Source organism: Heloderma suspectum, chromosome 1, assembly GCF_057233095.1.
Source record: "Heloderma suspectum isolate Gila_16-S chromosome 1, 16-S_ref, whole genome shotgun sequence".
NCBI classification, from domain to species: Eukaryota; Metazoa; Chordata; class Lepidosauria; order Squamata; family Helodermatidae; genus Heloderma; species Heloderma suspectum.
This window is the reverse complement of record NC_139458.1, coordinates 394,885,011-395,029,189: the sequence shown is the minus strand read 5'-3', so window position 1 is coordinate 395,029,189 and position 144,179 is coordinate 394,885,011. Positions and strand designations below refer to the sequence as shown.

The 144,179-nt window shown below is 45.4% G+C and overlaps 2 protein-coding genes and 1 non-coding gene across 8 annotated transcripts; 1 reads left to right on the top strand and 2 right to left on the bottom strand.

The window, feature by feature from the left end:
* Positions 1-61,935: 61,935 nt before the first annotated feature.
* Positions 61,936-62,008, top strand: TRNAT-UGU (transfer RNA threonine (anticodon UGU)). Its single transcript has one exon. It is a non-coding gene; the product is annotated as a tRNA-Thr (tRNA).
* Positions 62,009-65,272: 3,264 nt separating this feature from the next.
* On the bottom strand, positions 65,273-103,345 carry HHIPL2 (HHIP like 2). 2 transcript variants are annotated; one of them, XM_084828732.1, is made up of 10 exons: positions 102,810-103,242; positions 91,312-91,964; positions 88,105-88,248; positions 85,298-85,629; positions 83,456-83,582; positions 80,502-80,647; positions 78,355-78,436; positions 68,799-68,881; positions 66,004-66,424; positions 65,280-65,393 (listed from the first exon to the last, which is right to left on the bottom strand). In XM_084828732.1, exons 1-9 carry the CDS (start codon positions 103,188-103,190, stop codon positions 66,033-66,035), a joined length of 2,340 nt encoding a protein of 779 aa, XP_084684858.1. In that variant the 5' UTR covers positions 103,191-103,242; the 3' UTR covers positions 65,280-65,393; positions 66,004-66,032. The 2 variants fall into 2 exon arrangements, with proteins under 2 accessions (XP_084684857.1, XP_084684858.1); XM_084828731.1 differs by having other exon boundaries at positions 65,273-66,424; positions 102,810-103,345.
* Positions 103,346-109,557: 6,212 nt separating this feature from the next.
* Positions 109,558-138,494, bottom strand: TAF1A (TATA-box binding protein associated factor, RNA polymerase I subunit A). 5 transcript variants are annotated; one of them, XM_084828737.1, is made up of 12 exons: positions 138,340-138,494; positions 136,665-136,844; positions 134,613-134,735; positions 129,909-130,078; positions 128,738-128,851; positions 127,549-127,747; positions 124,136-124,266; positions 123,475-123,633; positions 122,677-122,743; positions 112,140-112,263; positions 110,182-110,342; positions 109,558-109,929 (listed from the first exon to the last, which is right to left on the bottom strand). In XM_084828737.1, exons 3-12 carry the CDS (start codon positions 134,731-134,733, stop codon positions 109,811-109,813), a joined length of 1,365 nt encoding a protein of 454 aa, XP_084684863.1. In that variant the 5' UTR covers positions 134,734-134,735; positions 136,665-136,844; positions 138,340-138,494; the 3' UTR covers positions 109,558-109,810. The 5 variants fall into 5 exon arrangements, with proteins under 5 accessions (XP_084684863.1, XP_084684861.1, XP_084684860.1 ...); XM_084828735.1 differs by lacking the exon at positions 136,665-136,844 and having other exon boundaries at positions 137,747-138,494; XM_084828734.1 differs by lacking the exon at positions 136,665-136,844.
* Between the last annotated feature and the right edge of the window lie 5,685 nt (positions 138,495-144,179).

The window sequence follows — 144,179 nt, the reverse complement described above, 5'->3', positions numbered from 1 at the left end:
AAAAAGTCTTACGACTCCCAGCATTCCCCAGCCAATGTGGCTGGCTAGGGAATGCTGGGAGTTGTAGGTCCTTTTTTCTGTCTATACATGCATAAGATCATGCCCTAAATAAATAAAGGAACAGCTTGTCTATGCATAACTATGACTAGATCAAGACTTGTATGTTTAGCTTCTGAACTCCATGAGCTAAAACAACTCAACAACCTCCTCAAGCACTGCACTGCAGCTAAAGATTAATTCATCTTCCAAGAGGATTTAGCTACGGTTCATGAAATGAATAGTGAATTAGATGAGGAAAAAATGTGTTGAACTAACCTTATTTATTATTCCATACATAAGGTCATCTGGGGGGGGGGATTTTTTTTCAGGATGAGAACCATTGGAGTAATTTACAGCAAAGATGGATTTCTCCTTTAATAAAGGAGAAATACTAATGAAATGATTTGTCAAGTGTTACAGATCAATTGTGCCATCTAGCAGCCTTCCCTGTTTAAAACGTGGAGACTCAACACTTCATGGATCTGGAAATTAATATATTGAAAACAGCAAATTCTCTGTAGAGCTCTCAGTGGGATTTTGGACAGATAGGTTAATACAATTTACCAGTCCAGTTTGCATGACCACAGTGGGGGAAATAAACCACAGTGGCTTATTTCCCCTGCCAAGCATTTGAGTCATGTGCTGGGGGGATTTGCACAATTGCCCCCGCCGGCACAGCTTGCCTTGTCATGCAAACCCAGTGAGGGTGGCTTGTTGCCATGGTGGGAAAACATGGGAGAGTTAGGAGTGGATCAATGCCTTGGACCCCACATAAAATTCCATGAACAAGCCAGGGCGGCTGCAAATTAAAAGCCTCGTCTAGAAGCACCCTAGGTATTTTATTTTTGTTTCGTTGCTTTTCATAATATTTTAGGGTATTTGTATTATTGGTGTGAGCGCCATTTGGTGGAAAGGCAGGATACAATTTTAACAAAGAAAGAAAGAAAAAAATCCTGTTTTAAATTGTTTTCATTCTGACCATTAGCTACCCTGAGAACAATTTATAGGGCGGCCATTAAATAGTATAAATCAGGGGTGTTGAAAGGGGGCAGGGCCAAGGGAAGGGGTGGGGCCATCTGGGGAATCCTGCGGGGCCAGACTGGGAGGCCAGGCAGGTCAGATGAGGTTCCACACCCCTGCTGTCAATAATTTTTTTAAAAGTCCATTTTTAAAGCCATTGCTCATCCTCTATACCTTCTGCAAAATACCATGAAAATCCAATGAAAAGCAGCCCCAAGTATGAGTCCAGCATTACACTCTCATATATGTGTGGTGCAGAGCCACTTCAGAGGTCAAGGTTGACATCAGTGCCTGGGATCCATGGGCAGTTGCTGAGGTCACAACACCCTGGCATGGCCTGCCCTGGACTCCCCATTTAGAACCATTTCAAGCCTGGCACTCTGAGCAGCATTAGGCAGCTGTACCTAGTTGGATTTTAATTACCTGCAATGTCCCCAATGTAGCATTGCTCTGCGGCATTGTGGGAAATTTAAATGGCAACCCTCCCCAGCCACCTGACAGTGCTGCTACCTGGTGCTGCCCACCAATGCTGCCAGGCAAGCCCGCAGGGGCCCACAACACTTTGCCCAGGATTCCCTTCAAACCTGGACCAGGGTCTGGCAGTGATGAGGCCGGGAGAGACGTCTGACAACCCACTCTGAGGGGTGGAAGGAATCGGTAGGCAAGGGAACCCCAGGGAGGCCAGAAGAAGACACTGTGGAAACCAGTAGACACACTTAGGGAAAGGAGAGAGAGATTAGGGAGGAACAAATGCTGAAGGCAGGAACAGATATTGCCAAATGACCCTTCACATTCAGCACCTCATTTGCAGGAGGGGGTGGGGGCGGGAGCAATTTTTCAGTGACAGAGAGATTTCATAAGAAGTTCAAGGGGCTGACCAGTGGTGGATGGCAGTGGTCATGTCAGGTATCCTCTCTTTTCTTTTTTTACCACCTTTTGCCACCGCCAGAAGAGTGGCTGAAGCAAAGCTTCCTTTGGCAGCCGACGGTCATCATTTTCTTTTTCCCAGAATGCCCCAGATATAGCAGCTTCCCCTGAAAAGCAAATAGCAGCTCAGTGAGGTGGACAACATCCATTAGGACCACAGCAAGAGGGGGGGTTAAACCCCCATGCCTTGCAGTTCTGACCCTGATAGCGGTGGAGGGGGGGACACAACGACTATACAGCTGCTAGTTTTTGTGTTTTTTAAACTCAGTCACATTCAATATGATCACACATTTAATATGTCATGTAGTTTGGCCCTTATTTTCAATCCCTTTCCTAATAATCCCTAGCATGACCTAACATGTGACAATCTATACACCATTTGTACGTTTATTTCCCCTAGACAGAAATGCTTTCAACATGCAGAAAATTCACATCTGAAGCATCTCTGAGTAGATGCTTTTTACATATCTGTAAAATTAGGGTCAAGCAAATGACTCTGAAGAAACATAAACTTGTCCAGATCATGGAAGAGACCCAGCAATATGATAACTGAGAATTGAGAGCTCTGTTATGGACTGCAAATGTATCAATTTCCACTGATCAGGTACAACAGTAATCCTGCTGGGAGACATTTTCCAGTAAACACTTTTAAACTACAGTTTCTAAATATTTTACTAATGAATGTATTGGGGACAAATCGGCATCAGGCATTGTCAGTATAAACAGCTGGCCTCTTTTTTTCTCATATTGTTATTTGGGGGGTTTGAGTAAAATAATCCAATCAACTGACCAGAATTGGGACTGTATAGTCTTCATGACTGTGTCCTTGCTGACATTTTTATATGTAAGGCAATTTAAAATCTGAATTGATTAGCTTAACCTCTGGCACTAGAGATAAAAATAATTTGCTTTGACTTGTGGCGTGTTGGGCTACATCTGGTGAAACTGATATTGTAATAACCTCGCCACCACACAACACAAAACTGTCATGTCATTTTCAAAGCCCAGTTCCACCCAGCTTAGGGTAAGCAAAGTTAACCTTTAAATAACCTGTAACTATAGAGGCTTTAAATAATCTGTAACTACAGATGCCTCTTCCGATAGAGGAAGAAGGGAAAAGATGGTTCTTTTGAGAAGCATCCTCTGAGACTCACTATAGATCTGATCTGGCAGGAAGATTTTACACATATCTTTTTTAAATGGTTTAAGTTCCAGTAAGTTACCTACTTTATGTTTCCTACCAGATTCATGACAGCCCTTGGAAGGTCTCCTGCAACCCCATATTTCTGGGCATGTCTGCGCCAGCTGTGTTTCATGTGACATTTCCTTGAATGGACAGCAGTTAGCTTATGGAGATTGTACATTTGTCAAAATCATGTCCCAGATTAAGGCTGTACTGGGGCAGATTGGTATGAGGAGTTCCTAGAGGGAGACGGTTCCATTACAGTAACTACTTCAAAGTCAGGGCCAAAATAACATGAATAACATGCTTCAGTACTAGAACATCAAGCACTTCCTCACCCTCTGAGAAGAATCAATGTGCCAAGTATTCAGATTGTTCTATTGTTCTACAGTCTTTGACAGAGATCTTGAAACATTAATTGGAACAATCTTTATGCACCTTTCCATGGGGGAATCATTGTTTGTTGCTAATTCGCAGCTGAATCATGAAGTATTTAGTGCATAGGAAGGGGGAGCAGCACCCATTGATTTCAGGCTTCTATTGTGCTAATACAGAAAGGACAAAAAAAATGTAATCTGCCAATCTGCTCTAGCTACAAGCAAAGAAGGATTGGAGAGTGTGTTGTTTTTTAATTGCACTCAATGATCATAGATTATGGCATCTTCCAAAGCCTGGGACACATTCATAACAGAGCTCATAAAATAAGTGGTGCTGCCTCCTTACCTGTTTACCACACGGAACCAGATTGCCACAACGTACCATTGTCTGCCACAGGATTTTCTGGTTACATAAAGCCAATATTAAAACAGTACTCCGTGGTAACAAACAGCATGACACCCAAGAGCTCATAATGGCTTTCCCAGCAGAAACCGGTGTTCGCTGACTTATGTAGTCCTTTAGTACCTATTTCAGTAGCAGCCTGAACCTTTCATTAAACACACTTAAGGCACAATCCTATGCATGTTTAGACAGAGAAAAGGCCTACAACGCCCAGCATGCCCCAGCCAGGGGGCATCTCCATCCAGGTATGGTTGCAGACTGCAGCTGACATATCAGCTAAAGCTGATAAAAGGCACACTGGGGCTGTTCACACAACATGCTAATCCACATTCAGTGGTTGAGTGTGGGTTGTTGTTGAACTGTGGGTTGTTTGTTGAACCATGGGTTAGTGTGTTGTCTGAACCCAAGGTGGCTTGTTAACCATGCAGTGTGGCTTGTTAACCACCCTGCACAACCCAACAACAAACATGGGTTCTCAAGGTGGCATGTCTGATAAAAAATAAGCCATGCTGCATGGTTGATAAGCCACCCTGCAGAAAATGTCCTGGGCGTGGATTAGCGTGATGTGCAAACCCAGTCTCATAGAGGCCACTTGGGCCTGTAAGGACCATGCTAGGTCTATAAGCACCCCAAATATTGCAAACCTGATCCTTTAGTGGGAGTGCAAGCCCCTCCAGAAGAGGTTGAGCACCATTCACCTACCAAAAGAAGCTCCATCTGACCTGGACAGCATTTCTGGACAGTAATTTGCCTTCATCCAGTCCATTACCAAGCCCAGACACTGATTTAGGACACCCACAACCTCACTTGAATTTGGTTAAAAAATAATTACACACACACACACAGAGAGAGAGAGAGAGAGAGAGTGCACAGACTTCCTGTTTCAGGTAATGACTGTTGCAATGTGTTACCCATGCTCAGGAGTGCACATGCAGTAGCCAAGGACAGGAGAGTGCTTCACTGAGTTGTATACTATTCCTCTCCCCCAATCCCCACCCACACAGCTATGCCTGTAGGGCAGAGGGATGTTGGACCTCTTTTAGCCCAAGGGCTGAATTCCATTTCAGAGAAGCTCTCAGGGTGGGGCAGGGTCGATGGGGGGGGGGGGTATTCCAATGGTGGGCTGAACCAAAAACAAAAGTAGTGAGGGCCAAAAGACCAGCATATCTTAGCTTAAAGCTCCTACTGCCAGTAACTAAACCTTAGGAAAGGCATTTCTGTTGGGAATATTGCAACCTCATCTGCAAGTTACAGGAAGGGGGCAGTGTTGCAGTTCGTTCATGGGAATTTGGGCATGGCTAGCCTTTGGATCTCTATAGACTACAGTGTGGTTTCCTGTGATTTGCTCCTCCCTCCTCCCCTTTCTCCCCCTCCCCCCCCCACTCAATTTCAACCTTTTTAGACTGGAGAAAAAAATTGCAGACAAGCCAGGAAACCACCAAATGACTGATAGTCGGGAAAAGGGGCAGGACCAGGGGAAGGGGTGGAGCCATCTAGCCTGAGTTTCTGCACCCATGCTGTAGATAGTCAATTGTCCTTATTGGTTTACAGCTTTCTCCAAATACAAAAATAAAACAGTAAAACAAACCTAATAAGTACCATATGTATCATACTAATGAAAAAAGGAACCAACTACATCAGTGTGATTCTTGCTCTTTCTTATCGGTTAGGCAGGTAAACATAAGAGGGTCTGTCTTAATCCAGGGCCTTGTGATGTGGATTCTGTATATTATCTGCAGAGCTGAAAAACTCTTTGCAGCAGAACACATGAAAAAAGTAATGTAAAAAAAAGGCAAATAAATTCAAGTCACCTGCAGTTGAAGCAGAATCAGCGAAATGCAATAGAATGATTATTCTAGTAAATAATCCTCACACACCGGAGGCGATACGATCCCTCAGATGTGGAAAAGACATTTCTGTCTTCATCGGCTTTGTGTTCCAGCTCACTGACTCTCAGTTTAGCTTACATTATCCACAAGGAGGTGTAATTGCCTGAGGGGATTTATTATTCCAGCATAGAAAAGCAAAACAACAGGAGGAAGGAGCAGAAAATGGTGCTGTATCCGGATTTTGAGCTAGATCGATGTTATATATTTTTGAGTAGACACTCTTGCTTTGTAAATTCAAAACACATGGGTGGACCAGTGGGATTCTAGTTAAAAAAAAAAATCCATCCCTGTTTTAGATCAGATAGTATGTTGACCTTTCTGGAAATGTGAAACTTAGAGGGAAGATAAACAAATCCAAGGGCTTCTTCACGCGGCACTTTTATCCTGCTATTGAGATTACTCACTCACAGATGTTTGCGGGTCCTTTTCATGACATGGTCAACCTCCAAGGCACATCCAGAGGTATTTCCCGGTTATTCCATGTTAAAAAGATCCGGAGAAAATGAGGTATCAAAATGTATTGTATTGTTGCGCTACTCAAAAGGGCCACTAGATGGCGCTGTCTCATTGAGTTCTATGGAACTTTGAAAGTTAGAAACCTCCCTTCTCAGCAATCATGTGGTCGCCATCTGGGAGCCCACTGTAAATGCGGAAAGGCTCCACAACAGTAGGATTGTGGATTTTTTCTTTAATGCAAAGGCAGCCCAAATATGCACAAGTTCTGTTCAGGAATTTTCTTCCATGCCTAGGGCTAAAGAAGCAGAGAGGAAATGAGACCTTGTCTTCTAGCTCCTTCTCTGAAGTTGCACACCCTGCCCCAACATCCACACATTGGGTGAGGACCTTCGTAAAGGAACACTTACATTCCAGCTTGGAGTGCTATGAATGGGGAAGAATTTCATAATAGGCCTACAGAAATTGTTCATTTTGCAATGCCTCCCTTTCCAGCATTTCACTTGTCCTAACCGTATACCTCAATTCTGCAGGGGCAGTAACTCTGTGGAAGAGCACATCCCAGGTTCAATCCCCAGCATCTCCAGGTAGCAGGACCGGCCCTGACATTAGACAGAGTGAAGTGGCTACCTCAGGTGGCAGACGCTAGGGGGCCAGGATCAGCAGTGAGATTTTGGAAGTTGCTGCCCCGTGTGCCTTGTGGCTTAGCCTGCACCCCCTCAGCTAGCCTGCTTCCCGCAGGTGCAGTAGAAGACACTGGCCCACGGACAGAGTCAAACTCAGATTCAACAGCCGAACTGGTCAGCTTTTGTTCAAGCAATGGGAGGTACCACCTTGTTCTTTGCCCTAGGCAGCCAAAATATTTTGGGGATGGCCCTGCCAGGTAGAGCTGGGGAAAACTATCTGAAATTCTCAAGAACCACTGCCAGTAAGTGTAAACCAGCCTTCCGCAACCCAGCACCTTCCAAATGTGTTGGACTACAACCCCATCAACCCCAGCCATCATGTTGTGGATGATGGGAGTTGTAGCCCAACACATCTGGAGGGGGCTGGGGTGGGGAAGGCTGATGCAGACAATACCGACCGAGACGGACCAGTAATCTGACTCTGCATAAGGCAGCTTCTGGTGTGTTTAATGTAAGGGGACTCCCTTGTATTTCCCCTGCCACTCGTTTGCTCGCAACATCCAGCTCAGCTCTCTCAATTTCTTGCCATTGTTTAGAAGGATGCTTGAAAACGCAGCTGTCATGTTTCAAGCTGGCCGTCATGTATTGTGTAGACTGCAGGCTAGTACAGGAGCCTCACAACAATTGTCAGAATTCAACATGGATGTGCTCTCTGGCCCTGCTGAATAATGTATCGTCTCAAATTGCTTTCCCATGCTGCCTACATATGTGACTGCTGTTAGGAGGATTAACTTTAACAAACCGACGGCTGCCATATCACTTTTTCTGTGCAAACAGGTCAGGAAGCAACTTTGCTGCTTAAGCAAATGTATTATTCATCCTTCTTTTTCTTTTTCTTTCTTCCTTTTTTGGGGGAAAAACAATATTTAATAAGCAACACATTATTGGCATTGAATTATTCATTTTATTGCAAATTCAGCACATCCATTTCTGGCTTGGAATTGATTGCCAGAGCAGAGGTAAGAGCAGTGATGCGAAATTCTTTATCCACATTACTCAGAAATAACAAAGAATTGGGGGGCAGGGGCTGTAAAAGAGAAATGGAAGGATTCCTTAGCTGTAAAACAAAATGGAGGGGAACGGGCTGTTTGAAGTGCTATGGAAAAAAATGGAAGCATTTGTTAGCAACGTATGATGTTATAATGAGCACATGCTCTGATCTGAAAATATTCATGCACAACAACCTGCTCATGGTTTGAAACAAACTTTGCAGATAAAAGCTATGCATGACTAGCCAGGCCTGAGGAAAAAGACAAGATGGCTCCGCCTTCCCTTCCATGTAAAAAAGCCAGCTGGACTGGCAGCTGAATCTTTAATCATTACTGATAATGGGAGAGTGTCCTCCACCACACATGAAGGCAGCAAGCTACTTTAGGGAGCACAGGGCAGTTTGCATGACCCTCAGCTCGCTCCTCCAATAGCTTACTGCCACCCTTCCCAGCAATGCTGCCTAAGGCGACTGTCTCACTCTGCCTAATGGTAGGGCCGACCCTGTGACTATCTGCAGTCCAAGGCATATGGAAATATGCACTCTTCATGCACACTGTGTAGTGTGGGTGGTGGCCACACTACTTGCTTCCTCACACTCAAATGCATATCACAGTCCAGAGGTTCATCTGGCTGGGTATCGTCAGCATGCAATTCCCCCCATCCAGCAAGATAATAGAGCTATGTAAGTTGCTTCCATGGGCATATCTCTCTTGCTGGATCAGGGCAATAAGCTGTAACTAAGCAAGTAAAAATGAATCCACTGTTTGTAAGAAGCTTAGGCAAGGTGGCCCAGCTCAGCAGCAGAACAGATGCTAAGCTTGCATAAGCTCCAGGTTCAGTTCATAGCATCTCGAATTAAAGGAGCTCAAGCGTTGCCTGAAGTCCTGGAGCATCACTGCCAGTTGGAGTAGGCAGTAGTGTAGGGGGAGGCAAACATTTGATCCTGTGGGCACATTTGGAAATTGGAGAAACTGTCCTGGGCACAACCATAAAATGGCTGCCACGGGTGGGTATGGCAAGTATTTATTATTTATTTATTCATTTCATTTCTATCCCACCCAATAGCTGAAGCTCTCTGGGCAGTTCACAAGAATTAAAACCAAAAAACACACAGTAAAACAATATAAAATATAAAAACATTAATACCACAATATAACAATACAACCAGAATAAAACCCAGCAGCAATGCAGAGATTTAAAATACAGATTTAAAACAGCAAAGCTAAAAGTCTAGAAAGCTAAAATGCTAAAATGCCTGGGAAAATAAAAAGGTCTTCACCTGGCGCTGGAAGGAATACAATGTAGGTGCCAGGCGAATCTCACTAGGGAGCTTATTCCACAGCCAGGGTGCCACAGCAGAAAAGGCCCTCCTCCTAGTAGCCACCTGCCTCACTTCCTTTGGCAGGGGGTCACAGAGAACGCCCAGAGGCATTCATGGGAAATTAAGATGGCAGCAGCTAGAAGGTCCCACTTTGTTTTGAAGGAGTCCCAGCTGCTGGTAAGAAAACATAAAAATATTTTTAAATAAAAATTGGGAGTAGGGTGTCTCAGTGGGCACCTAAGAAGGGGTCTGGGGGCACAGTGATTTCCATGAGAACCTCATTCGCTGCCTCTGCAGTACTGGGCTAAATAGTGGAGGCTGGTGGTTCCGATTCTGGTGGCGCTGTGAATCCATTCTGGGTTTTAGTCAGAACCAGCCAGAACTCTAAAGGAGCAATCCAAGGTGCTGAACCTATTTTGGGGATAGGGTTAAGCACCTTCGATGGCTTCTTTAGAATTCTGGCTTGTTCTGACTGAAACCCAGAGTAGATTTATAGCCCCACCAAAATCGGAGCCACCAGCCTCCACTGGGGCTGAACGGTCCAATGACTCTGATAGCTGCATCTATTCATACTGTAATGAAATTGCAGAGGGGGTTGTTCAAGGTGACCTTTCAGGGATCCCTCAAAGCTTTCCCAACCTGGTGCCCTCCAGATGTTTTGGACCACAAAGCCCATCATCCCTGAACATTGGCCATGCTGTCTGGGCCTGATGGAAGTTCTAGTCCCAAATATCTGGAAGGTTCTAGGATGGAGAAGGTAGCCTTAAAGCCTAATGACTTTGCTTGTAAAAGATTCAGGATTAGTGGGAGGCCAGAAGTGGTTGGACAAGTTTAGCCTGGCAGCTCCCCACTGGGTTAGGCCAATGGCTCCTAGGCTGCAATCCTATGTACACTTACCTGGGTACAAGTCCCACTGAAATCAATGGGGCTTATGACTGAGTAGACGTGTGTAGGACTGCACTCTTGATGGCACATATTGGCCAGCAAATATCTGATGGCCTCTTCCCCCATCTTTTCCTCTCCCCCGCCCACCCTCTGCTAAGGAATGTGCTAATTCAGTCCACTCACATGCAGTTGGCTGCAGCTGGATTCAGAGCAGGAGTTGATCTTGGAGACCTGGAAACATCTTTAGGGTGCAAGAAGCATCCTCAAATCTAATGGCGGACCAGGATCTGTTGGACTGTGAAAGCTGTGAATGAATCCCTACTTTACCAGGACCTCTATAGTTGTAAATAATTGGAAATATTACAAAAAGCCCTTAAATTTCCAGTGATCTCATTCAAAGTAAACTTCTTGGGTAAAATCCTTGAGCCCCCAAAGTTCTAGGGGATATGCCTGCCAACATTTGCCAAAGGGTAATGTATATGTTGAGAACAGAAATCAGTTTATAGCAGCCTTCCCCAACCTGGTGCCCTCCAGATGTTTTGGACTTCAGTTCCCATCATTCCCAGCCAGCAGGGCAAGCCACTTTCTTAGGCATGAGGCGGCATGTCTGCCAAATTTATTTGGAAAGAATCATTTCAAAAGTATGTTCCCCTTCAAACCCAGGAAGCATAGTTCCTATTTAGTTATCATAAACTTGCAAGGTTTTACTGTCATGCATCTCATTCCAACCTAAATGTAATGTCTTTTTTTAGAATCCCATGCTCACTAGCAAAGTTGTCAAATGAAGTTCTGATGCAAGGCAGGCAGCTGTTATGCCAGACAAATACATACAGGTATGATCCAGCATTAGCATTAACTATTACTGAGATTACCCAAATCTAAATATGTAGAAGGATGAAGCATTATCCCAGATTATTACTCTCTAGCATGACAACTGGCTAGTTTACAGAGACTTGTGAACATTATGGAAAAGATTGCATAAAGCCTCTTCTTGCACCTCTGCCACAATATCCCAAAACTGCAAAGAGAGAATGTGCAAGCTATTTCCAAATCCAGAGCATGTGCATTCTCTCTGTTCTTTTTGGACACTTCTTTGGACTCCTTTAACACTTAAAGAATATCGAAAGAGAATGAATATTCAGGCATTACCTGCACCATGGAAATGCTACTAAAAGTAGCATCCTTGTGGTGAGTTGTCCCCCTTTCCCCTGTAATATTAAGGTATACTCACCATATGATGCAGTGTCCCTACTAGCAGCAGCCAATGATGAAGAAGGAGGTGAGGAAACTCACACAATACTGCTGCATCATGTGACTTACAGGAGGGAGGGACTTCAGACGTAACTTCTGCTCCCACTTTAATTCTCTCCACAGTGAAGTGTGAAGGCCACATCACACATGCCTTTTTTTTTAGGTGTACACTTAAGATGTTTTGTGTGCAAAACTACATATGTAAATCATGAATGCAATAAACACATATTTGCAAGTACATGTCTCATATAGGTGCCCTTCTCAGAGAGTCAGGATTCATTTCAGCTCCCTGTTGAGTATATACTTGCAGACAAGCCTGTGTTTTATATAATGTGTGAAAAGGCCCTGAAAAGCATGGTTCCTCCATAAGCCCTTGGCTCTGTAGCAGGACATAAAACAGCCTTCCCCAATCTAGTGCCGTCCAGATTGTTTTGTACTACAACACCTAGGATCCCTGACCATTGGCCATGCTGGCTGGGGCTGATGGGAACTGAAGTCCAAAACATCTGGACGGCACCAGGTTGCTGGAGGCTGTCATAGATGTTTTGAGCACAGAACGTCGAAATCCTTTTGCTGCAAAGGCCAGCTGCCTTTTTTGTTTGTCAAAGCTCTTAGAGAAGATAACAGACCTTCTTAAAATGTATGCTAATAACATGGCCTCCTGCCATGAGAATTAACCTGACCGTTTGACGTATTTCCCTCTCCTAATTTAACATAAATTTGGCTAAAGCAGCCATTTTTGCTACATAATTACATTTAGAGCATCTTCCTGATTACCTTCTGAATTCTCAGAGACCTGTCAGCATCTCTTCTGCCTCACGCTTGCCCTTCTGATCTGTTAAAGCCCTCCTCCTGTTGATGATGACTTCCTTTAAGCTTGGCACTGGTAGCCAAAGAAATCTACAGGGAAGCCATTGTGCCTTTTCATTTAATTCCCCCACCCCACTCCACCTTGTAAACGAGCTGAACCTAATCAGGCCTCCCTCGTTCGTGAATCAGTGTACCATCTACCATGTCATTTTGTTGAGTGACTCTCTGAACTCAAAACTGTACTGTTGTTTGGGTGAGCATGGACCCACACAGGAACCAACAACCTATTTCAGTGGCTTGCAGGTGTCCAGTGACCTGGATCAATAACAAATCAGACAACTGGGTCCTATGAAAAAATGTAGCAGGGTAGAGTGCTGCTGTTTAGGAGCTTTGAGCAGCTTCATACTTCGTGTGTCACCTGTGTTTGCTGCTGCTACAGTACAATGACAGCAGTGTTTCCTGCAATAATTCTGCAGATCACCTGCAATGTGTCAAGGCCCGACATGTATGCCTAAACTCTCAAGAATACATGTCATGGAGCCCTGGCTAGCTGAAGTTCCCTAGGATGCATGCTTACCCTTCACATACATGTTTATCAGGGCCGGCCCTGCCATTAGGCAGAGTGAGGTGGCTGCCTCAGGTGGCAGATGCTGAGGTGTGTGGAAAGGATAGATTTGTCTAGGCTGTGTGACCTGCCCTGCACCTCCTAAGCTACCCTGCTGCCCACTGGTGCAATGGAGGACACTGTCCTGTCACCACTGTTGAATTAAGAGTCAACTGCCAGTCAAGTTGGCTTTTGGACAACTAGAATTGGGATACCATCTTGTCCTTTGGCTCAGGCAGCAAAATGTTTGGTACTGGTCCTGATGTTTATGGCAGGAAAAACTGAGACATCTGCAGCAAACCACTTGCCACATCATGTGTGGAGTACGTGTTAACATTCTTTCAAACAAGGGAACAGAGGAACAGAGGAAGCTGCTTCATACTGAGTGAGACCATTGGGTGGTAGGTGCATCCTCCCAACATCACTTTGCAACAGAAAAGATGTGTGGGCAAAGCTCTGTGAGCAAAACTGTCCTGCTTGATACTCTATGTACATACTTGTGAGGGGAACAGGTCCTGCCCTATGAATGCACCGAAATATAAATAATTAACCAACCCATTTGTTCCCCACCCTCCACACTGCAAAGCACCCCCACACTGCCAAGATGCACCTTTTCTTAATGCCTCTTAAAATCTATGAAACAGGAGGATTGTTTTCAAAACTTGCTTTGATGTTTTTCATTACTGGCACTATCAATTGTAGGGCCAGCCTTATCATTAGGCAGAGTGAGGCACCTGATTCAGGCAGCAGATGCTGGGAGATGAGGAGTAGCACGCAGCAAACTGGAGGACAGAAGCTAGCCTGCTGCCCCAGGTGTTCCCAAAGCTAGCCTGCTGCCCCAGGTGATGTAGAGGATGCTGTCCCGTTGCTGGTGTTGAAGAAAAATTCACCTCTCAACCTGGCTGGCGTCTCTGTGTGGAAGAGGGGGGGCATCTTGCCCTTACCTCCGGCAGTAAAATGTCTAGGGCTGGCCCTGATCAACTGCAATGGTGCATCAGAGGAGATACCCATCTCCCACTGTTTAACCCATCCTGCCAGCCACTGATATAAGCAACAAGCAGGCATGGGTAAGCACACAGGAAGATTCCTCAAACAATACAATAAGGCTCAGAGGCTTCATAATACCAGACCAGTGGGACATCTTTGCTGGCCCCAGGCATTCCTAGGGATGCTAGAGAAATTTAAGACAGACTAAAATGAGTTTGGATTTCTAAGAATCCGACCTGCAGAATCCACTGCGGACCAACCTCCTCAGGCCACACAGAGTCCGTGGACTTTCGGACCTTTTTTTAACTTGCCCAAAATTTATGCAAATTTATTCATAGGAAAATATGGTCGTTTCTGCTGAAACTGGTAAATATACATGGGGAAAAGTTGAATGGAATGGGGTCAATACGTTAAATGTTATGTACTAATGTAAAGTATGTAAATTGTTGCGAACTCTCTTACGGAATTATCTGCATATTTTTCCGCATAACAAAAAAGAATTCGAATCCATCTGTGAATGGACGCCGCAATGAATGACACCCCACAATCCACGAAACATATGCAGGACAGATTCCAGAAAATTCAGACATCCCTAGGCTGAGGGATCCTCCCAATCTGGATTTGGGCCTGAAAGACCAAGGAAACACATAGGTGCATGGAAAGTGAGTTGTAAGCTCTGAGAAATTTCAGCTCAACTATTGTTCTAGGTCAAGGGTGGGCAACACACAACACACCAGCCACATGCAGCGGGGCAAGAAAGGACAGGAGTGCGGCCCCCGCTGAGGTCTCTAGAAGTTGCCTACCCCTCCTCTAGGTCAGGTTTAGTGTACTAAGGGTGCAATCCTATGCATGTTTATAAAGAAAAAAACCCTACAACTCCCAGCATTTCCCAGCCAACCATGCTAGCAAGGCAATGCTGGGAGTTGTAGGCTTTTTCTGTCTAAACATGCATAGGATTGAGCTCTAAGTCAGGTTAAAAGCAAGTCAGGTTATTGGGGCAGGCTTAGTGTACTCATGGGAAAGACACTGGTGTGCTGAGACTCTGGAACTGGGATTTACGCAGCATATGAAGCAGCATTTGAACCTTTTAGATGCTGTACATTTTAAGGTTTCTCAGGCCTCTATTTCAAAACTTGCTTGTTTAATCAGTGCTGATTTTCCTCCTGTGTCAAATAGTCTGGTTTAAGAATGATTGCTTCCATCACCAAGGATCAGGGATAATCAGAATGAATTGTGCAGAGAACAGGTTTTTGTTTCCTTTGGCTACAGGGGACAAGGGTTGTTTACCTTCATTTGCCTAACAGCAGCAGCAATTGCAGCTTTTAATGAAATACATGGGAAATCAGAGGCAATGTCATTACAAATCTGATATTAATATAATCACTAATCATATGCCATTAGGAGTTCTCTTAAAAAAAAAATGCCTCTTGAAGAAGGTGGTGTTTACTGAAAATACAGTATGTATTTGGGATTTTTAAGGGGTTTTTTTAGTTCACCAGTAGCTATTCATATGGTTTGTCTAAGAAAATAGTATGACTAAAAAAAAAATCCACACATGGCCTTTTGCTGCGTGAGGAACATGATTATTGGTTTATGTACCAGTAATTAGGTACATTTAAGGCAAAATAGATATTTACTAGAATTAGGGTGCAAACTGGGATGCTTCCAAGATTCCTATGCCCTGCCAGACTAAAGTCGAAGGGGCAGTGGGGGTGATCTTGGTTTCCCCATCCTCTGAACTTTGCTTTATTCACTAGGTGGGCTTTTCTGCAGGCTTTTTCCCCCCATCCAGTGAGGGCACTACAGAGGGGAAGGGAAGGAGGCTGGAGGAGGCTCAGGATAAATTGTTTTTGACCTCAGAGAGAGAGCCAACACAGTTTTCTCTGCACCAGCTGCAAGGTGGGGGGGGGGCAGATCTCCAACTCCCCCTTCTGAGGTCAGGGCACTGTATTCACCCTCAGGGAGGGGAAACCGAGCCATCCTATGGTCCCTGGGACGTTTGCCCAGGGACCATAGGATTGCTTACTTATAGCCTAATAAATATAACCCCTTTTGGTAGGATGGCCAAATGTCCTATTTTACAGAGGACAATCCTGTATTTGAAGGGCTGCCAGAGAATGGTCCTCTGTTTTAAAGACATCTTCTGTTTGAAGGGCTTCAAGCTGGGCCTTGAAGTTTCCCATCAACAGCACCTGGGGCCCATTTCTACAAGTTTCTACAAACCTCTCTTATTGGTTGAGGAGCTCCTGCCAGTCAGATGATGTTCACGCCAACCCCCACTCCCACCAGGAAGTATGTTCTGTGAAGCTATTTTTACTGGTGCAGAGAACCTGCTCATGGAGCCCTGCATGGACTAAAGTGCAGCAAAGCTGATTCCTTTTTTAAAAATCCAGTGCTCCTCCATTAGGTTCTCCTTCCCTTGTTGTGAAAACACAGCCCTGGACAGCAGACTGAGCAAGACACACAGGTCTCCTGGTTAGAGTCTTCCACACTATGGTGAGATGTACTTTATTTCCATTTAAATTATAATAATTATTTCTAAATTTGCATCTATACATACCATTAGCATATGCAGATGTTATGCAAATCAGTGTCATCTTTTTTAGTGATGCACGTCCTTTTTTTGGCAATTCCTAAGTGGCCACCCTACTTTTGGATCAGAATTTTCAACAGATAGAGGTGTATCAGGACTTTTTCGTGCTGGGGCGCAGTCCAATGACATCATCAGTCTGCACTGAGCGCTGGTGGCCATTCTCCAGCCATGGAGCCATTAATCATGCAGCCCTGCTACTTCCAAACAATGCCATTTGGGAAACACAAAGACTCCCCCATGCCTGAGAATGTAGCAAGTACGAAATATGTTAAAGCTATATTTAATGCAGCTGAGGTGATACAGCCCTGTTATGGGACTGGGAAAGGGAATAATTTTCCTCCTAGTGGACCCCTTCTTTACCAGGGCTCCCCAGAAAAATAATTACTGACAGGCTGCCACCAGTCAGGATGAACCTCCTGACAAACCCTAGTCTGTCCATTGCTTGGGGAGTTTCTGAGCCCTATTGCCGAGGACCCCTCCGTTCAGCTCAGCCCTAGGAACAAATAACAAGAAAGGTGCTTTGGATTTTCCTGCCCAAAGCCCAGCAACAAAACCTTGTGAAAATCCTAAAAACAATGCTGCCAGATGTCCAAATATGTTTTTAAAGGAGTTTATTTGAGGAAAAAGAAAAGAAAGGTGAGGAGACAAGTGAAGGCAGTATTCACACACACACACACACACACACACACACGTATGCACACAGAAAGAGAATTCCAAATAAATCAATAATGTCAGTCTACCTACTCTAGTTTACATTTGAACTACTTGAATAGAGTCTTGGGTTCCAAAGCATATGCAGAGTTCATTACAAGGAGGATGTTCTGAGAGAGAGCATTTTAGCCTCCCATTAGATGGTATATGAAAGACTCCAGAAGGCGTAGGTGAACTCTTATAAGAATCTGAGTTCAGGATATGCCAGCCCCTCAGCCGAGACTGATTGTTGTTTTGTTCAATAATGTGATACCTTCCACTTCTGATGCCAGCAAATCAGAAAATTATTTAGGTCCCAACCCTATGCTTGTTTAGATAGAAAAAGTCCTACAACTCCTAGCATTCCCCAGCCAGCCATGCTGGGACTTGTAGGACTTTTTTCTGGCTAAACAGGCATAGGATTGTCCCCTTAGTGGCTAAACCCACCTTCCTAATGACCCTAACTTACCACTCAAAAGGCTCAGCCAGGTTGAACTAGTTAATCTATTCAAAAAAAGAACTTGTGGTTTTGGTTGCATTTTTTAGGACAAAAAGTGAGATAAGCCTATTCAGGTTGCCCAGCAGGTTGCTAACTTACCAGATGCTCTAGGGGGCAATGTTGAGCTATATCTGAAGTCGGGGTTTTGTTTGTCACAGGCCCCAAGGCTATGCCCGCTGTATTTATTATGTGCCACAAACATTCCTTGAAATCCCAAATCTTTTCCTATAAAGAGCCAGGGCAGTGTAGTGTAGTCTAGTGATTAGAGCAGCCTTCCGAACTTGGGTACCCTCCTGATGTTTTTGACTACAACTCCCATCAGCTCCAGCCAGCATGGCCAAGGATCAGGATTAAGGGAGTTCTAGTCCAAAACATCTGGAGGGCAATAGGTTGCCCACCCCTGTGGTAAACACACACACAAGCTTTCTGAACAATAGGAGGCAATGGTTGTCATTCATGATGAAGGAGGAAAGAAATGCTGGAAATCTAGAAAGACAAGTTTTCAAGTGCCACTGAGGAACGTCCCCTGTGGCACCCCGAAAAAGGGAGAATCAGCAAAAATCACCTCCCTGCCCTTCTGTTCCATTGGATCATACAGCTTTCTGACAATGAAAGGACATCATTGGATGCAACCCATATCATTTAAATGTCAACTCCTGGAAGACTATGATTCTGAAAACTAAACCCTTTAAAAACAGGATTGAACATGTTTTGACATGCTGCTAAAGACAGCATCAAGAGCACAGGTGTTGCTTCCTTGGTGATCTGATCCCAGATTCATTATCTTCCTTCAACACCTCCAAGGGCTTTACAGCCTGTTTCACTCACCCAGGAAATAGGTGAAATTAGAGCTAGTTCCTAGCAGTAAATCCATCAGCAGTATTTGGAGATTGTAGGTTAGAAGGTCACCATGAATGAATTAGGGCCCAGGAAATCTGACAGCATTACTCAGCCCCCATTACTGGCCACCTTATGAACCTCCAGCTGTTAGACATTTGGCTTGCAACTTAAGGTGATGTTAACCAGGTTTCTTAAGAGTAATGTTTAACTCCTTAAGAATCTGATGTGTCTATACCATAATTTAATAGTAAGGCTGCAGGCAACACAGTCTCTTATATTTCCACATGCCTTCAATCCAAATAGAATATTACATAGTAAGGTTAGCAGAGCACAGCCCATGGATTGCATTTTTTTCCCCCCTCAGGGAACTCAAGATGGTCCTTTCCATTTTTGTCCTCACAACAACCCTGTGATGTAGGTTAAACTGAGAGGTAATGAATGGGCCAAGGTCACCTGGTGAGTATTATGGCTGAGTTGGGATTTGAACCTGGACTTTCCTAGTCCAAGACACTAACCACTATACCACACTTGCTCATCCTATCGATGTCTCAGTCCAGCACCATCAGTCAGATTGTATTATAAATCGGCCCTCAGATGCATGCATTAGTATAATAGGATTTTCTTTCTTTCTCTCTCTCTGTCTCCCTCTCCCTTTTTGATGAGGCCTAAGATTATATGTAGTGTAACAGCCACCTCTGCAAAAGGAATTATTAATGGACAAACAAGCCATAGAGTTTGTCCTTGTTCTTGTGACCTCAACAAAATGGAGTGTAAAAGTTAGAAAGGAAAAACTCCATGCTCTAATGAAAATCAGGAGATTAAAGTACAAGACTTCATTTAAGTTCTTGATGGATTTCATTTGTCAAGCATATTGGCACACTCCAGAATAATTTTTCATCGTGTTCTGTCAGATTTTCTATACTGGAGAAACAGTATAGGTCTTATCTCAGCCTGTTTAATTGAACAGAATACAACCAGGATAACCCAATACATTTTGTCTATAGTGGCTAACAACAGATGGGAGCAAAGGGGGTTTCATTTGTCTGAATTTGATACAACACCAGTAGCATTATAACTTCAGTAATCTCTCCACTGAGCCAGACATATTGAGGAAAACTCAAGATGCTATCGCTGAAAGTATTATACCAAATTCTGCAGAGTCTGCCCTATTTATACCAAGGACCCTGTTTGATACATTTATTCTTTGACATTCAACCAATAAACACATTCCACGCACTGGATTTCTGAGGGGAAACACAAAACTTTCTGTCTCCCACTTCATTTCAAGCTGCCTCCCCCGCCTGCCCCCCCCCCCGTTCAATTATATTTGAGTAAATTGCTATGGAGCAAAAAATAACAACACTAATCAAATTCTAAAAGCACAATCCTATGTGTGTCTACTCAAAAGTAAGACCTATTGAGTTCAGTGGGGCTTACTCCCAGGGAAGTGGGTATAGGATTGTAGACAGATTGAATTTGGAATGATTCCCAAATTTGCCTGCTTTTGGATTTCGACTGTGGCTACATACAAAAATGGCATCTGACAACTTGACTGTAAGATCAGCTACACTCTGCGCTCATCCCCTTGCGTCAGAGATGGGACAACATGACCCAGCCATGACATTGGCACAATAGCAGCCAGCAGTGCCACTGTGTGAGGCCTTTCCCACCCCTACATATTATAACTTTGCCATTCTGATTTTGAGGCAAGGATGAAGAAGGGACCATGGGAACCCCATTAAGCCACATGCAAATGTCCATTCAAGAAACCCTGTATGCTTTCCAACAGCAAATCCCTGTTCCCCTTGTTCCTCCCAGTGGGTCTGTGTGGGTTTTAATGGTAACTGGAACTAGGGTGTCCAGGTATCCTGCTTTGCTGCAGACAATCCTCTATTTTGGAGAGCTGGCAGAGTACAGTCCTCTATTTGAAGGTGCCTTCTAATTGATGGGCTGCCCAGTCCAAGTCTGATTAAAGCCGTGGACAATGAAACTTCAAGAGAGCAACTAGAGCTCAGGTGGGAAACAACCCAGGGCAACTGCTAGGGAACACAGTCTATAGCCTATGGGTTCCATCAAACGGCATGTGAGTGGATGCCTACTTGTGCAACAAAATTTCCCCTTCCTCTGCTCCAAATCCTCTCACAACAGATTTGGAGGGCAGATGGGGAGCTGCTAGGGTGGCCAAGTGTCCTACTTTACAGAAGACAGTCCTCTATTTTGGAGAGCTGGCAGAGGACAGTCCTTTTTTGAAGGTGTCCTCTATATGATGGGCTGCCCAGTCAAAGCCTGGCTTAAAGTCAAAGAACCTTAAGAAGGGAGAGGAGCAGGGGCCTGGAAGTTGCCCATCAACAGTTAGCGCCTGGAGAGCAGAATGAGCAAGCTCACAGGTGACCTAGTCAGTCTTCTCGACTATGGGGAGATGTATTGTATTTCTAGTTAAGTTATAGTTATTATTTCTAAATTTGCACTGATACATCTACATATGCATATGCACATGTTATGCAAATTGGTACCCTCTTTTGTCCTCTTTTTTGGCAATGTGTAAGTGGCCACCCTAAGTGGAACAGAGCTGTACATTGGCTGTGGAAGGCAGTCTGTCTTATTATGGGAGGGGCCAAGGCTCAGTGGTAGAGCACCTGCTTGGCATACAGAAGGGCCCCGGGTTCGATCCCCGGCATCTCCAGGTAGGGCTGGGAAAATTCCTGCCTGAAATCTTGGAGAGCCATTGCTGCCAGTCAGTGTCAACAGTACTGGGCTAGATGGACCCAGGGTCTGACTCGGTATACGGCAGCTTCTGATGTTCCTAAGTTACTACCATTCCATCCTTCTAGCTATGGCCATAATCTGCAGCAAAAACCAAAGACAACATGAAAACAGAGATGGGAATAATTGAAGAAGCCTAAAGCCCAGTTTTCATGTTGATTAATTGTGGTGAAATCATCATGATGTGATTTTTCTCTATCACTGCTGTGCGGTGAACATTTTATTATGTCTCCTATATGATATTATGTGAGATTTACTCTGTCCTCCTGGAGAGGCACTGAAAGATAAGATTTCCAGGATGTGGAAAACCTGACTTCAAGAGACGACATTCCAAAGAAAAGCTCATCATTGCTTGAGGCTGCAAGGTTTGACCTAGGAACCTCCTGCACTGGGCCTGGAACCTTGCCTGGTAAGTTACTGTACTCCATTTGTGCTTTCTTCTCAAAGCCCTTTTCAGGCACAGAAAGGAAGAGGGGTGTGCAACATCAGTCCCTGCAGCATCCCCTACAGTAGCTCAGTGGCAGAGGCCCTGCTTTGCGTGCAGAAGGTCCCAGGTTCGATCCCCAGCAACTCCAGGTAGGGCTGGAAAAACTCCTGCCTGAAGCCCTGGAGAGCCATGGCTGCCGGTCAGTGTTGACACTAATGGTCTGGATGGACCAAGCGTCTGACTCAGCATAAGGCAGCTTCCTCTGTTCCTAGCAGGCAGGCAATATGAAGCCTCTGGAATGGCCAGGCCTGATATAAATAATAAGAACTGGAGCACTCTGCTTTTGGCACTTCAGGTTCCCAGTTCAGGCCACTGACTTTAGAGGGTCCAGGACTGGATTCTGGTGTGGCTCTGAAAACATGAAAAATGATAGGCTGAATGATCTGTCCCCTTTACTACCTCAGAAATAAGAACATAAGAAGAGCCATTCTGAATCAAGCCAAGGGTTCATCTAGTCCAGCATTCTGTTCACACAGTGGCCAACCAGATGCCTGTGGAAAACCCACAATAGGACATGAATGCAACAGCACCCTCCCAGTCATGTTCCCCAGCAAGTGGTATCCAGAAGCATATTGTCTCTGATACTGGAGGCAATATACAGCCATCATGGCTAGTAGCCTTATCCTCCGTGAATGAAATGAACATGAAAGGGGGCTTCCAGACAAGGCTTTTATCATGCCGCCGTGCCTCATTCACCAAAATTTGAAAATTTACTCTCAGAAAGCTGAGAGTAGCAGGAAGGCAATGGACTGAGTTTGGGGACCTGTGACCTTTCACTGGGGAGAGAGACCCCAAATGCTGTATCCTCTTCGGCACAGCAGCAAGAAAAAGCATTTCTCAATGCACAGTTAAGGGACTTCGTGACATCAGCAGCCAATTAACCAATACTCTCCCCCCCCCCACCCCATCCGCATGTGTCGGCATGTAAATTCCAAGCTTACAATGTCAATTTAAGCCATGACGCAGAATTCGGTTGTCTCCACCATTCGGTAAGCATTTTGGACTAATAGCTATCACTATATTTGCTGTATAGTGTAGTGGTTAGAGTCTTGTACTGGGACTGGGGAGATCTGGGTTCTACTCCCCACTTGGCCAAGAAGCTCACTGGGTGACTTGGAGCCAGCCACAGATTCTCAGCCTAATCTACCTCACAGGGTTGTTATGAGGACAGAAATGGAGTGGAGAATCCTATAAGCCGCCTTGGGTTCTTTGCAAGAGGAAAAAAGGCAGGATATAAATGTATAATAAATTAAATAAATAATTAAATAAATAATATTAGATACTGCACTGTTGTGGTTCATAAAGCCAGATGGAGTAACCGCCTTGGATTTTGTACCATCATGGGATCTGGCCCTCGCCTGCACAGAGACAGTCTTGATTTTCAAATGCGTCATTACTCTGCAGTAGCAATTTTCAAACTATTTGGCTCAATCCTTTTACCATTCTTTAATAACTTTGGTAATAAGTAACAACATAAGGCAAACAGGGACTGACAAGACACCCAAGGTCAGAAGCCCTCAATATATCTGTGGATAATGAATACACAGCAGGGAACATTCACAGGAATTAAGGTCTAAACCACGGGTGCAGAACTTAATCCAGCCCACAGGGCTCCCCAGTCCTGCCCCTTGTAGCCTCCCTGGGTTCCTTCAGAAGGCGGGGCTTGGCCTACAAGCCCTGCCCCCTGTAGGAGTCTCCCTGTTATCTCTGATCCAGTTGGGAGGGGCAAGCAGGATGCAGGGAGTCCTGCTGTTATCTCCAGTCTCAGATTGGAGATAACAGTGGGGATGCAGGTGGCAGAGGGCATGGCAGGCTCTTAGAGGAGCCACTCCTCCCAGCACTGACAGACTCTCTTTCTCCTGAATATGGGCAGGGTCAGGACAATGACATCAGTGGGTATGGCAATATCATAGGCCCTCAGAGGGCATGATGAGAGGTATTTCTGGCCCCCACCTCAGATTAGTTCTGCACCCTTGGTCTAGACTTTATATGAATTGGGAGGGTTTACGTGTATACGCACGCCTAATGCTTGGTATTCTGCAGCTCCAAATACGCTCTGCCAGAATTCTACAAAGCTGTCAGGTAGCTGAATGCCAGACTCTGCAAAATATAATAATATCTAGGTTCTTATTGTTGTTCATACTCTTGATGACCAGAAAGGTACCCACCCAGAGCTACCCACTGACAATATTCTTGTGTGGGTGGGACAACTGTGAAAACCGTCAGGATCAGTAAAATTAATACTAAACAGATGATGAAATTTCATACGCTAAAAAGAGCTCTTAGCAAAGCAGCTTTTGTAGTCAGCTGCTTTTTATCTGTGTGCGCAAGATATGCACGGCATGGTTCAGAAGTGTACTAATATGCCTTCTAGCTTTCCAGATGACACTGAGAAAAGGTGCCAGGACCAGTGGTATAATAGTCAATGTTTTTGATCTGGACCCTTAATACAATTGGCTCTGCCTTTAAGCGCCCTGATGGAGTAAGAAAAAAATTGGCCTTTGCCTTTATTAATAGTTCTTGCTGACCTTTTTTATGGTTATCCATCAGAATAAGATGTGTCCTTCAGCTTCTTCCAAGGCCCCAGAATGATAAAATGTTTTATTATCCTGAGAGTTTAAAAAACAGTATAAAGCAGCAGCAGCCATAATATTCAGATAACTCACTCCAGGAAAGGAGGAAATTATGTTCAACATGATCCTCCCGTTTACGGTTTGTTTTTCATTTTCTCTCCTCTGAGAACGAGCTTGTCTCACAACCAGGATAAGAAAACTCTCTCTCTCTCTCGCACGCACACACACACACACACACACATCTTCCATATAGGAGTGATTCAACGAAATATGTCCTTTCCCACACAACTGAACAAATTGTCGATGGGAAATGAATTAAAATGTAACAAGTTTTACCACCCTGCTTTGTGGGAAAGGTTTTCACACTCTTGCGCTGAGTGTCAAAGATTCTGACACCTTTTCTCTGGTTCTAGGGAACCAGATGATATCTGGAGTCTCACCACCACTGATGACATCAGCACAAGATATTTTGGTTAGCTTAACTGAGTGGTTTTTATTTTGTCTTCTTCCTTTCTTCCTTCCTTCCTTCCTTCCTTTCTTTCTTTCAACATTTAGTTGTATTTATGAGGAGGGAAGGGCTGCCAGGGAGCTGTTATACAACACTTGTCAAGATTTTTAGGACCACGGCCTTTGCCAACATATTCTTCATAAGAAGAGCAGAGGATTCCAAAACAACCCTAGCCTTCCCCAACCTCCTTCCATATGTGTTGGACTACACCTCCCATCATCCCCAGCCAGCATGGCCATTGGCACCAGGTTGGGGAAGGCTGACCTATACCCTGTAAAATCTCCCCAGCTGCAGGTAAACATGGTATTTCAATATGAACCAGTATCCTAGAAATATGACTAGGAGGTAAGATTAAGACAGGACACACATAACCAGACTACAGCTTGAAAGGATATGACATCATCCTTGTACCAATGCATCTCTGATAGGTGATTTGCAAACAGCTAGTATAAAACTGTTTAGGCAATCAGAACAGCTAAATCCAAATTTTGATATCAAGTTTCAATACCAAAATCAAATATCTTTGGGGTTGGATTTGATGGTCTTGTAGGCCCCTTCCAACCCTACTATTCTATGATTCTATGATCTCATGTTGAAGTCAATTTTTTGCCATCAAAATCCAAATTGTGCAATTCCGATCATTTAAAAAATGTTTCAGCTCTTGTTTAAATCATGGAACTTCTTACATACAGTTACATAGTAGTTCTTATAATGAGCAGCTGGAATGGAAACAGTTCAGTGAGAGAAGGAGCCCAATAGCCTTCCAGCAGAACTCAGGGTTCAGTTTCCTTAGAAGGAGTCACTGTAGACTTTTGACATTTCTGTGATACAAGGTTTATTTACATGTAAGGCTTCACAGCATCAGATTTCTAGGGGAACCCATTATGCCATAGGTGTCCTGCAGAGAGCAAAATTGGCTCTCTGCCTTCTTTTCAGTCCCAGTTCCAGCACAGAGTAACTTCCTGCTACACACACAGACTTCTCTCACCCCATCCTTTTATCAAGTGGTGGGTGGGGAGATGAATCATCTCCACCCACCAGCGATGCTTTCTTGGGCCACCCTAGGTCCCATTCAGACACATCTCCAATATGTTACCAGCTATCAATTGTCTTTTATTTAGTTTAGTTTTATTTTATTTATTTGGTTATTTATAAAGATTTATTTGGATATCAAAAGATTTGTTATATTTATCTGGGTATCAAAAGATTTTATGAACAAATAAATATAACAAACAACATCCACAGAGCCACAAAGTGCAATAAATTGTTTAAAATTGTTTAAAAACAATTAGGTATCAAGAGAAATTGCCTCAGGGCACCCACAATGAAAGCTCTACTTACAGAAACTTTAATAGTCAAGACTTAACAGAGTTGGAAGCGATCACTTGGGGCTTTCTTGACCACCCCCTATCCCATAGCAACTGTGCCAGGTCTCTGAGTTTCATCTTGCTCTTCCCATTCTCCCCTTTCTCAGGTCCTGGAATGGACTCCAAGTGAATATGCTGCATGTTGCTATTATAGCAACATTAATCATCTACTGCACCAGCTCATTTGATTGTGACCTTCAACAAAGTCCAGAACATCAAAGATGCTCATTTTGTTAGATTAGCAACATTATATTTAGTACAAGCACCTAATAGGGATTATGTTTTCCCCTGCATGTAGATTTGAATGAGCAGCATTAATAAAATTCAATTAAATAAACATATTTTCACATCAAATATCAGTCCATGCTTTTTTCCTTACACTATTTCTGTCCAAAATATGTATAAAACAGGTATTTTATATTAGAAAAAGGTATGGCCAACGAAAATGGGCCCAGGCTCCCATGGAAAGGAGTTCTCTGTAATGCAGAATTAAGTCAAAGAAATAATTGAAAGTCAAGGAACTATTGAAAATATTCTGGAATTGCTCTTTGACAGTGGTCCCTGTGGCATTATTTATTTATTTTATTTATTGAAGTGTTTTAAATAATATATCATGTCATCGTAATTATGGTTGTGGTGTTCCATTTGGTTCAAGCCCCCTCCCCTGCCCTTCCGCTCTTTCCTCTTAACTTTATAGTCACATTTTCAAGCTTCCATACAGAGCAATCCTAATTTCTCCAGAAGGGGTATTAGGGCATCTCTACACCAGCGTAAAATCCTGCATTTGAAACAGGGCTTTCTGCTTTTTTCTACTCTTTTCACAGAGAAAACTGAAGCGGAATACAACAGGGTAATTTGATGGCTCATTATCTGCGATCTATTTAAAAACAGAACAAAGGGCATTTAGTGCAGGAGACGCCTTGAACGAATAATCACAGCATCATGTAAAGAGCCCGCAAACTTTCGTGAAGGAGCCATCTCAATCGCAGGATAAAAGCCCCGTGTGAAGGCGCCCTTAGGCTGGGGCAGCAGTGCCTCTCCACTGATGGAGAGGATCTTCAGCAGGCAATGGGGGTGCACCTGCCCAGGCAGGCCCTGGTACGCCTGCGGAAATCTCCACAGGCATAAATCAACTGCCAGCAGTTTTAATCCCAGTGGTAGGCCCTTAAATGGGGCATTCAGGGGTGGGGGTGGGATGGAAGTGGCCCCACCCCTGGAATGCCGCATTTGCCAGGGAGGCCCCAGGGTTGACCCTTTACTCCAGCCAGGGGTTGGCATAAATACTGTTTCCCCATTGGAACCAGTGGAGGCGGGATTGAAAAACAAAGAGTCGCACACAGGGTGGATCCCCACCACCACACACAGATCAGATCTCTCCTGGCACTGACTATCACCCTTTTTTTAACTATTTAATGTGATAGAATCCTACTTTTATTTTGTGTTACAATGCTTAATATTAAGGGGCTACATTGTGTGATTCTGATTGTCACCTGCAGCTACATATAATCTATTATCCAATTCCCTTGAATCTGTAATTAAAATAGAATATAATATTGTTACCTCTTTGTTTTAAAATTTTGGAAATAAAAAGGGAATAATAATAATAACAATAATATCAGGAAACCTCAAGATTCTACAGACACAATAAGTAGATACAATAAGATATACAATATGCTCCATTTCCCCCCCAATATCAGCAAAGGCGTGCAACAGTTTGGTGCTCGATCTGAGATCTCTCTCTCTGTTGGTGAGCAGTGGGAATCAATGGCATTGTCTTCCATTCAGTGCCAGCAATTCAAATCCAACAGCATAATTTGTGGACAACAAGACCAAGGTAGTTACATCAATCTTTCTCTGCATTTCCTACCTATAAATTAGGAATAATATAACCCTGAGATACCTCTCTTACAATGGGCATCAGAATGATGAATGAGATAATGTCAGGAGAAGTGCTCAGACAGTGGTACTGGTATCAATAAAATGACAGGAAAGAACACGTGCCCCCCCTTCTGGACATCCACAGTCTGTAGAATATACTAAAACAACAGCAATTTATTGTCTTTTCTCTTTCAGGCATCTTTCATTGTTACAAAAATCTTAACTCGGACTTCAAGGTCTTCTTATCTGTTCACCTGATAACTTGCTCTTCCTTTCATCCATCCAGGCAGAGGGCTTTGAATCTGTAGTACTTAAAATGCTTGGTTTGAATCCCTGTGGATTCAACCACGTTTGCAGTGTTAAATTATGGTTGCCACCTCTTTTTTTCTGACAGGCTCCTCATCTTTAACAGCTACATGGCAAGCACGTACAACATGGTCTGTTCTGTGATGGGAATAGATGTATCTGTTCCATTTGGCTGATGCAGATGGGTGAGCATTTCATTCAGTTCATTTTTTGATAAGAACTTTTTGAAGAACGTTTTCTTCATATGGGATGGAAAGAACTAGATTTTTTTTTAAAAAAAATTGAGTGTGGAAGAAAGCAAAACTCACAGATGTGTCTATCCCTAATTCAGACAACGCTCAGGTCACTACCACCCTCTTGTAGTGGCACACGTTTGATTGGATCCAGCCTTAGGGCGCAATACTGTCGATTGTGCCCTCAGTGATTGTAAGCCCCTGATCTTGGAGGTTTCTGATCATCCAAAGCAGGGTGGGAGGAGTGGCAGAGGTGATCTTCGCCTCCGCATCCTCCTACCCTGCATTTTTCATTAGAAAACAGGCTGGAGGTAGAATTTCGCTTTTGGACCCTTGGCCAATGTAACCTGGGAGCAGGGTTGAAGTTGCCCTTCATGATGTGTTGTTAATTGGTAAAGGCAAATGGAGCACAAAATGATTTTCTGTCAAAATGGGGACATTCCTTCCCAACGGCCACATAACTCAACCAGTTTGGTGCCTAATCCAGCTCTCTGGAAATGTCTTATGTTTGAAGGGATCCTGACGGGGTTATAACAATTCTGACTACTCTTCTAATAGGGTTACAGATTGACTCAGCCCTGGCAACACAATAGAGTGCAGATAGTACCAATCTGGGGTCTAAATAAATGGGGATTATTCTGTCTGTTGCTGACGATTGGCTCCATATTGCCAGTAGCTTGAGCTACTGCTGTTGGAGGCAATCCTCTCCTTGTTCAGGCACTAAAACAATTTTGCTGCCTACTACGGACATCTGTTGCTTGGAAATCCAACCCTTTTGGGGCTCGATGGACTTCTGCTACCCGCCCAACTTGGCTTGCATTTGCAAGCAGCTGAGCTGTAGGTTTTCCCCGAACTCCAGGGACTTTTTCCGGGGGGCGGGGGTTGGGGGGGATTGGCCACAATTTGTGCAAATAGAGATTTACCCAAATTGGGACTGAAACTTGTGTAAATTTGCATAATTTGTGCAAATTGTGGCTGTACTTTGTGCAAATTTGTGCAGATCACAGCTGTAATTTGCGCAAATAAAAAACACAGAGAATCTGCTAGCTGGCCTGACTGAAGTCTGGTGGGCTGAGCTGATGAAAACGTGTTGAGCTCCGCCCACCAGAGGGATTCCGCCAACATCCTACTGACTACTTGGCCCACCTTTGCAACATCACACATCGGTGCGTGGCACTTGATCATGTTATAAACACAGCAGATGCTGCATTGTGTTCGTCAACATATGCCCACAGAGCAGCTATTGCTTAAAAAAAAAAATAGCGGCACAGCAGTGGCTCACAAACTAAAGGAACTCCAATGTGGATTTCAGTGCGTCTACTCTAAGCATGATTAAGTCTAGATCCAACCTACTCTGTTTCCAAAGCCAAGCCAATATTGTCAGCTGTTCATATAACAACTACCTCAATGTGCAGCTCAACTATCTGATTAGGAAAGAACATCGCACTTGACAAATCTTACAGAATCATGAATCTGTTTGATTTATGGCACCAAGTGGTGGCTGGCTGTAATTTTCACACACTTTCCTATTCTGGCCGACCTTTCATAGGCATATTTCCTCCACACCAACAGATTTTGTATGTTTCCAGATACGGCACTTGGGAATCCACATGCAATCCATCTGCAAATATAACTGTCATGAAATACTGTCTGCTTATGCACATTTTTGGCTTCAGGGGTGATCTGCGGGTAAAGAATTGAGTCTACAAATTATAACTATTTCTTGTGCTTTTCTCTCTGCTTGTCAGCTGAACCAGCCATGCAACTTTTATTTGTATGTATTATTTGTATTTATGAGATATCTATCAAATAAATTCCATGGGTGTCATATAATCATTTGTTTTAAAACAGACAATAATACAATAAAATCTAGCAAAAAGAAGCCAGCAAACGTCAATATAACACCGGTAGAAACAATGCAAAGCTAGCACAATAAAAAGCAGTACAAAAGCCAACATGGTAAAAAAAAATACAATACAAATGAAGAGCTAAAATCACTTAATACATACAGAAGCTAAAATTACCAAAATGACATAGGCATTGAAATGACAGCAGTTTAAAAAAAAACCCCTGGAAGAATTAAACGTCTTAACCTGGTGCCCAAGGAATGCAGAAATACCTGGGGAGAACATTCCATAATTGCAGGCACTCCACCAAGAAGGCCGTCTTTGTAGTGGCCACCCTCTGAGCTTCAGAAAGAGGGGGAACACAGAGGAGAGCCTCTGCAGATGTTGTCAGAGCATGGACAGGCCCATACACATAAGGGTGAAGGCACTCCATCAAGGTACAGAGATCCCAAGCTGTGAGGAACCTCTTTGGAAGCATCTGATCACAGTGGGAATTTATACATTTATACTAGTTGACCAGGAAAGGTACAATTATGGCCTTGAAAACCCATCATAGTTTCTAGTCCTCATGAATGCTGAAAAAGCATTGTGTATGTCTCTTAGGGCGCAATCCTACTGAGCTAGTTAGCCGCCTCCAAAGTTGCAGGATGCCGAGTATCCAATGCAGGGTGGCTGTAGCACAGAGGTTGATCCTCATGTCCGTGCTCTGGCTGCCTGCATTTTTGGCCGATTTTGGCTGTCTAGCCGCAGCTTTAGGGAGTGGAAGGAGGCCACGCAACGCATAGGAAGCTGCATAAAGTGGCTTCCACTGTCTCCTCCCCGCCCTGAAGGCCACCCTCTTTTCTCCGTCTCCGTGCTCCATTTCACAGCACGGAGAAGTAGCCAGCGTGGAGAAAACCACACCAGCTACAAGGGGGTGGGGAGCATGGTTTCTGGGAACCACATTCAGGGCCCTGGCTCCAACCTCGGTTCCCAGAAACTGAAAAGTCCTATGGCCGTCTAGACAATGTCTAGTGGCCACAGGATTGCTCCCTTAGGGCTCAATCCTATGCATGTTTAGACAGACAAAAGTCCTACAACTCCCAGCATTCCACAGCCAGCATAGCTACAACCAAAAGTTGTAGGACTTTTGTCTGTCTAAACATGCATAGGATTGCACCCTCAGTTGTTCTTCGTTGGGAGGATCATCCAATTGGTTGGTCCCACATTGGTTGGTCTCCATTTATTCCATCTGTCATTCATTTTTCAAAGTTAGGCATTTCCTTAAACTGCTCCAGAAATAAACTAGAAACTTTCCTTTTGCCTTTTTTATAAAATGGTGTGACAACAGGAAACAATTGAAATAATCTTTTGTAGTCTTCAGTGGTTCTTAAATTTATAATGAACCCCTCATTCTGCTAGTGATTAGCTTATGATGTCCTCTGAGCCAGAGGGCTTAAGACAGGGGTACAGAACCCCTTTCAGCCTCACAGCTGCCTTCAATTTCGGAGACACTCTCAGTGGCAGCATTCCAGTGGTGGGCGCAGCCAAAAGCAAAAAGGTAGAGACCAAAACACCAAAAATACCAGCATGTTTTAGTTTAAAATTTTTGCTGCCAGTAACAAAGGGCTTAGGAGAGGCATTTCAACCTTTTGGAGTGGGGAAAAAACTGCAAAGGCTGACAAACCATGAAACGATCAGCAGTCTGAGGAAAGGGGGGGTGTTGTCTGATTTGGCCCATGAGCCTTAGGTTCCCCACCTTAATGTAAGATTAAAAACACAAGTAAAAAGAAAGGGGCAATGGTTTTACCACTGTAAAAGTGGGTTCTAACCACTTTATGCCTCTGCCACCAGCTAATTTACAAAGTAAAACGTCTCTGAGGGCCCCGTAAATGTGCTGGTAAATAAAGAAGTACCCCAAACAGTGTCTACTTCACTCCTCTTCCCCTGTAACGTCTCACAGAGCTTATATTGTGGTGTCACAATGATCTGCTTCCCTGTGCCCCACCATTGGTATGGGATGCGTGTGGGGAAACGCAGACTGCAGTGTTGTCACGACAGCATAATAACATTTCTAATGTTATTGGGGGCGAGGGGAAACTCAACACCTGGCTGCCAGTTTTGGCAGCAGCCACACATCTACCATCATGATTTGAATGGACTTTCGATTGCTTTTGAAATCTGCCCTGAGTGCTGAGCTATAATTCTACCATCCTTCCAATCTCGCTATCCATTATCCATGAAAAAGGCTACAGCATGCACTTTTGTCAAGACCTTGGCCTTGCAAAACTTGCAAAGGCAGGAAAGACTCTGAGCCAAACGTTTGGACTTAGTACCACAGCCAGAGCTCAGACTGAAGGACTAATCCCGAAGATTTACAGACAATGTGAACATTCGTCTACGAAAGAAAATGCCAAAGTGTACTTATTTGCTAAAATACTTGCCCCAAAAGATGACTAAATAGAAGGCTGGAATTCTAAGTTATACAGCTCCCAGATGTTCTAAAACTCTGTCTAGTGCTTTTTCTCCTAACAGCATGGGAAAGTTGTGTTAGGGTGCAATCCTATGCATGCTTAAATGGAAAGAAGTCCTACAACTCCCAGCAATCCCCTGCCAGCAGACAGAAAAAAAGTCCCACAAAGTTGCAGGACTTTTTTCTGTCTAAACATACATAGGATTGCACCCTTAAAGTCTGCCTTTGTGAAAAACCGAGGGAAATTGGAAACATCAGGAAACCATCCTAATGGTTTGGAACTCAGCAGAACCACTTCCAGGAAATCTTTGTATTCTTATCTAGCCCAGTCTGGAGATATGTATGAATGTGAAGAGCCTCCTTGCCCTGTTCTTGCCACCCCTGCTATAAAAGTCAGCTCCCAACCTTATCAGGAACAATGCTGTGGTTCAAGGACCATGAAGGTCAGGATGGTAATGAAGTTGTCCAGCAGAGAGCACAGTGACAAAGGTGTTGCTTCAGCAAGGACTAGGCACCAACTGGGCAGCTTTACAGGGAATGCTAATGCCCCACTCCTTCCTGGTTTGTCATTAGGGCCCTGATCCAGACATTGCGTCCTCTTCACAAATAGGATTCAAAGATAGCTGAGATCCAGAGGCACTGTGTCTCTGGCTCTGGGCTTCTGTCCAGATATGCTGCATCTTTGTTCCTGGTGGTGGTCCTGAAGCAGGGAGGTGGGACCAGTCCAGGGGCTTAGGTTCCTTCAATGCCACAGCCTCCTCAAGTGAGCCATTGGTCCTGCTGGTGGTCAGAAAGGCTGTCGCCATTTGACTTCCCCTGACTCTTGCAACCACGAGGACCAGAGACAGGATCCTCCTTGTCTTCCGAGGTCTCCTCAGGTTCCAGGGCTGTCCTAGCAGGAAGGTATTGGGACAGGACAATCTTCTACGGTAGGCAGACAAAAACCTTAGATTCATAGGAAGAGAAGCTAACTAGCTTACTCTTTGAGGTTTTATTGTCGGGAAATAATGAGGAGCAAATTGTTATCTACACACAACTTGGCCTGCTATCCACAGAGGCTGTTAGTTCAGTTAGGCCACAATCAATGATTATATACACAATGCGGACTTAACTAATATTGCTACTAATATGGTACCATGAGCATTCAGTATTAGCAATCAGCATCCACAGGAAGGGTAATCACATTCAGTAGGCCTCAGTAATATCAGTGCACACATACACTCCTCTAAGTATACTATCTGGGATTAGGGGAAGGACTCCTAGTCAGTGGGCCTAGTTTCCAGGCAGGATTAAAACCTGCAGTCATCACTCCTTCTAACAGTGAACTCAGGTGGTAAGTGGCAACAGTACTGTAGACAAAACAGGGTCACTGAGAAACAAGAGGGATGTATCAGCCTGCTCAGAGGAGCCCCAAGGCATGCAGAAACGGCGAAGGAGACGATCCCATATGAACTGAGCATGCTCAGTAGCCTCTAGAAGCCACTGGTTTTTGAGTGTTAGTTGGAAAAGAAAACTGGGAGGGGGAAATGAATTGGTGCACTTGGTCCCCTTAGAGGAGCACCTGGCTGGCTGGCTGGCTGGCTAGAACCCTGAACAGGAGCTCTTCTGTTAGGGGATGCGGGTACACTGTGTCATTTTATTATAGTATATTATTATTTTTAATCAAATTTTATTTTTTGTGTTTTGTTGTTTGTTTAATGTGAAAAGCAGATCATACAATATAAGCACTCGCCATCTTAGATTCATATCATGGGAATGTGCTGTAGAAATATTTGGACCCCTAAACATAATATGGGAACGGTTACTTGTAGCACATGTCAAGAGAACAGGGGACCCCATCCAGGGACTCCTGAATGCTTCCTCTTTCCCTCCCCACCTCACAACCTTAATGCCAAGAAATAAAAAAAAAGTGTATTTAGGCACTCAGGAAGGCAATTTTTTTTAAAAAAAATCCATTGATTCAGTTCCAGCTTAGATGTACTCATACAGCTGTTGCCAAATTTTGCAAAGATGTCTTTATAAATCATAGTTTGCACTCCTCCCCAAGTACTCCTGTGTGGGTTTGATGCTGTAGCCGTGGCCAATGGGGTAATCTTAAGGAAATGGAAATGCTTTCCATTTCCAAATTGTGCAGTATGATTCTCTGCTCTAATGCCTTTATAATGGAAGAACGTTCTTCATGTTTGTATCTGGAGGGAAACGTTGATGGAGTCATAATGTTGGTCATAACGCTGCTGTTGTTTTGATTACTTAGTTAGGGTTTTATGCAAGATTTTAAAATTTGTTATATGCAATAGACTTGGGATACAACTGACAAATCAGATGAGGCAGGTGACTACTAGATAAAGGCCTTTTCCATGTTGGTGCTTCGCCTGGCACCTACAATACGATCTTTTCAAGGCAAGGTGAAGAACTTTTTTTTTATTTTCTCGGGCTTTTTAACCCTTCCATTTAAAACAAACACCTGTGTTAATGCTTTTTCGCTTTTCCCTGAATTGCTATTGTCATCTGCTGTTGGCTTTACTTTGCTTTTATTCTGTGGCTGTTTTAATGATAAAACATTAAAACATTCTTTCAGAGTGTAAAGTTAGATTAATTCTGTTGACTACACAGCTGCACCATTACAGAATTTCACGTTCCTACAAGTCTCTAGTTAAACTGTATTTCAACAGAAACCATTGTAATAGAGATATCTGATACAGTGGAGGCTGGTGGCTTCAATGTCAGTGTGGCAGTGAATCCTTGGAGAGCTCCTTTGAAGTTCTGACTAGTTCTGACTGAAACCCTTACTGAAACCCTGACTGTAGTGGATTCACTGCCACATTGACACTGGAGCCACCAGCCTCCACTGATCTGACACAAGAATCTCTCCCTCCAGAAGAACAAAATTAGATCCACTTCTCTGCTTAAAAGGACCCCAGCGCTGCTGCTGTTCTTCAGGACCTGGCTGCTTCTCTGCTCCAACTAGGCATCTGCTCCAATATTCCAATCTCTTCGCTTCCCATCCTTTATCAGTGCAGGGTGAAATTGGTTTTTGATAAAAGCACAGACTTTCTTTAAAGATGTTCTTTTCATTTGGCCCAGAGGAAAAAGTTCAAAATTCACATTTGTCTTTCTGATGAATTCCCACCATCACAGATTATGACAAGCATTTTGGGTAATCCATTTTTGCAGAGAGGCATCCTTCCCCGCCCCCCCCCCGCCCCGCCCCCGCTTTGGTACCAAAATCTATGTTCACAATAAATAAGAGAAATTGCTTGGAAGCAAGTACAGAGCAACATCGGCTTTACCTGTTTTACTGACCAGCATCCTGATTCTAAACCAACGGTGGGCAACACATGACCCGTGAACCACATGTGGCCCCCACCAACCCCAGCTGTGTGGCCTGCCCAACCCCCACTGTCATTACCATGCCACCAAAATTTGCAGTGGCAGTAGCAAAAATATGCATCCCTTTACTGCCATGGAGCAGTAAATAGGTCAAGTTTAGCTCATTCTCAAGCTAAATTTGACCTAATTACCGCTCCATAGCAGTTTACCACTGAATTTTATTTATTTTATTTAAAATATTTCTTGGCTGCCTTTCAGGGGAGAAGCCCTCCCACGGTGGCTTACAGCAATAAAATACATAAAAACAGTTAAAATATTAAAAGTGATAAAAACATAAAAACAACAATAAAAGCCAACAATAAAACCAGCAACAATGTTAACAGCAGTAACAGCAACAGTAGCAGTCATATCAAGAGAAGGCCAAGGTAAAGTAATATATTTTCAAGGCCTTCTTAAAAGCCTGCAATGACGGAGCATGGTGGACCTCCGACGGCAGCTTGTTCCAAAGGTGTGGGGCCACTGCAGAGAAGGCCCTCTCATGTGTGACCTCCCACCTGACTGCTCTCACAGGTGGGCAAATGAGAAGGGCCACTCTTCTTTATCTTAAAGTGCGGGCAGGTTGATATGAGTGAAGGCGGTCCTTCAAGTAACTTGGTCCCAAACCGTTTAAGGCTTTAAAAGTCAAAACCAGAACTTTGAACTGGGCTCGGAAACGCACCAGTAACCAGAGCAGCTAGAGCAGTACAGGCGTTATGTGATCGAATAGCCTCACCCCCGCCAATACTCGGATGGCCGCATTCTGCACAAGCTGGAGTTTCTGAACCATATTCAAAGGCAGCCCCATGTATAGCGCATTACAGTAGTCCAGCCAGGACACGACTAGTGCATGTATAACTGAGGCAAGGTCCATCCTCTCCAGATAGGGCTGGAGTTGGCATACCAGCCTAAGCTGAATTTCAGTGGCAAACCACCAGCTTCTTTTGCTGCTGCCTCTGGGCACAGGGTGAATTCTGTGGGGCACCAACTGGCCTGTGGGGGCATCCAAGGGGCAAAGATGGACCCCAGACAACCCCCGCGATTGCCAACCCCTGTTCTATCAGCATATCTGCATGGGCCGATAATGTTGTCACACTTTGTGATGTTGCATGGATCTTGATACAGAATGAATACATTTGCAAGAGAAATGTAATGCTAGTTCTGAAAGAGAACCCTATTTATTTATTTAAGTATTTATAGCCTGCTTTTCCAGACAACACCTTACAACATAACCAAATTAATATAGGTACAACATAACACTAATAAATTGCATAGGGGCGCAATCCTATCGGGACGGCCATAAGCCTACGAACGCCGAGACTTACAGTCACCCAGTGCAGAGCAGGAGGAACAGCAGAGGCGATCTTCACCTTTGCACTCTTCCCGCTCTGCATTTTGGCTAGACAGGCTTTTTCATCTGTCTACCCAGGGCTCTGCGGAGCAGGAGAGAAGGAGGCTGGAGAAGCCTGGGGATATGGCATACGTCGGCCTCCCCAGTCCCCTCCCTGCCCACTAGCATGCCCCCTTTCCCTCCTCTCCAAGGTCACTTTTGCAACCTTGGAGAGACAGCCAGAGCAGTTCTCTCCGCACTGGCTGTGAGGGGGAGGTGGCAGGGAGCTCGGACTGCTCCGAGGGTTGTCTCCAACCTCGGATCCAGGAATCCAAACTATCCAATGGCCCCCCAGGCACTGTCTAGCAGCCATGGGATTGCTCCCTAAAAAGTTTATATATATATATATATATATATATATATATATATGAGACACCCGCAAAAAAGATTAATATTGGCAGCAATATAAGGAACATTCTTGCATGCAGTTGACCTGATGGCTTATGAAGAATAGCCACCACTTTAGTAAACTGGCTGAGATTGTTTGCAGCGTTGGCATTTTATAAGGTATTCATTTTAAACATTTAAGTTTTTACTAAGCGCTTGCAGTGATTTTTGGTGTTCTGACTTCTTGTAATAATGTTTGCCTTATAAAACAATGTTTTTATTCAGGCTTATAATTAGTTTTTAATGTGTTGATCCTGTGTTGATCCTTCCTCTTATCCTTATGTTTGTATTTTTACTTCTTTTACAAAATACTTTTTTTAAAAACTGATGCTTTTATTCTCTTATAGCATTTACAATGTTTTTATTCATTGAAATTCATGTGTGAAGTTATTTAATGTATATAATTGCTATCTTCTCCAGATTGCCCCTGTTGAAGGAGCTTCAGTCTCTGAAACACACTGTGCAAGTTTCACTTTGGCACCTCTGAGAAGGCATTCTCTACTTGCTGTCCGCTCGTCCCGGGTGCTTCCCTTCTGGTTTTTGTTTGCATGTTACGTGCGCACCTCACTTTTCCAAGTGGTGAGAGGTTTCTGCGGTTCCAGGGCTTACTCAGGGTTTGGTTCCCTTGGATTGATGTTACTGCAGGCTGACCAGCATTTTGTAATATCTGCATGTATTTACAAATATGCACATTGAGCATAGGGTGGAGGTTCACAAAACCCCAACAGTAAGACAGTAGCATAGAAATATCCCAATCCAGACCAGCAAGGATAAAACACAGACAAATTATGATTCTGAAACTAGACCAACATCAGCAATTAAAAGCAGACTAGCGGGAGGGTGTGGTTGCACTCATGTCCTGCTTGCGGGTTTCTCATGGGCACCTGGTTGGCCACTGTGTGAACAGAATGCTGGACGAGGTAGACCCTTGGTCTGATCCAGCAGGGCTCCTCTTATGTTCCTTATGGATTTTTTTGTAGAATAATAGAGGTGGAAGAAGCAATGGGAAAATATGGGAGGGTTACAAGTAGAAAATGGTTTTTTACTACTTAGTTTCTTAGATCCCTTTCTCAAAAAAGACAGTGACTTTGGTGGCAAACCGGCAACGTCTTTTGCCACTGCCTTGGGGCAGAGGAGGAATTCTGTGCAGGAATAGCTGCACAAAATGTTGTGACGGGTAGCACTAGGAGCCCTCCATCGGGAATGGCCCAGTGTCTCCAGGTATGACTTTATAATGGCATAATTGCCATTTGCCTGATACCTCAACAGATGGTGGTGTGGCAGGAATGAGAGTCTCTAAACATCTGGCCAAGATTTCACACTACACAGGAACTGTCAAGATTGGAATCTGAATCCAATCCTATTTGCTCCGCATTACAGGCAGGGCAAGGCACTCCTTGGTTTGTACTGACAAGAGGAGCAGAGATTACATTTTATTTATATTTAGGTAGCATCACTATTTTATGGGACAATTTGTTTTAATATGTCATAATATAAACCTATAAATGTCATCAAGCCATTAGGACCCCATCAGTCACAGAGTCCAGCCATCTGCTGAGAAAGCAACTATAAAGCAACCTGGATCATCCAAGACAACTTTAGAGATAATTGGCCCAGAAAGTATAAATGGGCCTTGCTTCTATACCTATTCCAATGATCTTCAGTTTTTTTCAAGTGGGAACCACTTTGAATTTTTCTCTTGCCAATATGAGAGTCACATTAACTTACCACTAAAAGTAACACAGAATAATCAAACACAAAACTTACTTTAATGTTTTGGACTTCAACTCCCAGCTCCAGCAGGCATGGCCAATGATAAGGACTGCTGGGTGTTGTAGTCTAAAACATCTGGAGGGCAACCAGGTTGAGGAACAATGATTTAATATATCACATACACGTACACACAGAGACCTTCAGAGAGCTCCAATTATTTCGAATGGGCGTTTTTGTAATTCATTTGTATATCCCATAATTAAGATACAACTCAAGAAGCAGTATCATGTTAAGAAGAGCTGTGAAAAGCAGAGCATGGAAAAGGCATGCCTCTAAAAATGCTGCCATTGTGTCTGTGCATGTGTCTAACCTAATCAATCAGGCGAAGAGATGTGAAGGCCCAGAAAAAAATCCAGATTTTTTTTTTAAAAAACGGGGTTTTTTCAGTTTTTTTTTCCAAAGACCATTTTTGTTTTTTCCTGAAAATTGAGCAGCATTGGATCATGAAATATTTTCTTTTAGAATTTAAGACAATGTGTTTATATATTGTTACCAAGCCTTTACTCCCCACTAAATGATTTCTAAAAACTATGTAATAAGACCTTTATATAAAGACTAGAGATGTAAAATGTCTGCAAATAATTAAGCCATGTGAAAAATGTTTTTTAATCCTAACTGTAAGATTCTCAGCATAATTATTTCTTCCATTTCTTATTAAAGTCACTGATCCAATGTATCTTTTACTGATAGACATTTTGGGATGATCCAAGTCAGGCTCAGTTTTCCAACGTGTGAATTGAGTCACCGTATCATAATATGGAAGAAAATGTACATTCTTGACAGTTTGAATTTTGTTCTACAGAGTCCTGTGTTTCTGGACTTGTCTTCCTCTGCCAGTTTATGAATGGGCAAGCCACCCCTGGCAGCCATTTTGTGAGGGTGTCCGTGACACTCTCTCAAAACTCCAAATGTGCCCTCTGACCCAAAATGTGTGCAGACCCCTGTATGTCTGACCCCAGACACACACCTAAGCAAGAGACCGCTCTCGCATCCCATCCACACATGTCAATTTGGCCTGGCGTTCCCCACAACCCCAGTCCAGTAAAGTACCCTGTGAAAGGGGCAGGCCAAGCCCCAGTGAGAGATACAGCCTTGATCCTCTAGGATAGGCGTAGGGAATGTGTAGTCCTCAGATGCTTTTGAGCTGCAACTCCCATTAGCTCTAGTCAGCATGGCCAGTCATGAGGGATGATGGGACGTGCAGTCCAACAACATCTCTGGAGGTCCACATTTTCCCCAGACCTGCTCTAGAGTTTCTCTGGTTAGTGCCTGTTGTATGGGGTACTTGCTTTTACTACTGAAAGTAGGACTAATGGTAAGAGGACATCAGATTAAGTATTTATTTTTTATTTTATGTGATGTTATTTTAAAGCAGGGGTGTTGAACCTGAGGCCAGAATGGGCCCACGTGGTATCCCAATTTGGCCCTCTGGAATTCTCCCTGACTCCTCCCACTCCCAACTCCACCCATCGTTTGGTGATTTCCCGGCTTTTGCAATAGGGTTTTTTCCCATTCTAAAGGGCTGAAATGCCTCTTCTAAAGCTTAGTTCTGGCAATTACTTTAAATTAAAATATGCCATAGTATTTTGATCCTACCCCTGCCCCTTTTTGCCTTCAGCCCCAGCTCCGAGAGCAACTTCCAAGGCCTTCTCTGAAACTGAATTCGGCCCATGGGTTGCAAGAGGATCAGAACCCATTTTAAACCCTAACTTTCAGTCAAACTATCTCTAAGCTGTTTACAATAACACAACACAGCACATTCAATGCTATTCATCCCTATTTCTCTGGCTGCCATCTGAGCAGAATATGTTTTGCCTCAGGTCTGTAGAAATACTTTCAGTAGTATCTAAATGTATTGGTTTTAATATTTTATGTCTTTTAGGGTGCAATCCTATGGCCGCTAGTCAGCGGCTAGACGGCCATAGGATAGGTCGATTCCCGGAGAACCAACCCCCACCCCTTCCCGCACCGCCTCATAGGCAGCATGGATTGGCCCCACACTGCGCTCGTAAGAGCAGCCCAGAGAGGCAAAAACGGGCCGTTCCCAGGGGCAGGGCGGGGAAGTCAGATATCCAGTATGACACATCCTACATGTTGTCCAGCCACTGCTTCCCACGCTCTGAGGTCCCGCAGCTAGACAGCCAAAATCAGCTCTTTAGCCACGAAATCAAGGCAGGGGGAGCGAGGAGGAGATCCGCTCCTCACCACTCTTCCCTCCCTGCAGTGGATAGGTGGTTGCCCCTGGGGTCGGAGGCGACCATCGATAAAGATAGAATTGCTCCCTCCATTGCTCTGAGTATTTCAACAGAAAGGCAAGGGGTAATATGTTTTCAAATAACAGTATAAATAAATAACATACTTAAGGCTGCTAGCTTCAATTGGTTTAATTGGTAGACTAGTGAACAAATATTTAGTTGATTGATGACAGCAAATTTTTACTGGTGAACTTGAAAATTAGGGAAATATATACGAGACTATTTTTGTTCTGATCTATCATGGTACAATAGGGAAAGGAAAGGAAATATACAGTGAATGGTAGATTTGGTTTATAGAAATTTAAGTTCTCACACATTCTTCAGTATCTAAAAAGGCACTAGATAGAGGTACAGGGGACATGCACATTTATTTAAAAGTATGAGATTAATTACAGTGCAAGCCTATACATGTCTACTCAGTAGTAAGCCCCACTGAATTCACTGGGACTTACTCCCAGGTACATAAGATTGCAGCCTTATTTGTATAGGACTGCAGTACACATGACTTAAAAGCCAGATAAACTGATCCACTAAAAATTCTTTAATACGCTGACAGCCCTAAACATACGGAGTTGGATCCAGAGTTAGTCATAGGCCCCTTGAAATCAATGGTCCTTAAGTTATCCCCATAGCTAACTTAAGACCCATCGATTTCAATGGGTCTGCTCTAAGCATGACTACATCTAGATCCAACCCATTATGTGCTGGTATAAATCACACCCAAATCATACCCGAATTGTGAAAAGCAAGCACAGGAGGTGGTACAAGGGAAAAGAACCTAAATATCACATTAGCCCTCTCAGGATTCCTTGTTCCACATTCCAATGATGACTTACCTTAAAAAGAAAAACCTAAGGAACGTTACAAACAGTGCAAAAGAAACTGTAATATTTAAGCCTGATTAATCCAAACTAATGAGCCCCAAACGCCAGGTCTGTTTCTCTCAATCAAGCATCCCATCCTCAGCAAAGACCTTTCCATCCCAGAACAGCCTGGGGGCCTTTGCTTGCAACTGCACAGTGGGCTCTCTCACGTCTTACCTAAATTTCTAGAGCAGATGGTGGAGCTGTGAGACAATCAGATGGCTCTGAAGTGTTAATACAATTAAGGATATGCAATCTGGAAATGCCCCAGGCTTAGACATTTTGTCCAATGATTTCTGTAATGCTTTCCAAAAAAAAATCTGCACAGCCTCCCGCCCTGTACTTTTGTGCTAATGATTCCTATGCCAACAGCAAGAGATTTCAGCAATTCTTTCTAAACAAACCAAAGGATGATTCCTGATTAACTATTTCATTCCTGTTAATAAACAGGTCTGGGTTGTGTTAGGCCCCACGGTCTCTTTTAAGGCCTGTTCCCAATTTTAGTCAAATCAGGGCCTACCTTTACCCTTCTAATTACATTAACTAAAGGGGCCACAACAAAAAATAAGGGGTCTGGGTGACCCCCGGTGGACCCTCTGTGATTTGAGCCCTGGGTCAAGCACTCCCCTCTGCTTCCAATGTCCCCTTCAACATCGCTGAATCTTTCAAAAAGGCACATTGGTGTAATATTTTTCATATCTGACTGCGGGCCCAGCACGGTTGGGCACTTACTTGCTGAGGGCCCACACCGCAGCAGGGGGACCACTGACAAAAGCCCCCTGGACCTGCTCCTCCCCTTCACCATTGCGTGTTTACTTTTACATGCTACTTTTAAACTTTTAAAAGGCTTATGTTTTATCATGTTGTATTTGATGGTTTCAGTTGTTGTGAACTGCTGAGAGGGAGGGCCTCAGCTGTTGGGCAGTATATATGTGTACATAAATAAATAAATAATTGCGGCCTGCTCGTTCGCCTGCCTCTCGCTCTGGCCCAGGCAACGGTGGTGAGGAGAAGGGGGAGCAGTGGCTGCCATGATCTGCTTGCTCTCTGGCTCCCTGCCTGTCGAGCAAGCAGGTGACGGCAATGATGAGGAAAAGGAGAAGAAGCAGTAGCAGAGAGTGACAGTGTCAGTGAAAAGGCTCATTAAGAGAGGGGCCCCACTAACGATTTCTTGCTCAAAGGTCCCCCCAAAACTGGAGGTGGCTGGCACTCTCTGTCTGTGGTACCTCACCGAGCCTCAAAGCCAGCACTGAAATTGGCCGGCCACTTGAGACGCTTTGATTAAAACTCTGCTGAAGTATGACTCCATTCGACACCACGTTTCTGAGTCATTATCCCCGAGCGAGCTTCCATTACATTTTTAACTGTCATTATTCAGCAGAACTATCGATTAGAACCGCTGAACAGGCAATGATAAATGGGACAGAACCGGCAAACGTACGCGTGCATTCTCCCAAGGACTCGGTTTTTGCGTTCTCTAGTGATTTCAGAAATGCTGAGCTCCATATTGCATGTGACCCAAAGGATTCTGGGAGCGATATGTTAGCAGCTGCCTCCCTTTGGCTGGAGCATCAAAAAGCCCTGCGTCCCCTGTGAATCGCATGGAGGTCAGCAGATGGTTTCATCATGTTCTAAATATGCGAGTTATGACATTTTGGCTGACTCAGCCACCTTCCCTTGTTTGCATTTAGATAGCAACTTTGTACAAATTACGAGGTGCACGCAGAGTTTTTGTATTCTCTTGTGAACCATGTTTAGCAATGCCTTTGCAAACACAGTAAGAATAATATTTATACTTCTATTGTACTTGTCACCATTTGACATAGTTCAGAAAAAGGTTTTGCTTATTTATTTGTTTGTTTGTTTATCGATAACCAACGTTCCCTGGGCAGATTGCAAAAGGCTAAAATACTAAAATGCCATACAGACAGTTAAAAATATAAAATTAAATGCAAATATTTAAAACGCGAGCTCAGAATGAGGGAAAGGGGGTGTGCCGGTGGGCGGGGAAGGGACAGCTTCTGCTGTATCTCCAGCCTCCGTTTCTCCCCCTCTCTGAAGCCTCCATCATATGGGCAAAAACACTTTTCTAGCTAAAATGCAGAGCGGCAACGTGCCTCCTGGTCTGCACTGGATTCTCGTAAGGCTGCACTGGATATTCGTACAGCTTTGGAGTTCAAAGGCTTATGAGTACCAAGGGCAGATCTAACAGGATTGTGCCCTAAAATGCCTGAGAGAAAAGAAAGGCCTTTGCCTGGAACCAAAAAGATAACAGTGTAAGCACCAGGCAAATGTCTTTGGGGAGGGTGTTCCATAAATGGGGTGCAACAACTGAGAAAGCCCTCTTTCCTCAGCAAGGACACCCAGAGAAGGCCTCCAAAGATGGTCTAACAGTATGAACAGGGAGACATTCCCTTAGGACACAATCCTATGAATGTTTAGACAGAAAAAAGTCCTACAGCTCCCAGTATTCCCCAGCTTTGCGTCCTGGCCCCTCCCCTGATATTGCATGCCCTGCCCCCAACATCCATCGGCAAAGGAACACCAACTTACATTCTACTGTTTAGCCCTATGAATGGATGAGAATTCTGAATAGGCCTATAGAGATAATTCATTTTGCCTTTCGTCGCTTTCTGGCATTTTGTTTGTTCTACCCTTCTATTTTAACTGTGTGGGGGTCATAGCTCAGTGGTCAAGCACATGCCTTGCATGGGGAAGGTCCCAGGTTCAATCCCAGGCATCTCCAGGTAGGACTCACTGTAGACATTACTAAATTAGATGGACCAATGATCTGATTTCATATAAGTCAGTTTCCTATGGAAACATTACCCAAGCCAAAGGGTTATATCAGGCTCACTAGAGTGTAGGCTCTATAACTACAAGCATCTACGGCCTGTAATTCTGTACTAATTCAGTTTTGTTTATTATTATTATTATTTCTGAAGATAAACTGAAATGATTCTCTTCACTAAATCGATCCCTACGCTAAATTTATTTTTATTTATTTATTTATTTATTTATTTATTTCTATACCGCCCAATAGCCGAAGCTCTCTGGGCGGTTCACAAAAACTAAAACCAAACAACACACAATAAAACAATTTAAAATATATAGAACATTAAAACCGCAATATAACAATACAACCACAATAAAACCTAGCAGCAGTACAGGAGTTTAAAATACAGATTTAAAACAGCAAAGATAAAAATTTAGAAAGCTAAAATGCCTGGGAAAATAAAAAGGTCTTCACCTGGCGCCGAAAAGAGTACAATGTAGGCGCCAGGCGAACCTCACTAGGGAGCTCATTCCAGAGCCGGGGTGCCACAACAGAAAAAGCCCTCCTCCTAGTAGCCACCCGCCTCACTTCCTTTGGCAGGGGCTCACGGAGAAGGGCTGCTGCTGATGATCTTAAGGTCCGGGCAGGCACATATGGGAGGAGGCGATCTGCCCTTGGTACTTCAGGTAACCTGGCCCCAAGCCGTTAAGGGCTTTGAATGTTAACACCAGCACTTTGAATCGGGCCCGGAAATGGACCGGCAGCCAGTGCAGCAGGAAAAGTACTGGCGTAATATGGGCTCGCAGGCCAGTCCCTGTTAACAATCTTGCTGCCCTATTTTGGACCAGCTGAAGTTTCCGGACCGTTTTCAAAGGCAGCCCCACGTATAACGCATTGCAGTAATCCAGACGAGAAGTTATCAGAGCATGGATAACTGTAGCTAGGCTGTCTCTGTCCAGATAAGGGCGTAGTTGGTATACCAGCCTAAGCTGATAAAAAGTGCTCCGTGCCACTGAGTTCACCTGTGCCTCAAGTGACAGTTCTGGATCCAAGAGCACCCCCAAACTACGAACCTGATCCTTTAGGGGGAGTGCAACCCCCTCCAGAACAGGTTGATTATCACCTAGCCGGGCAGACGAACCACCCACTAACAGTACCTCCGTCTTGTCTGGATTGAGTTTCAGTTTATTGGCCCTCATCCAGTCCATTACCGTGCCGAGGCACTGGTTCAGAACAGCCACTGCCTCACCTGGTTTTGATGAGAAAGAGAGGTAGAGCCGGGTGTCATCCGCATATTGATGGCACCTCAGCCCACACCTCCGGATAACCTCCCCCAGCGGTTTCATGTAGATGTTAAACAGCATGGGGGATAGAATAGAGCCCTGTGGAACCCCATGGCACAATTGCCATGGCACAGAGCAATAATCCCCCAGCACCACCTTCTGGAATCGGCCATCCAAGTAGGAGCGGAACCACTGTAGTGCAGTGCCTCCAACTCCCAACCCAGACAACCTATCCAGAAGGATACCATGGTCAATGGTATCGAAAGCCGCTGAGAGGTCCAGGAGAATCAACAGGGTCGCACTCCCCCTGTCCCTCTCCCGGCAGAGGTCATCCCACAGGGCGACCAAGGCAGTTTCCGTTCCAAAACCAGGCCTGAAGCCCGATTGAAATGGATCTAGATAATCCGTTTCATTCAAGAGTGCCTGGAGCTGTCCTACAACCACCCGCTCAAGCACCTTGCCCAGGAAGGGGATGTTGGCCACTGGCCTATAATTGTTAACATCCTCTGGGTCCAGGTTAGGCTTTTTCAGGAGTGGTCTAATTACTGCCTCTTTTAAAGCGGCAGGCACCACTCCCTCTCTCAAGGAGGAATTTACAACCTCCTGGACCCAGCTGGACAACCCCTCCTTGTTTGATTTAATAAGCCATGAAGGGCAAGGGTCAAGCACACAAGTGGTCGATCGGACTTGGCCAAGCACCTTGTCCGCATCCTCAGGCCTCAGTAACTGAAACTCATCCAATAAAACTGGACCAGACGGTGCTCTGAACACCTCTACCAATGGAACTGCATTAATCATGGTGTCCAATTCATGACGAATCTGAGCGACTTTATCCTCAAAGTGCCACGCAAACCTGTCACAGCGTGCTACCGAGGGTTCCACCGTCTCTCTCCCTGGCCCAGAATGTAACAGGCCGCGAACCACTCGGAAAAGCTCCGCCGGGCGACACTGAGAAGATGCAATGCTGGTGGAAAAGAACTGCCTCTTTGCCACCCTCACCGCCACAGAGTAGGCTCGATAGTGGGCTCTTACCTGTGTTCGGTCAGACTCAGCACAAGTTTTCCTCCACCTGCGTTCTAGCCGTCTCCCCTCTTGCTTCATTGCCCTCAGCTCAGGTGTATACCAAGGAGCTGGCCGGGCTCTGCTCAGAGGGAGAGAGCGCTTGGGTGCGATCGTGTCAACCGCCCGAGTCATCTCTGCATTCCACAGAGCGACCTGGGCTTCAACAGGAGCACCAGGCATACCAGCAGGAAAATCCCCCAGAGCCCTCTGGAATCCAATGGAATCCATTAATCTCTGGGGGCGGACCATTTTAATAGGTCCCCCACCCTTGCAGAGGGGAAAGGCCGCCAGAAGTCTAAACCTCAGCAGGAAGTGATCTGACCATGACAAAGGGACAGATGTTAATTCCTCTACTTTCAGATCACCATCCTCCTACCCAGTCGAGAAAACCAGATCAAGCGTGTGTCCTTTTATATGCGTTGGGCCAATGACATGTTGGGACAGCCCCATGGTTGTCATGACGGCCATGAAGTCCTGAGCCGCCCCGGATACAGCGGCCTCGGCATGGAAGTTGAGATCCCCCAGGACCATCATCCTGGGGGTCCTCAACACCAAGTCCGAGACCACCTCCGTCAGCTCAGGCAGGGAGTCTGATGGGCAGCGGGGTGGGCGGTACACCAACAGAATCCCTAATCTGTCCCGGGTACCCAACACAAGGTACAGACACTCAAGATCTGCACTCGAATGAGCAGGAAGCCTGGAGAGGGAGATTGAATTCCTATAGACCACGGCAACCCCCCCCTCCCCAACCCTCAAGTCGGTGTTGGTGCTGCACCGAGTACCCAGGAGGGCACAGCTGGGAGAGAGTGACCCCTCCCAGTTCCCCCACCCAGGTCTCAGTAATACATGCCAGGTCAGCCCCCTCATCCACAATCAAATCATGGATGAGGGAGGTCTTATTTTGGGCCGACCTGGCATTCAGCAGCAGCACCACCAGACCCGAGGGCAGACTGGTAAGGCTGCCAGGAACCATCAGGTTGGGGGAAGAACCAGAAGAGGGGACAGCTGTAAGGTGTCTAGCCCCTCTTCTCCTCAGCTGGCCTGTTAATCCCCCAACGCCATACCTCCCCCTGCCCGTGACCACAGTTATGGTGGCACCTCCCCCACCCCCTGAGTTGTCCAATAGTCCGCCCAGGCACATATTAAAATATTAAGATATAAAATATACAACAGTTTAAAAGAATATAAAAGAGATAAAAGAGAACAGCAGCTAAGAAGGAGCAGATAGTCCACGTTTGCCCCTTCCCCTGGTCTTTAAAGCTGCTGCCCTCTGCTGCTGCTGCTATTTGCTGCTGGTGTTGTGGCTGCTGGTGTCTCTGGAGAGGCAGGTGGGTAGATCTTGCGACTCCAAGTGCGACGCTAAGTGCACACTTAGCGTCGCACTTGGCGCGACGCCGAGGCGCACGCCGAAGCGCTGCCTCTGGCAGCCCCGCCTTAAGTACCTGTGGGTGGGGGCAGAAGCAGGCTCAGGCTCAGGATCCACCTGGTGCAGCTGCTGGCTGGTCCTCCTTCCCCAGGCTCCTTCCCGAGCAGCCTCTGGCAGCCCCGCCTTAAGTACCTGTGGGCGGGGGCAGATCTATTGAAATGTTCATAGGTGGATTTTTCTGTATCATTCTGAACTTTGGATGAGCCCTTTAGCATATCAGTGCATCCGTTAGACAAAGGCAGGTTTGTGTGGGAACAGGTGGTCCTTGTACCAGGCAGTTCAGGTATCGCTCCACTTTCACAGAAAGCCATTGGAGTTGTGGCTGTTGTGGCCAATGCGGCTGTTCAACGGGAAAGAGAATTGCTTCCGGAGATGAACATTACAAAGAACTCCACGGTGTGCATGCATGGTCTGCAACACTCTCAGGAAGGCATCTCTGTGCTGCAGCCATGTTGTGGAAGGAAGCCCCATTGCTTTCATTGGTTCCATCCCCACATGCATACCTCTTGCAAAGTGAGAGCCATTTCCCAATGGCAAAATCTAACATTGCTGCTGTGTTGCCGTGAATACCCAAACAATGTGAGTGACGCCAACGGCATAGGTGCATCACATTCAGTTGTCACTCTTCCTCCTGGCCTGCACAGTGATGGAGAGGGGCACTGTGGTAAGGGCATTGTTCAGAGCAAGGTGCAAAGGTCTGCTCTTAGTTATATTTAAAGTGGAACTGCAAAAAGAGAGAACACATTTTTAAGAGGCACTGTTGCGATTACATTTTCAACCGTGTAATAACAGGAGATACAGGTTCTCCTGAAGGCTAATCAGCTGTGGTCCAACATCAGCATCATCATTAGTATTTGTAAAGGGTCCACTGGAACCATCTCCAAACTTCCTGCAAGGTAGGACCGCTCTGGAACTGATCCCAGCTTTCCTACAAAAATAAGAGTGGCCAAACTTGGCCTTCCAGTCCCTCAAAATACCCAGTAGCCACCCTTGACCCTCCTAAACCAAGAGGCACTGAAATTAGGATTGAGGTTATGCAGAGAAATCGCACCAACTAAAGGTTGGATAAAGGTTTATTAAGATAACAATAAAGGAGTCAAGGGAAAGGGAAGAATGGAAGTAGCAAGTTACACAAGAGGGTACAAAGCCAAATTACTCAACCATATACAGACACCCAAGCCAAAATAATAAAGCTACCTGGCCTATCCTTACATACCTACATATGGGTCTCCCCGGGTAGCAACCAGCTGTCTGCAGGTCCAGAACCACCAGGACGAAGGGAGACCCTATGCCTCTACCTCAGCCCGCTTTTAAAGCCCAGCCCTGGCAACCTGGGGCGTATTTCCCTTCAGCCAATCACTGGCTCAGCCCCTGGGGGACCACCCTTGCCTCCAAGAGGCCAGAACTCCCCACCAATTCCAGCTGTTAGCACTTCCCAAGGAGCGGCGACTGTGCCTGGCCTTGAGCGAAGGGCCAAGGAGCCTCTAGATGACACACAATCCCAGGTGGTTACATCAGACGTGACCGCCTGGCCTAATCTTACGGTGGAAAACAGGCCGTCATTCTTGACATCATCAATCATCATTATATAGATGTATATACCACTTAGCATATTGAAAACATATCTCTAAGCATTGTTATCAAACTTAGTGTTAATTGCAGAATGGTGTGAATTGCAGAATTGCAGAACTGCTGTTAATTCTACAATTCATACTCGAGTTTGATGGCAGCGCTTATCCCATGTAGGTGATTGACGGGAAATTCAGGAGAGATAAAAGGAAGTACTTCTTCACACAGCGCTTAAGGGCTATGCACACATGAGAGTTAAAACTATGTAGTGGGGGCAGGGTGATGCAAGCCCTGTTTCCAAGGGTGCCAGCTTTTCTAAAGTGTTTTCCATGTTGAGCAGGAAGGTGTGCAAAGGGTTTCTACTCACGTTCAGCTGAAGACAGTTTGAAGCCTCTGCATAATCAAACCTCCCTCATCAGGGTTTCCAGTGCTGCAGAGGCTTCTGACTGCTGACTGCATTTAGCTGAACACAAATAGAAAACCTTTCTCCTCAACCTGAGAAGGTCTTTAGAAATGTCTGCTCACCCAGAAATGTTGGAGAGACTTCTATGCGTGCCCCTGTCTCCCAACAGAGCTCTAACCTACATGTATGCGGGCAAAAATCTACTAGGGCTCTAGTTCAGCATATAGTTAAACAAGACTGAGCGGCTTTAAGGGGAGCTGAGACAAATTAATAGTATAGCTTACAAATCCCGTGAAGTACTATTTCCCCTCTACTCTGCACTGGTTAGGCCTCATCTGGAGTACTGTGTCCAGTTCTGGGCACCACACTTTAAGAAGGATGCAGACAAACTGGAGAGGGTTCAGAGGAGGGCAACGAAGATGATCAGGGGACTGGAAACAAAGCCCTGTGAGGAGAGACTGAAAGAACTGGGCCTGTTTAGCCCTGAGAATAGAAGACTGAGGATAGCGCTGTTCAGGTACTTGAAAGGTTGTCTCAGGGTGTAAGGCCTGGATCTCTTCTCGATCGTCCCGGAGTGCAGGACACGGAATAATGGGCTCAAGATACAGGAAGCCAGATTCCGGCTGAACATCAGGAAAAATTTCCTGACTGTTAGAGCAATACGACAATGGAACCAATTACCTCGGGAGCGCCTTCTCCCCTACGTCCCAGTCCGCCACCTAAGGTCCTCGGAGGGCTCTCTGCTGCAGCTGCCTAATGTGAGACTGGCAGCCACACGCCAGAGAACCTTTCCCTTTGCCGCCCCTCAGTTGTGGAATCACCTGCCAGTTGAAATGCGCCTGCTGACCTCATTGAAGGTTTTTAAGCAGGCATTGAAGACTATTATTCCAGCAGGCCTTCCCTTTTTAGAACTCTTGTCCCTTTTGTTGACTTTTGTATACTGTTTTTAAGCAGTGTTGTTTTAAGCTGGGTTTTATTGTTGGATTTTTTAAAAAAAATTAGTTCAAAGTTGCTTTTAGTTATATGTTCTTTGTATATATTGTCCACATGTTTTTATGTAAATGTTTTTAAACTTTGTATATTGTATTTTAATGTTTTAACTTTTGTAAACCGCCCAGAGAGCTGTAGCTATGGGTTGGTATAGAAATGTAATTAATAATAATAATAATAATAGGGAGTTGGTGGTAGGGATGTACGAATCCCTTACCTGTTCCGGTCGGGGCATCTGCTGGGGGGGGGGAGGCGCTCCGTCCCTCCCCCCCCCCGGAATCCTCGATGGGGGGGGAGGCAATCCGGTCCTCCCCCCCAGAATCCTGCCTGGCCGGCTGTGCTTCGCAGCGGCTACGCGGAGCAGCCGGCCAGGGCCATCCGCAGCCAGACTTCCATTTGCGTCCTTCCAGGCTGCCGTGATAGGCTATGTAAGAATTTACGTAGCCTATCACGGCATGCCCCCCCCCAAAAACGGCGTACGCAAATGGCGGCGGCTATGGCGGCCGCCATTTGCGTTCCCTATTTTTCAACGTTCTAGCCTACGTAAATATTTACGTAGTCAATTATGGCGAAAAAAAGGGAACCGCAAATAGTGTAGTGGGCTATAGCGTAGTAAATATTTACATAGGCTAGAACAGCGAAAAATAGGGAACGCAAATGGCGGCCGCCATAGCCGCCGCCATTTGCGTACGCCGTTTTTTGGGGGGTGCATGCCATGATAGGCTACGTAAATTCTTATGTAGCCTATCACAGCTGCAAGGACGGCAATGGCGGCCGCAGCAGCCCGGCCGCAGCCAGCCAGGAGACCAGCCGCCACCGCCACCAAATCTGCCGCCGGAACCACTGCCGCCGCCGGAACCGCCGCATCCACCACAGGTAAGTTCCATCCCGGGGGATTCCACGGGGGGAGCAGGAGGCTGTTCCACCACGGATTCCGGGAGGCCGGATTCTCACTGGAATCCGTGGCGGAATTCTCTGCCATCCCTAGGTAGTGGGCTCTCCCACACTGGAGGCATTCAAGATGAAGCTGGACAGCCATCTGTCAGGGATGCTTTGACTTACAGCATCTCTACACCAGCCTAAAATCCTGCATTTAAAATGGGGTTTTCTGCTTCCATCTTAAATGCAGGATCACAATGACTCCCTTTTTCACATGCTTCCTTTTCCCCTCCCCTTCCACCTCCTTCCCCCCTTATCTGAGTCTTCCATTATCTTTCATTGATCTCACTCCCCTACTTGCCGCTTTAACTCTTTTCACGGAGGAAACTGAAACGGCATACAACTTTGATTTGATGGTTCATTATCTGCGATCTATTTAAAAAAGGAACAAAGGGCATTTGGTGCAGGAGACGCCTTAAAGGTTAATGGCATCATGTAAAGAGCCCTCAAACGTCCGTGAAGGAGCAATCTCAATCGCAGGATAATAGCTGAGTGTGAAGGAGCCCCTGGATTCCTGCATTGAGCAGGAGGTTGGACTCAATGGTCTTATAGGCCCCTTCTGGCCCTACTGTTCTATGATTCTATGAATTCATGGAGGATAAGGTTATTGATGGCTATATATTTGTAACAGAGGCAGTATGCTCCTCAATACCAGTAGCTGGCAAACATGAGCAGGGGACTGGTAATGTATCACATCCTTCCTGCAGGCTTACCATAGGTATCTAGTTGGCCACTGTGGGAACAGAATGCTGGACTAGATGGACCCAAATGTAAAGAAACCAAATGCACATTTACAAGATGGGGGATACGTGGCTCAACAACACTACAAGCGAGAAGGATCTTGGAACTGTTGTCGATCACAACCTGAATATGAGCCAACAATGTGATGTGGCTGCAAAAAAGGCAAATGCCATTTTGGGCTGCATTAGTAGAAGCATAGTGTCAGGGTGGACACTGAGCCCATAGAATCCCAGAGTAGTTCTGATTCGGAGGAAGAGCAGTCGCTCCTGGGAGAGGAGCGTGCCCTTTTTTCCCAGGGCCCGCAGCTGACAGAGATTCCTCCCACCCACATTCCTAGATTAGAAAGCAGTCCAGGGAGTGACCCAGCACCGATAGCAGACTGGTTAGATGCGCGGCGCAGACGCAGAGAGAGGCGCCAAATGGAGAGCGCGGAAAGGAGGCGTAGCACCCGGTTGGCGCTCAAAGAATGGTTGCGCCCAGAGGATCCAAGGGAAAAGGGGAGGGATTCTCCCTAGTCCTTATATTCAGGGGTCTGCCAGTAATTGCTTTTCAAACGGGGACCAACTGTTCTAACTTAGGGCATAGGGATGCTGCTGCTCAGATCTAGTTGCTACCTGTAGAGCTGTTAAGTTGTAAAAGAAGAATAAAGCTTTGAAAAGAGTCCCTTTGTCTGTGTCTGGACTTGGCTACTGGATTAGACTGAGAGCCCTCCAAGGAGCCCTTGACACATAGGTTCCAAATCCCAGGAAGTACTAGTCCCCCTCTACTCCGCACTGGTTAGGCCTCATCTGGAGTACTGTGTCCAGTTCTGGGCACCACACTTTAAGAAGGATGCAGACAAACTGGAGAGGGTTCAGAGGAGGGCAACAAAGATGATCAGGGGACTGGAAACTAGGGATGTACGAAAGTCACTTACCTTTTTGCGGATGTGATTCGCAGTGGGGGGGGAGGCGCTTTGTCTCTCCCCCTGGAATCCTCGTCAGGGGAGGAGGCGATCCGGTCCTCTCCCCCGGAATCCTGCCCGGCTGGCTCCGCTCTGTGGCGGCTCCGTGGAGCAGCCAGCCAGGGCCGTTCGCAGCCGGAGTTCCGGCCGCGGCTGGGCTGCTGCGGACGCAAATGATGGTAGCCATAGCAGCCGCCACTTGCGTCCAGCCAGGCTGCCATGATAGGTAAGTAAATACTTACGTAGCCTATCACGGCAGGCCAAAAAAAAGAAAACAGCGTACGCAAATGGCGGCGGCTACAGCGGCCGCCATTTGCGTTCCCTATGTTTCGGTGTTTTATCTTACGTAAATATTTACGTAGGCTATTACAGCGGGGGGGGGGAGGGGAACGCAAATAGCGCCCACTACACTATTTGCGTTCCCCTTTTTTTTCTCCGTAATAGCCTACATAAATATTTACATAGGATAAAACGGCGAAAAATAGGGAACGCAAATGGCAGCCGCCGTAGCCGCCGCCATTTCCGTATGCTGTTTTGTTTTGTTTTTGCTTGCCGTGATAGGCTACGTAAATACTTACGTAGCCTATCACGGCAAAGAGCAGGACGACAATGGCAGTCGCAGCAGCCGGTCAAAAGACCAGCCGCCGCCGGAGCCACCCCCACCGGAACATCCACCCCAGGTAAGCTTTGTCCCGGGGCTATTCCGCGAAGTGGCGGGGGGTGGGAGGCTGTTCCGCCATGGGTTTCGGGGGGGGCGAATGCCAGTGCATTCAGCCTCACTGAAATCCCTGGCGGAATTCTCCGCCATCCCTACTGGAAACAAAGCCCTATGAAGAGAGACTGAAAGAACTGGGCATGTTTAGCCTTGAGAAGAGAAGACTGAGGGGAGATATAATAGCGCTCTTCAAGTACTTGAAAGGTTGTCACAGAGAGGAAGGCCAGGATCTCTTCTCGATCATCCCAGAGTGCAGGACACAGAGTAGTGGGCTCAAGTTACAGGAAGCCAGATTCCGGGTGAACATCAGGAAAAACTGACTCCTAGAGCAATACGACAATGGAACCAATTACCTAGGGAGGTGGTGGGCTCTCCCATGCTGGAGGCATTCAAGACAAAGCTGGATAGCCATCTGTCAGGGATGCTCTGACTTGGATTCCTGCACTGAGCAGGGGGTTGGACTCGATGGCCTTGTAGGCCCCTTCCAACCCTATTATTCTATGATTCTATGACCCTTGGTCTGATCCAGCACAGCTCTCCTTTACACCCTTATGATCCACATAGTGAGGTTCAAATGCATATTAAAGTTGTGCATTTTGTAATATGGTAATAAGGTTCCATAGGATATTATGCATATAACTTGGTGAGCAAGCAAATGCAGTAAAAGGACCAAAAAGTAGTATAGCAATAAAAGCAAGCCATCCTCCAATAAATCAGATGAAATCTTTATAGAGTATATGAAAGTCATTTTTTCCTATGTTGGGCTGTCTAGAAGATTTAAAGCACTAATTTGTTCCACAATGTTATTTTTAAAACACATGTGAAATTATTCCCTTTTAAGTGTTTGACTCTGTCAAGGCGTCTCTATTTGCCCCCCACCCTCCCCCACTTTAATATGATATTTTTGCTCCACCTAGTGGTTTGGGATTATTATATTGTCTCATAGTCAATATATTCAATACAAAATTATGGCTCCATGTGCAAAGTGTCACTCTGATTACTATTTAGAATGATGTTTCAAGAAAGAGGGATTTCTAAGCATCAAGGCTGCTACATCTGTTCACCTGGCTGACACCCACAATGCATTTGGGGATTGTGCCAAGTGAATGAGCAAGAGCAAAAACTGTGATACAGGATAGAGCTGAAACGAAATTCTGCAAAATGTTGAAATCTGTTGAATTTTTAAATGTGGATGCTGAAATCTGATCTCAAATGTTGATGTCTGGATTTCTCCTCCTAGATGCACCATGAAAATGGGCTGATTTGATGAGCTAAATATGGACATATGCAGCCCTGGTCCAAATTTCATGCAGCCATCAGCCCTATTTCCTGGCATGAACCTACCTGTACACTACGCTTATCATCTGAGGGCCTGCTCCAGGTGCCTCCTCTGAGAGAAGCTTGGAAGGTGACAACAAGGGAGAGGGCCTTCTTGGTGGCGGCCCCCCAATTATGGAATGAATGAACTCCCCAGTGAAGTCCTCCTGGCGCCAACATTGTTATCTTTTTGGCGCCAGGTTAAGACCTTTCTCTACTCGCAGGTATTTGGCAGCATGTGATAGGTTTTTAATCAGGTCACAGGATATTGTTTAGATATGTGTGTATGTCTGCTCTGTTTATTTGTTTGTAGCTCAACTGTATTTATATTATGCATAATACTGTATTTTTAAGGTTTTTAATCTTTCTAAACTGCCTGGAGAGCTTGGGCGGTATAGAAGTGCAATAAATGAATTCCAAAAGCCCTCTGCATGAAATCAGTTCAGACTGCTGGCAAGAGCCATCTTCCCCTTTCCCAGCAGCTCGCTGGGTGGGAAGAAAGAGGAAAACAGAGAGGAACAGCAGCGCAACCGGGGCTGGACCTCAAAGCCAAAGTCTCCCCTGCTCCCCAAATGACTACCCAGAGAGCAGGAGGAGATGGGGGCAGCAGCAAACAGGCCCGTTGTCACAACATGGGCTGGAATGGGTGGGCCAGGGCCCACTGGGCTGACGCATACTTCCTTATTTTTTAAAAAAAGTTATAGTCATATAGTCATCTAATGCTCGTCATTGGCTTTACTTTAAATACATAGGTATTTACCTTTTTTACAAGAAAATCATGCTTATTCCCAAGGAAGAGAGCAATCCTGTGGCCCCTAGACAGCACTGGGCTGGAGTGGGGGTGGCATAGGGTAGTTGAGATTCCTGGAGCAGAGGTCGGAGTCAGCACTCTTATCTCAGACCCAGGAGTCCGCTCTCCCCTCCCCTCGCAGCCGGCGCAGAGAGAACCACGCCAGCTGAGTCTCTCTGAGGTCACAAAGGCGACCTTGGAGAGGAAGGAAAGGGGCATTCCCATGGGTGGGGCTGGGAGGGGACTGGGGAGGCCAGCTTACAAGGAACCTTCCAGCCCCCTTTTCTCCCCATCCCCAACACCTCAGCTAAACAGGTGAAAAAGCCCATCTAGCAGAAAGGCAGAGCGGGAGGGTGTGGAGGTGAAGGTCGCCTTCACCAGTCCTCCCGCTCTGCACTGGATGGCAGTAAGCCGCCAAGCTTGGAGGCTTGTGGTAATCCGCATAGGGCTGCGCCCTAAATGTGTTTAATACCAGGGCAGCATCATGTAGTCATGATGGTGCTGTGATTGAAGTGAGTTGAAAAGCCAAAACTGCACAAGCTCACAGGGTTTGGTTTTGTTTTTAACAGTTTTTTGTCAGTTGTTCTGGGGGTGGGGTTGCTCTAACATATCAGGAGTGTAGCAGCAGTTGCAAGGCATGGAATAGTGGTGTATGGGGGAGAAGAGAACGGTTAACTGTGTGTGTGTCACAACCGAAGTAATACACATGGCCATCTAATGCCATCTAAAGAGAGGAAGGAGTGAGAGCAAGAGGAGAGAGAAAAGTGGTGGCTCCACCCACCTTTGCCTCTGGCCCCACCCACTGCTGGCTTTTAGCCCCGCCCACTGTCAACACACTACCCTCAACAGATTATACACAAGGGAATGTGTCCCGCAACAGGAAAAAGGTTGGCCACCCCTGGGCCCAATGAATAAAGTTGATATGAAATGTATTAATTGTGTTGCTCAAATGCAACTGACTGGTAGCATGTGCATCTTGGTGGGCAAACAGGCAGGAGTCTGTGCCCCTGAATTAGCTGAAGTATTCTGGAGCTGAAGAGGGCATGGCTGACTGACAGGGCTGACATTCTGCCGACGGAGACAAAGGACAAGATGGTGCCCCCTCCCCAGTGCATGTTCAGAAGCAGACCGGACTGGCAGTTGACATTTACCTCAACATGGGTGAGGAGGAAACATTCTCCACCACACCCGAGGCAAACGGCTAGTTTAGGGTCCCCAGGACAGGTTGTCTGACATACGCAGTTCTGTCTTCCAACAGAGGGGAACAGCTGGAGAGTTTATTAGAACAGCTGTCACCCCCAGCATCTGCCACCTGAGGTGGTTGCCTCACTCTGCCTAATGGCAGGGCCGGGCCTGCTGACTGATGGAACCCTGGACAGGAGACCTCCACGCTTGAACATTGTTTTTGCAGGTCCCACTTCTAAGACATTGGTGTCATTTTGGCACCAAGTTAAAACATGGCTTTTTATCAAAGCCTTTGCAGGCTAAATGTATTCCCTAAAGTATCACACTGTTTAAACTGTTTTATTGTTTTAGATTTTAAATTGGTATTAGCTTGCTTAATGGTTTAATATGTTTTTAGCTGTTTAAATTATTTATTGTTTTATACTGTCTAAATTTATTTTATCTGTATGCTGCCCTGAGATCCTAATGATATAGGGCGGTATATAAATGTTATTAATTAATTAATTAATTAATTAATTGGTTTAGTGATTTCTATGAAGCAATCATTCACCATACTGTATGGGTTGAAACCAGATATACAGCTGCAGAAGGGAACGAGTGGTACCTGCCTTTCCCGTACCCTCTTCTCCCTGCCAGCCCCCAGAGCTCCCCCTCCAACTGCCCCATCAAGGGCTGGTTGTCCATGCTGATTGAAGTGGACTGAGGGGAAAGGGAAGATCATGGGAAATTGGCCGTTGGAGGCACTTTCCGGGAGCGGAGCAGAGTCTTTGTTGCCACCTTTGTTGTGGGTGAAAGGAGGTGCTCCTGCCCAGTCACAACTATGGTGAAAACAAAGGTTTCCCCAACATTTTCTATGGGCTTAAGGAACTTCCAGATGAGGCTTTTGTTATGCAATCACCCTGCCTCATTCACGGAAGTGTGTGTGTGTGTGTCTGTGTGTGATGTCTTTTCTACACAAGGCAGTTAATTGGCTGTTAATCTACTGTATCTACTTTCGGTTTTGTTCCAGAATTGAGATCCAAGGGATACACAAGGAGCATTTCCTTTTCTGCTTTTCCACTACATAACCTCCAGGTGGCACTATGGCATAGCGGAATAGCACAAATACACAAGAGAAAATCATACTTTCTTTCACTTTCACGATTAACTGCTGCTTTTCCCTGCTTTAAAAAAAAGCTCACCAAAAGTGCTGTTAGACACACAAGTGAAACTGGTGGGTCTTGACGTCGTCTAAAGAACCCATAAAGAACTGTGAGTAAGGAATGACAAGCATACGATAAATGCCTTGTGCAGAAAAGCCGTGTGTGTGCATGTGTGCTTCCAGATGACACTGTTAGCAGTTAACGAGGCTATTAAAAATATGTTAATGAGAAAAAGACAGAATAGATGCACAATGTGTTTTGATGGGTAGCACTAGGTGCCCTCTGTCTGGCAGCACCCTCACTTTCTGAAGAGTTGCTCCAGAGCTCAGACTGGTTCTGGTACCTGGATACTGTGTGTGGATCTGTTTTTCTACATCTGTGGCTGCGAATTGTCTGCTAGAGATCTCACCGCCCCCCGCCGCCGCCACGCCCCCACACACACACGAACACACAGCCTTTTCACAGTGTCCAAGATGGAATAACTATGAAACTGCTACGTGATGTTGATGAGTAGCTGTTTGGTCTCTCGCAACCTGCCCACCGCTCACTGCCATGTGAGGGGGGCGGTGTGAAAGCAGGAATCAAACAGAATGGGATGGAACAGCCCCTTTGTTGTTGTTTTAAAAAAAGCCAAACACTATGGCATGCGTTAGAGACACCTGAGGCTGACAACAATATTTTAGGACAGAAAGCCTTGAAAAATTATAGTATTATTAACCCCTTAATGCCCAGAACGCACCCCGAACAGAATGAAATGGCTCAGAACAGCCACTTCCGAATGAGCCAAATCAACCAAATTCACCATTGACACATAACTACATGGGACTGATGCAATAAGCCACAAAACGTCCACAGAAGCCGCACTCGGGTACGCGTTCTGGGCAATAGTCTGCATGCTTGAAAAATGGACCAGAACGGCCGCTTCCAAGTGAGCCAAATCAACCAAATTCACCAGTAACACACAGCCCATTTTTTTCAAGAATACAGACTATTGCCTGGAATGGGTACCTGAAACATGGTTTCTGTGGAAGGTTTGTGGCTTAATGCATCCCTCCCATGCAGATATATGTGACTGGTGAATTTGCTTGATTTGAGTTCCTTCTAAGGTGGTGTTTCGGGCCACCCTGTTCTGTTCCGGATGTGTTCTGGGAATTAAGAGGAGAATAATAATATGATTTTTCAAGGGCTTCTGTCTTAAAATATTGTTCTCAGGTGTCTCTAAAACAAGCCAAAACGTTTGGCATGTTGTTTTTAGTTCTGGCTTTACACTATCCCCATGTCAGGTGAACATGAGTACATCAGTCTCTTTCTTGGAAGCTGAAATAGTCAAATTGAACAAATTCACTTGCAGATTCTTTTTCATATTAGGTCGGGTTGCAAAACGTGTCGATGTTAAGGCTGGACCCTGGCGACCCAAGTGTATTTGACTCTAAGGGGAGGGAGGGGAGGGGGCGGACATTGAATAAATATTCATTTTATTGCAGGGGGGAAATAAACTGCAAAAGGAGGAGGAGAAAAAGAAGGTGTTGCATATGATTTGTTTGTGAAATGTCTTTTGATTATTGCATTAGATAGACCCAGAAGCAGATTTGCTTCCGAAAACGTCCTCAGGAAATGCGATCTTTAAGCCATATGCGGCAGAAAGGGAATTTATTGTGTCTTCAGGACGGCATCCATCAAAAAAAGTGCTAATAGGATGTTAGACGTATACAGGGAGGTGGTACAGTACCATTCATTTGTATAGGCAGAACTGATAGGTGGCTCCATAGCTCAGTGGTTAGAGCACTGGTCTTGTAAACCAGGGGTCGCGAGTTCGATCCTCGCTGGGGCCTGCGTGAGGCTTTTCTCTCCTCTTCTTCTTTTTTTTTTTTTAAGAAACTATTCTAAAAATAATTCAGTGCAAAACCTTTTTAGACTGGAAGCTCCTTGATAATGTTCTGTGCTGCAAATCAACACTTCCGCCTTTTGATAAACGTAGAAGGGGCTGGCATTGTTTTTCATGCCCCGCTGCAAAAAGCCGGATGTTGGTGTTTTTCAAACCTTAGATTGCATTTTCGTTTGAACCGGCTACTTCAAAAGTGTCAATTATGATTGATCACATTCGTCCCGAAATTGATTTATCTGGAGGTTAGAAAGGACCGTAGCAGGCTGCCGTTTCAGCTGTTGTTCCAAGCTAAAGCCAGTTGGTGGTGCTGTAGGGCAAGAAATCATAAGCTCTCACCAGTGAAAACCTACACTGGAAGAGAAGGATTAATCCCTTTGCAGCAATAACAAAAACGACGTTGTTTTTGTTGGTTTGTTTACTTATTTATTCATTCGGTTTATATCCTGCCTTTCCACTAAAAATAGTGCTCAAGGTGTACTTTACCCTGTCCTTGCAGTTAGGCTGACCAATTATGTCTCACCAAAAATGTGGTAATTCATCACCAAACAGGAGGAAACGGATTTGCATAAAATTAGCACTGATTTGTATATAATCTCCCCTTCATGGATCACTGCCTTGTTGTGGCGAAGGGGCTTGCGTAACTCAGTGAAGCCATAAGCTATGCCGTGCAGGGCCACCCAAGACGGACAGGTCATGGCAGAGAGTTCTGACAAAATGTGGTCCACTGGAGAAGGAAATGGCAACCCACTCCAGTATTCTTGCCAAGGAAACCCCATAGAACATATCACTGCAATGAATATGGACTTGAGCACGCTCCGGGAGAGAGCGCAGGACAGGAAGGCCTGGCGTGCTATGGTCCATGGGGTCACAAAGAGTCGGACACGAACAACAACGTATATAATTTGCACAGATTTGCATAAAATCTGTGGAATTCTCACAGGAGAACGAGGCCTTCAAAAAAGCTTGGGAACAGTAGTTCTTTCAACCAGCCGGACCATCCGCCTTGGTGCAATCCAAATAGAAACTATTCTATATTCTAAGAAAGCAAAGGTGGGACCTCCAACACATACTCACGGTTGTGATCCTGTCCAGCCAGCCTGAAAGAGCCTTGCAGTCCCTGCCAGGTCTCTAGGACAGCATGGGAGAGTGAGGTTTAGGACTGGGGAAGGGACAGCGAGTGCATTTTTTTTCCTGCTCTACACAGGGTGCTGCTAGCATTAACTATCAAAAGGCATCATGCAGCTAGTCTGAGTTTTCTTACGTAACGGCTTTTCCACAGTAAGAAAAAATAGACAGAAGAATCAGTGGGAAAACACAGGAGGGCTAGAAGTGTAAGATGTCGATGTCTTGACCTCAGACACCCACCCACTCCCATAAAATTCTGTGAATGATGCACAGCAAAAGCCTCATCTGGAAGCCCACACAAACAGGCCTTGCTGTGCTGCACTGTTTAGCGCTTCAGGGATGCCACCACTTGTAAAATTCCATGCGCGAGACAGGGTTATGGCACATTACAGGACTCATCTGGAAGCACCGTCAGGTACGCTCCCAGGCAAGGAGTGTATTTTGTGCCCCCTCGTAAGAACGTAAGAAGAGCCAAGCTGGATCAGACCAAGAACCCATCTAGTCCAGCATTCTGTTCACACAATGGCTAGCCAGCTGCCTGTGGGAAACCCACAAGTAGGACATGAGTGCAACAACACCCTCCCACCCCAGTGCCCCAGCAACTGGTATACAGCCTGTGTGTGTACTGCATACTGCCCCTGATACTGGATACTGGAGGCAGCACATAGCCATCAGGACTAGCAGCCATTGATAGCCTTCTCCTCCATGAATTTAGCCATCTAAATAGGTGGTCATCACTACACCCTGTGGTAGTGAATCCCATAGTTTAACTATGTGCTGTGTGAAGAAGTACTTCCTTTTATCTGTCCTGAATCTTCCACCAATCAGATTCATGGGATGACCCTATTGGATTTTAGTATTATGAGAGAGGGAGAAAAATGTCTCCCCCTATCCACATTCTCCACACCACATCCAAATACCGATGGAACTCATCATATTGCAAACTCCACTGTGTTTGACTGTTTTTGTGTTGTGGATACTAGGAATCTTAATCACAAACCTCCGTGAAAAATGTGTAATTGAATTGGGGGTTGGTTGGACGTTGCGCGGTAGAGTGAACAAATCTATAACAAAATGCTGCCGCATTCAGAGCTCCAGCCAGCCAGGTTGTCTTCCGGGAATCTCCTTGTCATCCCACTCCTCCCTGTTTTTCTGTTGTTGTTTTCCGCTCCAACAATCAGCTGCCATTCCCTGTCCACTGAGTCCTGTTTGGGCTTTAGAGGAATTTTTGCCTAAAGGTTTTTTGGACTTCTTCAAACCTCCAGGTTCCGCCAGGTTTGCTGTCGTTTGTGGATGAATAGTACTGCTTTGGGCTACATACAGGTCCACACTTGGAGAATCTCTACACCAGAATCTCTAAAATCCCACATTTAAAATGGGGCTTTCTGCTTCTGTTTTAAATGGAGGATCATGCTGGACTCCCTTTACATGCACTTCCCCCCCCACTTCCCCCTCCTTTTCCCCCTTATCTGAGTCTTCCATATGTTTCATTATACAGCCACTAGATGGTGCTGTGGTCTAGCTCCTCTTCTTGTGGCTTTTCCTCTTTTCACAGAGGGAACTCAAGCAGAATTGAAGCACTGCAATTTGATAGCTCATTATCTCTGATCTTTACAAAAAGGGAATAAAGATTATTTAGTGCAGGAGACACCCTGGAGGTTAATGACATCATCTAAAAGGCCCACAAACCTCCGTGAGTAACCAATCTCAATAGCAGGATAAAAGCTCCGTGTGAAGAAGCCCTTGGAGAACGAATTCACTTAGCGTTACAGCCTTCTCCCAAGCTGGTGCCTCCAGATGTGTTGGGCTTCAACTCCCATCAGCCCCAGCTAGCATGACCAATGGTCAGAAGTGCTGGGAGTTGTAGTCCGAAACATCTGCAGGGCACTAGGCTGAGGAAGGCTGACTTATTATGTAAGATAGAAAAGATTTACTGTTCTTGGATAAAAATCTTGAACACATTCCAGAGGTACATGTTTTAGTGATGGAAAGTACTCCCAAGTACGATACTTGTGATTACAAACTATTGCCTTGCAAGAGTTTCATACCTACAGAGACACACACAAACACACACACACTGATTTTTGGTTTTTCCAGTATTTAATTGAATGAACAGAGAGCGAGAGAGAAGACAGCTCTCTCAGAATGAATATTACAGCTAATAAAATAAATTCAACTGCCTAATTAGTATCATCAGAATATAAAGGCTGGGCAACTTTGTTCATTCTGTTCCCTGTTGTTAAAATGCAAACCTCCTAAGCAATTGTAAGAATGTTTAGCCCTTTGAGGTACAGCCAAAATGTCCTAGCTGCTCAGCCACTACTAACCCTCTTTCTTTTTTCTCAAACTGGGGTACTCAAATGTTTTATGCCGCAAAGCACTTCACAACTAGACCTCAATGTGTTTTTGGCGATGCTTTTTTGCCAAGGAAGTCAGCAAGGAATTGAATTCCCAAAGAGGGTGCAAATCAATCGCCACTTTACACAGCTGTAGCCTCACCGGAGTCACTAGGGTCGCACCGCTGCAATAAGTGGTCACCAGATTGCCGACTTAAACAGATTAAATGGTCCTCAGAGTAAGATTTGTGCAAAGCAACAACATGGAAACCATCTGGGGGCAGTTAAACTCCTAGTTAAATGTATGTATTGTATCCATCACAGTCAATGGTCCAGCAGCTACTTACGCCAGGACGGAATATTTCCCATATGTGTGTGTTCGCGCGTGTGTGCGTGAAAACTGCAGAATGACCTGACTCTCTTAACAAACAGCAAAATGGAAGCAAAATGTGTCGCCCAGCCATCCCATCTACATTCATGCTGCAAAATTCTTTGATGCATATTGGAAATTCAGTTTGCACTTCTTACGCTGCCCTTCTTTCTCTTCTTTCTCTTCTTCTTCTGTGATTTCCCTGTAGTTGCTGACCTCAGTTTTGGTACCCGTGGGACTTTCTTTTCAACCCTGATTAACTGGGAGCCTTTCCTCTTTGGAGGAGATGTCACTGCCTTCGCCTTGTGCGCTGGTCTATCAGGCTTTGTCTTGGCTCTCCGGGCTTGTGCCGTCTGCTGCTTTTTACCAGACCTCGTAGGCTTCGGTGGCTTACGTTTAGTAGAATCTTTGTGAGATGTTGCAGGCTTTGTAGATCTGTGGCTCAAAGAAGTTGGGGGTCGTTCAGTACTGCTGATGGCTCTTTGGGGGGATCTGGTTGTAAGAACTTCGTTGAGCAGTTCAAGGACGGTCTCTGTGAAAATACATTATAAAAGGTCTGTGTTTCTATTTCAGCAGGTTGACTTAGCACAGATATTGGTTTGGGGGATGGGGGTGGGGGGGACACACAAGATCACACCTTTCCATTCCAGCTATCGGGGGTGTCTGATCTGACAGACACCCACACATGGGCATCTGTGGTATAGCAGAGCCAGAGCACACAGGGACTTTTTTATTAGCAGGGACGCTGATGTCATCTGCCAGCCCCTCAGAATTCCTTGTTCCCCCTACGCTTAGCTGCAGCTGGAGGTGGAGGGATGAATTTTCCCAGCAGCAATCTATTGTTCCCTGTTGAAATATAGCGCTTTTCTCCATAAGGCTGTTAATCTGCTGCATCTACTTCCAGTTTCGTCTCAGAATTGAGATCCGAGCACTGCACAAGGAGTATTTCCTTTCCTGCTTTTCCGCTAAATAACCTCTAGGTGGCACTGTGGTACAGTAGAATAGGGCAAATACACAAGAGGAAATCGTGCTTTCTTTCACTTTCACAATTAAATGCCGCATTTTCCTTGCTCTAAAAAAAAAGTGCTCTAAAGAATCCATAAACAGTAGGGAATGATGAGCGTACAACAAATGCGTGTAGAAAAGCTCGTAAAGTATTTGGGGGTGGCTTGGTCTTAAATGGTGGAGATGGAAACTGCTAGAACTGGCTTGTTGATATGGATCAACATAGTTGCCTGCATTTTGGGCCTCTCGTTGAGGGCCTGGTGATGGGGACTATCACAATGAGTGCCTGCACTTCAAAATGTACCACTACACCACTGATGGGCATAATATTTAAATAGTATCTCTGGGAGTGTGTGTGTGTGTGTGTGTGTGTGTGTGTGTAGGCTTGAGCAGCACAATCTGTATCCCAGAAAAATCTGAGAATGGACTGATGATCAGGACCTACTCACACTGACATTTATGTGAATACACTTCTTCAAATCTCATGCCCACCTGTGGACATCTGGAGAGCTCTGTAGTGGGAAAGGCGCAGCGGAGGGGGTGAGGGAGAAAGGTACCCTTTCCCCACTCCCCCACATAGAAAGGAATTGGTGAAAAGTACAGTGTGATCCATGCCATCGTGTCATCAGTAAATGAATGAGCAACACATTTATCAAGATACTATCTGGACTAATGGTTATGGGCAAAAGATGGGGAATAGAAACAGCGTGCTGGCATTCTGAGTCCATACACACACGCATTTGGCATCTGTGAAATAGGTTTCTGTTGGCGCTGAAAACTCTAGGTTCAAAGGAGCCGTTTAGTGTGTTGTGGGGCTCAGACCTACCTCTGTCTTGTACTCATTTTTTTGTGCAGGTTACTTATCCTTTCTGACTAGACACACTTCCCGTGGGAATAATTTTTTGGTGGTGCCGAGACAATTTCTCCAATTGACAAAAATGGCCATTTACCCAAAAAATGTTCCTACCTTTACTCTAGACTCACCGAACGCATGCCTGAACACTTTTGAGAAACGTTATAAGGCCTACCTCTTTGAATTGGCCTTTGGGTGCATGGTTAATTTAGCAAAGATTAGAAAACATGGATTTTAATAACTTTTATTCTGTTCTGGTGAGGAGAGATTTGTTTGCATTTGAAATCCACCCTGAGTCTTCAGGATACAGCAGGGTATCCATCTAAACAAACATGTATTTATTTAATACAGTGTCTGCCCAGGGTGTTTCCAGATGGAGGGCTGCTAATACTAACAATCAGAAGGCATTGTGCAGCAATTCCATCTTTTCTGCCTTAACAGATTTGCTGAGACAAGGAAAAAGATGGAAGAAGAGGTGGGAAAACATGGAGCTTTTCTATATGAGGCTGTTAAGTGGCTGTTAATCTGCTGTATCTATTTTTGGTTTTGTTGCAGAACTGAGATCCGAGTACTACATGAGAAGAGTTTCCTTTCATGCTTTTTTGCTACGTAATCTGTAGGTGGCACTGTGGTATAGCGGAATACTGCAAATACACAAGTGAAAAAAGCAGTTTCTTTTGCATTAACAATTAAATACCACATTTTCTCTGCTGTAAAAGGAAAGTGCTCTTTTAGAACAGGGGGAAAAACCTGAGAGTCCCAACGCCAGCTAAAGAACCCGTAAACAACTGTGGGTAGGGAAAGATAAATTCCTCACATGGAAAAGCCCATGGGGGGTTACAACTGGAATATGACGAGGTCTGGACTCCCGCATAAAATGCCATGAATGCGGCAAGGCAATGGTGTGTTAAAAGTCTCATCTGGAAGCACCCCTAGTCCTTTGGCTTTAAAATTAGTTCATCCATCATCAGATCCTACTTTTCAGTGTATTTTACTATTTGTACTACATGGCCAAACAAAAAATAGAATAAAAACCTTATTGACTTACTTGCAAGCGGAGTAAATGGGATTCGCTTACTCTTTGTTTTCACTGGAACAGGCTTCTGCTTACATTTCCCTGGCGGAGCTCTCCTAAAAAATAGATTCAGTCACACAAACCACATGTGGGCATCTAAGAGCAGATTTTGTTTGGGGGGCAGTTCCCTAGAGGCAGATGGACTGCACTAGTCTTCCTGCTAAGTCATGAGCCTGCAAGGGGTCGGAGGGTGCAGGGAAACCTTGAATTTATCTTGATGCTCTTGATTAACCTTGATGCTCTGACTTGGATTCCTGCGTTGAACAGGGGGTTGGACTCGATGGCCTTGTAGGCCCCTTCCAACCCTACTATTCTATGAATCTATGATTCTATCTTTGGAGCAATATCCTATTCCAGCCTTCCCCAGCTTGGCACCCTCCAGATGTGTGGGACTGCAACTTCCATCACTGGCCATGCTGGCTGGGAATTCTTGGATTGGTTCATTTCCACACGCAGGGTTTCAGTTAGGGGTGAAAATACAAAGTATTCACTTTGTACAAAAACAAAGTAATTTGTATGTGAAAGGATTGCTGATTCATATGTCCCATAAATGAGGTCTGCATGTCACATGGCTGCTTTTGTGTCTTTGCATTGCTCTGCTAAAGTAATTGGAGCTGTAATATTCATTGTGACCAAGACGTATATGGGTCTCCACTTTCTCCTGGGGAAAAAACTCATTTCATCTGTTTCGCAGTGAGCTGCACCTTCAGGGCCAAATAGGAGTGGGGTCAGGGGTGATTTCGGCACAAAACTGGTACTGAACCCTGCAGCTTCTTTTCTTCAAAATAAAAGTGGCCAATTTAAGCATGCTTTTAAAAAGCATGAATAATGTAGCATGTCATTTGGCTGTGATGAGTTCCTGTTCTCTCTTCTTCTTCTTCTTCTTCTTCTTCTTTGAAAACTTTGTGGTTTTTATACTGCAGAAGTTGTGACAGTGGCTGCCCATCAGCAGTTCCCTGTCCCAAGTGTGGTACACAAACCCACTGAAGCAGAGGTCTTCAGCCCATGGGTCATGGGCTGAAGAGGTGGGGCACGTGGCTACAACAGATGGCAAAAGCTCCTCCATGGGCCACAGCATTTACTGATTTGTGCATATTTTAGCTTCTATATTCCAGTGGCGGAGGGTGAGTAGCAGCATATTTAAAAGCAACACATGTGGGCACATGCTACAGATTGGATGTGTTGGCCGTGCATCCTGCAGAAGCCATCTGGCGTGCAGGGAATCAATTGTACACATCAATGCTGGCTCCTGGTTTGGGGGGGCCCTTGGGCAAGGCACCCCCCATGGGCCCAGTTCACTCAGCCAGCCAACACCATCACTGTCACCAGCTGCTGATGTTTCTCTTCCTCCTCTTTTCTGACTGCTTCCCAAGCAGAAAGCCAGTGAGCAAGCAGGCAGTGGCAGCTAGCAGTACTCTTTAGCAGTACTGCTGTTTGCTTGCTTGCTCACTCCCTCCTGGCCAGAGCGAAAGGTGGGAGAACAAGCGGCTTGCAGTGCTGAAGAAGAACAGGTTGAGGGGCCCCATGATAAGGTGTGGGCCCTTGGCATGTGCCCAGCCAGGCCAACCTTTGACAATAGCCCTGGTACAAATACAGCCCAATCTCCTGGATTTCTTATAAAACAAGGGTGAGCAACCTGTGGCCCTAGGGCCTCATGCGGTCCTTGGCCTGATTTTCAAAGCTCTCTGCAAGCAATCAGTTCAGACCTCTGGCAAGAGGGATCTGCCCCTTCCCCAGCAGCCTGCTCAGTGGGAAGGAAGAGGAAAGGAGGGAGGGCGGGAGAAGGAGTTGTAGGAACAGAGAGAGGGGGTGGCAGGGGGAGAGAGAGAGAGAGAGAGAGTTGGGGTGGCAGGAACACACACAAACACATACACACACACAGTAAGAATGGCAGGAACAGAGAGAGAGAGAGTAGAGGTGGCAGGAACACATACACACACACACAGAAGGGGTGGCAGGAACAGAGAGAGAGAGTAGGGGTGGCAGGAACACACACACACACAGAAGGGGTGGCAGGAATAGAGAGAGAAAAGGGGTGGCAGGGAGAGGGAGAGAGAGAGAGAGAGAGAGAGAGTATGGGTGGCAGGAACACACATACACAGACAGAGGGGGAGAGAGAGAGAGGGAGAGAGAGAGAGAGAGAGAGAGAGAGAGAGAGAGTAGGGGTGGCAGGAACACACATACACAGACAGAGGGGGAGAGAGAGAGAGGGAGAGAGAGAGAGAGAGAGAGAGAGAGGATGGCAGGAACAAAGAGAGAGTGAGTAGGGGTGGGAAGAACACACACACACACACAGAATAGGTGGCAGGAACAGAGAGAGAGAGAGTAGGGGTGGCAGGAACACAGAGAGAGAGAGAGAGAGAGAGAGAGAGAAGGGGTGGCAGGAACACACACACACACAGAAGGGGTGGCAGGAACAGAGAGAGAGAGAGAGAGTAGGGGTGGCAGGAACACACATACACACACACACAGAAGGGGGTGGCAGGAACACACATGCGCACACGCGCACGCACACACACACAGAGAAGGGGTGGCAGGAACAGAGAGAGAGAGTAGGGGTGGCAGGAACACACACACACAGAAGGGGGTGGCAGGAACACACACACACAGAGAAGGGGGTGGCAGGAACACAGAGAGAGAGAGAAGGGGGTGGCCCCACTCACCTTTGAATCTGGCCTTGCCCATCGTTGGCTTCAGCCCCGCCCACTGCCAGCCTGCAGCTTCCAACAAATTGCCCATAAGTGAATGCAGCCCTTGCCAGAAAAAAGATTGCTCACCGCTGCTATATAACTTTAGAGATGACTTAGTTTCTCTGGAACATGTGATCAGTGCTTCCTTACTTAGGAGTGTAAGCAATGCTTAATACATTAGCCTTTTGGATATCCTTTGAAAAAAGGAGCTAGAGAACTGGAGAATATTATTTGCTGTTGTTGTTGTTAATGTGCTCTGCTATTACTTGGAAGCTCTGACACTTTAACCTCTGTCAACAGCTTTCTTGTTTGTGCTAGACTGGTTCCTGAATTTCAGCCAAATTCTACGGTCAGTCTCAGCTTCAAAATAAATACAAACTAACATAAGTACAAAGATGCATTTTTGTCTGCATTCCGCACTGTGGATGGCCCAGGGTCCCCTGCAAGCCAGATTTCCTTGGGCACAGAATTCCCCACAGCAGCCTTTCCCAACCTAGTGGCTGCTGGATGTGTTGAGCTACAGCTCCCCTCTTCCCCAGCCAGCAGAACCATGCTGGCCGGGGATGATGGGCCTGGTAGTCCAATACAATTGGAGAATGCCAGGTTGGGGAAGCCTGTGTGAAAACAGACTTAATAGAAGACGAGAGCTCAACATACCTGAAAGGGGATGTGCATACCGGCCAACTGAACGCTAGCCAAGCCTGGCTCCAGATGATTGGGGGGACTGGGCAGGCTTCCCTCAGTGCTCCCCCAGTGCCCAGCACCACTGGGGCCCTCAGTGGTGCTGCTGCAGCCACCAGGCTCGCCCTCCTCCGCCCTAACTGACCTAGCCAGTGGGTGCTGCACTGTAATGGACCCTTTAAAAGGGGCTAGGCAAATTCCTGATGGAGAAGGCTATCAATGGCTACCAGTCCTGATGGGTCTATGCTACCTCCACTATCAGAGACCATATGCTCTGTTGTTTTAAATCTGTTACTGTCTTCTAAGGGTTTCTCTTTTTGTTGTTGTTCAGTCGTTAGGTCGTGTCCGACTCTTTGTGACCCCACGGACCATAGCACGCCAGGCCTTCCTGTCCTCCGCTCTCTCCCGGAGTGTGCTCAAGTCCATATTCACTGCATCGGTGATGCTATCTAGCCATCTCATCCTCTGCCGTCCCCTTCTCCTTTTGCCTTCAATCTTTCCCAGCATCAGGGTCTTTTCCAGGGAGTTTTCTCTTCGCATTAGGTGGCCAAAATATTGGAGCTTCAGCTTCAGTATCTGTCCTTCCAATGAGCACTCAGGGTTGATTGCCTTTAGGATGGACTGATTTGACCTCCTTGCAGTCCAGGGGACACGTAAGAGTCTTCTCCAGCACCACAGTTCAAAAGCATCAATTCTTACTAGCCTTTTTTCTTCTGGAGGACTTCCACATTCATGACAGGCTCCTTAGATGGGGACCATGTGATTTGTAATTGAAAACTTCCCCTCCCGGCAATGCTCCATAAGGTTCAATGAAACAGCGCCATCTAGTGGCTGTATTACAGTACAATGCCGACTTTACACACCGGGGATATCCCGTGATAATTTTAAATAGTGCATTATCTCTGATCTGTTTTAAAGCAAGATTATGGGGGGAAGGCACAGAGGCTGACGACATCATGTAAAGGACCTGCAAACTTCCATGAGTAGCCAGTCACTTGTGTGGGGAAGGCCTAAATCTCTGCATTGCTGCTAGGTTTTATTCTGGTTTTTACTTCAGTTTATACTGTAGTTTTATACTTTACTTTTGTATAATGTACCTCATACTGTACTTTATGGTTTCAATGAGCAAAGGGCTTGATATGCCTGATCTCGTAAGCAGGGTCAGCCCTGGTTAGTACTGGGATGGGAGACCGCCTGGGAATCAGGCTTCCTGCATTGAGCAGGGGGTTGGGCTTGATGGTCTTGTAGGCCCCTTCCAACCCCATGATTCTATGAAGTGTTGTGAACCGCCCAGAGAGCTTTGGCTATTGGGCAGAATAGAAATGTAATTAATTAATTAATTAATCAATCTGTACACTGGTTGCTGGGGAACTTGGGCAGGGGGTGCTGTTCTGCTCATGTCCTGCTTGTAGGTTTCCCACAGGCAGTGGTTTGGCCACTGAGTGAACAGAATGCTGGACTAGATGGAGCCTTGGTCTGATCCAACAGGGCTCTTACTTTCCTATGGCCCAGAGCCAAGCATCTGCTTGGCTTCAAGCCCAATTATAGCACCGCTGCATAGTGGTGGAGCAGACCCCGACCTCCCCCTCACTCACTTGCAGGTTTACCTGGTGGTGGCACTTTAATAGGCCAGGGACCTGGAAGGGACCATTACAGTGACACCAAAGGTAAGCCTGCAAGCATGGGAGGGAGTATGGAAGCTGCAGTAGTGCTGTCGGAGAGGGGAAAATGGGACTGAGTGCTAGGGGTGGGGAGGGCCAGGGTCAGCCCTGGTGGGAACTTCAAATGCCCCAGCGTGCTGGATGCTGACACACAGCTTGACACTGGCTCAGCTGTCAATCTTCTCCCTCCCTGCTTCATTCAGGGCTGGGGGAGGTCTGCTTTTGCTGTTGTTGAATGTATAAAATTTCCTTATATCAAGTCTCCATTTGTCCATCTAAACCAGTATTATGCATTCTGATTGGCAGCAGCTCTCCAGGTCTCAGGCAGAGTTCTTTGCCAGACGTTTCTACCTGAGATCCTTTAACTGTGTGGATAGCAGATCTTGAACCTGGGACTTCTGCATGCAAACCATTTGCCAACTACTGTCGCACCCTTTAAAAAAAGAGTTTTAGGGATGTTTGTGCCTTCATCCGTTCATTTGTTGCTTTACTGTGTGGGTGGTGGTGTTTTTTAAAGGAAACCCCCTTTTTTTGAAGTACAAAATTACTGTGGGGGAAGTTTCATGGGAACCTCACATGGGGGGGAGCAACTAATCACCACTGTGCACCACCAACATCTGCTTGAGACATGCAGTTGCAACCACTGGTTGCATCTAAGCCTCTAGGGAGTTGTTATAATTCCACTTATCACGAATTGGTAAGATTCCCACTGGTAATCATTGGAAGCATTCGCTGTGGACATACAAGAGAGGTGATATAACTTCAGGCATAGCAGTTTGCATGGTCTCTTCTTCCCATCAGTGGTATAAGAACAGCCTTCCATGCCCCACAGCAATTATAACTACTACTTTAATCTGAGCACTGCAGACCATCTTAACCCATTAAGGGCACAATCCTATGCATGTTTAGACAGAAAAAAGTCCTATAACTCCCAGCATTCCCCAACCAGCATGGCTGGCTAAGGAATGCTAGGAGTTGTAGGACTCTTCTGTCTAAACATGCATAGGATTGTGCCCTAAATACTATTGCACTACACATTATATTAGGTGATACTTAGGGCATCTCCACATGGGCTTTTATCCTGCTATTGAGAATGGTTACTCACGGAAGTTTGAGGGTGCTTTACATGACACTGTCAACCTCCAGGGCGTCTCCCGCACTAAATTACTGTTATTTTTAAAAGATCAGAGATAATGAGCTATCAAATTACAGAACATTGAGTTTCCCAATGCTCTGTAACCTGTAATTGGACAATGGAACCAATTCCCTAGGGAGGTAGTGGGCTCTCCCATACTGGAGGCATTCAAGCTGAAGTTGGACAGCCATCTGTCAAGGATGCTCTGACTTAGATTCCTGCCTCAATGGTCTTATAGGCCCCTACCAACCCTACTATTCTATGATTCCTCATGAAAAGAGAAATCCCGCAATTAAGGAGCTAGACTACAGTGCTGTCTAGTGGCTGTATAATGAAACATATAGAACATGCAGAGAAGGGGGAAGGGGGGAAAGGAAGCACATGTAAAGGCATCCCATCATGACCCTGCATTTAAAATGGAAGCAGGATTTTAGCCTGGTGTAGAAATGCTCTTCCTGAAGACAGTAACTTATCTTAACTAAAGGCTGCAATGTAGCTGTTCACTGGAAAATTAGCTTGAATGCAGGGCTTGAATCAAGAAAGGTACAAATGTTCATTGTAACAATGGCAGAAATGCTGAGCATCATTTTGCCAGGTATGTATCCAATTTAAAATGTACATGTTCGGTCTGCAGTTAATGAATTAACAGTGCAATCCTATACATCTTTACTCAAGAACAAGCCCCACTGAGTTCAAAAGGGCTTACCTGCTGTCAAGGGCTCCTTGGAGGCCTCTCTCAGTCTAATCCAGTAGCCAAGTCCAGACACAGACAAAGGGATTCCTTTCAAAGCTTTATTCTTCTTTTACAACTTAACAACTCTACAGGTAGCAACTAGATCTGAGCAGCAGAGTACCTATACCCTAAGTTGGAACAGTTGGTCCCCGTTTGAAAGGGAATTACTGGCAGACCCCTGAACTTAAGGACTAGGGAGAGTCCCTCCCCTTTTCCCTTGGATCCTCGGGGCGCAGCCGTTGTTTGCGCGCCAACCGGGCACTGCGCCTCCTTTCCGCGCCCTCCATCTGGCGCCGCTCTCTGCATCTGCGTCGCGCATCCACCAAGTCTGCTATCTCTGCTCGGTCACTCCCTGGACTGCTTTCTAATCTAGGAATGCTGGTGGGAGGAATCTCCGTCAGCTGTGGGCCCTGGGAAAGAGGAGCGCGCTCCTCTCCCAGAAGCAACTGCTCTTCCTCAGAATCAGAACTACTCTGGGATTCTATGGGCTCAGTGTCCACCCTGACACCTGCAGGGAAGTGGGTTAAGGATTGTAGCCTAAGTGGTATTTTATTTGCTATGTTATCAAAGAAGAATTTATACCATAGCCATGTTTCTGAACATATTTTGCTTCTCATAGCACTGGCCATTCTTTGCTTTTTTTAAAAGAGACTCTAGCATAGTCAGGAGACTGGAGAGACCCAGGTTCAAGTCGCCACTCAGCCATGAATCTCACTGGCTGCCTTTGGGCCAGTCACTATCTCTCAGCATGACCTACCTCACAGGGTTGTGGTAAGGATAAAATTGGAGATGGTAGAACCATGCATGTTATCCCTGAACTCCTTTGAGTAAAGGTGGGATATAAAATAAATATAGTATTAAATGCTTCTTTAGGGAGAGATGGCTAATCAACTTGAAGACAGTGAGTAGAACAGAATATTGAACAGACCCTGACTATACTGGAACAAAAGAAGGGCTGTTTCGAAAATAGTGAACATGAAGCATTTTGTTGCTCCAGGGTCGCTTGACTGACAGATAGGCAAAGACTGAAAAGGGGAGGGCTGTGGCTCAGTGGCAGATCCCTGGCTTTGCACACAGAAGTCCCAGGGTCAATCCCCAGCATCTCCAGGCAGGGCTAGGAAAGAATCCTGCCTGAAACCCTGCAGAGCCATTGCTGCCAGTCAGTGTTGATAATACTGGGCTAGATGAACCATAGCTTCCTATAGGCATCTCTACACCAGCCTAAAATCCTGCATTTAAAACGGGGCTTTCTGCTTCCATTTTAAATGCAGGAACACAACGGACTCACTTTACACGCACTTCCTTCCCCTCCTCTCCTTCCCCCTCCTTCTCCCCATATCCAAGTCTTCCATTATCTTTCATTGATCTCGCTCCTCTTCTTCCCGCTTTTTGTCTTTTGACAGAGGAAACTCAAGCGGAGCACAATGGGGTAATTTGATAGCTCATTATATGCAATCAATTTAAAAACGGAACAAAGGGCATTTAGTGCAGGAGATGCCTTGGATGATCACAGCATCATGTAAAGAGCCCGCAAACTTCCGTGAAGGCGCAATATCAATTGCACGATAAAAGCCTGGTGTGAAGGAGCCTTATGTCTCTGTTGTGGCTTTGAAGAGCACAAATTATTTATTCAGGACATTAAAACAAGATTGCATTGTGGCTTGTCCTTGTAAATGACTAAATGTTTTTAGTCCCTTTGCCACTTTATTTTCAACTGTTCTTCCATGTACCGTGCAGTTCTGGGATTGCTTTCCCTAACAGGATTGGTTTTGGTTTTGATGAAAAGCAGCTGCAGGTGGCTTCTAGGGTGAGTGGAGGATTAGTGCAAAGGGAAGGGCTACTTCTTTGCTGGCTGTTTGTCTCTGGAAAATCATCCCCCCCCCCCCCGCAAAAAAAGTTTCATTCACAACCGCAGGGGAAAAGATACAAGGTTTCTGCATCTTTTCCTCTTTCGGGAGAAAATGAACTTGGGGTGGGGGGGGCGGAGGTATTTTGAGTGGACAAATAGTTGCTGAACCTGAAACTCCTATTTTTAAAAAAATATTATTACATTTATATGCTGCCTCTTTTCCTCTTCTGAGTACCTTAACCGATGAGTGTTTTGTTTTTCTTTGTTTTTTTAAAACCAGGAAAAATGTTCTTTGAATTATCATAACAAATATTTTGGGCCTGGTTTTCCTATCCTTTTTGGAAAGCCTAATGTACACATCCCTTTAAGCTAGCCAATGCCTGTCCATTTAATTGGATTAATTAATTAATTTAGTCCTATTGCTTTAAATAGGGACAACCCGGCACCTCTCCAGTTTTGGACTACAACTCAGATAATCCCCAACCACTGGCCATGCTGGCTGAGGCTTATGAGAGTTGTAGTCCAAAACCTCTGGAGGGCACCAGGTTGCCTTCCCGGTCTGCAAATGCAGAGTGAGGTTCACAGAATAAACACACCAGGCAAGAAACTGCAGCTTCCCAGAAACACATTCCAGCAGGTTTCATACGTAAAACTGAAATCAGATTGTGTACATCATTTGTTCCTGCTGTTACTGGTGCCCTGGAAGAAACTGATGGTGTAGTGTTTTTCAAAAGTAAATCAGCAAAGCAAGGACATGCTAGGACTTGAAAAAGTACCAACCTTGCAGGATCCACAAATTTGTAGAGAGCACCATGAGGGGCATATGCACTGGGGTATGACGTAGCCATAAAATAGAGCTCGCCTGGAGACAACAGAAGGAAAGGGGGAAGCCAGGAACATGAAACTGCACAACATGAACCAACAGTTGATATATTGCACTACCTCAATATAATCCAGCCTGGTCCAAATTCCGACCCACCAAGCTAAACGCAGCCATGTGAAGTAGCTTGCCAAGTACCTAACTATTTCTCTGCCATTCCCCCATTTCTGCAATTCCAGGCAGCCACAAAAACAGGATGTTTTGAGCCGGTGGTAGGACACCATACATGATATGGTTAAGTTGCATTTGGCTTGACTGGATGCAAGCTGAGCAGGGCTGATCTAATAAGAACGTACAAAGATCCCTGCTGAATCAGACCAATGGTGCATGCAGTCCAGCCTCCTGTAACCAGATGTCTCTGGGAGGTCCTCAAGCAGGGCATAAAGGTATTATTGCACCCCAGCAACGTGGCATTCGGCTGTGCATAATATCTCTGAATAGGGAGGTTCATTGATATTCCCATCCTCCATGATTTTGTTTAATCCCTTTTTCAAACCATCCAAGCTAGTGGCCATCAGAGGGCCGGCCCCACCATTAGGCAGAGTGTGGCAAACAGCTCAGGTGGCAGACACAGAAATAGCAGCGCTCCCCATCCCACCCGGGCATTTGTCCTGAGCCCCCTGGCCATTCCTCTGTCTTAGAGGACAGTATGATATACAGCCTCTCCTGGACCCCTAAACTAGCCTGCTGCCCTCAGATGTGGTGGAGGACACAATCTCATTGTCAGTGTTGAAATAAGGTTTAACTGCTAGTCCAGCTGGTCTGAATGTGGAACGGAGGGGGCAACATCGTTGCCTCAGGTAGCAAAATGTCTTGGGTCAGCCCAGGGCCATTATCACATTTTGTGGCAGCTAATTCCATAAATCATAAGAGCATTATGTGAAGGAGGACGTCGTTTTGTCTGTCCTGAATCTTCTGCCTATCGGTTTCGTTGGATGACCTCAAGTTCTAGCATTATCAGAGAGGAAGAAAACTTCTCTCTGTTTATCCACTTTCTCCACACCATGCATAATTTTGGAAACCTCTAACACATCCTGCTTAGGGCCAAGGTACACATGACACTAATAACATGATTAGGGGAGGTTTAAGCCAATGGGAAATTTCTTCCTAATGCTAATTGCCACATGGGGGTGGGTACAATTTTTACTGAGATCTCTGCTGGGGAGGGAAAGCTTAAATCTCCCCTTCCCATGTGAGACAGTGCCAACAATTATTCCTCCCCACCCCTTGCGCCTAGTATTTATTTTTAAATCTTTTTAATGATGTGATTGTTAATCACATCATCAATGACACACGTAGTCAGGCCCTGAGTCAGGGCCAGCCCTACCACTAGGCAAAGTGAGATGGACACCTCAGGCAGCTGACTTTGGGTGACCTGAAAGGGCAGCAAATTGTTAGTTAGTTAACTTATTATTGTTGTATTTTTCTTGCCAGGGTGGTGGAGAGGCACCTGTGGGATTTTCTGCCAATTTCTGCTTTGCCTCAGAGAGCAAAATATCTTCCCTGAGTCACCTTTAAATAATGGACTAGGTTCTGCTGGGGGGTTTTAAATTTAAGGAGGGACCACAAGAACCACTGTGAAACTAAATGTCCAGCAGCAATTGGCAAAAATTCCCCACAGGCGCCTCTCTGCCACCGTGGCAGTAAAAATACAACAATAATAAATTAAATAACTAACAATCTGCTGCCCTTTCAGGTCACCCTAAGTCAGCTGCCTGAGGTGACCATCTCACTTTGACTCAGGGCCTTACTACATGTTACACTGATGATATGATTAACAATCACACACACACCTCACCCAATTTCATTGGTACAATAATCACAGGTTATTGTTGCTGGATGGGGGCTGGCACCCACCTAAGCACTGTTAGTAACTAGGCAAATCCATACACTACCTCGCCACACTTTGTGCTGTGAACTGCGGCCGCAGCTGTTGACTGAAGACTTCTTCTACCAAAAGCTGGAAACGCTCCCTGTGTTTGACTTCACTTACTAACTAAAATAAAGAAGCCTGTTTCCTAGGCAAAGAGACAGCAACAAGCCTTACCTGCTTCATCCTCCGCAAAGGAGATGATGAATTTGTTGTAAGAGCTGATCAGCCCTGGAAAAGCACAGGCTTTGGTGCTACCAATGCAAATGTCTTGCTTCTTCCATTTATTTGATCTCTCGTCTTCCTGCAAAGCCATAAGGCGACTGGATGAAAAAGCAGAACGTTTTATGATTTCATGGTTCCGCTATAGCTTAAGCTTAGAAACATTTTGCTGGGAGGCCACTATATGGGAGAGAGGGAACTGGATCCCTGGTCCTTAATTAAAGTCAACGTTTTCTTCAGCAGAAATTAGCTTGAACCAGGGTGTTTTGTTTTGTTTTCATTTGATTTCATTTATTACATTTCTATACCACCCAATAGCCAAAGCTCTCTGGGCAGTTTACGAAGATTAAAAACCTTAAAAAATGCATTAGACATAGTAGAAAAACTATTTACATATAAACATATAAAGAGAAAGCACACACAGAGACACACATGTATCTAAACAATGTTAAACAATCAACAATAAGAAAAATCCAGGACCTGATTAAAACCTCATCATATGAGAGAAGAGGAAGGTTTTAACCTGGCACCGAAAAGATAACAATGTTGGCACCAGGTGGGCCTCATTGGGGAGATCATTCCATAATTGGGAGCCACCACCGAGAAGGCCCCTCTCCTTTGTAGCCGCCTTCCAAGCCTCTCTTGGAGGAGGCACCTGGTGGAGGCCTTAGATGATGAATGTAGCGTACTGGTAGGTTCGTGCCAGGAGAGGCACTCCATCAGTAGACCAGTCCCAAGCTGTGTAAGGCTTTATAAGTTAAAACCAGCACCATGAATCGGGCTTGGAAACATTTTTGCTACCAGGAGCTGTTTGAGTCCTACATCCTGTGGCCCACAAGATGTTGCTTGACTATGTCTCCCATCATCTCTGACTATTAATGATGCTGGCTGGGCCTGGTGCAAGTTGGAGTCTAGCAAGCTCTGGGCTGCCACAGGTCCCTGACCCCTGCACTGCCCCATATCCATGACCCAGCTCTTCTTCCCCCCACTCCACCACCACCCAGCAAGTGGTTCTTTAACTGGACTAGGGATGGGCAAATCCCTCTGTTTCAGTTCCCAGAAGTTTCAAACTACCTGAAGCACAAGTGCCTTGCATCCCATTTCTGCATCTGTTTGCTTTGCCTTTAATCAGAAATCCACATGAAAATGAAAAGTCCGCATATTTGTAGGCATTTCTTCCAAAATACCCATTTTTGTATGCACTAATCCCAGTGTATGCAATTTTGTATACATTGCTTACAGAAAGGCATGCATTAGGAGTAATGTCCCCTAATGTATGCATTTTTGTATGCATTTTTTTCCATTGGAGAACTGCATCGCAAAATTCAGAGAAGTGAAAAAACTGAAGGGTAATTGCATTCCAGTTCATCTATTTGTTTAGGAAGTGCGAATTAGTTTGGTGTGTATTCAAATGCAAAATAATTTCCATCCCTAAAAAGGACTGGCTACCTCCGTCACCCTGTGCTCTGTCTGCACTTAAGTCATTCAGCCTCTAAGAGCCCTCCATCTCCTATAAGAGAGCCTGCTGGAGCATCTGGGACTTGGAGGCACACCCCAGCTCCTGCCAGATCACTGCTGTCAGGGTAGAAACTAGGTAAGGTGGCTAATATGTGCCTAAACAGCAATGAATGTAGTATGTAATAGAATGTAGAATCTATTAAATTAGATTAATAAATTTAATAAATAAATAAATAAATAAATAAATAAAATGAGAAGAGGACAGAGAACTGTGAAGTTTGGGCCCTTTAGGACTTGCATGGGGAACATGTTGCCCACCAGATGTTGTTGAACCACAATTCCCATCACCCTTCACTGTTGATTATGCTGGCTTGGGCTGATGGGAGTTGCAGTCCAACAACATCTGGAGGGCTACATGTTTCCCACCCCTGCTTTAGGAGCAATAAGCACTGGGATTCTTTGCCGCTGTTTCTTCCTTCCAGGCCATTGGTCTTCAACTGGTGGGTTGGGACCACTATAACAGGAGTGGGCAACTTGTGGCCCTTCGAATATTTTGACCTGTAACTCCCATCAGCCCTAGACAGCATAGCCAATGATGAGTTGTAGCCCTCCAGATGTTTTGGCCTACAAGTGGCTAATCCCTGCACTTCTAGGTCATAACCTGGGGCTCCTTCACACTGAGCTTTTATCCTGCGATGGAGATTGCTCCTTCACGGAAGTTTGCGGGCTCTTTACATGCTGCCATGATCATTCAAGGCATCTCCTGCACTAAATGCCCTTTGTTCCATTTTTAAATAGATCACATATAATGAGCTATCAAATTACCCTGTTGTGTTTTCCCCTTCAGTTTCCTCTGTGAAAAGAGTAAAAGCGGAAAGAAGAGGAGCGAGATCAATGAAAGATAATGGAAAACTCAGATATGGGGAGAAGGAGGAGGAAGGGGGGGGAATGGAAGTGGGTGAAAAAGGGAGTCAGTTGTGATCCTGCATTTAAAATGAAAGTAGAAAGCCCCATTTTAAATGCAGGACTTTGGGCTTGTGTAGAGATGCCCCTGTTCTAAGGTGAGTCACACCAGCAGCAGCACTACCATACAAATATATGGTTCTTTAAAAATCAAAATTAAGAAGTCAGTCTCAAAATGCATGTTTGGGGGCTGAAGGTGGGTGTGAAAAAATTGAAGACCACTGCTTTGAGCAGCCAACTATTAAGCCTATTGCCAGGGACAGCCCCGGCTTGAATAAAAAGCTCAGTACTAATTCTTTGAAGTGTGGTGGAAAGTGCAGAATTTGACAAGCATGGTCTCCATAATGGACCACACTGAACCATTGTCTAAAAGCCTGAATATTTGGGACATTCATTCAAGATGAACAAATATCAATATTTTTCGAGACCAGATATAGGAACCCTATATGGTGTACTTAAATATTAATGGAAATTAGTTTCTTCCTTACCCATTCATAAAATCACCAAAAATGTAGAGGCCATTGAGGTTTGGAGACTCACACCCTCTATACACGTACCCTCCGGTGACTGATTTTCCCACAGAGTGTCCATAGGCAAATATTGGAAGTATATCATCTGTTAAAACAGAGAGATTAGTCTACTCAGTTAAAACTGTTTTATTATCTAAAAAAGAACCAACATCCCCTGAGAGCAAAATCATATATACAAACAGTGCTCTAAATTTTCTGAGTGCCAGTCCTCATAGCATGCGCACGCACACACACACACACACACAGCATGGAATGCTCTGATTGTTAGAGGCAGGGGGAAGAAAGTCAGTGGGTAGGAGTGGGATGGAGCCCCCGGAACAGGAATACTCCATGCTGCAGCATTTTGTTGCAGGCCCCACTTTCGCTTCCTAAAACAAATTGGGTATCTCAGTTCGATCGAGACCATTTGTCCAGAAAGCCATTTTGGTTGGGAATGATAGGAGTTGTAGTCCAACACATCTGAAGGGCGCCAGGTTGGAGAGGGCTGCCCCCAGCACGTGTACACCCCCAATCTCATGGCCTTCCTATGGCAGTCTCTGAACACCAGAGGAAGGGGAAGGAATTGTAATGTTTATGACAGATCATTCCTTGGTGCAAGTCAGTATTTCAAAACACCCTGCGTGGTTTCATAACTGAGGGGCAAAAGAAGGATGTAATGTTTGTGGCAGATCCATTCCTTTCCAAGACATTGTGCAGAAAATGGCACACACGCAAGCGGAGACACAAGTCAAGCTGCATAATACCAAGGCTAGCGAAGTGTTTCTCCCACTCCCCAACAGAAAAAATACAACAATAATAAATAGCTTAACAATTTGTTGCCCCTAAAATCAGCTGCCTGAGAGGGGCACCTCACTCTGCCTAATGGCAGGGCTGGCCCTGAATTATTCTTTGATCTAAGCCAGTATTTCAGAATGTCTTGGGTTAGTCACAGGCTAGTCCATTCAGGGTCAAGGGTCAGCATGGTCGGGCCCCTGCCAAGGGCCCACACCCTGGCAGGGGGCCTACTGACAAGAGTCCCTTGGGCTCCTGCAACCTGCTGGTTCATTGTCCTCTCGCTCGGGCCCAGACAACAGTGGTGGTATGAAGGAAGGAGGAGCAACATTTCCATCACCTATTTGCTCAACGGCTCTCTGCCTAGCAAGCATGTGCAAGGTAGCAATAATGAGGAGGACGAGGAGGAGTTGGAGGAAGAAGAAGAAGAGGAGTTGGCAGCAATGCTGGTGAGAAGACTCCCTGAGGGAGGGGGGCCATTGGGGATGCTGTGCCCAAGGGCCCTCCAAAACCTGGAGCCAGCACTAAGTCCATTGCAGGACAGAGGAGGACAGAGGGCGTTCTAGAAGGAAGAATTCAGAGTTTCACTGCTGCTGTATGCAGGGATAGAAACTTCATACTAAAATTCTACATTTGCTAAGCCTCGTCTGCACCCTGAGTCTTATTCCTAAGAATCCCAGGTCTCCAGTCTACTACAGCAACTTAGGGGCAAAGGTAAGTTGTTACCCCCCAAAGACCCTCTAGCCTTTTTTTTTTTTAAGTTGAGCTATTTCCAGAGGGGTGAAAGTGCTTAAATCTTTCTCCAAGCACCATTTCTTCAATCCAAATCTAGCCTCCAACCCACCCTACCGGGTTAATTGACAAGAATAGGGGTGCAATTCTTTATTAAGTCTTTATTCTTTATTACGTCCCCAACTTTAAACGCAACAATATAGAAGGATTATAGCTGCAGCATAGTAACTGATTAATACTTTTACAAATAAGAGGACTTCCCAGGAATCTACTAAAAATTACAGGCCACTTCCTTACCTAAGGAGGAATTTTGGCACAGCTTTACGTCATAGCACTCAAAGCCTTCCTTAGCTCTCCAACCATAGTTCCCGCCTTTAACAATGATATCCACTTCTTCAAACTTGTTCTGGCCAACATCACCACAGAATATTCTTCCCCTTCCCTTGTGAGTGAGTGGGTCTCCTCTGTCCACAGAACAACGCCACATGTTCCTCACCCCATAGGCATAGACTTCTGGGAGAGCTTTAGGGTCAGAGGAAAAAGGATTGTCAGGGGGGATGCGGTAAGGCTTCCTGTCGGGGCTTCGTCCATCCACATCTATCCGCAAAACCTTTCCTAATAAACTACTCCTGAGAGGAAATCAAGGCATAAAACAATGATTAATGGCAGTGACAAAGAAAGAGAACACATAGAAAGTAAATGTTAGAAGAGTTGAACATGGATGAATATTGGTTTGTTTTAAACTGGCTTCAGTGATGCATGTATTGTTCAACTGGCAATGAGTTCATTGCCAGGGCAGGTTCAAGGCAGCTTACTGCCTGAGGCAAGAGACAAGATGGCTGCCCACACCCACGCTATGTACAGAATCATGGCAGTGGAATCTTACTCCAACACTGGGGATGGGATGGCCTCCTCCACTGCAGTGGCATGCTAGCTTAGGGGGGTCAGAGGGAATTGGGGGAGGGGGGATGCTGCCATCCCTGCCCCAGTATTTCCTGCCTGAGGCCAAATGTTTATCCCACTTTATCAAGCCAAAGCCTCTCAAAGCAGCTAGCAACTTAAAACCAATTTTTAAAAAGATACATAACAATGGACGAGTTAAAAACAGAACTGTAGTGTCAGCCAAGATTTAAAAAAAAAAAAACAGCACTTACAAATACAGTACTAAAACACAGACTTTTAAAACAACTACTGAGGCACTTGTGTACATGCATGCCTTTCTATGGACCTAAAGCTATGGAGCTAACATCATGTTTCATGCAAAAGTGTGTAGCAGAGCCCTGATGCAGTTTGGGGCTGTTGCTGTTGTTCTTTAAAAAAAAAAAAATAGCTACAGGAGGGGAATTTAGAGCAGAGAAGTGGCGAAACAGGAGAAGATGCTTAACTCTTTTCTGTCTCTGCACTAAATTCCCCCTTAACATGGCTTCCCGCCTCCCCCCCACAGGTTTCTAAATGTGTGTTTGGGCATATTTGGAACCCCATGGGGGCAAAAAGCCACTTGGGGAGTGGAGAAACAGTGAACAGGAAAAGGGCCAAGTACCCTCTCTCCCCCTCCCCCATGTCACGATATATTTCACTATCCTGAAGATGCTTGTTTTCCCTTTCCTTTTTTAAAAAGGTATCTGAACTCTGTTACATGCATTCATGTCTAACACATAGAAAGCTTTTTAGTCTACAAGAGAAATGCACATTAGTTTAAGCTTGTTTAACTTTCATAATCTCCACATGCAGAATCCCAAGGGTGAAGACTGATGTATCATTTGCAGAGCAGTGGAGGTGTTTTGAAAGCGCCCTCACTGTGTTCTGCCCAAATGCTACACCTCTTGCATGGCTGTACCCCAAACTAGCCTCATGGTGTCTCATCCACCTTTGTCCTTGGTAACTTCAGTAGTGCAAAACGCATGATGTGATATCACCATGTTGCAATTTTCTCCACTCTCCATTTCATTGGCTGCTACTTCCAGTGGCAGGGAAACTAGCAATGCCGTGACATCATGGCATGCATTTTGCATTACGAAGCATTGCCGAGGGGCAAAGGAAGAGGAGACACTGGCAGCTGTTTTCAGCAACAGCCACACCTGAGCCATAGCACTTCATTTCAGCCTCAGTGATACCAGCAGAAAAACCCAAAGTAGGCATCTTCTCACAATGAAGTCCATGGTGGCAAAATGTACTTAGGGCCATCTGACTTGATAAGTGGGTCTCGCGCCTTTTCTAACAGGCACTGAATTTTGAAATTATCATATTTGGGGATAGAATGAGATGTTCTAATAAACATTTAATTTTATATATTTATTTCACTTTTAAACTTCCCAATAATTCAGGTTCTCTTAGGCACCTTGAACAGAAATTGTCAGAATAAGCAGTGTGTGTTTTTTATATATAATTTGCTTTTTAAGACAAACCCAGCTGTCCTTTATATGTAACAAATGCACGTTTAAACAGAATGAGAGCTGGATGTGTTGGTCATCTCAATTACTTGCTGTGAGCATTCATAAGTCTTCATATGTGCGGCTTCTAAAGGGCATTGCTGGAGTCAGTAGCCCTTAACTTACTCACTTAGGGCAGGATCCAACACTGCTGCAGTGCTAGTGGAAATGAACTCTAGTGCAACAGGGAGCTAATGCTTGCTAGTGCAACCAGAAAATAGCACAAATTAGCGCTTCCAAAATGGGACAAGTCAGCAGAGCTCGTGGAAGGAGCTCTCTTGACTTGTCCAGTTCCAGAAGCACTAATTTCAGATAATTTCCAGAGTAGCGCTACTATTATTTACACCAGCACAATGTGTTTTGCTGTGGCGGACTGCCAGCATTGGATACCACCCATAGTAAGCTATTACCAATACATCAATTATAATGTGTCCACATTTATTTAAAAGACGTTTAGCCCACTTTTCTGTTGATCAATACCCCAGACAGTTTGAATTACAGATTTTTCAAAAACTAATAAAGAGATTAAAAAATAAGATAGTCTTGAACTGAAATTGTCAGCATAAGCAGCAATATACATATAATTTGCTTTTTAAGACAAAACCTGCTGTCTCTTGTATGTGGCAAACAAGTTTAAACTGAACAAAAGGTGGATGTGCTGGTTGTCTGACTTACTTGTTCTGAGCATTCCCAAATTTACCAAAAGGGTCCCCCGCTTTCCCTCCATCCCCTGTAAACAGGTACATATAGCCATCCAGGCCAAAGAGGATCTGTCCCCCATTATGATTTGCAGCTGGTTCTTCAATCTCTAGGAGATTCCTGAAGGAGAGGGAACAAATAAAATTCAGAAAGTATGGAAAAGAGAAGGAAGACACAGTTGCATCCTTTGGATGAGATTCAAGGCCTTACTGGGTTCAAAAACACGTTACGTACTCAGTCATCAAGCAGAACATCTTATCTGCATAATGCTTGATGTTTAATTTTTCCTAGACTAAGCAAAAAAGGACCATAACATTCTTTTGCTAATTCTATACTTCTGCTGAAATCTGTCAGCTGTATAGTCATGCCTTTAATGCATAATTGGCACTCCAGCTTGCCCCTCTGAGGAGATAAGCTGGGTGAGAACATTGTGTCTGTCAACATGTATACCAGGGCCGGCACGGTTGGGCACCTGCCATGGGGCCACACCCCAGCAGACAAGAGCTGCCAGACCTGCTTCTCTTCTTTACCACTGTCCACCTGCCTCTCGCTCTGGCCAGACAGCGGTGGTGGTATGCATGAGGAGCAGTAGATGCCACTACCTGCATGATCACTGGCTCTCTGCCTGGCAAGCAAGCAAGTGGTAGCAATGTATTTTATTGCTGTAAGCCACCTTCGGAGGGCTTCTGCTCTGAAAGGTGGTCAAGAAATATTTATGATGATGATATATACATCAGTTATTGTGGATTGCACAGTCAACCACTGGCTTAGCACCTATGCATAATAGCTCTTCTATGTATGGACCATTGCCCCTGATAGATTACACAACATCTTGCAGTTCTCAGCCAAAGCAGGGAATCCAGACAGCAGATCAGCACACCTGCTGGATGTAATAGCACTATTGCTGTCTGTACTGGAGCAGGACCATTGTCTGCATAAGGTTCTTCTCCATCAGGCCATTCCTATTTGCAGTGTGCATCTACCTGCTTCCTGGCACACCTTTTTCCTTGTTTTAATATATATACATGAATTTGCAAATATTCATGGCAATGAATACATCTGAAATGCATATATATGAAAATATAGCTTTCTAGCAGTTATACGTAGGCTTCAACAAAAGCAAACCAGGCATCCAAATAAGTATCCATTTGAAGGTGGCATCTATATGCCACCCGTTCAAGCGTTGAAAGCACTGTAAGTTCCTCAGTCCATTGCATTATAGGAGTTAGTGTTTATCCTTCTAATGTTGTAATATTATTTAGCTGTCCAAAGGGCAGGAAGAATCCATTTATGCTGTCCATTTGGTAATTTCCATGAAGGAGGTAAGTAATTTATAATTACATCAGCGAATATGAAAGAATGTTCGAGTACAAAATTTATCTATATAAAAACCTCCTCCCAAAAAGAAGCAACTACTGGACATTGCCAAAACATATGTTTAAAAGAAGCATTAGCTGCATGGTATTGCCAGCAGTTAGCCAAATTAGACAATCCCTTATTAAAGAGACATTTTGCTGTCCAATAGACATGAAACAAACATTTTTGTTGAATAAAACACAGCCAGGTATCCATAGACACAACAGGTAGATGCCAAAGTGGCGATCCACTGATTAGGCAGAATGGGACAATCCAATTCCCTATTCCATTCCTGCTTAAACCCTGTATATCATATTTATTCACCAATAACAAGTATTGATAGACATGGATCGTGGATCATTTTGCCTGACTAGGCTCAATAAGTGCTTCCAATAATGAGACAGATTCTGATGCTGTAAAAGCAGCCAGATCAAACCTAGATACTAACGAACGTTGGAAGTACAAATTTTACCATTTAGCTGTAGCTGGCAAGTCATATTTGGCACGCAGAATAGAAAACAACAAGAACTCATCATTGGCACTCACCAATTTATCCAAAGTAAAAATTGCCTTATCTATGTCCACCACAAAAACATCTTCTTACCAAATTTTAGATCTGCATTCTTGACACATCTTAAAGTGGCAGTAGCTAGAGATAGTTGGAGGGATACTCCTTATAGGATCACCAGAAGCCCCTTCCTTAGGAGGCGCTGTGGTCTGATGGAAAACCAGTTGGGCCTGCTGTTCTCCAGATGTGCTGCACTCCATTTCCTTTTGGCCCCAGCCAGCATGGTCAATGGTCAGGGATGATGGGAGTTGGAATCCAAACCATCTGGAGGGCACCAGGTTGGGGAAGGCTGCTCTAGGCTCTAGGACATTGGTTGATCCAACTGGTAGATCAGGACATTCAAACTGGTGTTGCCCTGCCCCACTGACAGATCGGGCTGCACAAGTAGACCCCATGTTATAGATCAGAGCTTTAGTTGGGTCCTGTGTCACAAAAGACTGAAGAGTACTTTTCTAGAGGGACCTGTTCAAGGCCCTCAACTCTGCTATAGATGATGATGATGATTAGTGCTTTTATATACCGCTAAATATAATAAAATCCCTAAGCCAATCCTGTTCTGTGGCTATGGACAGCAGTGCTTAGCACCCCCACACATATCTCTTTAACATTGTCCCTTCCCTTGTTCAGAAGCAGGGAAAATAAAGTATGTGTATTTGCATGATTTATACAGATCGTAGAATTCAGTCTTTCTTGGTGTCCGAATTGGATTTGTTTTTAGCACAGGGTATGGTTGCACAGGGTACATGGCCTTGGTTACTATATTTCAGCCTACCTATCTCACAGGGTTGTTATGAGGATAGAATGGGAGCACATACCCTAAATCCTTGAGATAAAGCAGGAAAGATATCCAACTGAAGAAGTAAGGCTTCTTCACACGGAATTTTTATTCTGCTATTGAGATTGGTTACTCATGGATGTTTGTGGGCCCTTTAGATGACGTCATCAACCTCCAGGGCATCTCCCACACTAAATGAGCTTTATTCCATTTTTTAAAAGATTGGAGATAATGTGCTATCAAATTACAGGACTTGAGTTCCATTTGAGTTCCGTCATAAAAAGAGGAAAACCTGAGCTAAACCAATGAAATATATGGAAGACTCAGATAAGGGGAAAATAGAGGGGGAAAGTGCGGGAGAAAGCGTGTGTAAAGGGAATCCGGCATGATCTTGCATTTAAAACTGAAGCAGAAAGCCCCGTTTTAAATGCAGGATTTTAGGCTGGTGTAGAGATGCTCGTAAGCTTATGGGGCGAAATGTTACCTTTCCGTGCTTGCATCAGCCTTGTTGAGATCTGATATGGAGACCATCAGTTCACTGATCCTGATTTTCTCCACTTTTTTCTTGTCCTGGTAGGAGTAATAAATGTAGAATTTCCCATTGTCTTTGTATTTGGGGTGGAAGGCCATCCCAAGGAAACCTCTCTCATCCCCTATCCAGGGGGTCGCCAGCACCAAGTTTTTCATATCTAGGAAAGGCTCATTCATTCGACTTCCATCTGGAAGATAGACCCAGATGACGCCCACCTGCTCAGCTACAAACATGCGATGGGTGTTGTCGTTTGCATGCACCATCAGCACTGGGTTCCTCAAGCCGTTAGCCACCTCTTGTAGGCACAGCTGAAGGCAGCCTTTCTTATCTGCCACCACAGAGCCCAGGTTACGGTTCAGGTCTGTGTTTTTCAGCACGTCGGGGAAGCAATAGTCTTCATCCTGGATGTTGAGGAGGTTGCAGAAGCGGGTCTTGTTCTTCTCACAGCATTCGTGGATGTGCTTGTCATTGGTGAGCAGTGTGATCGCGGAGCGGCAGTAGAGGTGGAACTCCGAGCAGTAGTCAAAGCAAAGGCCAGGGAGGTTACGAAGCGGCGTCTGAGGGTTCTCAGCATCATAGAGATGAGCCGCGTAGGGGGAGCATTCCTGTTGAAGGGTTAAAAACATTCTGTCAGCTCTGATCATGCTGCTATGTGGAACTGATACTGCCCGTTGTACCACTACAATATCTGCTCATTTATTTATAATACTTATATACCACTTAATATAATAAAACTTCTTAAGTGATTCACATACAAAAATATTAAAAATCACTGTTAAAAATACACTAAGCAGTTACAACTACACTAAGAGAAATGAAATTTAAAAACCAATGAAAAGAAACAATAAAATGGAGGAGTGTCATGATAACACAGCTGTGATGTGTACATAAAGAGCTGGTGCAGTGGTTAAAGTGTTAGACCAGGACTCGGGAGATCTGGGTTTCATCCCACTCAGCCATGAAGCTCACTGGGTGACTTTGGAGCTATCACTGGGCTTCTCTACACCAGGCTTTTATCCCACACCCCTATCAGGGCTTCTGCTTCCAGATTCTATGCATGATTAAGATCGGCTCCATTACACACACTTCCCCTTTTTTTCTGGGGGTTTCCTTTGTCTGCAAGTTCTATATGTTTCATTATACTGCCACTAGATGGCACTGTGATATAGCAGGATTCCAGAAATTCACCACCCGTTGGAGCACTATTTAAATTTGTTACCGCATTTTCCTTGATCTTAAAAAAGCCGGGATAAAGGTTATAAAGCATGAGAGAGGCCCTGCAGTTTGACAACGTCATATAAAGGACCCGCAAACTTCCCTGAGTGACCAATCAAAAGTGCATGATAAAAGCCTCATGTAGAGAAGCCCACTGACACTCAGCCTAACCTACCTCACAGGGTTGTTGTGAAGCTAAAATGGAGAGGAAGATAATGTATGCCGCCTGGGCTCCTAAAAGGAAGGATGGGATATAAATCAGTTACAAGCCAGGGAAAGCTTACGTAAACAAGTATGTTTTCAGAAGCCATTTAAAACAAACCACATTTTCTACCTCCCAAACCGTGCAGGGGAGGGTTTCCAAAGGATGGGCACCACTACTGAAAAAGCCTGTTTTGATATTCCACAGATCACGCAATAGCCAGCAAGGCCTCCTCTGAAGATCTTAAAGGTCAGCTGGGTGTACATAGGGGGAGGCGGTCTGTTAGGTACTCTGGTCCCGAGTCATTTAGGGCTTTGTATGTGAACAACAGACCCTTGAACATGGCTTGGTAGCTAACAGGCTGCCAATGTAGTCCTTTTAACACAGCTGAGCACCCTAGCTCCTGCATTCTGCTCTAACTACAGCTTCTGAACCAGGTGCAAAGGCAGCCCCACATAGAGTGCATTACAGTAATCTATTCATAAACAGATTATTACAAAGACCCCTCAAGTGCCTTTGCTCATTGGTCGAGCACATGCTTTTCATGCAAACAGTCCCTGGTTCCATCCCCAGTTAAAAGGATCTCAGTGGTAGATGATGTGAAAGATCTCTACCTGAAACCCTGGAGAGCTGCTGTCAATCAGATGTGACAATACTAGACTAGACGGACAATAGTTTGTCCCAGTATAAAGCAGATTGCTAGGTTAATGTGAAATGGAGGATAAGACTGTCAATGGCTACTAATTATGATGGTGATATATTACCTCCATTATCAGAGTTGCTGGAAAACACAAGCAGGAGGGTGCTGTTATGCTCATGTCTTACTTGTGGGCTTCCCATGGGCATCTGGTTAGCCACCATGCAAACAGAATGCTGGACTAAATTGGTCTTTGGTCTGATCCTGCATGGCTCTTCTTATGTTCTTAAGTGAGCCATGCTCTGTGAGCCTTCCAGCATGCTCATGTTAAGGAATCTGGCCCTGTAAAATTTATCCTAAACTTCCCACTGCTCAGGGAACACACAGGGAAAACAGTGAGCTGGATCGAGACTTAAGGTGCAATCCTATGCATATTTAGACAGAAAAAAGTCCTACAACTCCCAGCATGCCCCAGCCAGCCATGTGAGCTAGGTAATCTTAGATGCTGGATTTAATGGCCCTATTGGGCAGGGGAGCTTCTCCCCACCCCCATTCCATGTTTTACAATGGCTTCTTCACTCCTGATACATTCAAGAAAAACAAAAACTCCAAAATCTGTTTGCCAACTCTGATTTTTTTTAAAAGGAAAAGAATATTCTGAGCACGTACAGTTTCAAATTCTAAACATATTTTCTACCTTGAGGTGAAACACATCTGGAATAAGCACCATTTTTTTGTTTAAAAATATAGGAAAGGATAATACATATTTAAATTCAAAATAATAAAATGAGCATCTGTAATCATGTACATGCCCATGCTAGCCCGGGCACTGACACCAGGCCTGTTTACTGCTGCCCCCATCACCTGTCACTTTCTGGGTGGTCATATTGTGGGGGGCTGGACATTGGTGCCAATGTCCAATGCTAGCTGTACCACTGGACAAAAGCTTGGTTTATACTGGTGTGGAGCCCAAGAGAGTAATTTTGGCCCAGGCCCTCCACATTCTTTTAAGCCAGGACGTAATTGTACAGGTGTTATGGGAGAACATACATTTCTTTTGAAAACGAGAAGTTAGCTCCTCAGAGCTCAGGGTGCAACTTCAGAGTCAGTGCAGTTCAACAAAACATACCCTCTGAGAAACAGAGATCATAGAATCATAGAAAGGTATGTATGTATGTATGTATGTATTACAATTATATCCCGCCTTTTTTCCACCTATGGAACCCAAGGCGGCGTACACAATCCTCTTCATCTCCATTTTATTCTCACAACAACAACCCTGTGAGGTAGGTTGGGCTGAGTGAGAGTCTGCAACTGGCCCAAAGTCACCCAGTGGGCTTCTATGGCCGAGTGGGGACTCGAACCTGGATCTCCCGACTCCCAGTCCAACGCTCTAGCCACTATACCTCACTGGCTCTCAGGGTTGGAAAGGGCCTATAAGACCATCGAGTCCAAGCCACTGCTCAATGCAGGAATCCAAGTCAAAGCATCCCTGACAAGTGGCTGTCCAGCTTCATCTTGAATGCCTCAGGTGTGGGAGAGTCCACCACCTCCATAAGTAATTGGTTCCATTGTCGTATTGCTCTAATCTTTCCCCCCACCATTTCCTTTGGATCCTAAACTGTCTCCTAAAGTCTGGATTTTGCTCCTGCATTGTCTCTGCATCCAAGAATGCAGGCAATGTCCATTGTGGCTAAAAATGCCTGAGGTTAAGACAACATTCCTTAGGGTCGATGTCACCTTGCTAAGATTAAGCTGCCTTACAGGGAAAGGATGGCTCATCCATTGTGAGGCTGCAAATGAGTGGGTTCACTGCTAATTGTTCCATACAACCTCTGTCTCAGAGGGCTGAGGAAAAATGAAGTCTTAGGTCCCTGCAACCATGGCACTTGCCATTCTGTGATCTCCTCTCCCCATTCCCCTCTGTGAAAAGTGACTTCTGCATAACCAGTAGCCTGGAGCTATGCAGAACCAGCAGTTGTCGTCCCCCATTACAATGGCTCATTCTGCACTACAGCCTCCTTCTCTTTCTTCCTGCATGAGCAGACTTTATTTATTTTGAACATTTACATACTGCCTTTCATCATATTAGATTTCAGGATGATGTGCAAGCACATTCCGTTACCTACAACGAAGAGTGTCTAGAAATCAGGTTCCCATAGTGCTGCAGCCTTTAATCCATTGAACTGGTAGATTAGTGAACTAAAACTTTAGAGAGCAATACCAACTTGTAGATCTGCTGGCTGAAGAGGGTTAGGACAGGACAGATGTTCCCCTCCACTGGTGGAAAGGAGCTCAGGTAATAGGCGTGGGGGGGGGCACATAGATCCACCACCATTCATATTTCTGTTGGTGGTAGGTCCCAAAATGGGGCATTCCAGGACATGTCAGAGGTGGGTTGGAGAAAGTACTGGATCCACTGGATCCAAAGCCCATTTGCTCTTGCAGATGCCCCAGGACTGGACCCATGAACAACACTAGCCTGGAGCTGGTGTAGTTAATTTAAAGGTAAAAAGGTAAAGGTGTCCCCAACCAGTCGTGTCCGACTCTAGGGTACGGTGCTCATCCCCGTTTCTAAGCCGAAGAGCCAGCGCTGTCCGAAGACGCTTCCGTGGTCATGTGGCCGGCATGACTGAACACCGAGGTGCACGGAACGCTGTTACCTTTCCCGCCGAGGCGGTACCTATTCATCTACCTGCAATTTCTTGCTTTCGAACTGCTAGGTTGGCAGAAGCTGGGACTGAAGACGGGAGCTCACTCCGTCACGCAGCGCTCGGGTCTCGAACTGCTGTCCTGCCGACCTTCCAGTCTGCAGTTCAGCATCTTAACCACTAAGCCACTGCGGCTTAGTTAATTTACCCCCATCAATTCGGGGGGAGGGGTAGATTCAGAAGACCCAAGATCCACTGGGCAGTTTGTGAGGAGGGGGAAACCCACCCCCCAGATTATCCACCACTTCACTCCTACCCACACACCCACCCAATTGTTTTCCCCGTTATTGATCAGGCTAGTGAGGCTGCAAAGTACAAGCATCAAATCAGAGTTTTTAAAGACTTTTTGGGTCTTACCATTAGTACTAATTGTCATTACTGAAGCACTTCCTATTTCAAAAACTTAGGGTGTGACCTTAAAGCATGTTTAGACAGAAAAAACTCCTACAACTCCCAGCATCCCTCGGGCACATGGCTGGCTGAGGAATGCTGGGAGTTGTAGGATTTTTTCTGTCTAAACATGCACAGGATTGTTTCCTTAATGGCTTTTACCAAAAACACATCACACAAACAGAGATATACACGGTATTTTAACAGTCTTCATTGACATTAACAACCATGATTAAGATCCAAACCAGATATGACTAAATGTGGTTAAAGCCGCAATGCTCTGGTCCCTGAGAGTGCATCCCAGGGGCCATAAGAGAGATGGGATCTCCCTCTCTGAGGGCTGAAAAAGAGGTCCATCCTTGGAGATGGAGATCTGACCTCAGATTCACTCTGTCCTAGTCCCTGTGGAAAAATCTGTGGGCCTTATGTCTCTGATGGTGGAACTCTTAGTTTTTCTACATGAGGCATTTATTGTGTGCTTTTCATTCCCAGTCACATTTGTTTACAGGTCCTTTAGACCACGTTGTGACCCCCCAGTTTCGCTTCTACTTTTAAACCGCTCTTTCAGCATGTTTTTTAGAGCAGGGAAAATGCAGAATTATTTCTGATGGCAGAAAGAAAACGCTTTTTCTACTTGTGTATTTGCGCTATTCCGCTATACTACAGTGCCACCTAGAGGTTATGTAGTGGAAAAGCAGGAAAGGGAACACTCTTTGTGTGGTGCTGGGATCTCAATTCTGCGACGAAACCAAAAGGAGATGCAGCAGATTACCAGCCTTGTGTAGAGAAGCCCTCTGATATTGGAGAGGGGGAAAAGGAGGAGTTGCCAGGATTATGTCAGGGGGTGGTCTAGGAGACCAGCTCTCTTAGCCTCTCTGGAGCTGACATATATTAACTCCATCCTATTGGTTTCAGTGGAAGGGAATTGCTTAATTTTTTAAAACACATCTGAGGAGGGGGAAATCGAGCAGAAATGCTACTCCTTTCTTACTCGAGCCATCAGAGCTCTCTGAGATGATGGCTAGGATTGCTCTGCCCATGGGACATAGTATTTAATGTTTTTTTAATGCAAACTGCATCAGTTTTGGATGTGGGGTGATAATTATTGGGATCTGGATCAGAGCAGATACAGAGGGGGAATTTAACCCTTTTCTCCTCAGTTTTGGATGGTCCTGAAGAACACCCCTCCTCTGAAACTACTTCCTTTTATCTCTCCTAAATCTCCCACCAATCAACTTCATGGGATGACACAGAGTTTTAGTCTTATGAGAGAGGGAGAAAAATGTCTCCCTATCCACTTTCTCCACACCATGCGTAATTCACATTAAGGATGAACACATTTATTCTGGCATAAGCTTTTCATGGACATCTGATAAAGTGGGCTAGAGTCCATGAAAGCTTTGTTGTTGTTCAGTCGTTCAGTCGTGTCCGACTCTTCGTAACCCCATGGACCATAGCATGCCAGGCCTTCCTGTCCTCCGCTCTCTCCCGGAGTGTGCTCAAGTCCATGTTCATTGCATCGGTGATGCTATCTAGCCATCTCATCCTCTGCCGTCCCCTTCTCCTTTTGCCTTCAGTCTTTCCCAGCATCAGGGTCTTTTCCAGGGAGTTTTCTCTTCGCATTAGGTGGCCAAAATATTGGAGCTTCAGCTTCATTATCTGTCCTTCCAATGAGCACTCAGGGTTGATTTCCTTTAGGATGGACTGATTTAACCTCCTTGCAGTCCAGGGGACTCGTAAGAGTCTTCTCCAGCACCACAGTTCGAAAGCATCAATTCTTCGGTGCTCAGCCTTCCTTAAAGTCCAGCTCTCACAGCCATACATTACTACTGGGAAAACCATAGCTTTGATTAGACGGACCTTTGTCGGCAAGGTGATGTCTCTGCTTCTTACTATGCTGTCTAGGTTGGCCATAGCTTTCCTCCCAAGGAGCAAGCGTCTTTTAATTTCATGGCTACAGTCACCGTCTGCGGTGATCTTGGAGCCCAAGAAAGTAAAATCTGTCACTGCTTCCATTTCTTCCCCTTCTATATGCCAGGAAGTGATAGGGCCAGATGACATGATCTTAGTTTTTTTAATGTTGAGTTTCAAACCAGCTTTTGCACTCTCCTCTTTCACCCTCAACAAGAGGCTCTTGAGATCCTCTTCGCTTTCTGCCATTAGGGTGGTATCGTCTGCATATCGGAGGTTGTTGATAATTCTCCCGGCAATCTTAATTCCGACCTCTGATTCATCCAACCCGGCATTTCTCATGATGTACTCTGCATATAAGTTAAATAAGCAGGGTGACAATATGCAGCCTTGTCGTACTCCTTTCCCAATTTTGAACCAATCGGTTGTTCCAGCTCTGGTTCTTACTGTTGCTTCTTGACCCTCGTACAGGTTTCTCAGGAGACAGGTAAGGTGGTCTGGTACTCCCATCACTTTCAGAATTTGCCACAGTTTGTTGTGATCCACACAATCAAAGGCTTTAGCATAGTCAATGAAGCAGAAATAGACGTTTTTCTGGAATTCTCTTGCTTTCTCCATGATCCAGCGAATGTTGGCGATTTGATCTCTAGTTCCTCTGCCTCTTCGAAACCCAGCTTGTACTTCCGGTAGTTCTCGGTTCGCATACTGCTGAAGCCTAGCTTGTAGGATTTTGAGCATCACCTTGCTGGCATGTGAAATGAGCGCAATTGTGCGGTAGTTTGAACACTCTTTGGCGTTGCCCTTCTTTGGAATTGGAATGTAAACTGACCTTTTCCAGTCTTGTGGCCACTGTTGAGTGTTCCAGATTTGTTGGCATATTGAATGCAGCACTTTAACAGCATCATCTTTTAGGATTTTAAATAGCTCAGCTGGAATACTGTCATCTCCGCTAGCTTTGTTGTTACTAATGCTTCCTAAGGCCCACTTGACTTCACTCTCTAGGATGTCCGGCTCAAGTTCAGTGACCGCACTATCATGGCTATCAGGGACATTCAGATCTTTCCTGTATAGTTCTTCTGTGTATTCTTGCCACCTCTTCTTAATCTCATCTGCTTCTGTTAGGTCCCTGCCTTCTTTGTCCTTTATCATGCCCGTCTTTGCACAAAACGTTCCCTTGAGATCTCCAATTTTCTTGAAGAGATCTCTAGTCTTTCCCATTCTGTTGTTTTCCTCGATTTCTTTGCATTGTTCATTTAAGAAGGCCTTCTTGTCTCTCCTTGCTATTCTCTGGAACTCTGCATTCAGTTGGGTATATCTTCCCCTTTCTCCTTTGCTTTTCGCTTCCCTTCTTTCGTGAGCTACTTGTAAAGCCTCATCAGACAGCCACTTGGCTTTCTTGCATTTCTTTTTCTTTGGGACGGATTTCGTTGCTGCCTCCTGAACAATGTTACGGACCTCCGTCCATAGTTCCTCAGGCACTCTGTCTATCAGGTCTAATCCCTGAAATCTATTCCTCACCTCCACTGTATATTCATCAGGGATATGATTTAGGTCATACCTGAAAGGTTTAGTGGCTTTCCCTACGTTCTTCAATTTAAGCCGAAATTTTGCAAGAAGCAGCTCATGATCTGAGCCACAGTCAGCTCCAGGTCTTGTTTTTACTGACTGTATGGAGCTTCTCCATCTTTGGCTGCAAAGGACATAATCAATCTGATTTCGATATTGACCATCTGGTGACGTCCATGTGTAGAGTCGCCTCTTGTGCTGTTGGAAAAGAGTGTTTGCTATGATCAGCATGTTCTCTTGGCAAAACTCTATTAGCTTTTGTCCTGCTTCATTTTGTACACCAAGGCCATGCCTGCCTGTTATCCCGGTGATTTCTTGACTTCCTACTTTAGCATTCCAATCCCCTATGATGAAGAGGACATCTTTTTTTGGTGTTAGTTCTAGAAGGTGTTGTAGGTCTTCATAGAACCGATCAACCTCAGCTTCTTCGGCCTCAGTGGTTAGGGCATGGACTTGAATTACTGTGATGTTGAATGGTTTGCCTTGGATTCGTACTGAGATCATTCTATCATTTTTAAGATTGTACCCCAGTACTGCTTTTCCCACCCTTTTGTTGACTATGAGTGCTACTCCATTTCTTCTAAGGGATTCTTGCCCACAATAGTAGATATGATGGTCACCTGAATTAAATTCGCCCATGCCTGTCCATTTGAGTTCGCTGATTCCCAAGATGTCGATGTTCAATCTTGCCATCTCATGTTTGACCACCTCCAGCTTACCTTGATTCATTGATCTGACATTCCAGGTTCCTAAACAATATTGTTCTTTACAGCATCGGATTTTCTTTTCACCGCCAGACACATCCACAGCTGAGTGTCCTTTCGGGTTTGGCCCAGCTGCTTCACTCTTTCTGGCGCTACTTGGAAATACCCTCTGCTCTTCCCCAGTAGTATATTGGACACCTTCCGACCTGAGGGGCTCATCTTCCGGCGTCATATCTTTTAGCCTTGTGATACGTTCCATGGGGTTTTCTTGGCAAGAATACTGGAGTGGGTTGCCATTTCCTTCTCCAGTGGACCACATTTTGTCCGAACTCTCTGCCATGACCTGTCCGTCTTGGGTGGCCCTGCACGGCATAGCTTATGGCTTCACTGAGTTACGCAAGCCCCTTCGCCACAACAAGGCAGTGATCCATGAAGGGGCATGAAAGCTTATGCCAGAATAAATGTGTTGGCCTTTAAGGTGCCACAGGGCTCTTTGTTGTTTCAGAATGGTAGGTTTCTGTGGCTGTAAAATTATTTTCTGAAAAGCTGTTCCATTTCAACGTCACAATCTTAGCAGTGTCCACACACCGCACCACCACCAGCACCCCCGTTGAAGAAGACACATTCAGTATGCAGAGATAATATTGTAGGACTAAAGAGGCCAAGCTGGAAGAATATTAAGTGTTTGCCTGGTGTGTGTTTTGGCTGCTTCGTGCTGGCAGATGGTGAATCACGGCCTGCCTCACTACCGCTGAAAAGGGAGCCCCTTTTTGCCTGTAAATCAGCAGATGGGCAGCTGGCCAGGAGAGGCTGCTGCCCCCTTAGCTCATTGTTCTTCCTGCACACTAGCCTGGCTGCTCCCTTCTGCCAGATGGGCACCCCCAGCTAGACAGAGGGAGGCAATAGATCAGCTGGGCCGGGAGAGAGGGAGGCTGTTTCAGAGGCATGCCGGCCAGCGGTTTGATCGGAGGCAGCTTTCAGAACGCAGCTTTCGCAGGGCACCAGGCAGGAGCACAATCTAAACACATCCTTCATGGCATCTGGGAATCAAAACACCAAGGTCCGCAGGCTGACTTGACTCAGTCTTGGATAAGCTGCTGAACGGCCAGTCAGTCTGCATTTGCAAAGCAAATGAAGAAGAATCAATTATCTTTTGTGCTGCTCCCAGACACAAAACTGTTGAGTTTCAGCACCTCTCTAGCCACAGAATACAGTGCCGCTCCTTTATTTCATCTAGATTGTCACTTTGAATTGTGGTCGTGGCACATTTCGGGGTGCAAAATACTTCACAGCTCCCATTGAGCCTCACAACAACCTTGTGAGGTGGGCTTAGGTACAGGAGAAACACAGTAGTTTTTAAGGAGAATTTTAAAGTGGTTCAATAAAGGTTTGGGTATGGGGTACACCTGTATTTCTTTTGTCACACTGCTGCCACTGTTCAAATAAGTTTCACAGGTTTCCAAACTGATTTGACCCTACAAAACCTGTTGACCAGAGACTAAAGTAGCATGAGTGTACGAACCACAAGCAGTGATTTGTCTTTCAAGATGCCTTCAGATCTCTGGAAAAAAGAAAACAACCACCTCTCTCTCCAGCAGGGATGAGGAACATGTGGTTCTCCAGATGTTGGGCTGCAACTCCCATCGTCCTTCACCATTGGCTGTGCTTGCTTGGGCTGATCAGAGTTGCAACAACATCTGCGAGTCTACACATTCCCCATCCTTGCTCTACAATCTTTGCTTCATATGTGAGAACAAGGATGTGAACTTCAGTTTCCCACACAACCAAAGCCAGAATTCCATCCGCTGAATCGCAGTGGCTTAGAACTATTTTGCAATGAATTGCTATGATTATACAGCTTGGAGCACCATCACAGCATCTTGATATCTGTACACTATGCAGATATATGGAAGTAATCAATGGATCATCCCCACTGAATAACATCACATTATCCTTTAAGAAGATGTTGCTGGTGTATTTCCCCAATAACTTCGGATGCAAAATTCACTCATTTCGTTTTATGATATTTCTGCTCCCCTACTTCTCACCAGGACCACGGTAGCTTACAATCAAGCTCATAGCAATGGTGCATAATGAAGTAACCACTGCCTTACCTGGCACAAGATATCTTTGATGTATCCTCCGCACAATTTGTGGGCATGGGGATCAATATAATCCATGATCTCCCAGTACTTGGCTGCGATAGTATTGTCCTTGTCCTGGTCACAACAGCCGAACGTCTCATAGGCCGAGCAGAACTCCAGGTGGAAAGGTGGCTGGAAAGGTGGGCCATAATCAAGGCACTGGGGGTGTCCCAGGAGTACCCCAAATTGGCACAGCAGGACAAAGGAGATGCAAACGAGAAAACAGAAAGAATTTAAGGAAATCCTGGAACTGTTGCTCTTGTGGGAGCCTGCAGTACTTTTCTTCCCTGGAGGTTTCCTGAGGTCAGACGAATCTGAGATGTGGCCACCTTGAAGATTAGGGTTATTCATCTTCTGAATTTTGAAACATCCCAACCAGCGGAGAGCTCAATGTTTGTTCAGGTTTGCTTACACACACTCTCTCTCACACACACTCTTCACTCTCCCATTAAGTTTACTATTGGTGAGCTGTGAAGCAACCCTTCAGACCGCCTCTTTGCTATTCCACGCCTCAGCAGGGAGTGTCCTCCCTCTCCCCTTTTGCAAATTTATCTCCCCCCCCCGCTTCTTGAAGAGCACAGATGGAAGCAGATGCCCCCAGCCCACCAATAGCACACACCTTATCTTTTGAGAGAGAGAGAGAGAGAGAGAAATGGTGCATAAATTACAACTGCAGCAACCATTCTATAATACCTTGTTGACAGCTATAGGAAAAGATTACTTTTCCCATTCACAAAGCTCAAGATTCCAAAGCTCAGCAAAAGAGCAGAGAAGGAAGATGAATCATTTTCATCCATTACGTACCCACACTAATTGACTTGAGCTTAGTCAAACTGAGATCAAGTTCTAAAGAAACAAAGTATGGCTCCCCCCAACCCTCCCAACACACATACACCAAATCATAGGCATGTGGACATGAAAACAGGATTTTGATAATCAGCATTTTAGAGCAATATGCTTCCCACTCCAACAGCAATGGATTCACAATAATTTAATACATGCATCTTCACCATAATATTATCACAGAGTGCAATAAAGTTCCTTTTTTAAACCCTGGGAATTGGGGCTTATGAAGTAGTTTGCCAGAGGCTTTTCAGCAAATCTGTAAAGTGTGGGATTAAACCTCCACATATAAAATTTCCTTCATCTTGTTGAAACTATTTTTTGCCAATTTGGGGTGCACACACACACAAATAGGGTGAAAGAAAAGGTGAACATTCTGACAATAAGAGTTTTTTTTCCAGGAAACATTTCTGCTCTCCCCCCTGACCCAAAAATCAAAACAAGAGAACATTCAGAATAACTCTAGTTATTATGAACATGTGTTGACCATAATTTTAGACGCTGGTCTTAATGGCCTTATGGGCACCCCTGTTAGACTGCTGTGTCTATTACTTCAGTTGTGAAGCACACAATTAACATTTCTCTTCTCCCCCAACCCTGCCATTCTATGCTTTACAACTGCTTCTTTGTTCCTGCAGTGGAGGCTGGTGGTTCCGATGTTAGTGGGATGGTGAATCCACTCTGGGTTTCAGTCAGAACTCTAAAGGAGCTATCCAAGCACCTTGAATAGCTCCTTTAGAGTTCTGACTGAAACCCAGAGCGGATTCACTGCCCCACTGACATGGGAGCCACCAACCTCCACTGCGTTTCTGATATGTTAGACCAAAACACACACTGCCAACCCTGATAAAAAGAAGTGCAATTTTGCATTTTAAGCTCACTTAAATCATAGCACCATCATGACTACAGGAATAAAATGGAGTTTGTCTCTGCTGCCCTCATCCCCTGCTGTCCTCTGGGATCTTTTCTACATGAGGCTGACAATCTGCTGCATCTATTTTCAGTTTCGTCACAGAATTGAGTTCTGAGCACTAGACAAGCGTTTCCTGCTTTTCCTCTACATAACCTCTAGACGGCACTGTGGTATAGCAGAATAGTGCAAATATACAAAAGGAAGAAGCGTTTTCTTTCACTTTCAGAAATAATACCGCTTATTCCCTGCTCTAATAAAAGTCACAGAAAGTGCTGTTTACAAACAGAAGCAAAACTGGAGGGCTACACCATCATCTAAAGACCATGAAAACAACCATGAGTAGGGAATGACGAGCACACAATAAATACCTCATGTAGAAAATCTGGATGGTCATTTGGGGGTGCAGGTGGGCTGTGGGGCCCTGGACCTAGCTGCTCCACTGATTGGCTTTTCCCCTTGACTTTCTCTATGTCCTAACAAGCAAAAGGCTAACCAAGAAGAGCACTGGCATCATAACACTGTATCATAGATAGCTCTGAAAAAGGAATGGGGTGGAAGAATTGGTGTGCAGATATGGGAAGGGGAGGGATCACACAAACTGGAAGAACAATCCTAACCATGGTTCGATCTGGAATGTTACATCTACACTGCAGATGCAAAAGAGGGACATTTCTCTCATGCGAATTAGCATTCAGGCCAATGTAGGTGCTCCATTCATATTACAAACCGACTGAACCACAAACTCTAATCTTATGTGTGAAAATGTCATCAGTCATATTAATCAGCACTTTGGCAATGGGCTATATGAACAGGTGCAATTTCTTGTGCCATAGCACCTGTTACCCCAGCTACCATATGCCCCCAAATTACAGTATATCACAGCAGTTATGCGGTACTGACAGGAATAATAAGAGACCGAGCCCTCGCCATGGGCTCTTAAGAGCCTTTCATCTCCAACAGAGAAGGCGGCACGAACATACATGTCCTTTAATTTCTGCCTAGTCAGCTCAGTGACAAGCACTCAGGTCTTGAACCGGGACTCAAAACAGCAGGATCTGGGTGCCTTAAGCTCTGTGCTGCCATGGCTGTTTGCCATATGAAAGAGCTTCTGCCTTCACCCTGCTGTGCTGCAACGCCACCACTGCGGATGGACAGATGGCAATATTGCAGCTCTTGGCCCAGCAGATATCAGGTGATCCAAGGTGCTAAGAGGAATCACTCTGATCCTATATTAAAGCTGCCTGCCCCCTGAGTTTGGGCAACTCATTGACCAGGCGTAGCTTGAACTACCCAGCCCACTTGATGGCTTGCACAATCCACCTTTACTGACACTGCTTTGCCAAATGAAGGATGCGGAGTGGGTTCCTTTTATATTTATAGGGCACAGACCTATCGACTGCACCCTCACTGCTCGGATGCCCCTGAATTCAGGAGCTTCTGAGATTCCTACGCCCTGTCGGGCTGAAGCTAGCAGGGCGAGTGGAGCAGCAGCAGCAGTGATCTTTGCCTCCCCACCCCTCCGTTCTTTGGTTTTTCGCTAGATGGGCTTTTCACTCTAGCCATCTAGCGAGGGCGCTTTAGAGGGAGAAGGAAGGAGGCTGGAGGAGGCTCAGGATAAACTGTATCCTGGCCTCTCTGGTTTCCTTTCCTCCCCACCCCCAGAATGGCCCCTTTTCCCCCTCTCCGAGGTCGTGTTTCTGACCTTGTAGAGGCAGGTGGTGTGGTTCTCTCTGCACCAGCTGCGAGGGGGTGGGGGAGAGGGGCAGATCTCCAACTCCCCCTTCCAAGGTCGGAGCACTGTCGCCGACCTCGGCGGTGACAATCCGAACTATCCCATGGTCTCTGGGATGCTCACCCTAAGGACCAAAGGATTGCTCTCTTAGCTTTTTTTTTTTTTTACTTGTTAAGAGTATTTTACATCCGGCCCTTCTGTTTCAAAAACAATGCACAAGGTGGTTCACAACTTATTAAAAACAATGAAAAGGAATCGGAGTCTTGTGATACACATGCACTGCCCTTTGGTTTCACAGAACGCCTAACAGTGGCACCATGCAAGCACCCTAAACTGATTAGATGGCCCTACCCAGAGGTAGTAATAACAAATACATTTAAAAAAAAAAACACCAAGTAAGTTTCAATAATAAATATGAGTGTAAAGTATAAGCAGGAATGGACAGTTCAGTTTTTTAAATGATCAAAACAAAATTCATGTCCCAGCTTTTCCACCTGCAGGCTTTTCAATTAATTACTCGTTCTCTTGCTTGTATGCACAAGCTTCTTCTGTTGCAGCTCCACGTCCATTTCCAAAGCTCCTTTCTTGTCAGTAGTCATCTTTAAGAACACTTGCTCCTGCCGCTCTTATTGCCAAACGGCCAAAGGCCACCAGCCCCCCTGCAAAGGTATGATGAATACTGCATTATTTTTATTTTTGAAAGACAAATTAGCAGGTGACAGATAAGCAAAGGATCCGACAGCAGAGAAAATGTCACCAGCAAAGACTGGGAACAACTTTTACAATGCATGTTCACCCAGTATTGTGCCAAAGAAAAGATTAACTTTCATTCCATACAAATTTACAAGGAAACTGATTTAAACTGAGTCAGACTATTGTCCATCTAGCCCAGTATTGCCTCATCTGACTGGCAACAGCTCTCCAGAGTTTCAAGCAGAGATCTTTCACATCACCTGTGTTACCCAAGATTCTTTTAACTGGAGATACTGTTGATTGAACCGGGGACCTTTTGCATGCGAAGCATATGCTCCAACACCAAGCTATGCTCCCTCCCAGGGCTGGCCCAAGACATTTTGTTGCCTGAGGCAAACTATAAGGTGCCCTCTCCCATTCCATATACAAAAGCTGACTGGACTGGTGGATGAATCTGTCTTCAACACCAATGATGGGACATTCTCCACTGAACTTGAAGGCAGCAGGCTAACTTAGGGGGTGCAGAGTAGGCTGCATGGCACATAGTTTTCTCCTTGAACACCTTGCTGCTGCCTCCTAGCATCTGCCGCCTGAGGCAACTGCCTCTCCTGCCTAATGGTAGGGCCAGCCTTGCTTCCTCCCCAAATTAACAGTTAAAGGACAGTCTTCATCTGCCTCCCTCAGCCTGGTGCCCTCCAGATGTGTTGGACAACTCCCAGCATCCCCCAGTGAGCACAATTGGCTGGGGGATGCTGGGAGTTGCAGCCCAACACATCTAGAGGAAGCCAAGTTGGTGAAGGTTGGTCAAGAAGTTAACTATCATACTTGGAGGCTGCCTAAAAGAGCATACTTCTGGCAACTTTTCTTTTTGTAACGAATCTTCATGTGATGGAAACTATCCACAAGACAAAGCATGATGGCTACCAGATACAGCATGCATCCGGCAGAGGCTCTCACATGTAGCCTTGACATAGTGATGGCAAAGTGTAGACCGGAAGATGCAAATTCAGTTTTAATGTAAAGTGCGGGTAGACTGAAGGGTGAACAAGCTCCTCAGAGAAAGAATCTTCCCCAAGAACTTCTAGGGCCTGACACGTCCTTGCAAAGTTAAAACAGTGAAAAGGGTTGGATGTGCAGGTGTCCACAAATCCACTCACCAGCTCTCCAAAGGCAAGCACCCCTGGTCTTCGAGTCAGAAGGATGTCCAGCAATACACATGCCTTCTGCAAGCTCTCACACTGGGCAATGGAGAAGATAAGAGGAAGCAGGAATATTCCCTGTTGTTCCTAACTTTCTCCATACCCCAGCACAAATACTTCTCCCCCAAGTCCCCAGAGGGAGAGAAGAAAGGTGAGGACAAAGAGAGGCTGTCTAGGACAGGAGTAAGTTGACTTAAGGCTTGTAGGACCTGTATTTTAACAAGATTTCTAAGATCTGCCAACTGTAGCTGAGTGTTCACATAGTGGCTCAGTAGGGCAGACAGACACTTAGAATTAAAGACAGGTAAAGGCTACCTTTGAGTATATATTCTGCCTAGAATTTGTTTTCATTACCAGAACTGCTCTCAAGGCTCTTCATACAAAAAATCCACTCCTGGTCTTCCCTCAGCTTTTCAATAGCCAGTAGTTCCTATTTATTTATTACATTTATATCCCACCTTTTTTCCTCTTGCAAGGAACCCAAGGCAGCTTACATGATCCTTCTCTCCATTTTAGCCTCACAGCAATCCTGTCAGGTAGGTTAGGTTTAAAACTCCCCACCTCAAGCCCACTGACATGGGATTACCAGGAGGCAGGGAGGTTAAAGCTTTTCCCACCCAACAATTCGCTCCGCTCAGAGTCTGCTGGGGATGGGGGTTAAAGCCTTTCCCCCAGTGGTCCTGATCAAGACTGCTGTCCTGGCACTTCTAATGGCAGTGTTGGAACAGGGGTGGGGCTCCTAGGCCATACAGAGAGCAGCAGAGGGCTGCATACAGGACATAGGTTGCCCACTCCTTTCTAAGAATTCTTGATTGATTTACTGACAGGGCTATCAATATTATTAAGATACTTCCATGACAGATCAAGCACTAACATTTGGTCATTCTGATGTTCCAATGGCCAGACAAGTCTAAAAATGGGACATTATATCTTCGGTCCAAAAATCTACCTCATTACCAGCCCAGCACACCAAGCCACACTTCTTATGAAGAGGCAACAGCCTTCTTCACAAGCTTCAACAACCTTGCATCCAGAGGGAGAACAGTGGAAGACAAGCATGCAAGTTTGAAAACATGGCAAGTCATTCATGGCATTGAATGAAGTAGTGTGCACCTTCCCCCTTCTTACTCGTTCACCTTTATTGCATGATGGAGGAGGAGTTTCTAGGGGCAGCCAATTCTACATCTATGCTTGTAGGATGCAAGCTATATTCATAGCATGTATATATAATACATTATATATGCCCACCATTCTCACACACACACAGAATCTGTTCAGGAACATATTTGAAATGTTAACATGAAGGGTTTGAAATATAAGTGAGAAAACCTGTTTCTTATAAAAGCTTCAAGCCTGAAGTTTTATTTGAGCAATAATTCAAAGTAGAACAATGCATTCCTTCAAACAGATTTATTATCAAACAGGAACTCCGTTAGAAAAAAAAGGTTGCTGTTCATGTACAAGGCTTTTGCATTGAAGTAATTATTTGCAGGAGAGAGCTGTATACAAACTGAAATTTATACAATCTGGAAAAATAATCTAGTACAGTTTTCTTTTAAAGATGACATTTGACCTCTGAAGTAATAAAAAATCAGGCAGATAATCTCAGAGTGACCCAGCTGTGTTCTTTTACAAATTTTTTCAGTGGTCTGAACTTTTTCTTCTTGGCTTTATAGTGTTCTTTTGTGATGCATTTAAAGTATTTGCAATCTAGACACACAAACACAAAAATGGAATGGCATTAGAATTGTTGGGACATGTATTAAAATTAAAAAGGAGAAAATGTGAAGCAAATAAAGCTCTACTGAGCACAATAAGCAAAAAGCAATTAGGCTAATTCTTGGAGGATAAGGCTATCACCTGCTACTAGTCATGATGGCTACATATTACCTTCAGGATGATGATATTATCAACACTATCATCTATGTACAGGAGAAGAACATTTCTGGGGGAGAAAATTACCTTTTCCCAGCAGTATTCCAGCCACAAGTAATTTTTCACAAGCAAGACTTTCATTTTCCTGCCAGTTTCTTTTTGCCAAATAAACGCTGAAATGGAGGGCTGGCCACCAGTCCTTTCGGGCATCCCACTCCTTTTTCAGCCACTCAAGCTGCTTGCCAGAGCTGGGGAGAGAAAGAAAAGAAAAAGAGAGAAAATGAGGTCCAGACCCAAATAGATTTAATCTTGGATGCTGGAATTCTGTACTTTACCAGAACATTGCAGAGGTAGCTAAGAATGGGTGCATTACTTTATCCTATCCTCTGCTAGGTTGCCTGGGTTTGGCTGCTTGCAGCTTCATTCTGTATTTTCAGAAAAGTGTGCTATTCCATGGTGTACCATGCAGTTTTATTTAAGCTCTTGCAAGCTGGCACAGAATATGCTTTGAAACAAATGCTAAAGAGGAGCAACATTTAAAAGTGACCAGTAGTGTTGTAAAACAGTAATAAAAGAGGACTGTGGGGGAGTGGTATCATCCAATATTTAGAAAGCCTAAACATAAAAACAGGGTATTATTCTCCAGCAATCATCTGCTGGCTTCAGAGAACTTCCACAGGGCTGGCTGTTAATAGGTTATCTGGTCAACACTGGCTACTGGAAATTGCCTACAGGTGACCAGCTAGTGAGTCGGAATTCCAGACATGCAGCATGAAAAAAATGTAAATTATGGTATTCCGTTTTTTAAAAAAAAGCTAAGACACCACCACACCACGGGGCATGCTTAGTTCACTGTTGACTGAACTCTTGCCAGTGCTTTCATGCCAAAACTTACTGCTCTGGTTTGCAAACTCCCCAGCTGTTTGTATACCTTTTGCACCATCAAGACCCAGTAAGCTATTATAGCAAGTCAAGTGGATCAGCTGTGCTCTTAAAATGTGAGCTTTATCTTTGAAAGGAGCCTCTGATATTTATTTGTTATATTTATATCCAGCATTTCCTCCAAGGAGCTCAAGGGGGGGTACATGATCCTCCTCCTCCTCCCAGTCCTAGTTCAAGCCTCTGACCACTACACCACACTGCTTCTCAAATATTCTTAATAAGCCAAAATATGAACAAGCCTTTGGTCTGCGTATGCAGCCCCTTTGCTCCTCTCTTTGTGCAAGCCAGCAAACTAACCATAAAGTCTTCAATTAACTATAATTTCCCATTTCATCCAAACTGTGGCTAATTGATTCAGAAAAGCTAGGATACTCAGAACAAGCCAGGATATTAAAGCAACTTCAAACTACAATGTAATATTATGCAAAAGCCCTGCACAGTTTTGTTCTAAAAAGTTCTACTTTGGGAAAGAATAATTATAATCCTGCTTTGGTCTGTTAAAATCTGTGAATGGGAACCAGCAATGACAGCCTATATGCAACAGTGGCCATGACTTTTCTGACTATTCCTATGAAGTTGCATCAAGGTAAATATTGTTTCCTTTGGCTTTTATTTTTAATTTTCCAGCCCCCAAACAGCTAGCTTTAACCTGTATGTCTATAAAGTTTACAATATAAATATTTCCCCCCAAGAAGAGTGAGAGAGTTATTACCTTTTTCTCATCTTATCTCTCAGTAGGCAGGCTACTAAATTTTCTGTAGGCTAGTAACTTTCACTATCTTACTTGCAAGGCTGGGTGACATTAAGAATAAGTAAACGAACAGCTATTATAACATAAAAACTGGTTGGGTGGTTACTTTGAGGTTTTTTTAAAGCACTCTGATGTGATTTCCCATTAAAAAAAAATGGGCACACTTTTGATGGTAGGAGCAAGGAACTAGGACCTTCTCCTGACAAGTTTCAAATTTGGGGGGAGGTTTTTTCATGAGGGAGTAATCAAACATACAGTTCTCCACCTGCAGCCTGAAGTGCTACAGTCTAGCAAGAGCTAGACTGTATATATCATATTGGGCAGCTGACTGGGCACTTTACCACTTACTTACTTCTGCAGTATTTCTACAATCTGTTTTGCCAAACAGCTCCAAGCTTTTACATTTTCCTTCCAGTCAGGAAAGTCCAAGGCTGCAAAAATAACTTGCAGCCGTAGTTTGTGGTTTTTACTTTTTTCTGCAATTAAAACAGAACATGTCAAAACATCGCAAATTAATTGGCAAACACCAAGGGCCACTTCACCACCCATTTGCACTTAATGGGTGGTAAAAAATGCAGGTTGCTTACCTGTAACTGTAGTTCTTTGAGTGGTCATCTGTGCATTCACACATATGGGCTCTGCGCCTGCGCAGAGCCTCATTTGGGAACATTCTCTAGCTGAAGAAAAAAAATTTGGCAGGAACCCTCCACCACCACCCACTGCGCATATCCCAGCTGGTTCCCGCCCGTTCCCTTAGTTCCTTGAGACCGACTAATAGCCTCGTTACTGAGGAAACTGCCTCACTTCAACATTGACAACAATAGTGACATCGACACCGAAGCAGGGACAGTGGGTGTGTTGTGTGAATGCACAGATGATCACTCGAAGAACTACAGTTACAGGTAAGCCTATAGTGCGAGATGAAGGTTGATGGCCTCAACCATGTTGCAGCTCTACACAGGTCTGGTATCAACACTCTCAGGCTGTATGCGGTAGAAGTGGACATGCTTCTAGTGGAATGAGCCTTGATGTGACCCTCGAGGTACAATCCTGCAATTTCATAGGCCAACTTTATGGTATGCACGATCCAAGAGGCAAACTTCTGGGAGGAAATCTGTAATCATTTTTAGGACCTCCATAGGAAACAAAAAGCCTTTGGGATTTACGAAAGGGTTCCATCCTAGACTTGTAGAATGCCAGCGCTCAACGTACATCCAACGTATGGAGCATTGTTTCTAGATGAGAGGACGGCACCAGAAAAGAAGTGGGAAGAATAATATCCGGATTCACATGAAAATCAGACGCAACCTTCGGTAGGAAGGAAGGGTCAGTTCTTGACACCACCTTGTCCTTATGAAAAATGAAGTACAGCCTGTTTATACAAGGGCACATAGTTCACTCGCCCTTCATGCAGTAATTATGGCTACTAAGAACACCACCTTCCAAGACAGAAGCCAAAGATCAATCTTAGCCAATTGCTCAAATGGTTTCAACATCAGGATCTTCACTACAACAGATAAACTCCAGTCCCAGATGAAAACTCGAGATGGAGGAGCTAAATTTTTCAACCCTCGCAAGAACTGTCACATCGCTGGATGTGAAAATATAGTGAAGCCATCCGTAGGATAATGCACTGCTGAAACAGCAGCTAAGTAAACTCTAATTGAAACAAGCTTCAATCCTCTTTGGAAGAAAGGTAAGTACAGTTGGTAATGGTGCCGAATAGGGATCAAAGCCTTGAGATGAAGCAAATGTGGAGGAACTCTTCCATTAACTATCATACGCCCATCTTGTAGATGGTTTGAGGGCCGCTTTCAACATGATTTGAACCTCCATGGACAAGTTCGCTATGTCAACTGAGGTCTCCATGCCGTGAGACAGAGGGTGTCGAGATCTGGATGATGGACACGGCCATGATCCTTGGTCAACAGTGTTGGCATCGATGGCAGCCCTACGTATTCCATGTTCACCAGATCGAGCAGGGGAGCAAACCACAGCTGTCTCAGCCACCACAGCATTATCAGGATACAGTCTATGTTGTCCATAGATGGGAGGTGAAAATGGGACAAAGGTGTCAGGGGTGTTTCTGAGCGCAGGGAGTGGGACAGCAGTTCAGATTCTGAAGGAGAACCATCAGACTTGGGGGAAGTGTTTTCCCAGGCTAGTCCAGATATGAGTAGGCCTGCTTCTCAGGTTACAAACGTACAGATGGCTGAGCTTGAGGGTCCCTCCTCACCCCCCCACCCTCCCGTGAGAGGCAGCAAACAGGAGGTTGACCTAATAGATGCCAGGCACAGATGCAGAGCAAAGACAGAGAAGGCAGGGGCGGAACTTAGACAGTCTACCCGATTGGCCTTGCGTGAGAAGCTGCGCTTAGAGGCCTCACAAGAAGAGAGGGACCCCCTCCCCTTAAGTTAGGCTAGCGAGATCGCCTCCCTCTTCAAACGGCGGGCAACTCTCGTAAATTCCATTTGGACCCCCTGAAGGCATTCCTTGAAGATGAAGAGTTTCTCTGAGAATTTGCATCTGTATGACCCTGTGAAGTAATGGATTAAAAGCTGTAGACTGAAGCCTCTCCTCTGTGTATGTTTGGGCACTGAAGTGAAGTGGGGGCTAAAGGAATCGTGACAGAAGGAGATTGCGGAAGGTGTGGTATCTGGTTAAGTCAAAGTCACTGGTTAAGTTTAAGTCAAAGGGGGAGCAAACAGGAGTTGGCCAGGGGAGTTGCAGTGGTTGAAGAGACAAAGGAGACAAAGGAGACAGAGGCTAAGAGGTAAGTGGGTTGCAGGAAGCCCAGGGCGCTGCCCTTTATCCTTCTGACTGGCTGTGAGCTCACCAGGAGCTTCTGAGAGCTCCAACTGAATTGGAGGGGTGTGGCCTGAGTACTCCCAGCAGCTGACTGGGCGGGAAGCTTCAGTCTGTTTCCCGCCTCCCAGCTGAGCAGAGCAGAGCAGAGCAAGCTGCTCCAGCTGGTCCAGGGACTACAGAAGCAGGCAAGCTCCCAGAGAGCGAGCGAACAGAGCGAGCGGACAGGGGGAGCAAACAGGAGTTGGCCAGGGGAGTTCGGCAGGGGAGGTCAATGGGGAGGCCCCTAACATTTTTTTTTTAACTAACTTTTTCCCATTTATTTGTCTTGTAACACACACTTCCACACCAGTGGGACTCTGCTTTTAACCTCTACTGAGTAGAGGAGCAGGCACAGGCTAGTCTAGAACAATCACAAAGCTAGACACAAAAAGGGAAAAGGGGCTATGGAAGGACAAGACTCTCCAGTGGTGGTGACCTGCAAGGTGTGTGCAATGTTTGTTTTCTTGCCTGAGAACAACATGGCCTACACCTGCAACAAGTGCAAGTTGATCACGCTGCTGGAGGAAAAAGTAAGTGGACTGGAGCGGCGACTGTCAACCCTCCGGGGAATAAGAGAACACGAAGAGTTCTTGGACAGAATGGGGGAACTACAGCAGCAAAGGGCAGACCAGAAGCTTGAAGAGCAACAGCAAGATGAGGCAGAAGTGGGAAATGCTGAGGAGAAGAAAAATGGAGTAGAGGATACTCCTTGGAAAACGGTGACAGTTAGGAGAAGAAGAACTAGACGCCACTCTGCACCAGTGGAAGCGGTGGAGCTGTGGAACCGATTCCAGGTACTTGCGGATGAGACTGGAGGACAGCCTGCAGAGGAAGAATCACAGGGGAACCTGCATGAGAGTGAGCAAGAGGCTAAAGGTCAGTCAAACAGAGGCGATGAAACCCAGGCCTACAAGAAGAAGAAGAGAAGAGTGGTAGTAGTGGGAGACTCCTTGCTGCGTGGGATCGAGACCCAAGTATGTCGCGAAGACCCGTGGACTCGCCAGGTATGTTGTCTCCCGGGAGGACAGATTAGAGACGTGACTGAAAGGTTGCCTGCACTCATAAAGCCCACTGACAGGTATCCCTTTCTTCTCATCCATGTGGGAACAAATGATACCGCCAAGCGGAGCTACGAAGAGATCACGTCAGACTTTGAAGCTTTGGGAAGGAAACTCAAGAACTTTGGGGCCCAGATAGTTTTCTCATCCATCCTTCCAGTAGTTAGAAGAGGGATAGAAAGGGAACGAAAAATACTCCGGGTGAATGACTGGCTACGAAGGTGGTGCCGACGAGAGAGATTTGGATTCTGGGACCACGGGCTATACTTCCTGGAAGATGGGCTGTTGGCTAGGGATGGGTTGCACCTCACAAAGGCTGGGAAGAATGTGTTTGGACACAGCATGAAGAACTTCATCAGGAGGGCTTTAAACTGAATCCTACGGGGAAGGGAGATGTAATGTTGGGGGTAACAATGGACGTAGGCGCATGCACTGCAATGGAGAGAACAGCGCTGATAGCGCCCAATAATAGTCTTCAGACACATGTAGGAAGAAAGCCAGACTATGAAGCACATGGTCTTCGATGTCTATATACTAATGCCCAGAGTATGGGAAACAAACAGAATGAACTTGAACTCTTAATACAGGAGGGAAATTATGACTTGATAGGTATAACTGAGACTTGGTGGGATGACTCTCATGACTGGAATACAGCAGTTGAAGGATATAACTTGTTCAAAAAGAACAGGAGGAACAGAAAGGGAGGCGGGGTTGCACTGTATGTGAAAAATACATATCTCTGCACAGAAATACAGGAGGAGGAGCTTGGTAGCCCCATCGAGAGCATCTGGGTTGAAATAAATGGAGCAAAGAATAAAAGGAACCTGGTGGTCGGAGTCTACTACCGGCCACCCAATCAAGGAGAAGCCAAGGATGAAACTTTTGAAAAGCAAATAGCCCATGTTTTAAGGAAGCATGATGTAGTAGTAATGGGGGACTTCAATTTCCCCGATATTTGTTGGGAGACGAATTCTGCAAAACATGGCCCCTCCAGGAAATTCCTGACTTGTGTGGCGGATAACTTCCTCCTACAGAAAGTAGAGGAAGGAACTAGAGGATCGGCTATCCTTGACTTGATCCTAACCAACAGAGATGACTTAGTGGATAAAGTAGCAGTTACAGGAACTCTGGGGGAAAGCGACCATGTTGTACTTGAGTTCTTGGTTCTAAGGGAAGCAAAAGCCGAGTGTACTCAAACGCGTACCCTGGATTTTAGGAAAGCTGATTTTAATAAACTCAGAACAATGATCAGTAAGGTCCCATGGCAAACAATGCTAGCGAGAAAAGGAGTCCAAGATGGGTGGGAACTTTTAAAAAAGGAAATTCTCAAGGCACAATCACAAACAATTCCAACAAGAAGAAAAGGTGGAAGACAACAGAAGAAGCCAATGTGGCTTCACAAAAAGCTTAGGGATGACCTGAAAACAAAAAAGGACACATATAAGAAGTGGAAAGAAGGCCAAGTAACAAAGGAAGAGTACAGGCAGGTAGCACAGAATTGCAGGGATGGCGTCAGGAAGGCTAAAGCGGAGAACGAGGTGAGGTTAGCGAGGGATGCTAAAAACAACAAAAAGGCTTTCTTCAGCTACGTGCATAGTAAAAGGCAGAGGAAAGAAATGGTTGTTCAGCTATTAAATAAGGATGGCAAAATGATAACAGATGACAAAGAAAAGGCAGAGGTGCTCAATTCCTACTTTGGCTCAGTCTTCTCCCAAAAGAGGGTCTATGACCCCCCTGGCAAAGGCGAAGTACAGGCTGAAGGGGCAGGATTGCAGCTTGAGATCGACAGGCATATGGTCAAGGAACACCTCATTACTTTGAATGAGTTCAAATCTCCAGGGCCAGATGAACTGCATCCTAGAGTAATAAAGGAACTGGCAGAAGAACTCTCAGAACCGCTGTCTATTCTCTTTGAGAAATCATGGAGGACCGGGGAAGTGCCAGATGACTGGAGGAGGGCTAACGTTGTCCCTATCTTCAAAAAGGGTAAAAAGGAGGAACCTGGGAACTACAGACCAGTCAGTCTGACATCAATCCCTGGGAAAATTCTGGAGCAGATCATAAAGCAATCCATCTGGAAGCACCTTGACAACAATGCCGTGATTACTCGAAGCCAACATGGATTTGTCAAAAACAAGTCCTGCCAGACAAATCTGATCTCATTTTTTGATCAAGTCACCTCCCTTGTAGACCGTGGGAATGCTGTAGACATCATATACCTCGACTTCAGCAAAGCTTTCGACAAAGTGCCCCATGATATCCTGATGAGCAAACTTGCTCGAAGTGGGCTAGATGAAACAACGATCATGTGGATCCACAGTTGGCTACAGAATCGGACTCAAAGAGTGCTTATCAATGGGACCTTCTCAAGCTGGGGAGAGGTAACGAGCGGGGTACCGCAGGGCTCAGTCCTGGGCCCAGTGCTCTTCAACATTTTTATTAATGACTTGGAGGAGGAGGTGCAGGGAATGCTGATCAAATTTGCAGATGACACAAAATTGGGAGGGATAGCTAATACTTTGGAAGACAGAAACAAAATTCAAAGTGATCTGGATAGACTGGAGTGCTGGGCAGAAAACAACAGAATGGCATTTAATAGGGACAAATGCCAAGTTCTGCACCTAGGAAAAAGAAACCAAATGCACAGTTACAAGATGGGGGATACGTGGCTCAACCACACTACGAGCGAGAAGGATCTTGGAATTGTCGTCGATCACAAGCTGAATATGAGCCAACAATGTGATGTGGCTGCAAAAAAGGCAAATGCTATTTTGGGCTGCATTAATAGAAGCATCGCTTCCAAATCCCGGGAAGTACTAGTTCCCCTCTACTCAGCACTGGTTAGGCCTCATCTGGAGTACTGTGTCCAGTTCTGGGCACCACACTTTAAGAAGGATGCAGACAAGCTGGAGAGGGTTCAAAGGAGGGCAACAAAGATGATCAGGGGACTGGAAACAAAGCCCTATGAAGAGAGACTGAAAGAACTGGGCATGTTTAGCCTTGAGAAGAGAAGACTGAGGGGAGATATGATAGCACTCTTCAAGTACTTGAAAGGTTGTCACAGAGAAGAAGGCCAGGATCTCTTCTTGATCATCCCAGAGTGCAGGACACGGAATAATGGGCTCAAGTTACAGGAAGCCAGATTCCGGCTGAACATCAGGAAAAACTTCCTGAGTGTCAGAGCAATACGGCAATGGAACCAATTACCTGGGGAGGTGGTGGGCTCTCCCACACTGGAGGCCTTTAAGACGAGGCTGGACAGCCATTTGTCAGGGATGCTCTGACTTGGATTCCTGCATTGAGCAGGGGGTTGGACTCGATGGCCTTGTAGGCCCCTTCCAACCCTACTATTCTATGATTCTATGATTCACCGTTTAGAGGAATTGTCCCCCTTGGAACGTGAAAATGATTAGCAGGGAGTTGCTTTCTCTGAGGCTGTTGCTGATAGAATCTCAGGGTCCTATCCTGATATTGGCATGGCTGCTGGAATTGCTGTTGCCTCCTCTGTCTAAATGGTTGTTGGTGGTACTGCTGTGAAATTCCCCCCTTTTTTTTTGCGGTGTTCTTCACCTTCTGAATGGCATCCATCGCCTCATCAGTTTTGGAATTAAAGAGGCCTTCCCCATTAAATGGGAGATTCTCTATGCATGATCAAGCCTCTGGTGTCAGGCCCGCCAACCTGAGCCAAGAGTGTCTATGAAGGGCTACCGCCCCCACCATCACCTTTGCATTGCAGTCAGCCTGATGATGTGTTGTACTGATCTTTTGCCGAGATAATTTTACTGCTTCCTTTTGGAAAAGCCGAGCAAGCTCTCTGTAGTCTTCCAGAAGGTAGACCCATAAAGACCCAATCTTTTCCCATAAGAGAAGTTGCTATCTCGACATCGTGGCCTGGTAATTCACCACATGTAAACTAAACACAGAAGAGGAATAAATACTTCTCCCCAATAAATCAAACCCACAACCCTCCTTATCCGCCGGTGAAGCGTGAATCTTCTGGGATTTTCCTTGTGATGATTCTACTATAATAGAATTAGGGTGCAGATGTGTAAACAAAAACCCTGCGTCCTTCTCTCCCACCTTGTATAGGGATTCCAATCGTTTCGATGTGGGCACCTTTGACAATGGGGCCTTCCAGGACTCCTTAACAGTCTGAAGTAACGTAGGAAGAAAAGAAATGGAAACCGGAGCCAACGCTTCCATGTACATCACATCAAAGACTGGGTCTTGTAATTTCTCAGTTTGTTGCTGGGTCTCAATACCCAACGACTGCACCATCCTTAGTATCGGTTTGTTAAAGCTGTAAAGATCCTCAGACGGTGAAACTCCTACCACATCATCTGGGGATGAAATTGAAGGCAGTACCGAAGACACAGACATCAAGTCTGACTGGTAGTCCTCAAAGGATTGAGGAGATGCTGCTGCCGCTGGATCTCGATCCTTGCCCTTGTCCTTAAGTATCGAGGTAGGCAAGGGTGGATGGGATAGAATCGATCCCATAGTCTCTGAAGCAAATGGAGCAGACGGTCTCATTGGGAGCTGTGTGTGTCCCCTAAAAGGGGTTGAACACGCCGGAACTGGTGGAGGAGGCAAAAAGGGATCCTCTCTTGGCAGTCTTGCAACCATTGCTGTGGGTGCCAAACAATACAGAGGAGATGTCACTCCTAGATACTTCATCTGATCATGAACAGCATCATGAGAATAATGCCAATCATTGTATTGGTAGCACATAACAGGAAGAAATGATCAATCACCATGTCTGTCCCAATCATGTAAAGGTGAGCAGGATCTATAGCCAACATCCCTTTCATAATGGTCATGGATACCAGATCTCTCAGAACAAAATGAATCTTGTGAGGTATCTCTATATAAGCATTCTCTCAGAACCGGTGGAGGAAACAGCTGTGTGTGAAGTGGTGAGCCGTGAGAAGCTGGTGGTGGCGACTCTTCTCTGATTTCTCCTTCTGATGTCGATGCCATGTGTAGCAGTTCAGGCAATGATACCGAAGATGCTCTCGGTATAGACAGCGAGATCGATGGAGCTCTCTGTAGTGGCAGAAGCGGTGGGATCAGCATCTGGCGATGATCGGCAGACTGTGAAGGAGAAAGGCCCGAATTGTGGTCCTTCTTTCTCTTTTTCTTAGGAGCCTCAGACACTGCTCTAGATGCCTTTGACATCTTCACCTTTTTCGACACCTTTTTTTGCTGTAGAGACTGTCAGACATCTGCCCGGGATAGGCGGATCAGTGAAACCCATGGTTAGGGTCAGAGTCTTGGCTCGATCCACAGATGGTGATTGAACTTTGTCTGCCACCTGAGAAAGAGAAGGCTTTGACTGTGCTGAATCAACAGCTTCCAAAGCTTTCCTCCACAAGATCGCCTTTAAGCGGTCCAATCAGTGGTGCTTAGTCTGTTTGGTAAAGTTCATACAGTGTCTACAGGTCTCCACCACATGAGATTCTCCCAGGCAAAACAAACAAAGTGAATGTCTGTCAGTGGGGGATAGTTTACTGCCACACTGGATGCAATTACGAAAAGGGCCTTCACAGCCATGCATCACCAAACGGCGATCAAAGATTACGAAAAAATATAGAAGATAACTACCTAACTCTAATTTTTTTTTAATAGAAAGAGGAGAAATAGGAAGAAAAAAGGAGGAAAGAAGAGCACCTAACTACCTCAGTGAATAGCCAAAGAGAAGTCCTAACGAGGCGTCTTTACAGCAAGGCGGTCAAAAGAGAACTGAGGGAACAGGTGGGAACCTGCTAGGATATGTGCAGTGGATGGTGGGGGAGGGTTCCAGCCAAAAATGTTTTCCTCAGCTAGAGAATGTTCCCGAGCAAGGCTCCATGCAGGCGCACAGCCCATATGTGTGATGCACAGAGACCACAAAGAAGAATTCTCCTTACCATCAGGTGGGATGATAAAGGCAACTAAGCTATCCTGGGCTGAGAGAGTAGTTTAGAGTAGTTTGATTGCATGGACTCTTCTGTATCTTAAAAATACAGCCCCAGCTCTATGGAGATGTCATGGCCCCACAGGAAAAGTCCTCCTCAGAGGAAGAGCTGGAGCCCCCAGAGACCCAGGGCACCCCAAATCAAATACTGCCACCAGACCAGCAGGAGCCTGGGCCCTCAGGCACACTTGCAGGTCCATCTCTGATCCATCCCTGGTCAGGTCCATCCCTGATTGCAGGTCTATCCCTGGTCAGGAGGAGGGGATTCTGCCACTGAGGTGGAGGCTGAACAACCCCCTGGCCACCAGGAGCATCGTCGCCTCAACTGACAGGCCATTAAAGTGCCTGTGAGGAGGAGTGGTTGCTTGTAGAGAAGGTCTCCTCAGGAGAAAGCAACTCCTCAGAAGTAGGGCTCTGAACAGGGGGTTCTGATTACTGCAGCTGAGCTCTGGGTGGGGCTCAGAAGCCTTTGGCATTAAAAGCATTCACTACAGACCTAGCCAGTTTTGGAACAACACCATTCTTCCAGCCCTCGTGCCATGTACCTTGCCCTGTGATTGATGCTCGGTGGTACAGATATTTGGACTCCCCATTGATTCTGCCTCTGGACTGCATAACATATCTGACTGGTTGCTTGTGTTTTGACCTCTGCCTGTTATTTGGACCACTCCTGTCTTAAGCCTGAACCCCAATGAATAGAAACCTGTATGCTTGAACATTTGCTGGCTTCATCGCATTGCTTCTGTGTTAGCCCTGCACTCTAAAGCCTGCTTCGGTCAAAGCAGGAAAGTAGAAAGCATTACAGTAGTTTAGTCTGGAAGTAACCAAGGTGTCCGTAACTGAAGCCAGGTTTGCTTTCCCCAGATAGGGTCACTGCTGGCACAGCTGACAAAAAGCTCTCTTTGTCACTGACACTATAACCTCATCTACATCAAGATTTGCTTATAGCTTTGTTTTGTGTAATTATGCCCAAGTTTCCTCTCCTCCTCTAACCTATAACTGGGGCGGGAGTCGTAGATAGGACTTACTTGACTTTTTAAGCATGAAGTAAAATTCCAGCATCAGTTCGTGAGAAGGAACAAGCTCATGCAAGACCTAGGAAGAGACAGACAGATGTTAACATACTAGGATAAACACTTGGGGTAAAGTTATGCACTTTTGCATCCCACTCATCTCAATGGAAGAATTATTAGCAGAGGCATGAGCCAGAGTTAGCTATAGCAGGGGACAGGAGACTTCACAGCTGAAGTATACATATGTATAAAAGGTTCCCATTTCTGTGAGACAATTATCGAGTCGGTTGTTCCAAGGGGTGCAAAACAAAATGATGTGGAGAAGAATTGAGAAGAGCTACTCAGCAAGCATAGAAGTGATAAACATATATTCACAATATAACCTTTTTCCAGAGACATGATCAAAGACCTATTCCTGCCTGAAATCAGTGGGATTCCTCTAGTGACTGGAGAAAGGATGACACACGTTCCAATTACTGCAGGAAACCCTTGCATTACACTCATATGTCCCAGACACGTATTATGGCTATTGTGTTATAATTGTATTTAAGTTGACCATTTTCTGTGTTTAGAAAATGTGATATTGAAGTAAACTGTGTCTATAAATATATTTTACTTGTGCGCTTTACGTGTTTGCCGAGAAAAACACCGGCATTCCCTGAAGCAATTGTACTTATAGCACCACCATGACAAAATATGGCAACATTCCTGAAACTGACAGACTCGTTTTGGAGAATTTACACTGGCTTTTTGTGCACTTCATTATTTACAAATTAATCACAACAACCACTAAGACAGACTTAAGTCTCACACCTGGAGTGCAGAGATCTGCATTTTCCTCGATTCACCCCTTCTCTTTAGGAACTGATAGAAGAAGACATGAGCATTAGGGTTGGAAGGAAATCTGGAGTTATATGCATATTCACTTAACACTTCCCTTGCTTCTTCGTACTTCTCATAGTGTTCCAGCATCTGAAGGAGAACAAATATGTAACTGATTATTTAAAGTTGTAGACCACATTTTCATTTTACAACACAACAAACACATTAAAAGAAAAGCTTTCACTGAAAACAATTCAGCAGTCAGGAAATGGGGACAATGGGTCAGAATTAAGAGCTTTAGATTATGCCTCAAACAAAAGCTGGGTGGAACAAATGCCTGGAAACATTAGAGGCACATAGTATTCGTTGGTTCAGATCAAACTGTCAAACCATGTGGCTACTGAAACAGAGTACATGTCCCTTGTGACTAGCTAGCCCCGCCAACAGCCATTTTGTGACTAGTCATGCCCTCATTTTGTGGTGGTGCCCAGGCAGTTTCTCAAATTTACAGATGTACCCATGGGCCCAAAAAGACTGGGGAGCCCTGACACAGAATTCAATACTTCTTTAAAGCCACTGAAGCTAGAGACGGTCACTGTGTTGTATGACATGGAATTCCCAAGACTGCTGTATAAGAAAAGTGTGCTCTTACATCCACATAACACATCACAAAAGGATCCCAAACTCCAGGAATTTTAATAATCTCCTTGAGGCTCCCTTTAGCCTGCTGGTACAAACGTTTCATTTCCTGCTGAACAGAAGACTCTGCATAGCTGCCTTCATCTGTGGAAGACAAGACATACATCTCTTATGTTAAGTACAATGATTGGAAACTAGTTTGTTTCAAAAGCAGCTTTCCAGGAACACTGAAAGAACCAAAGGAAAATATCAAATTCGTACTACAGTCGCTGCATTCTGCATTTTAAGAACATAAGATACAAAGAGCCATACTGGATTAGACCAAAGGCCTCTCTAGTCCAGCATTTTGTTCCTACAGTGGCCAGCGGCTTGAGGGAAGATCACAAGTGGGACATGAGTGCAACAGCACTCTCCTGCTCGTGTTCCCCAGCAATTGGTATATGGAGGCATACTGCCTCCAATACTGGAAGTACTATATATCCATCAGAACTAGTCGCCATGGGTAGTCTTACCCTCCATGAACTTGTCTAATCCTCTTTTAAAGCCATCCATCCATGTTGGTGGCCATCGCTACATCTCGTGGTAGCAAATTTCATAGTTTGCACCATGTGAAGAAAGTACTTCCTTTTATCTGTCCTGAATTTCCCACCAAGCAGCTTCATGGGATGACCCTGGGTGATTATTATGAGAGAGTATTATGAGAGAGGGAGGAAAATGTCTCCCGATCCACTTTCTCCACACCATGCATAATTTCGTACCCCTCTATCACGTCTCTCCATACTCGGCTTTTTTCCCTGAACTAAACAGCACCAGATGTCGTAACCTTCCCTCATAGGGGAGTTGCTCCAGCCCCTTGATCACTGTTGCCCTTTTCTGCACTTTTTCCAATTCTATATTTCTAGAGTTTTTCTGGTCCCAAAAGAAGCCATCACAGACTAGATAATGAGGTTACGTACCATTAATTTATGCCAGAGCCAGCCCAAGACATTTTGCTGCCTTAAGCAGAATTTATTGATGTATATTTATATCTGCCTTTTCCCCCCAAGGAGCCTAAGGCAGCGTACATGATTTCCTCCAGAAGAGCCAATAGTGCTTTTCCTCAAGTCATGATGCATAGCACAAAAAGCTGGCCAAGTTATTTTGGTACCTAATGCAGAAAATCCCACAAACACCTCTCCCTGAGAGTAAAAATACAGTAATATACATGACACCCTAAGTCAGCTGCCCAAGGTGGCTGCCTAACTCTGCCTAATGGTAGAGCCAGCGCTAGTTTACAGTGCTATATCCAAACCTAATGTTCCCAACTGCTAACAACTTAGCTGTTCCTTCACCTGAAACACACAGCATTGCTTTGGTTCATCCAGAACCAACTACCTAGTTAATCTCTACTTTGGTTTCCCACCAACCAAGGAACCTGTCTGGTTCATCCAGGATGGAGACAGTTTTGAGTTAACAGCTGGATTCTATATTTTCAAAAATTGAAGCTCAACAATTGTCTGCTACTTTCTTTTTCCCAGTGGTCCTAGAGGCATTGATACCTGAAACCACCACATAGGGCAGAGCCCAATTTGAATGTCTGCAAACCCTTCTCCTATATATCACCTTACGACTCTGGCTAAGCAGACGTCCTGAATACAACATCCAGTCAGCCTCCCCGCCCCCTCCGCAACTGCTTTTTGTAACATCTTGCCTGATAAAGAGATCTGGAGATCTCAAAAACTGGCTCATTTTTTGTCATCTTTGAATTGTCCTAATAAAGGTATTAGACTATATGGATTTTAGATTTTTTTGACCAACACAGTTTCCTTTGTTTTGTTTTGTTTAATATACCCAAGCCACAGTTATGGATTGGCCACAAGCCAGGATGCAAAACTATGAAGTGGGGTTGCAACCTGTGTTTCACATTAGCCATTGTTAAATGCTACATCTGTTCGAAGCAACCATGGCTTCCCTACCTGTACACTTGCAAGGTGACAAGCAGATTTCACTGGTGTCTCCCTAAAATTCCCTCCAGAGTATGGGATTTCATTTGCAAACTAAACCATGATGTCACTATATTTTGGGGATCTTAATCAGGTTTAAGGCAACAAACCGTGGTTAAGCATTATATTTACCCCAGGCTAATGAATCTGAGCAAACTTATTAGCAAAGCAGACTGAAATTACTGTTATTAGGTCAGTTTTCTTTACTGAGAAAGCGATTACGTTGAAGTACCATAACTCTCAGTTCCTTGTGTAAGATTCAATATACGTAGATGCAAGGACGAAGAACAAGAGTCTTAAGAACAATCCTACAGCCCCTAAACAGCGTCTGGGGGGCCACAGGTTAGTTCGGATTCCCGGACCTGAGGTCAGAGAGAGCGCTCCGATCTCGGACCCAGGAGTCTGAGCTCCCAGCCCCCTTCTCCTCCCCGCCGGCCCAGAGAGAACTGTGCCAGCTTCCTCTCTGAGCTCACGAACACAACCTCAGAGAGGATAGAAAGGGGTGTTTCTGTGGGTGGGGAGGACTGGGGAAGCAGGGATATGAGCTCTCCCCAGCCTCCTTCCCTCCCCATCCACAGAGCCTTAGCTAGATGGGCAAAAATACCCATCTACCAAAAATGCAGAAGGGGAGAAGCACAGAGGCGCAGAGGGTGAGGGGAGACATGATAGAGGTCTACAAAATTATGCATGCTGTGGCGGATGTGGATAGGGAAACATTTTTCTCCCTTTCTCAAATACTAGAACCCGGGGTCATCCCATGAAGTTGATTGGTGGGAGATAAAAGGAAGTACTTCTCCACACAGTGCATAGTTAACACTATGGAATGCACTACCACAAGATGTAGTGATGGCCACCAATTGGATGGCTTTAAAAGGGTGTTGGACAAATTCCTGGAGGAGAAACTATCAATGGCTACTAGTCCTGATGGCTATGTGCTACCTCCAGTACCAGGGGCAGTGAGCCTATGTACACCAATTGCTGGGGAACATGGGCGGGAGGGAGCTGTTGCGCTCATGTCCTGCTTGTGGATTCCTGATAAACAGCTGTTTGGCCACTGTATGAACAGGATGCTGGACTAGATGGACCCCTGGTCTGATCCAGCAGGGCTCTTCTTACGTTCTTATGATCGTCTCCACACTTTTCCCACTCTATATAGGATACCTGTCAGCCTCTGAACTCGGTAGGCATCTAGATAGGATTGTGCCCTCACAACATAATCTTGACAACTAACCTTCTGTTATGCTAAAGAAGGAAAGCAGACTAACACCACAATCCTAAGCACATTTAGTTAGAACTAAGTCCCATGGTGTTCAGTGGGGCTTCATCCCTAGTCAGACATGCTTAGGATTGCAGCTTAAGTTTCAAGAACTGAATGTAAAACACATGGTCTTCTGCAAGAGTTACCATTACGAGCAGCACCACAGTACCCAAAGCAGATCCTCACCAAGCTCCAGCATGTCAGTCTTCTTTTGTAGCCACTTATAATAGTCCAACAGCCCCCTATAGCCTTGAATGAGCTTCAGCTCTTTTTCGTGAGCAACCGTTTGTTCTCCGTAGCGCCAGCTTTCTGCCTGGACCAGCTGCTGATAGGCCTCGTCCAGAAATCCACTGCACAGGAGATGGAAGGCATGCTCTAAAGAAACCTGTAATAATTTGTCAAAACCTGATTTACTATCCTCCTCAGCAACAGCAAGCTGAAATACAAGGTTACAATGCTAATTCTGATGGGCACAGAGTGCTCCTGCATTGGCAGATCTGCCCATTAACTTCAGTGCCAAATGGCAGCTCCCCATGCCGAATAGGGATGTGTCTTCGGAACAATCCCACACAGTGAAAAGAATGGGGAAGCACTTGAGCGCACTGGGGGGTGGGACTGTTTTGGAGCATCATCCTGTATAAGACACCACAGATGGATCACTACAAGCACACAAGTGCAGTGCCAGCATGTAGGGTAGTCATGCTTAGGCACCTGCCAAGGGCCCACATTCCAGCAGAGACCCACTGACAATAGCTCCCTGGAGTTGCTCCTCCTCTTTGCCATTGCAGCCTACTTGTTCACCTGCCCCTCGCTCTGGTGGTGAGAAGCAGCAGCAGCAGATGCCTCTGCCTACTTGCTTGCTGGCTCTCTGCCCATCAGGCAAGCAAAGGTGGCAATGATGAGAAAGAGGACGAGGAACACAGCTGGTGATAATGGTGGTGAGAAAGTAGAATCACTAAGGAAGGGGGCCCCAGTGAGGGTGTCTTGCCAAGGGCCCTCAAAAAAGCACAGCTAGGAGTGTGTGTATGTTTTTGAGCTTCAGCCCATATAAAGAGCCCCAGATTGATCTGTACAAGTACAAAATTGGTGCATTTCTTACACATACGTGGGCTGATATGCCCCAGTTCAAGGGAGTGAACTGCATACCTATATCCTTCTAAGAGATGAGGAGAATCACATAAATTACATCAGCATACAGTGTTTTGAACAACCACAGAGCCATATGTAAAATGCTCTTCTGTAATTAAAATACAAAAGCAAATTTTTCCCAAGGTAAGTTTCTGCAAAGAATAACAAAAGCATAAACACTGCTAAAAAGTAAGAAAAAAGTAGTTTCAGACTATTTGAATCTTCAAACTTTTGAAACTATCCTCACCTTTAAATATCTTTTAATCCCTGAATTTTTCATCCTATCAGCAAAGTGGTTAGTCTCTTCTATATTGCTCCGTGGATGCTGCTGCAAAATCTCAGTTCCTATTCTCCAGATCTCCTATTACAGAGAAAACACATTCAGAGTGAACAATAAAGCCGAAGCAGAGAAAGTAAACTGTGATTACTAAAATGAGCGTAAGTGCACATTTATCGTATACTCTCACTTACAACAAGGAAAGAGGCACATCTTTCCTGGATACCGAAAAAGGCTCTGTCTTTTTACACAAAAGCATTTTCTACCCTATTCCTAAACATATTACATGGAAGTACAGGCCACAGAAATCAGTTCAACATTTCTCCAACATCTCTCCCGTTTAGAATTAGGGCATTAGAGCACAATCCTATACCCCCCAGGCAGTGTCCTGGGTGCCATAGGATGCAGCGGATCCCCCCCTCCGAGGCTGGAGACAGAGCCTGGAAGTCACAGGGGGAGGTCTGACTGCTGATCCCCCACCCCAAGCCCCTTCCAGCCACCATGGAAAACTCAGCAATGGCTCCCTCTCCTGAGGTCAGAGCTCCAACCTTGGGAAGGGAAAAAGTGTTGGAGGTGTGCCAGGGCATGGGGAGAGGTCGTGGATCCAACAGCCTCTCAGCTCCCACCCCCAGCACAGAGTTAAATGGGGCTCTGAGGCCCACTGAGCAAAAATCACTGTTTCGGTCCAATGGGAGGCCAAAAAAAGCCTCTGCTGCTCTTCCCCTGGCAAAAGCCTGATGGGGCTCTGGATGGATAGACGGCTCCAACATCATAGTGCTCTGTCATTTGGGCTTCTAGCCTATAAGACTGCTCTCTTAGGGAACAATCCTATGCATGTTTAGTCAGAAAATGTCCTACAACTCTTTTTTTCTGTCTAAACATGCATAGGCTTGCACCCTTGGCTTGTTTGTTTATTACATTTATATCCTGCCTTTTTTTCTTTCTTAAGGAACCCAAGGCAGTGTACATAATCCTACTCCATTTTATCCTCACAACAACAGCCCGGTGAGGTAGGTTGGGCTGAGAGCCTGTGACTGGCCCAAAGTCACCCAGTGAGCCTCCATTGTCGAGTGGGTACTAGAACCCGGATCTCCTGACTCTCAGTCCAACGCTCTTGCCACTACACCACACTGGCACTTACCTCATGAGCTGCGAGCTGCTTCTCCTGAGAGGTGTTCTCCAACATCTCTAGATAGCTTATCATTAGTTCTGCAGCCCTCTGCCACTGAGACTGTAAGAGCGCATCCTGTATGCAATTTAAACACTCTTCTTTCGCCTTCTGAAATTCTGAGGGCTTCCAGTGCCTAGTTGCTGTAACGTAAGTATCATTTTTATTAACAGATATTAAGTCACATGCATTCCTAATACAATTACGTATGTAGACTTCAGCGGACAGAAAAACCTGTAAACCTATATATTCAAGGGTGGACTCAATAAGGAAGTAAATGCAGGAATTAAAGCTTCATTTCATCAACGTTACATATAGTCAGGGCCAGAAATATTGGAACAAGGATAACTGTTTTGGCAGTTGGCCTCTGTACACCACCACACTGAAGTTGAAAGGAAACACACCCAGATAGGAGCAAAGTCAGGACTTTCAGCTGTAATTCAAAGGGTTTGACAAAAGTGGGGCACTAACTATTCAGGAAGTACAGCCAGTGGCATACACACTCCCCCATCGTTGGTGGCTCATAAGTAATGGAACGAATGGCTGACAAGCAGCTGCATGGGCAGGTACTCCATGGGTTCCCCATGACCAATCAAGCAGATAAAAGGCCTGGAGGTGGTTCTGAGTGTTACATTTGCATGTGGTAGCTGTTCACTGGAACTCCCAACATGAGGTCCAAAGAGGTGTCCATGCGAGTGAAGGAGGCCATCATTAGGCTGAGGAAACAACATAAACCCATCAGAGAGATAGCAAAAACAGTGGGAGTGGCCAATACAACAGTTTGGAACATCCTGAAAAAGAAGGAATTAACTGGCAAGCTCAGCAACAGCAAAAGGCCTGGAAGACCACAGAAGACAACTAAAGTGGATGACCGCAGAATTCTGCTCAGGGTGAAGAAGAACCCTTTCACAACATCTAGCCAGGTCAAGAACACTCTTGCGGAGGTAGGCATGTCATGGTCAACATCTACAGTCAAGAGACAGCTTTATGAATGTAAATACAGAGGCTTCACAACAAGGTGCAAACCACTGATAATGCTCAAGAACAGAAAGGCCAGATTAGCCTTTGCCAGCAAACACCTAAAAAAGCCTGCCCAGTTCTGGAAGATTCTTTGGACTGATGAAACCAAGATGAACTTGTACCAGAATGATGGGAAGAGAAAAGTATGGAGAAGGAAAGGAACAGCTCATGATCCAAAGCATACCACATCATCTGTCAAACATGGTGGAGGCAGTGCTATGGCATGGGCATGTATGGCTGCCAATGGAACCGGGTCACTGGTGTTTATTGATGACCTGACTGCTGATAAAAGCAGCAGGATGAATTCTGAAGTGTATAGGGCTATACTTTCTGCTCAGATTCAGCTGAATTCTGCCAAACAGATAGGACACCGCTTCATAATGCAGATGGAGAATGACCCAAAACATACAGCAAAAGCTACCCAAGAGTTTCTCAAGGCAAAGAAGTGGGATGTTCTTCAATGGCCAAGTCAGTCACCTGATCTCAACCCAATACAGCATGCTTTTCACTTACTGAAAACAAGACTGAAGGCAGAAAGACCCACAAACAAGCAGCAGCTGAAGGCAGCTGCAGTAAAGGCCTGGCAAAGCATCTCGAGGGAGAAAACTCAGCATTTGGCCATGTCCATGGGTTCCAGACTTCAGGCAGTCATTGACTGCAAAGGATTTTAATCCAGGTATTAAAGGTGATCCTTAAGTTTGAAATGATGTTGGTTTGTTCCATTACTTATGAGCCACCAACGATGGGTGTGTGTGTATGCCACTGGCTGTCTTTCCTGAATGGTTAGTGCCCCACTTTTGTCAAACCCCTTGAATTACAGCTGAAAGTCCTGACTTCGCTCCCATTGGGGGGTGTTTCCTTTCAACTTCAATGTGGTGGTGTACAGAGGCCAACTGCCAAAACAGTTATCCTTGTTCCAATATTTCTGGCCCTGACTGTATAACTCTTGATCACATCACAAAAAAGTTAATCTCACTGCCTTTTTTAACTTCTTGTAAATATGCTGCAGCATCCTTTTCCCAAATATGTTTGCTGTACACAGGTATGTTGCACACCATATTGTGACAACTAAAAAGCAACAGGAGTAAGGATTATCTTTTTTTTTCCCTGCGTGCACAAGAACTTGTGATGAGGTGATTTAATTGGCAGCAGTTGTCACTTTGCATTTCTCAATTTGACATTACAGCAGGGATGGGGAATGTGTGGCTCTCCAGATATTGTTGGATTGCAACACCCATCATTCCTCCACTGGCTCTGCTAGCTAGGGCTGATGGGAGTTGCAGTCCAGGACCACACGCTTCCCATGTCTGCTCCACAATCACAACATGTCACAGCAGCAACCCTCCAATGAGTCCAATGCATATGAAAAGACTTGTGCGAGTTACCACTGATGGTATCTTCCAGATATAATTGAGTACGCAGGGCCTTCATAATGAAGATTACATTTAAAAGAACACAGGTTTTTTTATTTATTTAATTTATAAAACAACTCATAAAATAATTTTTCTAGGCATTTTACAGTAACAATAATAGTACAAATAAAATCACAATAAAGTCAACAATATAGAACTCACAGATGTGCCAATGCGGCATAAAATACAGTACCACACTACAGGGACTAGGACAATAAACAACACTGCAGGGACTAAGATAATAAAATACTAAAGGCGCAATCCTATGCATGTTTAAACAGAAAAAAAGTCCTACAACTCCCAGTGCTGGGAGTTGTAGGACTTTTTTTCTGTCTAAACATGCACAGGACTGTGCCCTAAAATACTAAAATATTTTTTAAAGACTTGGAAGAAAATTTAAAGCCTGGGAGAACAGGGAAGTCTTAGTCTGACACAGGAAAGATCGTGGCGTGAGTGCAAGGCCAGCTTCCCTTGGGAGGGCATTCCAGAGGTTGGGGAGGGGGGACTACTGAAAATGCTCTTTTTTTTTTTTTAAGTGTTATGCATAGGGAGAGGGACGTGTAAAGCAAAAATGAAAAAGACATTTAATGCCGGTGCCTAATATTCTGAAGTTTCCCGTCTCTCTGCAGGACTGGCACCCAAGAAGCTCCTGTACATGCCTAAGAATCTGAAGTGCTCTTAAAAAAAAAAAAAAACCTCTACTGTAAAGCATTCTCTAAATTAAGATGGTCAGGTCCTTGCCCAAAGAAAATGGCTATACCCTCAAATTAATTAATGTTCCTACTACCTAACTTACACAGTGGCATCAGTATACGTGGGCCTTATATAGCACAAGGGCAGCCCCTTCTAGTAAATGCATGTAACAAGACTGTAATTGCTACTCCTACCCTCCAATTGCCCACCTTCCCCTGCCTGCTGTTGCTAGCAGAACCCACATTTTGCCCCACAGCAGGCAAAGGAGAGAGTGGGCAAGAGGACTTGCAGAGGAACACAATAGAAGACACAACAGCTGTAGGTGAATGATAAGGGAACGGTGCAAGATTCTAGAACTGCAACCTTCAACTTCAACCTCGTTATACTCAGAAGCATCACGTGGTACAGCCACCCTAGCACTGTACCACATCAGAATGTACGGGTGAGGACCACAGGACTGAATTTGACTTGCAAGGAGAAAACTAGAATGGCAGAGCAAAGGTTAAGCTAGAACTCATCTGCTTGACACGCTAGCTTTTCCACAGGCAGTAATGCAGGGGTGGCCCTAGACTAGCTTCCAGCAACGGGCACCCTAGGCAAACCATGCAGTTGGTGCTTTCGCCCCCAAACCTCAAGGGCAGATCTAGGCGGAGGTTTTGGGTAAACTGGGAAACATTTTGCCTCTATTTTCTGTTTGATGAAGAGGCACTCCCCCCGCCCCCCAGCCACCTCTTCAGAAGCAGAAATATTATAATTTATAATAAAACCTGCCCCAAATTGTTTTGTGTTTTTTTTTAAATATTAAGCACTGTATCAGTACAGAGGGTCTGATAAAAGCAACAAAGGAGACGAGTGCAGCCCTGGAAGAAGGGTCCCGGTTGCATCCTCGGGGCAAAATGGTCAACAAAGCACTGCCAGCCGCTAGGATCAGCCCTCCAAGGGCAAAGGAAGTGGCTGCCCTTGGGAGAGGTCTCTCACTCCCTGCCTCCAGCTGGGAGCAGCGGTGGAGCAGGAAGATATCCTGCGGCACCTGAGGAAGGACCAGGATCCAAAGGCAGGCGGGCAGCCTGACTTAGCCCCACCATCCCCAGCCGGTCCCTCGCTCACCTCCACAGCCTTGGTCATATTACTTCTATATGCAGGTGGGAAATGAAATAATGACATCTTCGTTATTATATTTTTATCCCCCCCCCTCAAATTTGGCGCCCCACTTAACTTGGCGCCCTAAGCAACCACCTAGTTTGCCCATATGGACAGGCCGCCCCTGTAGAAAGGCTTTTGCTTTGCATGCGGGGTTCAAACATGACATCCTCCAGTTCATTCTGAAATGACACCATGGGTGTATTTCACGCAATTCTCCAGAACATATATATCAGCGATAAGAGGTCTCCTATAAAAGGTGACATTGCCATGTACTATAGGATGATAAAGGCCTAAACAGATAAAGGTACTTTGGGCTTTTGCTGCTTGCTTTCATTGTTGCCAGTTCTATCATGTTACGTAGAGCAATAACAATTATGCCACTCAGCAATTCACACCACTAAGAACTTACTTGTGTGGTGAAAATACCATGGGAGTAAAGGTAAATACATTCCTGGGAGTGGAGCACCCCTTTCTTTTTCTGAGAACAAGTGCCGTCTTTCACCTATCGGTTCTTCAACAAAGCTATCCATTCCTGTGAAGAAAGAGTAAAAACAATGCTTTAAGAACAGACATGAAATTTAGAAAGAAACTGGGATGGGGGGTGGGGGCAGATGCTGCAAGTGTCATAGTAAGCATCTGTAAAAGGAAGCAGAAGACTAGTTATTGTTTGCAGTTCAATGATGCCTCTTTGCACAAAAGAAATTGAAGGATAACAGCTTGCACAAGAGAGGGGAATAACACACTGCAGTATAGGAGGGAAAGATAGCAAACCACCCATTTTAAATTTAATAGGTGCACAGCCAGCTGCCGGCTGGCTCTGCTCCTGCATCAGTTCCCAGAGATAATACTGTCCTAGCCCTGGGAAGTTTCCAGCTGTCCACTCACTGCTGCAGCAGAAACCACCAGTTAGCATCAGAGAGCTAAGTTTCCCCATCACTTCCCATCCTGCCATGCTGCAGTAATAACCAGATAGACTAAGTAGACTCACACACAGTGCTCAGCTTTAAAGCATTTTTTGGTCCATCCCCTGATGAGAAGTAAGAGCTGCCAACAGAAAACAATGGGGAAATTCAGAATTTTGGTGTAGCTATGCTTGGGTAACAGCATGGGTCGTCCCCCTCTCCCCCACTACCACCATCCACACTCACACACCCCCAAAGGGGAACAGAAACAAAGGAGTTCATACTCTCATCCAGTCAGTATTTTGCTGGTGGGGAGAAGTTGATTTTTTAAAATAAGGTACTTTAAGGTGCAATTCTATGCATATTTAGACAGAAAAAAAGTCCTATGACTCCCAGCATCCTCCAGGCAGCCATGCCTGGTACCAAAACAATGAAGTTTTTATATCATTTATCTGTTTAAAACAGTTTTATGCTGCCCTTCATCATGTCAAATTTCAGGGCAATGTACAACATAATGGCTAGAGTGTAGGACTAGGATGGGGGTGGGGGGAGGACCCAGGTTCAAGTCTCCACTCATCCATGAAACTCACTGGATGATCTTGGGTCAGTCACCATTTCTCAGCCTATCCTACCTCACAGAGATGTTGTTGTGAAGATAAAGTAAGGGAAGGGAGAACTATGTATGTTGCCTTGAGCTCCTTGGAGGAAAGTCATGATAAAAATTTATTTATTTTTATTTATTTTATTTAGAACATTTCTATCCCACCCTATATCATTAAGATCCCAGGGCAGCATACAGATAAAATCAATTTAAACAGTATAAAACAATAAATAATTTAAACACCTAAAAACATAATAAACTATTAAACAAGCTAATACCAGTTAAAATCTAAAATTATAAAACAGTTAAAACAATGTGCGAAGGAATGCATTTAGCCCTCAAAGGCTTTGGTAAAAAGCCATGTTTTTACTTGGCACCCAAATGAGACCAATATCTGCATCAATCAGGCCTCTAAGGGGAGGGCATTCCACAACCAGGGTGCCACAGCAGAGAATGACTTCTCCCACATCCCACCATAGTGTATGTCTTGTACTGATGGGACACAGAGGAGGGCCCCTCCAACAGAACTCAGTTCTCGGGTAGGCATAAATAGGGAGAGGCGCTCCCTCAAATATTGAGGTCCCAAGCTGCTTAGGGCTTTAAATGTCATCACCAAAACCTTGAATTCCGACCAGAAGCATATTGGCAGCCAGTGCAATTCCTTTAAAACTGGTGTTATATGATTTTTATGAGATGTTCTGGTCAGCAGTCTAGCTGCCGCATTTTGCACTAGCTGCAACTTCCAAGTCCTCTTCAAGGACAGCCCCACATAAAGTGCATTGCAGTAGTCTAATCGGGAAGTTACCAGCGCATGTACTACTGTGGCTAGGTTATCCCTGCCCAGGAAGGGCCGTAGCTGGCGAATCAGCCAAAGCTGGCCTCATGTACTCCAGGCCACGGAGTCCACCTGGGGCTCCAGTGACAGGAATAGATGTAGGAGTACTCCCAAACTACGCACCTGCTCCTTCAAGGGGAGTGCAACCCCATCCAGGACAGGTCGCTTATCCAATTCCCAGACTCGGGAACCACCAATCCACAGAGCTTCCATCTTGTCAGGATTTAGCTTCAGTTTACTGGCCCTCATCCAGCCCATTATAACCTCCAGGCACTGGTCCAGCACCTTCACCACCTCAGCCGACTCCAACAACAAGGAGAAATAGAGCTGAGTATCATCAGCATACTGGTGACACCCTCCGCCCCAAATGTAATAAAGCAAAACAAACCACAAAAACAAGAGAACAGATAAAACTTTAAAATAGCCTAGAACTTGCTCAGTTAAGTCAGTAAAATCTATTAAAATGCTTGGATAAGAAAAAAAAACCCGAGTGCCTAAATGAGAGCAGTGTTGGTGCCAAGCAAGCCTCTTTGGGGAGGGCATTTCATAACTAGGTTGCCACTGCCAAGAAATCTCTTTCCCTTGTAAAGGATCTTCGTATCTCTGATGGAAGGGGTCCATCTGCAGCACATCTTAAAGCACAGACAAGCTGATATGGGAAGAGGTGCTCTCCTTCAGGTGTTTGGATCCCAAGCAATTTAGAACTTTAGATATCCCAACACCTTGAAATGGGCCTGGAAACGAATGGGCAGACAAGAAGCCCCTTTTAAAAGTGCCATGGTATGGGTGAAGTGGTCCTCACCCATCAAAATTCTAGCAGCCATATTCCGTACGAATTGAAGCTTCTGAACTGTCTTCTACGGCGGTCCCATATATAATGCATTGTAGTAATCTAGTTGAGGGGTTACCGAAGCATAGATCACTGCGGCCAGATTTCTTCTGTCCAGAAGTGGCTGTAACTGGCAAGCCAGCCGTAGCTTGGGCCTCTAGTGAGAGTGCTGGATCTTGGCAGCACTGCCAAGCTCAAAATTGTTCTCCCAGGGAATAGGTTTAACACCATCTCCCTGACACCAGAACCATCTATCCACAGCAGCACCTCCATCTTTGTCGGGGCTGGAACCAGGCAAACTTCTGGGGGGGGGGGGGGGCCTTTCAAAATACAAGGCACTATGACTGAAAAAGCTCTCAGCCCAATCACCACCCACCTTACTTTAGATGTAGACTCCAACGACAGGCGTATGGTGCAGGCAGCCATGTGGCAGAAAGGGGTCCTTCAGATATTAACAGCAGCCTATACTGCAAGGTTGTTGTAAACACACACAACCTGCAACATGGAAAGACTGGACTGCAATTAGCAGGGCAGTGTTTTGAGGGGAGGAACCCCACATCGTGCAATATAAAAGCTACGTTATAAAGATTACGAACTCCTTTGCTAGCGCCTTTTGTTACTGCGTGGGCGCACGGCTGCCTAATCACAGCTACGCGAAAGTCCTGTGATGTGGTTTACTATTGGCAGCTCTCAGGAAATTCCACCCCCAACCAGGTCTGGCTACACGGACACTAGCTCAAGAAAACTATGCCGTGATAAATGTGTTTAAGTCTTTCAGGAGCCATAAGACCCGTTGTTTTTTTTGCTGCAACGGACTAACAGGGGTAGCTTCCCCGGCATTCCGACACCTGGTTGTCACTCCGTCCTTTTTCCTATCTCTATGGGTAATGGCTGCGGACGGCGAGTTGCCACCCAGGAGATACTAGTGGCACAATATTGGCTCTGAGCAGCCTCAGCCGCGCAGCCTACCTGAACGCGCAGCTTCAGTCTCTCCCTCCTTAACCACTCCTGGCTGGAGAAGAGACACGAGAATACAAGGCTTAAAAGGCCGCTTTCTTCGACTTCTACAGCTGCGCCACGGCGAGCGCCATCTTTGCTCAGGGCACAACCGACGTCTTCGCCATGCCTATCACGTGACACACGAGGCCTGTTAAGGGGAAAGGGTCTCGGAAGTCATTTGCGCATGCGTAAAGCGTTGTTATCTTTTTTCTGTCTCTCTTTAATGGTAAACCGTGGCCAGAGTTGTGACGTTCGGCGGTGCCGGAGTCTTCTTCGCCCCCTCGTGGCCGAGGAGAGAAGCTTTTTGCGCTTGTTGCTTGAGCCCTGTTGAAGAGGCCTACAAACAAGTAAAGGAAGAGCAGAATATTATAACAAGAACCTTGTTCTTTTCTCCCCAAGTTTTCCAACTCTCCATTTTGTTGCACTGTTTTATGCTACATTTTAATCATTATTTTATTATGGACTGTATTTGTATTTTTTTGTTATTCAGTCAGTCGCTTCCGACTCTTTGTGACTTCATGGACCAGCCCACGCCAGAGCTTCCTGATGGCCGTCGCCACCCCCAGCTCCCCCAAGGTCGAGTCCGTCACCTCCAGAATATCATCCATCCATCTTGCCCTTGGTCGGCCCCTCTTCCTTTTGCCTTCCACTTTCTCTAGCACCAGCATCTTCTCCAGGGTGTCCTGTCTTCTCATTATGTGGCCAAAGTACTTCAGTTTTAGCATCCTGAAAATACTTATAGCACAGGGTGGCATAGACATTTTTAAAGCAACCAATAAACACAGTAACAACAGAGAGCAGGCTGGAGTAAAAAGGTGTCCCATGACAGCGCTGTTTTTGAGTTGGCCTAAGGCGCAATCCTATGCATACTTAGACAGAAAAAGGTGCACAACTCCCAGCATGCCACAGCCAACATGGCTGGCTGGGACATGCTAGGAGTTGTGGACCTTTTTTTTCTCTAAACATGCATAAGACTGAACCCTTAAGCAAGCGGGTTAAAAGGTTTTCCCTAACTCTCAGTGAATATATATATATATATAAAAACATGATAGCATTATGTGCAGCAACTACCAGAAGTTGAAAAGCCCCTGAAACATATAGGATCTTAACTGCCATTGGAAAGCAAACCAAGGAAGAGCTAGGTGGATCTTCCAGGGAGGTTGTTGCACAGTCTAGAGACCACCAGAGAAAAGGCCCTTATTCTTGTGCCCACCGACCATATGTACTTCTAACAGGAATGAGCAGAAAACAGGGTATCTGATGCTAACGCTCAGGGGGATTCATGTAGGACAAGCTGGCTCTTATGATGTAAATCAGAGTTATGAGTTACTTTATGACATAAAGTCTTTAGGAGTGCCACAAGTGTCTAGTCCTGGTAAGGTGGAGGCTGCAGACAGGCCAGGAGGATGTAAGTCCAGAAAGCACTCTGGGGCAGAAGGAGAGGTCAGGCAGGGCTCAACCCCAGATCAGGACTCCAGTAGATAAGAGCACTTGGAGGCAGTGTCATGTCCTGGCAGGATCTAAACTACAGACGTCCTCAGAGGAAGAGGAGAACCCCATTACTGGCCCTGGTACTGACCTAATGCCACAGCAACTCCCACTATCAAGCTGCTCAGCGGAAGTCTAACATCTGCTGAAGTAACATCTAACTTGCTGGGCTGCCTCGCCTGCAGCTTCTCGTTAGACAGCTCCCTTGCTAACCTAAACTGACTCGCTGCACCAGCTCCTGGCCGTGAGCCACACAGCAGGGGTGGAACACATGGAACTGGCAATTCTTTCAGGACCCCAGGCACCAGAAAGTAGGGGAGAGCTCATATAAATTGAGTATTTTTATGTTTGGGGCCCTGGCTACCCCTATCAGTCTCTGCCCCCTTGCTGAGGAGTGCAGAACCTCAAAGAAGCAGCCTCTGGCTGTCCCTTTCCTACCATCCGTGCCATGTGACTCAAAAATGTGCCTTATCAGAGGCCGAGGGGTCAGGAATCACAGTGTTCGGGATAGCAAGAGAGCATAGCAGGATAATCGCCACGGATTAGGCCCCAGCTAAGGAGTTCTGGTGCCCCACCTCTTCCTGGCATGTGAGGAATCTGGCTTCCGCCTCATGAGTAGGGCTGGGAGGTCTCATGCTGCCAGATGGGCACTGTGCCTCTGGTTCTGGGCTTCCCCTCAGCCATGCTGCCACCTCTGCACCTGGGGTGTTCTGGCAGGTCAGGAGTGGGTGGGGCCAGTCAGGGTGCATTGGTTCCCTGGAACCTGCAGCCTTTTCAAGCAGGATATCTTTCCAGGTGGGAGTTGGTCTCCACCAACTCCCACTGAACCCTGTAAGTACTAGGGCTGGCAATAGGGTCCCCCTTTCCCTCGGCAGTCTCAGCTAGTTCTGGTCCTGCCAGGAATGTGGTGGGACATGGCGCTGGCTTGGAGCCTCTCCCTGGTCTCTTGCCAGTTGTGTTGCCTGTACTGGAGAGCCAGATCGGTGGAGTGTGAGGCTCTTGGGATGAGGATGCCAGCCTCTTGATGGACTTGGGCTCAACGTTGGCAGTCTCGGTGGGTCTGGGTTCACGGGTATTGGTCTTGGGGATCCCTGGTTGTCGTGGGCTCAGTCTCAGTGTCAGGGAGTGGGTCAAGTGCTGCCTCCTATCTGTGCCACTGGCTCCTTGCTCTCCTTGTCCATGCCTGGGATTCTGGTGGAAGTCAGGATCATGATGACAAGTTGCTTACTAAGACTTGCGGCTCTTGACTCTATGTACAAAAGCCCACAAAGGTGAGAAGTGACTTCATTCCTAAGGAAGGCAAATCCATCTTGAAATTTCAAAACTGCCAAGCAGCAGAAAAGCTGTCTCTCCACTTTTGGTCAGTCCTTGACTGTTAATACTTTGCTTTGGCCACTCACCAGTAGGCTAGTGGCTCCTTTAGAGCAAGTTATTTAGGGTGCAATCCTATCAAGATAGGCGGCTGCCTCTGACCTCAGAGACGACTGCCTATCCAAAGCAAGAGAGAGGCATGAGGGGGGGGGGGGTTGTTCCCTCCATGCCTCTCCTGCCTTGCTGTTTTTGCTAGACAGACATTTTCGGCTGTCTAGCAGCGGGGGGGCTGACTGGGAGAGGAAGCTGCTGTATGATACTTTGGATGTGTTGTACGTACGTGCAGCTCCACTCTCCCTGCCCTGGAATGCCCCCCCGGAACGCCCCTTTTCAGTCGCTCCGTACTCCTCTTCTGACCATGGAGGACGGGGCTTCTCCACGCTGCCTCGGAGGCAGCGCAGATGTGGGGGCAGGTTGGTTTTCCAGGAACCAACTTCAGAGCGCAGGCTCCAAGGTCGGTTCCCAGAAATGAGCATATCCTATGGCCCTCTGTTGTTCAGTCGTTCAGTCGTGTCCGACTCTTTGTGACCCCATGGACCATAGCACACCAGGCCTTCCTGTCCTCCGCTGTCTCCCAGAGTGTGCTCAAGTTCATATTCATTGCATCAGTGATGCTATCTAGCCATCTCATCCTCTGCCGTCCCCTTCTCCTTTTGCCTTCAGTCTTTCCCAGCATCAGGGTCTTTTCCAGAGAGTTTTCACATTAGGTGGCCAAAATACTGGAGCTTCAGCTTCAGTATCTGTCCTTCCAATGAGCACTCAGGGTTGATTTCCTTTAGGATTGCCTGATTTGACCTCCTTGCAGTCCAGGGGACTCGTAAGAGTCTTCTCCAGCACCACAGTTCGAAAGCATCAATTCTTCGGCGCTCAGCCTTCCTTATAGTCCAGCTCTCACAGCGATACATTACTAATGGGAAAACCATAGCTTTGAGTAGACGGACCTTTGTCGGCAAGGTGATGTCTCTGCTTCTTACTATGCTGTCTAGGTTTGCCATAGCTTTCCTCCCAAGGAGCAAGCGTCTTTTAATTTCATGGCTACAGTCACCGTCTGTGGTGATGTTGGAGCCCAAGAAAGTAAAATCTGTCACTGCTTCCATTTCTTCCCCTTCTATATGCCAGGAAGTGATGGGGCCAGATGCCATGATCTTAGTTTTTTTTAATGTTGACTTTCAAACCAGCTTTTGCACTCTCCTCTTTCACCCTCAACAAGAGGCTCTTTAGATCCTCTTCGCTTTCTGCCATTAGGGTGGTATCGTCTGCATATCGGAGGTTGTTGATAATTCTCCCAGCAATCTTAATTCCGACCTCTGATTCATCCAACCCAGCGTTTCTCATGATGTACTCTGCATATAAGTTAAATAAGCAGGGTGACAATATGCAGCCTTGTCGTACTCCTTTCCCAATTTTGAACCACTCGGTTGTTCCAGCTCTGGTTCTTACTGTTGCTTCTTGACCCTCGTACAGGTTTCTCAGGAGACAGGTAAGGTGGTCTGGTACTCCCATCACTTTCAGAATTTGCCACAGTTTGTTGTGATCCACACAATCAAAGGCTTTAGCATAGTCAATGAAGCAGAAATAGACGTTTTTCTGGAATTCTCTTGCTTTCTCCATGATGCAGCGAATGTTGGCGATTTGATCTCTAGTTCCTCCTCTTCGAAACCCTGCTTGTACTTCCAGTAGTTCTTGGTTCGCAAACTGCTGAAGCCTATCTTGTAGGATTTTGAGCATCACCTTGCTGGCATGTGAAATGAGCGCAATGGTGCGGTAATTTGAACACTCTTTGGCGTTGCCCTTCTTTGGAATTGGAATGTAAACTGACCTTTTCCAGTCTTGCGGCCATTGTTGAGTGTTCCAAATTTGTTGGCATATTGAATGCAGCACTTTAACAGCATCATCTTTTAGGATTTTAAATAGCTCAGCTGGAATACTGTCATCTCCGCTAGCTTTGTTGTTACTAATGCTTCCTAAGGCCCACTTGACTTCACTCTCGAGGATGTCCGGCTCAAGTTCAGTGACCGCACTATCATGGCTATCAGGGACATTCAGATCTTTCCTGTATAGTTCTTCTGTGTATTCTTGCCACCTCTTCTTAATCTCATCTGCTTCTGTTAGGTCCCTGCCTTCTTTGTCCTTTATCATGCCCGTCTTTGCACAAAACGTTCCCTTGAGATTTCCGATTTTCTTGAAGAGATCTCTAGTCTTTCCCATTCTGTTGTTTTCCTCGATTTCTTTGCATTGTTCATTTAAGAAGGCCTTCTTGTCTCTCCTTGCTATTCTCTGGAACTCGGCATTCAGTTGGATATATCTTCCCCTTTCTCCCTTGCTTTTCACTTCCCTTCTTTCCTCAGCTACTTGTAAAGCCTCATCAGACAGCCACTTGGCTTTCTTGCATTTCTTTTTCTTTGGGATGGATTTCGTTGCTGCCTCCTGAACAATGTTACGGACCTCCGTCCATAGTTCCTCAGGCACCCTGTCTATCAGGTCTAATCCCTGAAATCTATTCCTCACCTCCACTGTATATTCATAAGGGATATGATTTAGGTCATACCTGAATGGTTTAGTGGTTTTCCTTACATTCTTCAATTTAAGCCGAAATTTTGCAAGAAGCAGCTCATGATCTGAGCCACAGTCAGCTCCAGGTCTTGTTTTTACTGACTGTATGGAGCTTCTCCATCTTTGGCTGCAAAGGACATAATCAATCTGATTTCGATATTGACCATCTGGTGATGTCCATGTGTAGAGTCGTCTCTTGTGCTGTTGGAAAAGAGGGTTTGCTATGATCAGCGTGTTCTCTTGGCAAAACTCTATTAGCCTTTGTCCTGCTTCATTTTGTACACCAAGGCCATGCCTGCCTGTTATCCCGGTGATTTCTTGACTTCCTACTTTAGCATTCCAATCCCCTATGATGAAGAGGACATCTTTTTTGGGTGTTAGTTCTAGAAGGTGTTGTA

Coding starts and splice junctions, on each gene's coding strand:
- HHIPL2 (XM_084828731.1), bottom strand. CDS start 103,190: ATGAATAACCCTAATCTTCAAGGTGGCCACATCTCAGATTCGTCTGAC. Junction 83,583..85,297: donor GTGCCAAAATTCCTCCTTAG/GTAAGGAAGTGG, acceptor CTGTTTTAACAG/ATGATATACTTCCAATATTT. Junction 80,648..83,455: donor TTTGGTGATTTTATGAATGG/GTAAGGAAGAAA, acceptor TTTTTCATCCAG/TCGCCTTATGGCTTTGCAGG.
- TAF1A (XM_084828735.1), bottom strand. CDS start 134,733: ATGGATAGCTTTGTTGAAGAACCGATAGGTGAAAGACGGCACTTGTTC. Junction 130,079..134,612: donor ATGGTATTTTCACCACACAA/GTAAGTTCTTAG, acceptor CTTACGTTACAG/CAACTAGGCACTGGAAGCCC. Junction 122,744..123,474: donor TGCAGATCTCTGCACTCCAG/GTGTGAGACTTA, acceptor GTCTCTTCCTAG/GTCTTGCATGAGCTTGTTCC.